Below are 144,179 nucleotides of genomic sequence, written 5' to 3' on the forward strand. Positions count from 1 at the left end.
GTAATAATTTAGGGAATCCATAGTAGCCTACCCTGTAATAACAAAAGTACCATGGATAAAATGAATATGGAAGGGGCTATAATAATTCAGCATTCTCCATTCTTTGGGGGTAATAAACAAAATAACTTTGAAGGCAAGGCACATTTGTTAGCCGAGTCTGTCCGAGTCTGTTGAAAATTTATTTGCAATGTTTGGACATTTGTTTTCCCCCATACCTATGCTGCTGAGACCCTCCCAATTCAATGTTCTCCTCTTGAAGAGTATGCAGTGAAAATTGCATTTCGTAAGAAATAAACAAAATGGGAACAGTTGTCTGTTGCCACGAATATAAATGAGTTTCATGGGACAAATGCTAACCAAAGCGAGTATTCTGTCCTTATACAAATCTTAAGTCTTTGAAAAAGAAAATAGGATTTCGAAGTATTTTGGGATGGTGATCATCATTATACCAAATGTTATATAAGCATCCCAGTAAAAAAAAAACTTCCACAAAAGTGGTTTGGATATCCCAGTTGTGATCTGGATGTTGTTTAAATGTGGATTATCTCCATTTAATTTTACATGGGTTTGTCATAGGACGGAAGTACTCTGTTGATCATTTGTGTTGCTTTAGATATTATGCCTTGCAAGTTCATTAGAATGAAAGAGAAAAATTAAACAACAACCTCATCAATTTTACTTTGTATACCCTCCACCATAGGATGGGGGGTATATTAACTTTGTCATTCTGTTTGTAACACATCAAAATATTGCTCTAAGACCCCATAAAGTATATATATTCTGGGTCGTGGTGAAATTCTGAGTCGATTTGACCATGTCCGTCCATCCGTCTGTTGAAATCAACGAAAACAAGCTATCAACTTGAAACTTGGCATAAGTAGTTGTTAGGGATGTAGATCGGATGGTGTTACAAATGGGCCATATCGGACCACTTTTACGTATAGCCCCCATATAAACCGACCCCCAGATTTGGCTTGCAGAGCCTCTTGGAGGAGCCAAATTCATCCGATACCCTTGAAATTTGGTATGTGGTGTTAGTATATGGTTTATAACAACCACGCAAAAATTGGTCCATATCGGTCTATATTTATATATAGCCCCCATATAAACCGATCTCCAGATTTGACCTCCGGAGCCTCTTAGAGGAGCCAAATTTATCCGATCCGGTTGAAATTTGGTACGTGGTGTTAGTATATGGTCTCTAACAAACATCCAAAAAATTGGTCCATATCGGTCCATAATTATATATAGCCCCCATATAAACCGATCCCCAGATTTGACCTCCGGAACCTCTTGGAGGAGCAAAATTCATTCGATTCGTTTGAAATTTGGTACATTGCGCTAGTATATGGTCGCTAACAGCTATCCAAAAATTGGGCCATATCGGTCTCTAATCACACAAAAATTGGTCCATATCGGTCTGTAGTTATATATAGCCAATCACACAAAAATTGGTCCATATCGCCAAAAATAATCTACCAAAATTTAATTTCTATTGAAAATTTTGTCAAAATTTTTTACTATAGAAAGTTTTGTCAAAATTTTGTTTCTGTAGAAATTTTTGTCAAAATTTTATTTCTATAGATAATTTTGTCAAAATTTTATTTCTATAGAAAATTTTTCAAAATTTTATTTCTATAGAAAATTATGTTTTGTTTAATATATCCCCCGTATGGACTAACTTACAATTTAGAATACGGTTGTAAGGATTTTTTAAGATACCTTTCCATCGCAAGTGTTACCGCAACCCAAATAATTCGATTGTGGATGGCTGTCTTTAGTAGAAGTTTCTACGCAATCCATGGTGGAGGATACATAAGATTCGGCCTGGTCGAACTTACGGCCGTATATACTTGTTTTTTAATTTTTTATTACATTTTTTCGCTCCCACAGGGAGTTAAACCTGGGTATGCTTGCATCAAAACAGTCGAGAAAGAAATGGACCCTGATTTTTCACAACATCAATGACAAAATTCGTGATATGAATGTAACATGATACAAAGGTATAACATTCTACAGGGTGGCTAATGTGATGTGTTTTATTATTCAAATCAAACGGCCGATAAAGACACTACAAGATGATTGATATCGGCTCTGCGGTATTTTCGCTCATACCCGAAACTCTTTCTTGGGATGATCACCATTTTGGTAATTTTAGTGCCTACCTTAATCTCGAAAATGCTCCAGGAGCAAAACTCTAACAGATTGAGACCAGAAGATTTTGTTGGTCATTGTGGGGTATTAAAGGGTGATACGGTCAAAATTTGGTCAATATAAACTTGACTTATTTCTTTCAATTTTGCATGAACCTGAACACCCCTCATTTTGAAGGTGTGTGTGTGTAGAATGTTGCTCCTATTTTGATTTTGGGATTCACTCTTCAGTTGTCAAAATGCCGTCCAAGCAAGAAGAGCAGCGTATCAAAATTTTGCTCGCGCATCGCGAAAATCCGAGCTACTCGCACGCAAAGCTGGCAAAATCGCTAAAAGTTGCCAATTCAACCGTTACAAATGTAATTAAAGTGTTTGGGGAACGTTTGTCGACAGCCAGGAAGTCGAGGGGAAATCGAAAACCGGAAGCCGCTGAGATGACAAAGAGAGTTGCCGGTAGTTTCAAGCGAAACCCTAACCTCTCTCTCTCCGAGATGCCGCAAATAAGCTGGGAGTATCGTCTACAACCGTGCATCGAGCCAAAAAACGAGCCGGACTATCAACGTACAAGAAGGTAGTGACTCCAAATCGCGATGATAAACAAAATACGACGGCCAAAGCGCGATCCCGGTGGCTGTACACGACGATGCTGACGAAGTTTGACTGCGTGGTAATGGACGACGAAACCTACGTCAAAGCCGACTACAAGCAGCTTCCGGGACAGGAGTTTTATACGGCAAAAGGAAGGGGAAAGGTAGCAGATATTTTCAAGCACATAAAACTGTCAAAGTTCGCAAAGAAATATCTGGTTTGGCAAGCCATCAGCATTTTCATAGCTTCCGGGACTGTCAACCAAGAAATTTACGTGAATGAGTGTTGGAATAAACGTCTGCTGCCTTTCCTGAAGAAACACGGTTGTTCCGTACTGTTTTGGCCGGATTTGGCATCATGCCATTACGGTAAAAAGGCCATGGAGTGGTACGCCGCCAACAACGTGCAGGTGGTTCCCAAGGACAAGAACCCTCCCAACACGCCAGAGCTCCGCCCAATTGAGAAATACTGGGCTATTTTCAAGCGGAACCTAAAGAAGACCAAAAAAACTGCTAAGGACGAGCAGCAGTTCAAGGCAAACTGGCTTTCTGTGGCGAAGAAGGTGGCTGTACAAATCTGATGACAGGTGTCAAGCGTGAGGCCCGGCAATTCGGATTTTGAAAAGCGAAAGCCTAACTGAATATTTTTCCTGAATTTTATACTAATTGAACTTGAAAAAGAAATTTAATTTGATTTTTTAAATAAACGATTTAACCGATTTACACGCGTTTTCCCTTGACCAAATTTTGACCGTATCACCCTTTACACTTCCAAAATCCACTTTAACAAGATATCAACTGTCATTTGCCTTATAAATAAGGGATTTAAAATCCACTTTTAATAGATTTTGCGCCTTATGTGAATGAGGTATAAATTTGAAGTTAAATAAATTATCTTAATAATGGTTGGAATTTTCATATTTCATAAAAACATCCTCGTAATAATTATGAATTTATGCAATTGCAAACGTGTGCCACACAGGGTTGGCCTGTCGCAAACTGTGACTTTTGCGACATACGTTTACGACGGTATAATACGTATGTCGCAAAAGTCGTAAACCTATTGTAGATAACCTAATTTTGAATTAAAGATATTGTGAATATTTTTTAATTTAATTTAATTAGGCTCCCCGATAAAAGGTATCCAAAAAATGTTTTATATTGTATTTATTAAAAACTTTACAAGATATACTTCTCTCATTCGCAACTTCAAACTATTCGTAGTTTTCGTGGTCCATAATGTCCATCCAGCTTTAGTTGCACCAACGAATGACTAGCTACAATTTTGAAAAAAATTAGTATGGAAATTGACTCTAATAAGCCAAAAAGTGATTTCATAAAATTCTCTCTAAACAGCAATTCACTTATGCAAGACATAAGTAGTTTCCTTCCTTCCAGATTCTGCAGAAATTTGTGAAAGGTTAACTATGAGCAAGTACCGACCGTCGCGTTCGAGTAGTTCATAATAATTTTGGCTTGGAGTTTCCAATTGAAATAACTCTATTCTCAAGTTTTTTAAACACGTTAATAATTTTATGAACATTCCTGAGAATTGAAACTTTTCGCATATACCATCATCTTGGATATCATTCGCTGACTAGCTGAAGGGACTGAAGAATTTTGAGTTTGCGACGTTTGATACTTTTTCTATATTTACGACGTTTACAACTTTGCGACAGTCGCAAACCTTAAAAAGTTTGATACAGATCATCTCTGGTGCCACATAAGTTAAAATGTCCTTTTGTTTATAAAGGTTTACTCAGTCTATCAGAATGTCGGTTTACAGAAATATGACAATCATAAATTGGGAAGCTCAATCTTCTTTTTACAATCTGGGCTAGAACCCACGACTATGTGTATGTCCCACAAGGCAACTACTACTGTTTGGTAGGGTAGTCATTCACATTACACTTCCAAAATCCATATCCAAAACTCCTCTATTATATAAAAAACTATTGTAAAGAAAATTTCCCGCGAATTCCCGTACTTCAATCCCGGGAAAGCGGGAGCGAAAAAATAGCAAATTCCCAGGATCCCGTTCCCGGAAAAAAAACCCTAGTTGTAATCCATATCAATTACCCTGTATATACTTGTTAATTATTGTCTTTTGCTTTGCTTTTACTATCCATAATAATATGGTGCAACCCTATTTACTTACACGCAAAAAAATAATTCTTTACTCCCAAACGAAATTTTAGACAAGCAAAGTTCGTTTCTCATTTGCTTTTCGCTGTAAGGAAGTGTATTTGGAAGAAAAGTATATACTTTTTGTGATAAACATGTATTCTTTTCCAGGATGTAAAAACAATTTCATAAAGACAAACTCAAAACAAATTGTTTTCTTGCTAATTGCATTTTCCCTCACATCTTTCTCACATCCATGAGGTTTTTTAGTTCTTAACACCTTTTTCTTGTAATACAAACAATGTAGAAGAAATTATACGATTTTATAAATTTTTAAAATTTTTTTACCTTTCGCCTGGACGGAGAATCGAACCGCGAACCATGCACTTTGTAAGCCAACACACCAACCACTGAGCTATGTACCTGTTATGGTCATCAATAGATAAATATCCATATAAGTTATATTTATATAGCATAGCTTGCGGCGCCCATGAACCGAATAAACAAAGTTTATTTAACAGAAACAAACATTTAGTTTGGGACCGTGGAGCAGTGGTTGCTACGTCCGACTTGCATGCCAAGGGTCGTGGGTTCGATCCCTGCTTCGGCCAAAGTTTTTTTTGTTTTTTTTTTTACATATATTCCAGATATGTTCGGAATATTCCGAAAAAATGTTCAACATTACATTGTAGTATATTAAATTTTGATCTGTAAAATGTGTCTTATTAAAAACCTAAAGTCAGAAAAGAACAGTGTTTGATATAAACGAAATGGACTGTGTTGTTGTTTCAAAAATAACTTTTTTTATTGAAAAAATAAAAATTTTGTAACAAACGAATTTTTTTGGTGATAAAAGTTTAAAATTTTCGAAGCAATTCAAAAAACTCTAACAAAAGAAAAACGTTTTCGGTACACGTTTTCCAAACGTTTTTTTTTCTTTGCGTGTATTCATTCAAACTCTTTTTTATTGGAATTTATTGAAATTCTTCATCAATACAATCCCGTACCTCAATATCTTTGAGAATACTTAAGATACTCGAATGTGTGATGCGGCATACCACAATGGCATTACATTTTCACAATTTACAATCTACCACAATCCTTTCCAATTTCTCCTTAAGGTTAGACAAATATATCGATGCAGTTTCTTGGAATAGTTGACAATTGAAATATTGCAAATACTCTAGAGCGGAACAACTGGTCACAAATCTTATTTGAATTTCTTTGTTTTTTTATTTTTGCTCCATAAAAATGGTATCATGGGAGAGTCATAAAATATAAAAAAGTTTCTGAAATAAATTTCAAAAAATATAAGGAACTGCAATATCAAATGTGAGGTGTGAGCAGCAAACGCAAGATTCTTAAGAATATCCCTTGGCATGGGCACCTACTATCGGCCATACTAACTGACCATAATTCAACAACACATTTGGTGCAATAAACAAATAAATGTCAAGTTGTAAAAGCACCTCAGTATTCATGAGTCATTCTGCCTATCCTTAGTGTGTTAAAGTTTGTTAATAATTTATATTACAATATTTATGTATTTTTGTTTGTTGTTAAAACCTACTGTTTCTGGAAGCCTTTCGATTCGCATCCATGACACTAAACAACGAACAAAATTTTAAGGATAAAAAGTGAATAAATAGATAGTAAAAGGGATGGCCCTTTTGATATTACTCCCATAAATACGGTTGGCTTGATAATAATGTTTTGCCATAAAAGAATGTTTTCCGTTACCATAATTCAGTTTTTTATGAGTACTTAGTCACTTAACTAGCCAGAGCATACACTTTTTTCAAAACCAATTTTTCTACCCTATCCCGTAGGGAAGAGTGAGGGGGTATATACTAAATTTATCATTCTATTTGTAACGTATTGAAATATTGATCTCAGACCCTATAAAGTACATATTCTTGATCGTGGTGGAATTCTGAGTCGATCTAGCGATGACCGTTCGTCTCTTGAGGATGACCGTTTGTCTCTATAGACTTGAAACTTGGAACAAGTAATGGTGGTCGGATGCTATTGCAAATGAACCATATCGGACACCTGTTAGGTATAGCGAATTGGTATGTCTTGGTACGTATGTCGTCTAACAACCATACAACAATTGGTCCACATCGGTTTAAACTTATACATATAACAGGTTGGCTGATATGTCCCCGGTCTGACACATAGTATTAAATGCATATTATTTTTATATAGTACCAATCTTCAAATGATTCGTGTCAAAATTTGACGCCTGTAAGTCAATTAGTTTGTTAGATAGAGCGTCTTCTGTGAAGCAACTTTTGTTATTGTGAAAAAAATGGAAAAAAAGGAATTTCGTGTTTTGATAAAATACTGTTTTCTGAAGGGAAAAAAAATACGGTGGAAGCAAAAACTTGGCTTGATAATGAGTTTGCGGGCTCTGCCCCAGGGAAATCAACAATAATTGATTGATGTATGCAAAATTCAAGCGTGGTGAAATGAGTACGGAGGACGGTGAACGCAGTGGACGAAAACCGACGAAAACATCAAGAAAATCCACAAAATGATTTTGAATGACCGTAAAATGAAGTTGATCGTGATAGCAGAGGCCTATCTCGGTCATATCATTCATCAATATTTGGATATGCGGAAGCTCTGTGCAAAATGCGTGCCGCACGAGCTCACCAAGAACAGCAACGTGTTGATGATTCTGAGCGGTGTTTGCAGCTGTTAACTCGTAATACACCCGAGTTTTTCCTTCGATATGTGACAATGGATGAAACATGGCTCCATCACTACACTCCTGAGTCCAATCGATAGTCGGCTGAGTGGACAGCGACCGGTGAACCGTCTCCGAAGCGTGGAAAGACTCAAAAGTCCGCTGGCAAAGTAATGGCCTCTGTTTTTTGGGATGCGCATGGAATAATTTTTATCGATTATCTTGAGATGGGAAAAACCATCAACAGTGACTATTATATGGCGTTATTGGAGCGTTTGAAGGTCTTCCCCATATGAAGAAGAAAAAAGTGTTGTTCCATCAAGACAACGCACCGTGCCACAAGTCATTGAGAACGATGGCAAAAATTCATGAATTGGCCATCGAATCGCTTCCCCACCCACCGTATTCTCCAGATCTGGCCCCAGCGGCTTTTTCTTGTTCTCAGACCTCAAAAGGATGCAGGACGCAGGGAAAAATTTGGCTACAATGAAGAGGTGATCGCCGAAACTGAGGCCTATTTTGAGGCAAAACCGAAGGAGTACTGGAGTACCGAAGGAGTATCAAAAAATTGGAAGTAGGTTATAATCGTTGTATCACTCTTGAAGGGAACTATGTTGAATAATAAAAACGAATTTTGACAAAAAAAAATGTGTTTTTCTTTGTTAAACCGGGGACTTATCAGCCAACCTGTTATAGTCCCCATATAAACTGATAGATTTCACTTTCAGAGCCTCATGAAGAAACAAAGTTCATCTGATACGATTGAAATTTAATATACGATGTCAGTATGTGTCCTCTAACTACCATGCAAAAATTGATCCATTATTTTATATAGTCCCAATATAAACCAACCCTCAGATGTGAAAGTTAAAAGACAATGTTAACAAATTTTAAGACATCTTAAATCAAAAGACCATTTTGAAATAAATGGAATGTGGTTTCCTATAATAAAACTTCCAGATTTGAACTGTGAAGAAACATTTGAGGAACCAATAGGCGATAAAAAATTCCATGCTCCATCGGACTGGAGGTCGGGAAGATTCATCCAAACTGAGAATAGTTTGGATTAGAATAATATCGACATGGCAGAGATATAAAATCATCGAAAGAAAGAAAGGTGCAAAGCGATGTGTTGTGTGATGGTGAACGCAATATTAACGTTGTTTCAAAACCTGATTTGAGTATCGATTCAGAGATGTCCGTGGTACAAATATTAAATAAACCACAGAAAAATAAGGATGTGATAGCTGCCAGGCATGAGAAGTCGAAAACTGCAACTAGTGGGATAACATTACCATCCACTGGAGCGAAATCAGTGGACTTTACAACAAATGGTCCAAAATTTAAGACAGCACTTCCGAAGCAAGAGGCGCTTGAAGAATATGAGACGGCAAACAAATGGAGTGGATTATCTAAGACAAATAAAACCGGTGAGCAAACTGTTGAAATTATACACAAAATGAATAAGGAAAAGAAGACTGGTCCAGCTGAGATAGACGAAGAGCCAATTAAATCAAAAGATGCTTTGATTACTGCTACTGGACAATTTTGCGGGGAAAGGGTTCTTTCCATTCGTCTCTAGAGAGGAGTGGATCTGATATTTAGTTGAAATGAGTACAGGTTTGTGTTGAATGTTGATCTTCTTATTATTTCTCCCACCGGAGAAGTACAATGAGAATAATGTTAAATGAAAAGAAAGTTACAAATAAGACATGCGTAAGTGTTGTGGCAAGTAAATTCAATTTTATTGGGGAGAAGAGAAAGAGTGTTGCTGCTCACCTTATTGAGTACAGAGGAAAAAGTGATTTAAATCTTATGTATAACTATCCATTAAGCCTATGATTTCCAATTTAGATAATTGATAATTCACAATAATTTTGTATCGATAACAATTCAGCTAACAAATCAGATACAAATTCACAATTAGAATTAGCTATTGGGTCTTGAGAACATGATGATTGGTAAAAAGGTATAAATTCATTTATAATAAGTTTCAAAATTTAAGGACAAATTCAAATTTGTCCAGCTACAAATCCGAATTCAATCTACGACAAGGAAATCCCAAAGATAACGGAGCTAGATCAATTGAAGGATTTGGTCTTAAATATCAAAGGTTTTCATTATGATTATATATTGTTATCACGAGATAAGGTAGTTGTGAGCGAAATAATCGTCTTCAAATTATATCATCGATGGAAAATAGAATCCATTACTTGCTGGTTGCTGCAATTACATGTCAAATTAAAAAACGTAAATTATAATTTTGTATGTCCTCCATATTTAGTTAAAATCCATAGAGTCGTAGAAAGTCGGGCGGGGCCGACTATATCATACTCTAAACCACCCCTACTGAATTAGTAAACATTGTTTGTGGGATATGAGTGGTATATGGGATTGGGAGATAACCCGCATTTCCATATGTAAAAACATATTTAGTTATGGGAGTTTCATCACAATCTGAACAGAAATGTCTGATATTAGGAGCTATCGTTGATTCTGAACCTACAGAGTTTGTATACCACTAATATTGCTTCCATTATTAAAACAAGTAAGTAAAGTAGAAAGTCGGGCGGGGCCGACTATATCATACCCTAAACCACTCTTACTGAATTAGTAATCATAAGCATTTCAGGGGTAGCATTGATATAGGTATGGGAGATAAACCGCAGTTGCATCTTTAAGAAAATTAAGGGGTACATGTCTATGGGTGCTTTGTGTCAATCTGACTATAGCTCATAGTCAATGTTGCCAGGGAAAATATTCGGTTTACCCTACAAGGACAAAAAAAGTTCCCTACTCTCCCATACATTCCCAAACAATTTTTCCTACAATATTTTTCGTTAAATTTAAAAAATTTTACAAAACAAAAATGGTTCTAAGTACTTTATTATCTTAAAACATGAATATGCAACGTATATAACTTAGAATATAAATTTGTATTACCACCACGGTTGCCACAGTTGGTAGAATTCTACCCAAATTAGTAATCTTTTTTGTTAAATCTCTATAAAAATAAAATTTTGGAAAAAGTTTCTATAAACAATTTTTTTGAGAAATTTTTCTATAGAAATAAAAGTTTGACAATAAATTCTATAGAAATAAAATTTTGAGACAAAATTCCACAGAAATAAAATTTTGAGAAAATTTTTTATAGAAATAATATTTTGAAAAAAATTTCTATAGAAATACAATTTAGACAAAATGTTCTATAGAAATAAAATGTTGACAAAATTTTCTACAGGAATAAAGTTTACCACACATTGTTAAAAATCAAGCCTTGACGTTTTTTTAATTTCCTCCTCTAGAGCCACCAAAATGTAAAAATTATTACAAATTGTGTTGAGTGAAAATGTCCTACATTGTGGCCCTACGTCCCTACAAGACGCTAAATATTAGAAAAACCCTACATATAGGGAATTTCCCCTACTTCTAGCAACACTGACTGTGTTGATATTGCACCTAGGAGCTATAGTTGAGTTTCTACAGAGTTTCTATGCCACTAATATTGCTTCTATTATTCTAACAAGTAAGTAAAGTAGAAAGTCGGGCGGGGCCGACTATATCATACCCTAAACCACTCTTACTGAATTAGTAATCATAAGCATTTCAGGGGTAGCATTGATATAGGTATGGGAGATAAACCGCAGTTGCATATTTAAGAAATTTAAAGGGTACATGTTTATGGGTGATTTGTCTCAATCTGACTATAGCTCATAGTCAGTGTTGCCAGGGAAAATATTCGGTTTACCCTACAAGGACAAAAAAGTTCCCTACTCTCCCATACATTCCCAAACAATTTTTCCTACTATATTTTTCGTTAAATTTAAAAAATTTTACAAAACAAAAATGGTTCTAAGTACTTTATTATCTTAAAACATGAGAATGCAACGTATGTAACCTACAAAATAAATTTGTATTACCACCACGGTTGCCACAGTTGGTAGAATTCTACCCAAATTAGTAATCTTTTTTGTTAAATCTCTATAAAAATAAAATTTTGGAAAAAGTTTCTATAAACAAATTTTTGTGAGAAATTTTTCTATAGAAATAAAATTTGGACGATAAATTCTATAGAAATAAAATTTTGAGACAAAATTCCACAGAAATAAAATTTTGAGAAATTTTTTTATAGAAATAATATTTTGAAAAAAAAATTCTATAGAAATACAATTTAGACAAAATGTTCTATAGAAATAAAATGTTGACAAAATTTTCTACAGGAATGAAGTTTACCACACATTGTTAAAGATCAAGCCTTGCCGGTTTTTTAATTGCCTCCTCTAGAGCCACCAAAATGTAAAAATTATTACAAATTGTGTTGAGTGAAAATGTCCTACATTGTGGCCCTACGTCCATACAAGACGCTAAATATTAGAAAAACCCTACATATAGGGAATTTCCCCTACTTCTAGCAACACTGACTGTGTTGATATTGCACCTACGGAGTTAGTATGCCACTAATATTGAGCCCACACAGAAAAAAATTTCACGAAAATTTTTCCAATTAAAATCTTAATTGAGTTTTAAAAAATATTCAATTAAAAATTTAATTGATTCAACAAATTTTTTAATTGAACTAAAAATCAATCACACAAATTAATAGTATCAATTAAATATTTAATTGGATCAATAAATTTTTTAATTTACTGTCAATTAATTTTTTAATTGATACTATCAATTCTGTGATTGAAGACATTTCAATTAAAAAATTAATTGGATCAATTAATTTCGTGATTGAATCAGAAAAAAAATTTTTTGTGTGCATTATTAAAAAAGAGAAAATCGTTAAATTAGTGTGGGTAATAAATACAAATTTGTATAAATCGAGCAATATTCTTATGTAAGAGCCACAAGTACGTATAAGAACGATCGGCTAGTACATCAAAATTTGAAATTTGAGTAACATTGGTTAATAAATAAGAGTACTATGGCCAAATTTGGGAAAATCGAGCGATGCATATATATGGAAGCTATATCTAACTCTGAACCAATTTGCATAATATTTTGCGGGTTTGATTAATACCACAAAAGGTTACCTTGTGCAAGATTTGAGTAAGATCAGTTAAGAAAGGAGGCCTGTATGGTCAAACATAAGGTTATTAGGGGGAATTTTTCAAAATCGGGCGATACATACATGGGAGCTATATCTACATCTGAACCGATTTCGATGAAATTTTGCACATATAGTTAGTACTATAGAGGACTGGATCTAGCCAACTTTGAGTACACTCGGATAATAAATAAGGGTTCTATGGCCAAATTTGGGAAAATCGGGTTATACATATATATGGGAGCTATATCTAAATCTGAACCGATTTCGATGATTTTTTGCACATATAGTTAGTGCTATAGAAGATAACATTTAGCTAAATTTGAGTAATATCGGTTAATAAATAAGGGTTCTATGGCCAAATTTGGGAAAATCGGGCTATACATATATATGGGAGCTATATCTAAATCTAAACCGATTTCGATGATTTTTTGCACATATAGTTAGTGCTATAGATGACTACATTTAGCCAAATTTGGATACGATCGGTTGATAAATAAGGGTTTTATGGCCAAATTTAAAAAAATCGGGCGGTACATATATATGGGAGCTATAGCTAAATCTGAACCGATTTCGATGATTTTTTGCACATATAGTTAGTTCTACAGAAGATTACATTTAGCCAACTTTTAGTAAGATCAGTTGATAAATAAAGGTTTTGTGGCCAAATTTGAGAAAATCGGGCGATACATATATATGAGAGCTCTATATCAAAATCTGAACCGATTTGGATGAAATTTTGCAGACTTGAAGGGCGATGAAAAATATTACCTTTTGCCAAATTTGGTGATGATCCGTTTAAAAAAAAGCGCAACGTGACCCCATTTGTCGAAATCGGGCGATACATATATGTGGGACCTATATCCAAATTTGATCCGATCTCTTCCAAATTCAATAGTGTTCGTTCTTGTGCCCAAAAAACTCCCTGTACCAAATGTCATCAAAATCGGTTAATAATTGCGACAGGAATCCTGCGAACAACAAATACATGGACAGACGGACGGACGCACGGACACCAAGCGCTAGATCGACTCAGGAAGTGATTCCGAGTCGATCGGTATATATATTTTATGGGGTCTAAAATCAATATTTCTGGTAGGCACATTTTTTGGCAGATCAAAGTTATTATACCCTGACCACTGTGTGGTTTAGGGTATAATAAGCCCTAATTTTATTTTAGGGTAGATTTTGATTCTTCAGTTACATTTTGTTGGGGTTTATTTTCATAGAGCTCAAATTCATCACACCGAAAAAAGACTCCGTACCCAATACTATCGGGAAAATGCCCTAAAGATGGCAAAAATTTGGGCCGCAGACCATTTACATTTTAACACGAAACTATCCCAATTCTTTGCATGTTGTAAAATCTTTAAAATCCAATAAATTTGTCTGTCTGGAGGAAAGAATAAAGATCAAATATCAGATTCGTAACACAAAATTTACTAAGTAGTTTAACAAAAAATGTTTGTCAGCTGGTGTAAATTATACGAAACGCTTATGCATTTTTGTGGAAACTCTTCTCATTCGCTCTCGAAGATTCCTGGATGCTTGGAATCGTTTACTTTTCAATACAATGGGACGCATTCACTGCACTACATATCAACAAAACACTCACATTCAAACAAATCCCATGAAATAAAATGGAAAATGGGAGCATTTGTCTGTTATAAATGAGTTTCCTGGGACAAATGCAGCTGTACAATGACCAACACAAAGAATTGCTTTGTTGGTTGGTTGGTTGATATGGAACACGAATGTCTTGCAGCAAACCGCAGCAAAAGCCCAACCACCAGTTCCTTTGTATATAACCAAAAATGGAAACAACTCCATCACGGATAACTTTTTTTACGGTAGAGTTGTTAATGCATATTTCAATTTTATACGTTCTATTTATTTATCACTTCCGGTGGTTTTCCTATAGACTCCAAGTCCTCTTTACTCTACATTTTGTTTTATGTTTCCGGTTACACGGAATCCGAATCTTATATAGTGTATTGGAGATGTATACAAATATAATTGTTGGTGTTAAAATAAAAAACAACATCCCACTGTTTCACATAAATTTACCACAGCAAACAGGATGTTGTTAATTTATTTAAAAACAAGTAAGGAAAGTCTAAAGTCGGGCGGGGCCGACTATATTATACCCTGCACCACTTTGTAGATCTAAATTTTCGCTACCGTATATATAGCCCCCAACCGTCAAATGTGTTGGGGGCTATATATAAAGGTTTGTCCCAAATACATACATTTAAATATCACACGATTGGACAGAATTTGATAGACTTCTACAAAATCTATAGACTCAAAATTTAAGTCGGCTTATGCACTAGAGTGGAACACAATGTTAGTAAAATAATATGGGAAAATATTTAAATCTGAAGCAATTTTAAGGAAACTTCGCAAAAGTTTATTTATGATTTATCACTCGATATATATGTATTAGAAGTTTAGGAAAATTAGAGTCAGTTTTACAACATTTCGACTAAGCAGTGGCGATTTTACAAGGAAAATGTTGGTATTTTGGCCATTTTTGTCGAAATCAAAAAAACATATATATGGGAGCTATATCTACATCTGAACCGATTTCAACCAAATTTGGCACGCATAGCTACAATACAAATTCTATTCCCTGTGCAAAATTTCAACTAAATCGGAGTTAAAAATTGGCCTCTGTGGGCATATGAGTGTAAATCGGGCGAAAGCCATATATGGAAGCTATATACAAATCTGAACCGATTTCAATCAAATTTGGCACGCATAGCTACAATGCTAAATTACGTCATATGACCACAGAGGTTAGCCGACTTAAATTTTAAGACTAGAGGTTATAAATTTTTTTAGATGGAGTCATATTTAATTGTATGTATTTTTATATAGCACCCAAAACATTTGACGGATTTGATATAGTATCGAAAATGTGGATTTACGAAGTGGTGCAGGGTGTAATATAGTCGGCCCCGCCCGACTTTAGAATTTACTTACTTTTTATACCCTCCATCATAGGATGGGGGTATATTAACTTTGTCATTCCGTTTGTAACACATCGAAATATTGCTCTAAGACCCCATAAAGTATATATATTCTGGGTCGTGGTGAAATTCTGAGTCGATCTAAGCATGTCCGTCCGTCCGTCCGTCCGTCCGTCTGTTGAAATCACGCTAACTTCCGAACGAAACAAGCTATCGACTTGAAACTTGGCACAAGTAGTTGTTATCGATGTAGGTCGGATGGTATTGAAAATGGGCCATATCGGTCCACTTTTACGTATAGCCCCCAAATAAAGGGACCCCCAGATTTGGCTTGTGGAGCCTCTAACAGAAGCATATTTCATCCGATCCGGCTGAAATTTGGTATGTGGTGTTAGTATATGGTCTCTAACAACCATGCAAAAATTGGTCCACATCGGTCCATAATTACATATAGCCCCCATATAAACCGATCCCCCGATTTGGCTTGCGGAGCCTCTAAGAGAAGCATATTTCATCCGATCCGGCTGAAATTTGGTACATGGTGTTGGTATATGGTCCCTAACAATCATGCAAAAATTGGTCCACATCGGTCCATAATTATATATAGCCCCCAATAAACCGAACCCCTGATTTGGTTTGTGGAGCCTCTAAGAGAAGCATATTTCATCCGATCCGGCTGAAATTTGGTACATGGTGTTGGTATATGTTCTGTAACAATCATGCAAAAATTGGTCCACATCGGTCCTTAATTATATATAGCCCCCATATAAACCGATCCCCAGATTTGGTTTGTGGAGCATCTAAGAGAAGCATATTTCATCGGATCCGGCTGAAATTTGGTACATGGTGTTGGTATATGGTCTCTAACAATCATGCAAAAATTGGTCCACATCGGTCCATAATTATATATAGCCCCCATATAAACCGATCCCCAGATTTGGCTTGCGGAGCCTCAGAGAGAAGCAAATTTCATCCGATCCGGCTGAAATTTGGTACATGATGTTGGTATATGGTCTCTAACAACCATGCAAAAATTGGTCCACATCGGTCCATTGGTCCAATCACACAAAAATTGGTCCATATCGGTTCATAATCATGGTTGCCACTAGAGCCAAAAATAATCTACCAAAAGTTTATTTCTATAGAAAATTTTGTCAAAATTTTATTTCTAGAGAAAATTTTGTTAAAATTTTATTCGGTTCATAATAAAATTTTCATCATTGTCAAAATTTTATTTCTATAGAAAATTTTGTCAAAATTTTATTTCTATAGAAAATTTTGTTCAAATTTTATTCGGTTCATAATCATGGTTGCCACTCGAGCCAAAAATAATCTACCAAGATTTTATTTCTATAGAATATTTTGTCAAAAGTTTATTTCTATCGAATATTTTGTTAAAATTTTATTTCTGTAAAAATGTTTGTCAACATTTTCTTTCTATAGAAAATTTTGTCAAAATTTTTATTTCTATAGAAAATTTTGTGAAAATTGTATTTCTATAGGAAATTTTGTTAAAATTTTATTTCTGTAGAAAATTTTGTCAAAATTTTATGTCTACTTTGTCAAATTGAATTATATAAGTATTGGCTCCATCTTTTTTGATTTAATATATACCACGTATGGACTTACATACAATTTAGAAGATGGTGTTAGTTAAGTAATTCGATTGTGGATGGCAGTGTTTAGAAGAAGTTTCTACGCAATCCATGATGGAGGGTACATAAGCTTCGGCCTGGCCGAACTTACGGCCGTATGTACTTGTTTTATTTAGATTTTCACTTTTATTTAAATTGCTTCTCTACAGGAGATGATGAGTGGAAGAGCTGTGAGAGAAATGTAAAGTTCTCCTGCTCCCCACATCACCACCCATCAATGTACGTTAAATGGATAATTTAGAAATGTGTTAGTGAGTGCAATTTTATTTGCACTCACGATTGTACACTTGTACAAAATATTTGACAATAAACAATGAGAAACCGCTATTTAAATTGTATTCACGACAAATATCTAGCACTCTTTTAAGTGTATTTCATTTGTGAAACCCAAAATACGCAACGGAATACTGTGACGGCTTGGTTAAGTTAGATTGTAGAGGATGACACCAATTCTTGAATCGAATTGATATCCACTTAGACCTCCATAGGTCCATTGTGATTCCTCGAGGTAATTTGACATGTATCCTGTAAAAGATCACCAAAATAATTCCAATTAAAAAGTTGATTGAAGTTGAAAATTTTTTCAATTAACAATTTAATTGATACAATTAACTTTTTAATCAAGATAAATTTTTAATTAAAAATTAATTGATACAATTAACTTTTCGATCAAATTCGGAAGACTAACGGCCATTTTCATGTAGCTTCGTTAGGCTTTAACTGCCAGTTAACAGAAAGTAAATTGCAAATATCTTCTCTCCGGTTAATTTTAACTGAAAAATGTTCAGCAGTTAAGTTACTAACTGACATATGGACTATATAGGCACGATGACAGATATGTCCATAGTGACGTTTAAAAGTTCGTTAGCTAACGTAGCACAAACGGAGCTAAATGAAAATGGGGGTAAGTCAGTTAAAAGAATGTGATGGAAAATTAAAAAAAAAATGTATTTCAACCAATCAATATTTAATCTAACTAAAAACTTAAAGTCAGTTCAGAAAGTAATATAAAATTATTACGATTTTATTTAAAAACCAGTAAGGAAAGTCTAAAGTCGGGCGGGGCCGACTATATTATACCCTGCACCACTTTGTACATCTAAATTTTCGATACCATATCACATCCGTCAAATGTGTTGGGGCTATATATAAAGGTTTGTCCCAAATACATACATTTAAATATCACTCGATCTGGACAGAATTTGATAGACTTCTACAAAATCTATAGACTCAAAATTTAAGTCGGCTAATGCACTAGGGTGGAACACAATGTTAGTAAAAAATATGGGAAACATTTAAATCTGGAGCAATTTTAAGAAAACTTCGCAAAAGTTTATTTATGATTTATCGCTCGATATATATGCATTAGAAGTTAAGGAAAAATAGAGTCATTTTTACAACTTTTCGACTAAACAGTGGCGATTTTACATGGAAAATGTTGGTATTTTGACCATTTTTGTCGAAATCAGAAAAACATATATATGGGAGCTATATCTAAATCTGAACCGATTTTAACCAAATTTGGCACGCATAGCAACAATGCTAATTCAACCCCTTGTGCAAAATTTCAACTAAATCGGAGTTAAAAATTGGCCTCTATGGTCATATGAGTGTAAATCGGGCGAAAGCTATATATGGGAGCTATATCTAAATCTGAACCGATTTCAACCAAATTTGGCACGCATAGCTACAATGCTAATTCTACTCCCTGTGCAAAATTTCAACTACATCGGAGCAAAAAATTGGCCTCTGTGGTCATATGAGTGTAAATCGGGCGAAAGCTATATATGGGAGCTATATCTAAATCTGAACCGATTTCAACCAAATTTGACACACATAGGTTCAATGCTAATTCTACTCCCTGTGCAAAATTTCAACTAAATCGGAGCAAAAAAATGGCCTCTGTGGTCATATGAGTGTAAATCGGGCGAAAGCTATATATGGGAGCTATATCTAAATCTGAACCGATTTCAACCAAATTTGACATGCATAGCTACAATGCTAATTCTACTCCCTGTGCAAAATTTCAACTAAATCGGAGCAAAAAAATTGGCCTCTGTGGGCAAATGAGTGTAAATCGGGCGAAAGCTATATATGGGAGCTATATCTAAATCTGAACCGATTTGGCCAGATCGGTGAAACATATATATGGCAGCTATATCTAAATCTGAACCGATTTTTTCCAAAATCAATAGGGATCGTCTTTGAGCCGAAACATGACCCTATACCAAATTTTAGGACAATCGGACTAAAACTGCGAGCTGTACTTTGCACACAAAAATACATCAACAGACAGACAGACGGACAGACAGACAGACGGACATCGCTAAATCGACTCAGAATTTAATTCTAAGACGATCGGTATACTAAACGATGGGTCTCAGACTTTTCCTTCTTGGCGTTACATACAAATGCACAAACTTATTATACCCTGTACCACAGTAGTGGTGAAGGGTATAAATATGGGAAACATTTAAATCTGGAGCAATTTTAAGAAAACTTCGCAAAAGTTTATTTATGATTTATCGCTCGATATATATGCATTAGAAGTTAAGGAAAAATAGAGTCATTTTTACAACTTTTCGACTAAACAGTGGCGATTTTACATGGAAAATGTTGGTATTTTGACCATTTTTGTCGAAATCAGAAAAACATATATATGGGAGCTATATCTAAATCTGAACCGATTTTAACCAAATTTGGCACGCATAGCAACAATGCTAATTCAACCCCTTGTGCAAAATTTCAACTAAATCGGAGTTAAAAATCGGAGCAAAAAATTGGCCTCTGTGGTCATATGAGTGTAAATCGGGCGAAAGCTATATATGGGAGCTATATCTAAATCTGAACCGATTTCAACCAAATTTGACACGCATAGGTTCAATGCTAATTCTACTCCCTGTGCAAAATTTCAACTAAATCGGAGCAAAAAATTGGCCTCTGTGGTCATATGAGTGTAAATCGGGCGAAAGCTATATATGGGAGCTATATCTAAATCTGAACCGATTTCAACCAAATTTGACACGCATAGCTACAATGCTAATTCTACTCCCTGTGCAAAATTTCAACTAAATCGGAGCAAAAAAATTGGCCTCTGTGGGCAAATGAGTGTAAATCGGGCGAAAGCTATATATGGGAGCTATGTCTAAATCTGAACCGATTTGGCTGATATTTTGCAAGTTTTTCGAGACTCATAAAATATTCGGATGTACGGAATTTGAGGAAGATCGGTTGATATACACGCCAATTATGACCAGATCGGTGAAAAATATATATGGCAGCTATATCTAAATCTGAACCGATTTTTTCCAAAATCAATAGGGATCGTCTTAGAGCCGAAACATGACCCTATACCAAATTTTAGGACAATCGGACTAAAACTGCGAGCTGTACTTTGCACACAAAAATACATCAACAGACAGACAGACAGACGGACAGACAGACAGACAGACAGACGGACATCGCTAAATCGACTCAGAATTTAATTCTAAGACGATCGGTATACTAAACGATGGGTCTCAGACTTTTCCTTCTTGGCATTACATACAAATGCACAAACTTATTATACCCTGTACCACAGTAGTGGTGAAGGGTATAAAAACAAGTAAGAAAAGTCTAAAGTCTCGGTGGCACACCTTCATCCGATGGTCCAAATTTTCGATGACGCTGAGGCATAATGGAGGTTCTATGCCGTTAATGTGCCGAATTATCTCATCCTTTAGCTCTTGAATTGTTGCTGGCTTATCGACGTAAACCTTTTCTTTCAAATAACCTCAAAGAAAAAAGTCCGACGGTGTCAACTCACATGATCTTGGCGGTCAATTGACATCGCCATTACGTGAGATAACACGGACATTGAATTTGTTGCGCAAATGAGCCATTGTTTCGTTAGCTGTGTGGCAAGTGGCACCGTTCTGCTGAAACCACATATCGTCGACATCCATATATTCCAATTCGGGCCATAAAAAGTTCGTTATCATCTCACGATAGCGAACAGCATTCACAATAACTGCCTGGCCGGCCTCATTTTGGAAAAAATACGGCCCGATGATGCCGCCAGCCCATAAACCGCACCAAACAGTCACTCTTTGTGGGTGCATTGGTTTTTCGACAATCACTCTTGGATTCTCATTTGCCCAAATGCTGCAATTCTGTTTATTGACGAATCCACTGAGGCGAAAATTTCTTCGAAAATTGATCATCCACTGTTGCCATTTCTTTGAACCATTTAACACGTTGTTGGATTGTGTATCTCTCCACGGTTCAAATTGAGTAAGTCTGAAATAGAGAAATGTCAAATAAAATTCGGAAAAAAAACTTGGCGTTTAGGTGTGGTTCACATTCAAGATCGGCCCTTACAATTTAACCACCCTTTATTAGAAGTTTAGGGAAATTAGAGTCATTTTACAACTTTTCGACGAGGCAGTGACAATTTTACAAGGAAAATGTTGGTATTTTGACCATTTTTCTCGAAATCAGAAAAACATTTCTATGGGAGCTATATCTAACTCTGAACCGATTTCAACCAAATTTGGCACGCATAGCTACAATGCTAATTCTACTCCCTGTGCAAAATTGCAATTAAATCGGAGTAAGGGTTAGGTTAGGTTAGGTAGCAGCCCGATGTATCAGGCTCACTTTGACTAGTAAGTCCATTGTGATACCATATTGGTGAACTTCTCTCTTATCACTGAGTGCTGCCCGATTACATGTTAAGCACAACGAACGGCGTTCCACATTGCAGTGAAACAACTTAGAGAAGCTTTGAAACCCTCAGAAATGTCACCAGCATTACTGAGGTGGGATAATCCACCGCTGAAAAACTTTTTGGTGTTCGGTCGAAGTAGGAATCGAACCCACTCCCTTGTGTGTGCAAGGCGGGCAAAATTGGAGCAGAAGTGCCAATTTTGGATCAAATTTAGATATAGCTCCCATATATATATATATATATATATATATATATATATATATATATATATATATATATATATATATATATATATATATATATATATATATATATATATATATATATATATATATATATATATATATATATATATATATATATATTCCCAATTTTGGCCATAGTACTCTTATTTATTAACCAATGTTACTCAAATTTCAAATTTTGATGTACTAGCTGATCGTATTTAGTCTAATATGTAGCTCTTATATAATAATATTGCCCGATTTTTACAAATTTTGATTTGTTACCCACAACTAAATAATTGACCTATTTCCTCTTTTTATACCCTAAACCATAGTGGTTAGGGTATAATAACTTTGATCTGCTAAAAAAATGTGCCTACCAGAAATATTGATTTTAGACCCCGCTAGATCAGAATCGATCTAGCGCATGGTGTCCGTCCGTCCGTCTGTCCATGTATTTGTTGTTCACAGGATTCCGGACGCAATTATTAGCCGTACAGGGAGTTTTTTGGGCACAAGGACGAACGCTATTGAATTTGGAAGAAATCGGATCAAGATATAGCTCCCATATATATGTATCGCCCGATTTCGACAAATGGGGTCACGTTGCTCTTTTTTTCAAGCGGATCGTCACCAAATTTGGCAAAAGGTTATCTTTTTCATCGCCCTTCAAGCCTGCAAAATTTCATCCAAATCGGATCAAATTTAGATATAGCTCCCATATATATGTATCGCCCGATTTCGACAAATGGGGTCACGTTGCGCGTTTTTTCAAACGGATCGTCACCAAATTTGGCAAAAGGTAATCTTTTCCATCGCCCTTCAAGTCTGCAAAATTTTATCCAAATCGGTTCAGATTTAGATATAGCTCTCATATATATGTATCGTCCAATTTTCCCAAATTTGCCCACAAAACCTTTATTTATCAACCGATCTTACTCAAAGTTGGCTAAATATAATCTTCTACAGCACTAACTATATGTACAAAAAATCATCGAAATCGGTTCAGATTTAGCTATAGCTCTCATATATATGTACCGCCCGATTTTTATAAATTTGGCTATAAAACCCTTATTTATCAACCGATCTTACCCAAATTTGACTAAATGTAGTATTCTATAGCACTAACTATATGTGCAAAAAATCATCGAAGTCGGTTCAGATTTAGATATAGCTCCCATATATATGTATAGCCCGATTTTCCCAAATTTGGCCATAGCACCCTTATTTATTAACCGATCTTACTAAAATTTGGCTAGATCCAGTCCTCTATAGTACTAACTATATGTGCAAAATTTCATCGAAATCGGTTCACATGTAGATATAGCTCCCATATATGTATCACCCGATTTTGAAAAATTCGCCCCTAATAACCTTATGTTTGACCATACAGGCCTCATTTCTTAACTGATCTTACTCAAATCTTGCACAAGGTAACCTTTTGTGGTATTAATCAAACCCGCAAAATATTATGCAAATTGGTTCAGAGTTAGATATAGCTTCCATATATATGCATCGCTCGATTTTCCCAAATTTGGCCATAGTACTCTTATTTATTAACCAATGTTACTCAAATTTCAAATTTTGATGTACTAGCCGATCGTACTTATAGCTCTTACATAAGAATATTGCTCGATTTTTACAAATTTGTATTTATTACCCACACTAATTTAACGATTTTCTTTTTTTTTTTTTTTAATAATGTGCTCAATATTAGTGGCATACTAACTCCGTAGGCGCAATATCGACACAGCCAGTGTTGCTAGAAATAGGGGAAATTCCCTATATGTAGGGTTTTTCTAATATTTAGCGTCTTGTAGGGACGTAGGGCCACAATGTAGGACATTTTCACTCAACACAATTTGTAATAATTTTTACATTTTGGTGGCTCTAGAGGAGGAAATTAGAAGCCGGCAAGGCTTGATCTTTAACAATGTGTGGTAAACTTTATTCCTGTAGAAAATTATGTCAGCATTTTATTTCTATAGAACATTTTGTCAAAATTGTATTTCTATAGAAATTTTTTTCAAAATATTATTTCTATAAACAATTTTCTCAAAATTTTATTTCTGTGGAATTTTGTCTCAAAATTTTATTTCAATAGAAAAATTTCTCAAAAAAATTGTTTATAGAAACTTTTTCCAAAATTTTATTTTTATAAAGATTTAACAAAAAAAATTACTAATTTGGGTAGAATTCTACCAACTGTGGCAACCGTGGTGGTAAAGCAAATTTATTTTCTAGGTTATATACGTTGTATTTTCATGTTTTAAGACAATAAAGTACTTAGAACCATTTTGTTTTGTAAAATTTGTATAAATTTAACGAAAAATATTGTAGAGAAAATTGTTTGGGAATGTATGGGAAAGTAGGGAATTCTTTTTGTCCTTGTAGGGTAAACCGAACATTTTCCCTGGCAACATTGACTATGAGCTATAGTAAGATTGACACAAAGCACCCATAGACATGTACCCCTTAATTTTCTTAAATATGCAACTGCGGTTTATCTCCCAGACCTATATCAATGTTACCCCACAAATACTTATGAATACTAATTCATTAAGGGTGGTTTACGGTATGATATAGTCGGCCCCGCCCGACTTTCTACTTTACTTACTTGTTTCGATCATTTTATGAACTAAACATTGGTATACACTAATGGAAAAAATTGCGTTTCACAATCGTGAACGGACGTTGTCAAAATGAAACGGAAACGTTCACAAAAAATCAAAACGGAATGTTCACGATTTCGTCCACGGGCGTTCACGATTTCATGAACGGCATTCGTTTTTCTTTGGTCATGAAATGTCTTAAAATAATCGTTAGACGTTGTTATGTCAACTCCGCCGTTGGTGCAATGTGCTAATGCGACTGTTAACGTGTATCGTGCAGGCAACACAGGTTCGAGTCTCGGTAGGGGAAATCTTTTTTTAATTTTGTTTATAAATTCGTAACCATTACGTTTTCAGATCATGAACGCTGGTTGTTGTTTTGAAAACTTATGGTGTCATTTTTACGTTGTCAGATTGTCCCCATCTGTTCTCAGTTTGACAACACATGTGTGTTGATTCACTTTCATGAACGGGTCGTTTCAAAATGACCACGCCGTTCATGACTTTTTCTATGGGTGTAAGATTTCGATTTTCTTCTTTTCTTTTAGATATTTTTTTTCTTCTATGAGAGGGTGTAATTTTGTGACCAGCAGTTAGAAAGTACAAGAGAGCATTAAATTTTCCTGGTTTTAATGGCGCCTTGTGGATATTTCAAAATGTGGAGCACAATTTAGTTTAATTTTCGCACGAGTTAGTTAATTCTTCATATAAAACAATTTACTTTTTTTCGGTGTACCTAATTACCCTCCATATCTAACATAAGCCAACTCTAATACATATCTAAAGTTTTATTTTCACTCATACACAACTTTTCAATGTGATACTATCATGAGTCACGAAAATTTACTGTCACTCGTTCACATCTATCACGAATGCAATCTCTTGATTGCGTTTTGTTCATCAGGAAATTTCATTAGTTTTAATTTTAATAGAATTTCTCTATGTTAATTTGTTTACAAGCACTAACTTTAAATTCAATTAAAACAACATTGACAACTACTCGTGGCAATGGTAACGACGACAACGATCAACTTTTTCACTAAAGCAAAACAAATCGGTGGTAAATTCATTCATTGACATAACTCATCCTGGCTTACCATCAAAGCAAATATTTATTGCAAAATTCGATGCGTATATGAGTGACAGGTTGCCTAGATATACAATTCAGTCGTTAATAGGATTTATTAATTTTCACACTAATGACTATTCATTTGCAATGAACTTTGATGCTGTTTTTATACCCTCCACCATAGGATGGGGGTATATTAACTTTGTCATTCCGTTTGTAACACTTCGAAATAATGCTCTAAGACCCCATAAAGTATATATATTCTGGGTCGTGGTGAAATTCTGAGTCGATCTGAGCATTTCCGTCCGTCCGTCTGTTGAAATCACGCTAACTTCCGAACGAAACAAGCTATCGACTGGAAACTTGGCACAAGTAGTTGTTATTGATGTAGGTCGGATGGTATTGCAAATGGGCCATATCGGTTCACTTTTACGTATAGCCCCCATATAAACGGACCCCCAAATTTGGCTTGCAGACTCTCTAAGAGAAGCAAATTTCATCCGATCCGGCTGAAATTTGCTACATTGTGTTAGTATATGGCCTTTAACAACCATGCAAAAATTGGTCCACATCGGTCCATTATTATATATAGCCCCCACATAAACCGATCCCCTGATTTGGCTTGCGGAGCCTCTAAGAGAAGAAAATTTCGTCCGATCCGGCTGAAATTCGATACATGGTGTTAGTATATGGTCTCTAACAACTGTGAAAAAATTGGTCCACATCGGTCAATATTTATATATAGGCCCCATATAAACCGATCCCCCGATTTGGCTTGCGGAGCCTCTACGAGAAGCAAATTTCATCCGATCCGGCTCAAATTTAGTACATTGTGTTAGTATATGGTCTTTAACAATCATTGAAAAATTGGTCCACATCGGTCAATAATTATATATAGCCCCCATATAAACCGATCACCAGATTTGAACTCCGGAGCCTCTTGGAAGACCAAAATTCATCTGATTCAGTTGATATTTGGTACGTGATGTTAATATATGGCCTCAAACACCCATGCAAAAATTGGTCGAAATCGGTTCATAATTATATATAGCCCCCATATAAACCGATCCTCAGATTTGACCTCCGGAGCCCCTTGGAAGAGCACAATTCATCCGATTCGGTTGAAATTTGGTACGTGATGTTAGTATATGGTATCCAACAACCATGCAGGAATTGGTTCATATCAGTCCATAATTATATATAGCCCCCATATAAACCGATCCCCAGATCCCCTAACATCACGTACCAATCCCCTGGTACCTTTTGGAGAAGCAAAATTCATCCGATCTGGTTAAAATTTGGTACGTGGTGGTAGTATATGGTATTTAACAACCATGTCAAAAGTGGTCCATATCAGTCCATAATCATATATAGCCCCCATATAAACCGATCCCGAGATTTGGTTTTGGAGCCTCTCCGAATCAGTTGAAATTTGGTACATTGTGCTAGTATATGGTCGTTACAATCCATGGTGGAGGGTACATAAGATTCGGCCTGACCAAACTTACGGCCATATATACTTGTTTTTAATACTCATACTAAGCATAGGGCGAAAATTGCGCATATGTGAAATTGAAAATGTGAAATACTACTTTGAGCGAAACATTAATAAGAATGAGTAATAAGTGAGAATAATATCACCGTACACACAAAAAAAATTGTCTGATTCGTGAAAATTTTTTCTGTGTAGTAATGCTTTTCGGGCGATACATATACACCCTCACAAAAAATCGCTTCTGTAACATATACTCCCAAACATATTTTGCTCCAAGCATATACATTTTTGGGTATTGCTCAAACATTTATATGTTTGATCTCTACCAATATATAATATGTTTGAAAGCATATTGGTCTAAACAATATATGTTTGGGTAGTCTAAGTTCCAAACATTTCGTATTTTTGCATCCAAATTCAATAATGTTGTCTTCCAAAAAACAATATGTTATTATGTGACCATATAATATGTTTGGAAGCATTTTGCACCCAAAAATATTATATGCTTAAAAAAAATTCTCCCAAACAATATTGTGCTCAAATTTTTATTTATTTATTTATATATTTACAATCATAATGAATTATGAAAATAAACAGGTAATATAGGTGCTAACAACATAGGTTTTCGACCTGAATGCTCAAAATTTTGTTTCTGACCAATTGTATATTCCCCGACATCTTTCTCACTTCCACGAGATTTTTTAGTTCTTAGCACCTTTTTCTTTAATACAAACATTGTAGAAGAAATTATTCAATTTTATGATTTTTTATTTTATTTTAATTTTACCTTTTGCCGGACGGGGATTCGAACAACGGACCACACAGTTTGTAAAGATCAAAGAAGTAGCTGATCAATTGCCCAAGGAAAAATAAAATGTTAATTTTGTAATAACAAGCAACAACCACCAACTTAATTCAATATCGCTCCCTGTTAAATAGCGCTCCAAGCTACTAAACACATATATGTTTATAGGCTATTTCTAAATTAATATATGTTTGCATTCAAGCATATTATATTTACAAACATTTTATGTCCCAAACATAATATGTTCTAACATAATAACATATATGTCCCAAACATGTTATGCTAGTTTATGAACATTATATGCTTGCACTCAAAAATATTGTGTTTAAAAATTTGTGTTCCAAACATATAATGTTTATAGCCAAACATATGAAAAACAGTCTTTTTCAACCGTGTATGAACACAGGGTGGTTGCTATGTATTGCAATCAATTTCAGGTTATTCCCATCTCTTAGATGAGACTAAATTTAAATCAATTTACTCAAGAAATCTCGGCTTAATATTTTTATCTATAAACAATTTCTAGTACTCTTTATAACGGTGCTCATTTTCTAATACTCTTTAGTTTTCAACTATGGCATGTCTTGATATGCTATGAATACCACACAGTGTTATTGGATTTGAAAGTGACTTGGTATTCACATATTTTTTGTGGTTGCCGGGAATACTAGGACGATTGCTGTAATGGTGATTGCATTCATATGCAACCACGTACTCAAAGTTTTGTAAAATTGCGGAATTCATTAGGAAGAAGTTGGGTTGGCTCTTTCATTTCAAAAGCCGATAACTTTGCTCTCAAAGTAATTTGAAAGTGCTCGCACGCATATCCGTTGTTAATGACAAAAGTGCGGATTTAAGTTTCAAAGTGAATTTTATGATGTTGCAAAAAGACTTCATATAGGATCCACACACCCACACACACACCCAAATTAAAGGGGTTGGCGTCTAACGAATGGAAGGATCCTTTAAAATATGTATTTCAATCGTATCTATGGCCTCATATTAATATGGTGCATACTGAAATAAATGCAAAATTTGAACATTGCGAAATTGTGGTGACGGAGGAGATAGCTTTGGATATAATTCTGACAAAAGATACATAAAGTCATTAAAGGTAACCACGATAGCCCGAATAACGAAGGCTTTTGGAAGATTTTACTCCTAATCAAAATTAGCAAACGCACATATTATGGCCTTTCAAACAGATATAATAGAATTAATATAGAATAGAATTAACGTAATCGTTACGTCTTAGGTTAGTTAGTAGAACTCTACCAAAAATATTCGATTTTTTACAGTTTGGTAGAATGATAGAATTCCTTATGTTTTGGTAGATTTTGCAAGATATATTCCTCTCTAACTAAGGGTATGATCAAACTAGACAAATATTTGTCCAAAATGAGTGTCCTTTTTTCAAATGTTCCGTTTTTGGAAAATGTTCCTATTTTGATGTAATGTATCCAATATGAACTAAAAATGTTTGCTGGCTTGCCTGCGGCGACTAATTCGTTTTTTATTTCCGTCAAGTATTTGCCCAGTGTGACCATACCGTAGGAGGTATATAGAAATAACATTTTTACAAAAATTTCTATAGTAATAACATTTGATAAAATTGTCTATATAAATAAACTGTTGACAAAATTTTCTAAAGCAATGAAATTTTAACAAAATTTATAGAAAAGTATAGAAATTTGTCAAAATAAAATGTTTACAAAATTTTCTATAGAAGTAAAATTTTGTATAGAAATACAATTTTGACAAAATTTTCTATAGAAAAACAATTTTGACAAAATTTTATATAGAAATTAAATTTTGACAAAATTTTATATAGAAATAAAATTTTGACAAAATTTTATATAGAAATAAAATTTTGACAAAATTTTATATAGAAATAAAATTTTGACAAAATTTCCTATAGAAAAACAATTTTGACAAAATTTTATATAGAAATTAAATTTTGTCAAAATTTTATATAGAAATAAAATTTTGACAAAATTTCCTATAGAAATAAAATCTTGACAAAATTTTCTATAGAAATAAAATGTTGACAAAATTTGTAAAGAAATAAAATTTTGACAAAAATTTCTATAGAAATAAAACTTTGCCAAAATTTTTATAGAAATAAAATATTGACAAAATTTTCTATAGGAATAAAATTTTGACAAAATTTTCTATAGGAATAAAATTTTGACAAAATTTTCTATAGAAATAAATTTTTGCCAAAATTTTTATAGAAATAAAATTTTTACAAAATTTTCTATAGAAATAAAATTTTGACAAAATTTTCTATAGAAATAAAATTTTGACAAAATTTTCTATAGAAATAAAATTTTGACAAAATTTCCTATAGAAAAACAATTTTGACAAAATTTTATATAGAAATTAAATTTTGTCAAAATTTTATATAGAAATAAAATTTTGACAAAATTTCCTATAGAAATAAAATCTTGACAAAATTTTCTATAGACATAAAATATTGGCAAAATTTTCTATAGGAATAAAATTTTGACAAAATTTTCTATAGGAATAAAATTTTGACAAAATTTTCTATAGGATTACAATTTTGACAAAATTTTATACAGAAATAAATTTTTGGCAAAATTTTTATAGAAATAAAATTTTTACAAAATTTTCTATAGAAATAAAATTTTGACAAAATTTTCTATAGAAATAAAATTTTGACAAAATTTTCTATAGAAATAAAATTTTGACAAAAATTTCTATAGGAATAATATTTTGACAAAATTTTCTATAGAAATAAAATTTTTACAAAATTTTCTATAGAAATAAAATTTTGACAAAATTTTCTATAGAAATAAAATTTTGACAAAAATTTCTTTAGAAATAAAAATTTTGACAAAATTTTCTTAAGAAATAAAAAATTTTACAAAATTTTCTATAGAAATAAAATTTTGACAAAATTTTCTATAGAAATAAAATTTTGACAAAATTTTCTATAGAAATAAAATTTTTACAAAATTTTCTATAGAAATAAAATTTTTGCAAAATTTTCTATAGAAATAAAATTTTGACTAAATTTCCTATAGAAATAAAATCTTGACAAAATTTCTTTTCCTCTGTCGGTTAAGCTACACTTGTAGTTTAGTCAATGCATGGTTTTAAGCTGAAATCAAAAAAAACAACAACAATGATTAAAGAACAAAACCAACAATAACAAAACAAAACGAATGAAAGAAGAGGAAGCACGCTCAAAATAAACCCAGCCAACTCCACTCAAATCGATGATTTGACGGTGGCAAAGGAAAAGAGATATGTTTGTACGAATTTATTTCGGCATAAGCCGGCTATCATGTAAAACCTTTTTTCGGAATGTTCAAGCGTGGTTCATTGTTGGGTTTAATGAACTGCCTGAATTTATTCTGATAATTGGTTGATAGTTTTGCTGCAAGTAGAGGATACTGATGAGGAATGTGGTAATTCCGAAACGTGCGTCCATCCAACCATTTCGCAGTCTATAGGGCTCTGCCTAAATAAATTTGACAAACATTATTTTCCTGTTGGTTAAGCTACACTTGTAGTTTAGTCAATGCATGGTTTTAAGCTGAAGTCAAAAAACAACAACAATGATTAAAGAACAAAACCAACAATAACAAAACAAAATGTCGAGTCAAAAATAATCTTCCAAAATTTGGAGAAAATTTTACCAAATAAAAAAAATATTTGGAATTTTTTTTTTGTCAAAATTTTATTTCTATAGATTTTTTTTTTAAATTTTATTTCTATAGAAAATTTTGTCAAAAATTTATTTCTATAGAAAATTTTGTCAAAATTTTATTTCTATAGAAAATTTTGTCAAAATGTTATTTCTATACAAAATGTTGTCAACATTTTATTTCTATAGAAAATTGTGTCAAGATTTTATTCCTATAGAAATTTTTGTCAACATTTTATTTCTATAGAAAATTTTGTCAAAATTGTAATTCTATAGAAAATTTTGTCAAAATTTTAGTCCTATAGAAAATTTTGTCAAAGTTTTATTTCTATAGAAAATTTTGTTAAAATTCTATTTCTATAGAAAATTTTGTCAAAATTGTAATTCTATAGAAAATTTTGTCAAAATTTTAGTCCTATAGAAAATTTTGCCAAAGTTTTATTTCTATAGAAAATTTTGTTAAAATTTTATTTCTATAGAAAATTTTGTCAAAATTTTATTTCTATAGAAAATTTTGTCTTTTCCTCTGTTGGTTAAGCTACACTTGTAGTTTAATCAATGTATGGTTTTAGGCTGAAATAAAAAAACAACAACAAAATTTTCTATAGAAATAAAATTTTAACAAAATTTTCTATAGAAATAAAGTTTTGGCAAAATTTTCTATAGAAATCAAATTTTAACAATATTTTTATAGAAATAAAATTTTGACAAAATTTTCTTTAGAAATAAAATTTTGACAAATTTTTCTAAAGAAATAAAATGTTGACAAAATTTTCTTTAGAAATAAAATTTTGACAAAATTTTCTAGAGAAATAAAATTTTGACAAAATTTTCTATAGAAATAAAATTTTGACAAAAGTTTCTAAAGAAATAAAGTTTTGACAAAATTTTCTATAGAAATCAAATTTTGACAAAATTTTCTATAGAAATAAAATTTTAACAAAATTTTCTATAGAAATAAAATTTTGACAAAATTTTCTATAGGAATAAAATTTTGACAAAATTTTCTATAGAATTACAATTTTGACAAAAATTTCTATTGGAATAAAATCTTGACACAATTTTCTATAGAAATAAAATGTTGGTAAAATTTTTATAGAAATAAAACATTGACAAAATTTTCTATAGAAATAAAGTTTTGTCAAAATTTTCTATAGAAATAAATTTTTGACAAACATTTCTGTAGAAATTAATTTTTGACAAAATTTTCTATAGAAATAAAATTTTGAAAAAAATCTATAGAAATAAAATTTTGACAAAAAAATGCAAAATATATTTTTTTTTATTTGGTAAAATTTTCTCCAAATTTTGGAAGATTAGTTTTGACTCAAGTGGCAACCGTGCTTAGGAGATCTCGAGTTTTCGTATCTCGTCCTAGACAGCGACCGCAGGAATTTCATTACTCTCGCCTTGCCTTTTGAACAGCGTTACCTAGATACCCTTAATTTTTTGGGGTCATCTTTCCACAACTAGGTTGTCTGTAGAAAATACACCTATCACCGCTTCTATGAATTACCTCCCATGTCCCTTTCACAAGTTCATATTCTTCGAAGAAATTTTTGGGACTCTGTCAACTCAACTTCATACCAGAAGGGGCAGTACGATGTGTAGTCCCTTGAGTACCAATATTTTGAGAAATTAGGCACCACCGAAAGAATTTTACGGTGCTGCCTAATTTCTCATCTCAATTAATCTCGGGTGCCAAGTCAGATGAGAGCCAATGAGGTACATACCTGGTACTCCCAGACAATCGCGATGATACGAATCGAACTACTCTATCTGATCGGCCTGACTCTTCATTTGAGCATCAACAAGCGTGTCTAAGAACACAAACTGAAGATATGATTAGAATACTTGAAGAAACTGGTTAGAGCACGTAAAGCAATGTATCTTAGGCTCAGGTACAGTAAAATTTGGAAGCATCATGAAGGCCCTCATGATACACACACCCAAAAAAAAAGTGAACCCACCGTGGAAGAAAATGTAGGTTTATTTTAGAAAATTTTAACTAAAATAGTTTTCTAATTGCAACATGTTACAAATAAGTTAATACTTTTTGTCAAATTGAAGAAAAATTATTATAAATAATTAATTTTTTTCTGTTGTTTAAGAAAATTTCATATGTTGGAAGAAAAAATTGGATTTAAAATTGTTAAAATGTCTTTAGCGCTATACGAAGTTCAAGACGGGTAGAATTTTAGTAAAATTTATTCATTTAAGAACTCAATTTTAGCAAACTTATGCCATTTTAGGAAAATATGAACTATTTAATTTTTTAGTAAAATTATGCACTATATTTGTATACAACTTTTTTTCTTATTTTTAGTTCACGTCATTAAAGTTAGCAAAAAATCAACTAATCTTCATGAACTAAAATAAAGTTTAGTTGGCATTAGAGCCCCTTTTTTCTGGGTGCAGTCAATGGAACGACAGGACTTTTGTTTCCTTTAACATAAAGCGAGTGGGTGGAAGAAATTTCTGTTGGCATTCTCATCAGAACATTGGTACTCACAGACGAGGGAGATGATACGCATCGAACTCCCTATTCTGATCGCTAATGCAAGACTCCAAATATTAAGGTCAATAAGGGTTTCTAAGAACACAAAACCGTGTGCATGGTTCGAATACCTGAAGCAATATCTCTGAGGTTATGTAAAATTGGGAAACATTCTCGAAATAGATTGCAAAATGTGAAGGACACTGTCACGCCCTTAGACTATTCAGTCCATTTATCCTACGAAAAATCTTTTTCTAAAAAACTGCTTACCAGCATCAAAGAGTTCCCCAACGCGGGATGGATTCGCAGAAATTGTATAATCTCTGCCGGGTACCTATTTTATAAATTCCTGACTGCATTGAAATTGGATCTTATGAGAACAATTGCAAAATCGTGGCTTCTGCGATACTTACTGTTCTTTTCAGTTATATCAATACGAAAAATTTGAGTATATATTGAGGCAGACTAGTAAGCTGTATGGTGTCCCAAAATTCACATGAGACAGCCGTATCAAATGTGTTTATTGTCATGCATGAATATGACAAATGAATTTCATATTACAAATATGTCCATTTTTTATCGGCCAATTCAATGTGTTAACTATAGATATTTATATTTGATAGTTCATTATTGAATTGTTTGCTAAGTATGAGCACTTGCATGCAGAACAATTAAGCGATTGCATTTCGTTAGACAAAGTTTCAATAGAAGCAACAGTTTTCAACATTTATCTTTTCTTTTACTAGCCACAAATACATTTGATAATTGCTAAAGTTTTCTAAATATCATCATCTTCGTTTCTCAACACGATAGAGTGCAATGAACAAAAACAGTGTACGCAAGCTGAGAAGGAGGAAATTCTTTAATTTAGCCGCTAAGATTCTCAGGACAAACTTTTGCAATGATTTTGAAAAATGGAAATAATTTTCTTCAACTGGTTAGATGAATATACATTTAAACAAATCCATAATATATTATATTTGATATCCAATTACCAAATTTGTTTGGTAAAGTTATGATAAAAGCAATTATCTGTGTGGATGGAATATGTTCTGGTAGAAGTACATAAGTCGAATCTCTCTATATGGCAATTATCTAAGCACACGAATTTAGACTTACATCTTATTATATTCGTATTAATAGTCAGATAGAGAAATTGCATGTTTTTGCTAGAGATTTCATACATGTAGGAGCTATACCTCACTTTACATCTACAGTATTAGTATCACGTGTCAAAAATAATCCACTAAAATTTGAAGAAAATTTTATCAAAAATCTACCAAATTTTACAAATATCTTGAAATTGTCGATCAAATTTTTATGGTTAGTATATATAAAAATTTTGTTTTATTCGAAAGAGATGTTTTATATGGAATTTATAATTTTTTTTTTTTAATTTTATTTCTATAGAAAATTTCGGCAAAATTTTATTTCTATAGAAAATTTTGTCAAAATTTTATTTCTATTGAAATCAATGTCAAAATTTCATTTCTATAGAAAATTTTGTTAAAATTTTATTTCTACAGAAAAACATGTCAAAATTTTATTTTTATAGAAAATTTCGGCAAAATTTTATTTCTATAGAATTTTTTTTCAAAATTTTATTTCTACAGAAAATTTTGTCCATATTTTATTTCTATAGAGAATTTTGTCAAAATTTTATTTCTATAGAAAACTTTCTCAAGTCTTTTTATCTATAGAAAATTTTGTCAAAATTTTATTTTTATAGAAAATTTTGTCAATTTTTTTTTTTTGTATAGAAAATTTTGTTAACATTTTATTTCTACAGAAAAAGTTATCAAAACCTCATTTCTATAGAAAATTTCGACAAAATTTTATTTCTATAGAAAATTTCGGCAAAATTTTATTTCTATAGAAAATTTTGTCAAAATTTTATTTCTATAGAAAATTTTGTCAAAATGTTATTTCTATAAAAAATTTTTTCAAAATTTTATTTCTTAAGAAAATTTTGTCAAAATTTTTATTTCTAAAGAAATTTTTGTCAAAATTTTATTTCTATAGAAAATTTCGACAAAATTTTATTTCTATAGAAAATTTCGGCAAAATTTTATTTCTATAGAAAATTTTGTCAAAATTTTATTTCCAAAGAAAATTTTGTCAAAATGTTATTTCTATAGGAAATTTTGTCAAAATTTTTTTTCTATAGAAAATTTTGTCAAAATTTTATTTCTATAGAAAATTTTATCAAAATTTTATTTCTAAAGAAAATTTAGTCAAGATTTTATTTCTATAGGAAATTTAGTCAAATTTTTATTTCTATAGAAAATTTTGTAAAACTTTTATTTCTATAGAAAATTTTGTAAAAATTTTATTTCTATAGAAAATTTTGTAAAAATTTTATTTCTATAGAAAATTTTGTCAAAATGTTATTTCTATAGAAAATTTTGTCAATATTTTACTTCTATAGAAAATTTTGTAAAAATTTTTATTTCTTAAGAAAATTTTGTCAAAATTTTTATTTCTAAAGAAATTTTTGTCAAAATTTTATTTCTATAGAAAATTTCGACAAAATTTTATTTCTATAGAAAATTTCGGCAAAATGTTATTTCTATAGAAAATTTTGTCAAAATTTTATTTCTATAGAAAATTTTGTCAAAATGTTATTTCTATAGAAAATTTTTTCAAAATTTTATTTCTATAGAAAATTTTGTCAAAATGTTATTTCTATAGGAAATTTTGTCAAAATTTTTTTTCTATAGAAAATTTTGTCAAAATTTTATTTCTATAGTAAATTTTATCAAAATTTTATTTCTACAGAAAATTTTGTCAAAATTGTATTTCCAATGAAAATTTTGTCAAAATTGTATTTCCATAGATTATTTTGTCAAAATTGTATATCAATAACAAATTTTGTCAACATTTTATTTCTATAGAGAATTGTCAACATTTTATTTCTATAGAGAATTTTGTCAAAATTTTATTTCTATAGAAAATTTTGTCAAAATTTTATTTCTATAGAAAATTTTGCCAAAATTGTATTTCTATAGAAAATTTTGTCATTTGTTTGTTTTTAATCAAAGAATTATTTTGGTTTTAATATTATTAACATTGCAGATTTTTTAACGATTTTTAAAATGAAAACGACGATTATGACGATTTTTTCGGATAAAATTGACGATTATTCTTGAAATTTTATTGGCAGCCCTGGTTGTGATATTTTATTCAGAGAGCGACAGAAAGAGAGAGAGAGTATAGAGAAAGAAATAGAGATGGAAACCGGGAGGGTTGACCAAAGATATCAACATAACAGAGCGAGAGAATCAAAAGAGAGCAATTTCTGTGAAACTGCTTGTATGTTGTTTCGGAAAACTGTTTTATGATATGGTCAAAAATTTGATATGCTTAAGTCTAAATATTATTTAATTTGAATACTCATGTAAAGAGAATAGACATTCGGAGCGGGCATTAAGTTCGAGTTTTGCTAAAAAATTGAAAAAGTTTATTTTCTTTAAAATGAATTATTAAAGAAAAATAAAAGGCAAAACAGGGTCATTTTAGAACGATAATGCTAACTTAATACCGGTCTTAAAGGCAAAAATGAAATTAAGTACAAAACACGATAAGTTTTAAATGCATTTAATGTGTATATTATAAAATTATTTATGTATGTTTATACTCGACCCCACGTTCTTCTTTTGTTACAGTTGTTGAATTCCTTCCAAAATTTCAAGCTTTTATGTTATACCAAAAACAGTTTTTTGTTACAAAATTGTTATTTTTGCAATAAAAAAAATAATATTTTATCCAAAAGCTCAGTCCATTTCGTTTATATCAAACATTGTTCTTTTCTGACTGTAAATCTTTAATAACACACATTTCGAAGTTTCATTGTAAAAATTTAATTTAATAATATAAAAATATAAATAAAAAAATTTAAAAAAAACAAAAAAAAATTGGTGTTCGGTCGGAGTAGGGATTGAACCCAGGACCCTTTGCATGCAAGGCGGACATGCTAACCACTGTTCCACGTGGCCAACAAATATATGTTTCTGTTGAATAATGTTTTGTTTGCATCGGCTCGTGGGCGCTGCAAACTATGCTATATAAATGTAACTTATAACGATAATTGTCTATTGGTAACTATAACAGCTACGTAGCCCAGTGGTAGTGTGTTGGCTTACAAATTGCATTGTTCCCGGTTCGATTCTCAGTCCAGACGAAAGGTAAAATTTAAAATTTTATAAAATTGAATAATTTCTTCAACATTATTTGTATTACAGCAAAAGGTGCCAGGAACTAAAAAATTATGTGAATAAATGAGCATATTCTTCTTTGGGGAAAATTCTTCCAAACATATAATATTTTTGTGATCAAAATGCTTCCATACATATAATATGTTCACATAAACAAACATATTAATGTTTCGGCAGTATCCAATAATATATGTGCTTCCTGCAAAATATGTTTGGAACATATGTTAGAGAAGCGATTTTTTCTGAGGGTGTACAAAAATAACATTTTTATTCTGTAAAGGTGGGTATTAAGTTCGAGTTAGCCTCTAAAATCAAAACTGAATATACAACAAGTATATACGGTCGTAAGTTCGGCCAGGCCGAATCTTATGTACCCACCACCATGGATTGCGTAGAAACTTCTATGAAAGACGGTCATCCACAATCGAAATACTTGGGTTGTGGTATCTTAAAACTTCTTAACGCCGTTTTCTAAATTGTGAGTTAGTCCATACGTGGTGTATATCAAAGTTATGTATAGGTAAGTGTACAAATAATTACGAATCGATATGGACTTTTTTCACGATACGTAGAGAGCCAGAAGTGAAATATGGGGGTCGCTTATATGGGGGCTATATACAATTATAAACTTGATATGGACCAATTTTTGTGTGATTGGGGATCGATTTATCTGAGGGCTATATATAACTATAGACCGATATGGACCTAGTTAGGCATGTTTGTTAACGGCCACATACTAGCACAATGTACCAAATTTCAACTGACACGAATGAAATTTGCTCCTCCAAGAGGCTCCAAAACCAAATCTCGGCATCGGTTTATATGGGGGCTATATATGATTATTGACTGATATGGACCACTTTTGGCATGGTTGTTAAAGGCTATATACTAGCACTATGTATCAAATTTCAACTGACTCGAATGAAATTTGCTCCTCCAAGAGGCTCCAAAACCAAATCTCGGCATCGGTTTATATGGGGGCTATATATAATTTAGGACTGATATGAACCAATTCCTGCATGGTTGTTGGATATCATAAACTAACATCATGTACCAAATTTCAAACGAATCGGATGAATTTTGCTCTTCCAAGAGGCTCCGGAGGTCAAATCTGGGGATCGGTTTATATGGGGCCTATATATAATTATGGACCGATTAAGACCAGTTTTTGCATGGGTTTTTGAGGCCATATATTAACACCACGTACCAAACTTTAACTGAATCAGATGAATTTTGGTCTTCCAAGAGGCTCCGCAAGCCATATCGGGGGATCGGTTTTATGGGGGCTATATATAATTATGGACCGATGTGGACCAATTTTTGCATGGTTGTTAGAGACCATATACTAACACCAGGTACCAAATTTTAACAGAATCAGATGAATTTTGGTCTTCCGAAGAGGCTCCGCAAGGCAAATCGGGAGATCGGTTTATATGGGGGCTATATATAATTATGGACTGATATGGACCAATTTCTGTACGGTTGTTAGAGACCATATACTAACACCATGTACCAATTTTCAGCCGGATCGGATGAAATTTGCTGCTCTTAGAGGAGCCGCAAGACAAATTTGGGGGTTCATTTATATGGGGGCTATACGTAAAAGTGGACCGATATGGCCCATTTGTAATACCATCTGACCTACATCAATAACAACTACTTGTGCCAAGTTTCAAGTCGATAGCTTGTTTCATTCGGAAGTTAGCGTTATTTCAACAGACAGACGGACGGACGGACATGCTCAGATCGACTCTGAATTTCACCACGACCCAGAATATATATACTTTATGGGGTCTTAGAGCAATATTTCGACGTGTTACAAACGGAATGACAAAGTTAATATACCCCCCATCTTATGGTGGAGGGTGGTTGTGTCTTAAAAACTACAGTGCGCATTAAACTACGAGGGCAGTTCGGAAACTTCTTAGCCTACAACAAAAAGCGCGGTATAAACAGAAAAAAGTTAAGTGTTTTGGAAATTTCCATCTCTGTTATGAACACATGTTAAATTTTGTTTCGATCTGGCAACTCCTTCATATAGAAACAGGAGTTAAAAAAAAACGCATTCCCCAATTTTTTTTTTTTTTTCAATGGAAAAATTAGAAATGCGTGATGTCATTAAATATTTACATAAAAAAGGTTTATCGGGACAAGAAATTCATAATGATATGGTGAATATGTTAAGTGAAAGTGCTCCTTCTATGCAACAAAAAATGGGTTGCTGAATTTAAACGTGGTCGTACAAGCATTGAAGATGAACCACGTAGTGGACGTCGAAAAACAGCAACAACAACAGAAATTGTAGCCAAAGTGCATGATATGGTATTAAATGATCGACGAATAAAAGTGCGTGAAATTGCTAATATCATGGACATCTCAAATGATCGAGTCCATTTAATTTTGCATGAAGAACTACAGATGAAAAAGCTTTCTGCAAGATGGGTGCCGCATTTGTTAACAGTCGATCAAAAACGCATAAGAATGAACATTTCTCAAGCTTGTTTGGATCGTTTTAAGCGAAATAAAATGGATATTAAGCGTCGTTTCAAAACTGTTGATGAGACATGGATCCACCATTATACTCCAGAGTCAAAAGAACAATCCAAACAATGGACTGAAGCTGGAGGAAGTGCCCCAAAGAAGGCAAAAACAATTCAATCGGCTGGTAAGGTTATGGCAACGGTTTTCTGGGACTTCAAAGGTATTTTATTGATTTACTATCTGCAAAAGGGTAAAAAAATAAATGTATTGAAGTTTCAGGAGATTATATTGAAAAATAAAAATATTTTTGAAAAACTAACTATTCTCTTTCATTAATAGGCTAAGAAGTTTCTGAACTGCCCTCGTAAGTTTTTATTTACAAATAAACAATTTGATTTAAGTAGAGAATACACTCATAGAAAAAAGTCTGCTAAAAACAGCAGTCGATGTCTGTTTTTATATTTTTGTACTTCAGGGCCTAATGAACAACAATTTATAAAATTTTTAGGTTATAAAATTTTCCCCAAAGCGTATTTAAGAACCAAAAGTAGTTTTTGGTATATTTTTGCACTGTAATATACTTACAAGCTCCTAAATACGATCAGCAAACATATTCAGATTTCAGTCAACACTATAGATATTCATAAAATAAAGTATTAATTATGTTAGGATAGCTCCATTTTTATTTGTTTTAGCCAAAATAAAACATGTTTTAGTCTAATCGAGCTTAAAAAATAGCAGGAAATGTTTGCTATTTCAGCAAACAGTGACTGCTGCCCCTTTTTCAGCAAACTTTCTGCTGTTTTAGCAGACTTTTCTGCTGTCCCTACTAACAAATTTCTTTGGGTGTAGAGAATAGAAATATTTTTACACTACACATTTTTTTACCAGCATTAAGGCCGGTGCTCTATTCGGTTTTCGCGTTGAAACTCCATACAAAACCAAAATATGCGAAAAACTAGCGAAATTTTTTCCATTTGTGTTTGTTTTTTTTTTTTTTTTTGAGTTGAAAAACTGACGTTTATAGAATGGCGCCATTTGCAATGTGAATTAAGAAATAATTTATTTATTAAAACTATTTGTGTGGGTTTATACCGCAAACACGGATCATATTTTTCTTCCGAAAATATACAGAGGATCAAAGGAGTAGCAGATCAATTGCCCACACCCTCAAAAAAAATCGCTTCTCTAACATATGTTCCAAATATATTTTGCAGGAAGCACATATATTATTGGATACTGCCGAAACATTAATATGTTTGTTTTATGTGAGCATATTATATGTTTGGAAGCATTCTGAATCCAAAAATAGTATATGCTTGGAAGAATTCCTCAAAGAAGATTGTGCTCATTTCCTCAGAAAATTTTCACTTCCACGAAATTTTTGAGTTTTTCGCATCTTTTTCTGTAATACAAATATACATTTTTTTCAAATGTATATTCTCTTGGTTCCGAATGTCTATTCTCTTTATTCCGAATACTCATTCTAATATTCAAATTAAATAATATTTAGACTTAAGCATATTACATTTTTGGCCTTATCATGAAACAGTTTTCCGAAACTACATACAAGCGGTTTCACAGAAATTGCTCTCATTTCATTCTCGCTGTGTTTTGTTGATATCTTTTTATTCAACCCTCCTGGTTTCCATCTCTATTTCTTTCTCTATACTAACTCTCTCTCTCTCTCTGTCGCTCTCTGAATAAAGTATCACAACATATATATGTTTACTCGAAATTTGTAAATATATATATATGTATACATTCACACATATTATTTTTATGAAACATTCATGCCCCAAACATAATATATTCTAACATATTAACATATGTGTCCCAAACATTTTGTGTTAGTTTAGGAACATTACATGTTTGCACTTAAATATATTGTGTTTAAAAATTGTGCCCGAAACACATTTTGTTTATATCGGAACATATGAAAAACATATTTTTCTAACAGTGCAAGGAAAAATAAAATGTTAATTTTCCAATAGCAAGCAGCAACCACCAACTTAATAAATATCGCTCACTGTTAAATAGCGCTCATTGTCACCTAAATAAACCCGCTTTCTATGTGCGAAATAATGGTTTCTATAAAATTTGTTCGCAAGAATGAACATAGTACCGGCCTTTACTTTTAAATCTAGTAAATATAATTTTACTTCAAATTTGTAGTTTTTTGAATTTTTTGTCAAAATTTGATTTTCAAATTTAACTACAGTTTACTCAGTAGTACTACAAATTTTCCGGAAAACCCTATTTTTAGAAATAGAATTATGATTTTTAAATTCTATGATTTCATAGAATTCGGTCAAAATTTTAGGAAAGAACGAATTTTTTTCTGGTTGTATCTTAAAAGATACAGTGCGCATGTAAGGGTTAAATGTCAATAAGATTAGTTTACGCTTACACCGTAAGTAACCTGCCAACATTTTTTGAATTTGATGGCACTTCTGAGAATCCCTGCAACGTCGAAAATAGTCGAACACACGAAAACAATTTTCCGATTCAATGAAAAAATTAAATAAAATGCCTTCAATCACGCAAATAATAGTATCAATTACAGTTTTAGTTGGACGAAAATAAATATTTAATTAAAAAATTCATTGATGAAAACGCCACAAATCGGTGAGCAATTTTCCTGTAGAATGGAGAACAGTCGATAACGCTGTTGAGCCAGAAATCTTGCGTTTATCACAAGGTTTCTCCCAGAAGTTGGATAGAAACGGTATGAAATGATAGGAATTTCTTCTTAGAATTTCTCACTGATCCGTTTGTTACACATCGAAATATCGATTTCCGACTATATAAAGTATATATATATATATATATATATATATATATATATATATATATATATATATATATATATATATATATATATATATATATATATATATATATATATATATATATATATATATATATATATATATATATATATATATATATATATATATATATATATATATATATATATATATATATATATATATATATTATATATATATATATATACTTTATATACTTTATATACATATATACTTTATATATATATACTTTATATAGTCGGAAATCGATATTTCGATGTGTAACAAACGGAATGACAAACTTATTAATCCCCCTGTCACCATTCTATGATGGTGGATATATTGATTGTATCAATTCTTTTATTAAAAATTAAAAAAAAAATCAATCATTATTATACACTCCACCACAGGAGCGAAATATTAGTCTAAGACCCCACAAAGAATATATATTGTGGTGAAATTCTGAGTCGATCTAGCTTTTTGCGAAGAATTCCAAAAGAGTCATTCACATCTTTTGTCATTTTTTACGTGAAATAAAATCAGGCTTTTGTAGGCCAGCAATATATGCGACTAAGGAAGACTGTGGCATACGTGATTTTGTGGTCCAGGCCTATTATTTCTCCTGGCCATTTTATTACGATCTCCGGGTTGGCCATATATTAAAGATTACAAAATTTATTGCATAAACCTATATGGACACTCTAGATTTGTGAAGAAATTTTGGTGCTAAAAAACGAAAAAATTAATTTGTTTTAGATAGGTTTTGAATTATTTCCTATACTAAAATAAAACACTCCTATTATTACCGTTAAAACAACCTTCGTTGATTTTACTCAGCTGACTTTAACCAAATATAAAATCGCTCTTCTTATGGAGGGAATATATGGCAACACCATCATTGCGAGGCAGCTGATGTTTGTTTTTGGAAATTAGTGACAATTGGTATTGTAAGCATGCAAATGATTTCCTCGGTTGGCTTAATTTAATTATATTAGAATTCTTTTCGTGAGCGTCGTTCGTCAAGCAAGGTTGTGTTTTTTCAAGGCTGAGCTTCACGGAACTTGATCACTGCGGTTTTTCGAAATCAAGAAGATTGTGAAATTCTATCTATTTGGTTTCTCTTTTCTTTTTGATTTGGAAAAGAAAAATTGTTACCTATTATTGGCAAGGTGTATTTGCTGATTTTTGTTTATAGGCGGTAAAAATGCCGAATGGGACTGAGGCAAATGTCCCGCCAATTCCACCACCACCGGACATTGGGCGAAGATGCAGATCTAGAAGCCGGAATAAACTAGGAGGAAGAGAGGAAAGTCTGGACAAGCAAGGCACTAAGGTACCGAGATTAGAGGGTCGCCGTGATGTTAAAACATCTGGAGGTTCTCAGGTGAACCAATCGACCATGCTAACTAATTCTAGCCGTGTTTATGAATATGATGCAACAAGCGAAGGCCCCTTTTTAACGTTTTTAGAAACTTTTACGTCTGGCAACGAAAGAAAGCCGATTAACACCATGGCTGCGGCTAGATTCCTCAAAACGTTAAATATACCCAATATTCTGGAAATTGTTAAAGTTGGGTATGGAAGAGTGAAAGTTGTCTTCAAAGATGGTGCTTCGGCAAATAACTTCGTGAAGGATGCCCGTTTAAGTGAAGGTGGATATCAGGCCAGAATATTGGCTCACTTCGTGTCTATAGTAGGAGTTATTTATAATGTACCGGAAGAAATTTCCACAGAGGAGCTAAAAGAGGATTTAAAAACCAATGAGACAACGATTTTGGATATTATTCGAATGACTAGAAAAGAAAGAGGAGAGACCATAAATACAAGGAGAGTGAAGGTCATCTTCAAGGGGCGCAAATTGCCAGAGGTTATTGACTATAGTGGTGCAAAATTGAGGGTACACCATTTTATCCCCTTTGGTCAATGCTATCGGTGTTTCCGATTTAACCATTTTGCAGATCACTGCAAATCACCTGCTAATTGTCGTATTTGCTTCCAACGCCACGAAGTGGTTGACCCGAATAATTGCAGTAACCCGATCACATGCTCTAACTGTGGACTGGCGCACCCTTCCAATAGCCGCGACTGCCCTGCAAGGGAAAAGGCTTTTAGAATTAAAAAAATCATGGTCGTTGAGAATCTATCCATCCGAGAGGCAAGATCTAAATATTCTGCCATTTTTTCGAATAGGTTTGATATTTTGGATCAAAATCTTGATGTGGCTTTTCCCCCCATTCGGCACAAGCCGAACTTTAAGCCTTTCGCTAATAACAGCAATGTGAGCAACAATCTTGATGCAGCAAAAGATCTTCATAAACAATTTTCGTTTGCGCGAGTCGCCAAACTGAATATAAATAAGGAACGAGAGGAGGCTAACGCAAGAAGGACACAAAAAGAGCACCAGGCTGCTTTACAAGAAGGTGAGACGTATAAAGCTCCAAACGGTGTAGGTATTATTGCAGCGGAGAATTTGAAGACATCTGGTTTTGAGAGAGCTATAAATGAATTAGCTAAGAAATTAAATAATTACATTGTTGTGGGTGCAAATGGCTCCGGAGGAGACCATTTGAACTTCATTCAAGATCTTCATCAAGATATGAATCGCTTTTTTGCTACGCAAGACGTCGAGTTGATAAAAGCTGGGGGGGCCACTAGCCTCTCAGTGTAATTTTGTTTTTTTCATTGTATTATTATTGTTAAAGAAAAGATGAGAATTTTACAACTGAATATTCAGAGCCTGAGAAAGAGAGAGAACAAAGATGTCTTGGAATTATTTCTTGAGACTAACAAGATAGACATAGCACTACTGTCTGAAACATGGTTGACTGATAATTCGACTACAAGCATTTGTAATTTTAATTATGTTTATAAGAACAGGAGTGATGGATATGGAGGTGTAGGCATCTACATTAGAAGAGATATATCATTTTCAATTTTGGACAAATTTCCTGTTGGGGAAGTGGTTGGTATTCGTACTCATAATTTGAGGAAAAATGTCTGTGTTGTTTCGGCTTACATACCACCTAATACCTCAAACGGTGCTTTTAAGGCGATTATTTCCAGTTTCATTGACTCTGTTGAGAACATGTCCCTTCCGATGATTTTTGGCGGTGATTTGAATGCCAAATCGCATCTTTGGGGGTCTCCAGTTTCTGATACGAGAGGTGACATTCTTGCAGATTTGATGTATGGTTCTTCTTTTTGCTGTCTCAACACTGGTGACTACACTTTTTCTGTTCGTGATGGCCAATTCTCTTTTCTTGATGTTACGTTCTGCAGAAACTTTGTTCGAAATCCGAGTTGGTCTGTTCGGAAGGCAAAACTGACTAACAGTAATCATTTTCCCATTGTAATTGAAATCTGTGATATTGATCCGGCACCAAGGGGTTTCTACAAAGTGTGCCATCGCCGTGTATTAGACGGTGTTAGTCGTTTGAGTGTGGGCACCTCATATGAGGAATTCAGTTCCAAAATGGATTCTATAATTCAAAATTGTTCGGAATACATAGATTCTAGGAACAAATATAAACCCAAACCATGGTGGGACCCCGAGGCCTCAAGATTATTTCGAAGGCGCAATGCTCTTAGATTGAAATATCACCGATACAGAACTTATGAGAACTGTCAAGATTGGATTATGGCTGACAATGAATTGAAGAACTATATTGGAACTTTAAAGAAATCGAATTTTCAAGCCTTCCTCTCTGAAGTCTCTTCGGCTTGCTCTCCGAGGGAGGTTTGGGATAAAGTGAAGAACGTGCGGAAATTTGGTAAGGAAAAAAATATAAACAACATCTGGAATGAGGAACAGAAAGAGTGTTTTATCAATATGGTCACAGAATCTGCTCCCATTAACATCCCGCCGCCGCTCTCAACTGATTTTAAAAATAGAGACCCATTACCTCAATTCGGAGTATGTGATTTTGAATCGTTCATTAGATCAAGAAATCCCGGATCTGCAGCTGGTGCTGATAAGATAACTTATGAAATGATTATTAATTTAAAGGACTCAGACAGAATTGCGTTTTTCGAAATCCTGAAGAAGCTTTTCGAGGACGGTATTTTTCCTAATTCCTGGAGGAGAATTCTTTTAACGCCGGTCCCAAAGAGGAACAAAGATGCCACCATGATCGTAAACTTTAGACCGATATCGCTTCTGAGTGTACATGTCAAATTAATAGAAGGTGTGCTGAAAAATCTGATTAATGAACATATCAGATCATTTAACCTGCTCCCTGAACGCTCTTATGCCTTTAGACCTCATCATTCGACAGCCATGTGCATAAACGACCTTGTGAATTTTGTGGCCGACCTGAAGTCGAGGTCAATGCATGTAATGGGTATGTGTGTTGATGTGGAGAAAGCGTATGATTGCACAGATATAGAGGTTCTGAAGGATGTCATGGAAATTTTGGGCTTTAACAGTCACATTACTTGGTGGATCTATGAATTTTTTAGAGAAAGGATATTAATTTGCGGGACAAAGTCGAAAGAGACATTTGGTGGACTAGCTCAAGGGAGTGGGCTGAGTCCAATTCTTTTTAACTTATACACCATTTCACTTCATCATGTCAATTCGAGTCAATGTCGTTTATTTCAATATGCAGATGACTTTGTTTTGATCTGTTATGACAAGGATTTTAACAGTACCAAGACATTGCTTCAGTCTAAAATTATTGACTTTAAGGCAAGATGTAATGAAAAGAGTCTTAATTTCAACATGGCCAAGACAAGTGTGGTTCACTTTAACAGAAGACAACGAGATTTGAACATATGCGTTGAAAACACACTCCTGAATCAAGTACAGGAAATGAAATACCTAGGTGTGGTGATCTCGACAAATGGTTCGTCGAACGAACATGTGGACTTTACGATCAGGGAGATTGAAAAGAAATGCCGCTTCATGAATATTATCAATGGGTGTCGTTTTGGAGTGCATCCGATTAAGGCATTACTTTTTTATAAAGCATTTGTGAGGTCGAAAGCTGAATATGGAGCCTCGGCTCTTTCAAATATGTCTCAAGTTGCTTCTGGCAGAATTAAAAGTTGCCTTAATAATGTCCTGAGAAAGGCCCTGGGTCTCATACGCACAACACCTGTTTCAGTCATATATCATATGGCTGGTGAATTGCCTCCTGACAAGAGATTTGAATTGGCAACGGCAAAGGAACTAATAAAAGTTTTTGCGTTGAACCTTCCGGCAAAGGAGATAATGGCTGTTCGGGATCGTCCATTGAATTCTAGTTACTACAGAATCTATCATCAATTCCAGCATATTTTTGAAGACGTCGCACAGATCTCTGAATCAATCATTAAGCCAAGTAATATAAAGTTTGATGAGGACTTTTTCAAAGGAGCTGTCAAAAATAAGGCTGAAGCTAGCGTTGAACTGGTTAGGAGTCTGAGGTTGGAGAAGGAGGCGGATCTACAAGATAGAAAGTTTGATTTAATCTTCACGGATGGCTCAGTGCATGCTGAATATACGGGGGCTGCTTTCTACCACCAGGCTTCTGGTTTGGTTCAGGCCTTCTGTGTCACCAAAAGACTGTCTTCTATGTCGGCGGAGCTTGTTGCGTTATATAAAGCTCTTGAATTTGCTACAAACAACGGGCTGACAAATATTGCATTTTTAACGGATAGTCTAGCTGGAGTTCAAGCGCTTAAAAACAACGGAGGACTTAATTTTTTGGCACATCAATTTCTGGCTCTTGCAAATGAACACTGTGGAAGCATCGAAATACATTTCATTCCCGGGCACATGGGAATACCTCACAATGAGAAAGTGGATGAAGCAGCGAAAAAGGCATTTGAAGAGGGATGGCGTTTAGATTTGAAATGGCCCTTAGGTGATGCTATTCGTACAATAGAGGAAAAATTGTGGTTGAAATGGTCAACGGAATATATACAAGAGGCGTCAGTACGAAATTCCTGTTACTTCAGAATCTTTCCGACGGTGCGGAAGAAGCCGTGGTTCGGTAATGTGGCAGTGAATACTCTTCAGTGTAAAGCAATTAATAGAATACTGAGTGACAATGCATTCTGCAATTCTACACTTTATAAGGTGCGAGTAGCTGATTCTCCAGAGTGTGAGTCATGTGGTGGGGTGGAGACCCCATCCCATGTGATTTTTGAATGCCCTAGATTTTTCTTGGAAAGAACGCACTTCACCGAATTGGATGGTATATTTGATATTGAACAATTTGTTGACAAATTTGGTATAGAAGGTTTGAGCATTTTAGCGGATTTCTTGGAGAAGACTGGTCCATGCATTTAGTTTCATCACAGCATTGCGATGTCTATTAGTGTTGGCTTTGTGATTCCGGGCCAAATAAGTCTTCCAATAAGGGTGTTTTTTTTCATCGGCATTGGGAGCAACTTAAAAGGAAAAAAAAAAAAAAAAAATTATATTAGAATAAAATGCATAATTTACAAAGGAGAAAAATTGATGTCAACATTAGAAGCTTTTACATTTTCAATTCGACCTACGGACTCAAGGAAGGACAGGTAAGCGGGATTGTGAATATCAATAAATGACGCCCATTTTGGGAAAAGCCTGTAGCGAGGAGAACATTTAAATTTCAAATATTTAGTGTACAAGGAACCTATAAAATCTCTTTTAATCATTAGGAAAAGGATAAAATCCTTTTTTATCATCCAAAGGATATTGAATTGAATACAAAAATATCAGATATTGGATTGAGCCAAGCGTTTACATCATTTACCGAGTAAGAAGAAAGTTGTGAATAAAAATAAAAGTTTTGGGATTTAATTAGTCATAGTATTATAATTCTCTATCCACAGCACGTTTACAAATGAACCAGGTGGCTGTGAAGGTGAGTTGCTACCATTGAATACCTTTGAAAAATATTCACATTTTCAATATATCCCATTACAGTAATACACACCGAAAAAACTGTTCAGCTTTTGTATCAAGCAGAGCCAAATTTTTGGCTTGTCTTAGTTCTAAATGTGCCTAAAGAAATGTTGGCCAAAGATGGTGTTGATTATGCCGAATACCATCCCTATGAATTACATGATGATCTTTACCGTAAAGTGGTTATTATGGCCTATGAGCGCTTTCGCTTGGAATATGGAACATTCCAAATGATTTTAGATGATAACCAGGAAAATGCTCGTGAAACATTGGTAGAAAAACTAGAGGGATTTTTCGATGAGGTTTGTATTTTCATCACTTGCATAATATTATGGGTAGATCGGGATAGACCAAAACTGGATGTTTGATTGTTCTAAAATTGTGGAACACAATGAAACTTCTCACCGGACCAAAAATTAATTACTGAAATCATAGCTTTATCAGTAACATCCTGGCAACAAGATATTCGGACATGGTTCAAACTGTATAAAGCCAAACGGAGAATTGTCTATGTATATACCCTTCTATCCGAACGTCCGTTCACGTAACCTTGTAATTAAGATTTCCAGAATTTGTAAATTTATGTGAGCACCATTTCTATATTTCATTTCATATGGGGGCAGTCGATATGGGGCAATCGTCATTGGCTATATTCGCCTAAATAGGAAGAACATATCTTTGGAAGCCATATCTAAATCTGAATCGATTTGGACAAAATTCAATACAAGTTTTCAATTCTACACCCCGTGCATAATTTTAAAGAAATTGGGATGAGATGTGCCCTATGTGGTCATATTAGTCAAAATCGGACGAATTATATTTGGGAGTTATTCTAAATCTGAACCATACATACCGATCCTGACGCAATTCAAATCAGTGTGAATCCCTGGATTCTGGGGCGATTCTTAACCGATTTCTTCCAAAATCAATAGAGACGATTCCGACCCAAAAAATTTACTTTTGCAAATTTGCGTCGGCGGAGGTCAAACTGAGACTTTTTTTTTACAAAAATGTGTTTACACACGTTCGGACATAGCAATTTCAACTCTGGTGGCGGCAATAAGCATTATTGCCAAAGGCAACATGTGTCTATCTATATACACTCTTTTTTATTGCTTAAAACATACTCCCAAACCCCAAAGTATTACTTGGGATAACTACCGAAAATTAAAACGAAATCAATCTCAAAACTTGACATATGTAAAAATACCAATTTTTACTAAATTTTGTATAGGACAACATTTTCAAGTATTGGTATATATAGTCAACTTCTTAATTCTAATGACAATGGCTCATGATTATGAAGCACATAAAAATGTGCATGTGTCTATCTCCTCTCTTTTTTTATTACTTAAAACATACAAACTGGGATAACTACAGAAAATTAAAAAGAAATAAATCTCAAAACTTGACAGATGTCAAAATACCAATTTTTACTAAATTTTGTATAGGACAACATTTTCAAGTATTGGTATATATAGTCAACTTCTTAATTCTAATGACAATGGCTCATGATTGTAAGCCACATACAAATGCAATGACGCTCAATAACTTTTCTCTCATTTCAGTATATATCTTCCCTTAAGCTGCCAATCGATGATATTTTTGAATTTATGCGTACCCTACAATACCTACCATTGGATAAGATTTTATTTTTACGAGTTCACAACTTCATGGAATCCCTGAAATCAACATATCCAATCATAATCGACTCACTTATGCTTTATAAAGATACCGTAGTAACGTAAGATAAAAGCAAAATAATAATTCACCCACTTAATTTTAACATGTACTACCCTGGTATATTTGCAGTTGTGGACGTTTCCATTCCTCACAGCTATATACGCTTCATCAATACATTGTGCAATGTCTGAGGACTCGCAATGGGGAAGAGTCTACACGAGACCTTGTGCACAATGTCTACAAAGTATATATGAATTGCAAGGACATAGTGGAATCCTATCGAATGGTTTTATATCCATCAACCAGTGTCACTTTGTGTCTTTTCTTTAAACATGAATGCAACGATGTAACCCAACAATATCTAGAAGATATTGGTAGTGCTCTGAGTACGCAACTTTATGTCTTGACACGAGACATCGAAGATTATCTAAGTAAACAAAACAATATTAAGAATCCACTCTTTGGCAATACGGACAGCGAATATGGCACAATTAAATATCTGTTTGTTAACGATCAAAGTCTCAAAATGATTACAAATTTCGATACAGAACCCCAGCGTAATGCTAACATGTCGCAAAATGTTCTCAATGTTATAGCTGATCTGTTTACTTTGCCCGAAGATCAAGACCCTACCGCTTGTATACCCAATCAAGAGGAAATTATGATTAAGTCAACGGATGATTTCTGGGTGGTTAAGAGACGTGGTAATTGGCGTCAACGTTATGTTATTGTTTTCAGTACAAAACCCACTCTGCTCGATATGACTAAGGAAGCTGAACGCATATTTGATCAAGATATTAAAGATGGTGTATTCTCTGACAAATAAACAAAATTATTAAATAAATAAAAGGCGTTTTCCAGTTGAACCTTCGGGAACGGTGGTCCTTAGTAGATTGTTGTGAGGGGAGGCAAGCACTGTCCCTGGGACTGCGCTGGCGAAAGCTATGGGCGCAGAAAACGCAACAGACAGTGCTTGAGCTATCTCAAGTTAATACCGCCGTTGAACTCATATTGCCATCGGCTCCATCAACGTACACATTCGCACCATTGTTGGATGTAGCATGGCTTCGACTAGTAGCAGCGCCACTTACATTGCGCAATTTTACAATGTATATTCGTCTATTGGACAAGCAAATATTATAAGAATGATCTTCATAGACAATAGAAATTCTCTCACAGCTACTTTTGGGCATGAAGCTCTCATCGACACTGTAAAACATGGAAATTCAATATCTAAAATTTTGGTGTCTATGGATAGCATACCTTTCGGTTAAATTGATAAGGTCTAGCAATATGTTGGCACTTCTCTCGTCATTCTCCAACTCGCCACCTGATTCCAAAACAGCTCCATCTTCTTTTAATACCAAAAATCCAATCTGATTATTGAATTTATCCATTTTTCCAATAATAATGAAAGACGTACTGAGCGAACAAAGACGTAAATAAAGTATGAAAATCAGCTGTGTGGATATCGATAACAGGCAGAGTAGATTCGATAACAACAATAGAATTGTTTTTCTTCAAAGAGCACCTTTAACATAAATGAGTACAATTAAATTATACTTCATTCTCAGTACACTTCCGAAATCCAATTTAACTAGACTTCAACTGTCATTTGCCTTATAAAAGAGGGATTTCAAATCCACTTTTAGTAGATTTCGAGCCCAATGTGAGTAAGGTATTAGAGGTGAGTTCGAATTTAAGGTGGGTACTATGTTCGGTTTTCGAATTGAAAATCACTTTATTTTCGCGATTCCATTCCATTTATGATTTATCGGGCAATATATATGTATTAGAAAAATTGATTCATTTTTGTTTGTTTGTCAGTTTTCGACATAGCAGCACGGTTGCGACAATTGGTAGGATTCTACCAAAAATGGTAGATTTTTCACTGTATGGTAGATTGGTAGAATTCTTGATGTTTTGTTAGATTTTGCAAAAAAGACCTCTCCAACTAAAGGTGTGTACTATGTTCGGTTTTCGAGTTGAAAATCACTTTATTTTCGCGATTACTTTTCCTGAAATAATCAAAATTATAAATGAAAACAGACAAATTCCTGTAAAGTCTTGCCGAAATCTAGAGAAACAAGAAATTGCACATCAATTGAGTTAATTTATCTGCTTTATATTGAACTGTTTTAATAAAGTAACCACGAAAATTTCAACGCGAAAAGCGAACATAGTACTTACCTTAAGACGTATTTCACATATTTATATAGAAATAAAATTTTGAGAAAATTTTCTATAGAAATAAAATTTTGACACAATTTTCTATAGAAATAAAATTTTAAGAAATTTTTTTTAGAAATAAAATTATGAGAAAATTTTGTATAGAAATAAAATTATGAGAAAGTTTTCTATAGAAATAAAATTTTTAGAAAATTTTCTATAGAAGTAAAATTTTGAAAAAATAGAAATAAAATTTTGAAAAGATTTTTTATAGAAATACAATTTTGACAAAATTTTCTAAAAATAAAAATTGTATTTGCATTTTTTATAGAAATAAAATTATGAGAAAATTTTCTATACAAATAACATTTTTAGAAAATTTTCTATAGAAATAAAACTTTGAAAAAATTGTATAGAAATAAAATTTTGAGAAAATTTTTTATAGAAATAAAATTTTGAGAAAATGTTGAATAGAAATAAAATTTTGAAAAGATTTTTTATAGAAATGAAATTTTGAGAAAATTTTCTAAAGAAATAAAATTTTGAGAAAATTGTCTAAAGAAACAAAATTCCTGCAAGCATTTCAAAGTTTCATTTCATCCTCATCGCTACCACAGACTCGTAAGTGACACTACAACAATCGCCAGCTGTGATGGGGGAAGCGTATCAGCAACTGCAAAATGTACATGAAGGTATTTTACCATCACTATTGTTACAAAAGCCATTTTATCCCAATAAACACAGGATGGGCGTTTTTCAAATGCAACAACTTTTCAGTTTGAGGGTAAATATAATTTTCAACATAAATTCAACTTGACTTGAAATCATTAGCGTAGCTAGACAATTTTCCTAGGGGGGGCTATAGCCCCCCTAGCTAAAACTTTATAGACTGAACTTATAGGTTCAATTATTGTTTTACTTCAGTTTTTTCATATTTTAATGCGTAATTTTTGTTTTCTTTTTTCAAATAGTTTAAAAAAGAGTAAGAATAAATAAAATGGTAAGAATTATTCAAATTTTGCCACAAAAATGCTAAATCCATTATAGAAAAATCGATAATTTGTGAAAATATTCAAACAAGCTTTAGAATGCATTAAAAATCATAAAAAATATAAAAATATTATAAATTAATGTTTCTTGAAGCTCGAGGTCTTTATAAATATTTATATAATTCTAACAAATGTTCGACCAAAAATCAAATAAAAAAACGAATAAATAAAAATTATTTATTTGGGAAAATATCACACAACGATATGGATCACACCGTAAGAAGTGATGCAAATTTATTGCAACGGCTGCTGAAACGGTGGACATTCGTTCTATGACGAGTTCCTATTACATACATCGCTTCTCCGCCAATTTTGCACCACTTCCGGACCCAAAACGAACATTTTCACTTCTTTTTTGACGACGCTTTTTTGCAGCATTATTAAGATATTAATTTATGAAAGAATAGTTTTAATACCAATTACTATTTTTTAATTAAGATGACTAAACCAGACTAAACAATATAATAAAGGAGCTTTACAACCTGTTGATGTATGTCGAATGAGCTCTGTGGATCGACTAAAATGGAAACAAACAGCTGAATTTATAACCAAAAAAACAGCTGTTTCTATGCATTTCAGTCGATCGATTGAACTCGGATGAAGCGGATTACATGTTGCAGCGTCTATCAGTCAGTGTTTTTATTCTCAATAGAGGCAGCGTGTCTGTAAAATGTCTGAAAAACAATCACTTTATTCCGTTTGGAAAGTCAACAATTGTCCACCAATATACCTTTAAAAATTTTAAGCGAAATAACTATGTTTTCAGCACTTCGTTCAGATTCTTCCCAAAATCAGACATTCCGTCCGGAATAACTGATAGTCTGTAAAGCGCATGACGACTGAGAATTCCCACCACGTCGAAAGCAATCGTATACGACATCGAAATCTCGTCGGAAAAGCGCCATCACTATTGAGAAGTTGTACCACGCCAAGTTACTACAAAAAAAAAAGTATTGCATGAGTGCAATTATTACCCTGCCAGCATTTCAAACTTCCATTTCATCCTCATCGCTACCACAGACTCGTATGTGACACTGCAACAATCGCCAACTGTGATAGTATTTTGCATCACTATACGCATGAAAGTATTTTGCCATCACTATTGTTACAGAGCCACTTTATATTTTGTGAAACACCAAGCACAACCAGCTTCTTATAATTTATTTAAATAAAAACGATAATGAAGTGCTGAAAACATAGTTATTTCGCTTAAATTTGTGAAAGGTATATTGGTGAACAATTTTTGACTTTCCAAATGGAATAAAGTTATAGTTTTTCAAATATTTTTCCAGACACGCTGCCTCCATTGGGAATAAAAGCACTGGCTGATAGACGCTACAACATGTAACTTGCAACTTGTAATTCAACATCAATCTTTTATTAATGCATAAATATATGTTAAATGTGATGTGATAGTCCTATAAATGTTACATTTATGAGAATTTATAAATGTTTAATAAAATTAATAAACATCTAAACAATCTCGTTTTACTTGACCACAATGATTCTTTTACAACTATCTTAAAATGCACTTTCGCTGATTGTTTGAAGGGGATCTTATTGGCGTCCTTCTAAATGTGTCCAGAAGGGCACCTAATAATTGCACTCATGCGATACTTTTTTCTAGTAACTTACGTGGTACAACTTCTCAATAGTGACGGCGCTTTTCCGAGGAGTTTTGGATATCGTATACGTCTGTTTTCGACGTAGTGGGGATTCTCAAAAGCGCCCCCAAATTCAATATATGTTGGCAGGGTAGGTGTCTTTTTTAATAAATTTAGAACGACGCATAATTTTTTCATTAATAACAGAATGATGTTGATTTACAAGTGGCATGTTACATGTTGCAGCGTCTACCAGCCAGTGTTTTTATTCTCAATAGAGGCAGCGTGTCTGTAAAATATCTGAAAAACAATCACTTTATTCCATTTGGAAAGTCGAAAATTGTTCACTAATATACCTTTTAAAATTTTAAGCGAAATAACTATGTTTTCACCACTTCATTATCGATTTTATTTAAATAAATTATAAGAAGCTAGTTGCGCTTGGTGTATCACAAAATAGCTCCGTTCGAGAACCCGATAATTTTTGATAATTATTACAAATTTTTACTGGAAGTCGTTCGTTTACACCAAAACGCCAACAAAAGAGAGCCGGAGAGAGACTACATTTGACAGTTATGAGATAGAGAAATTGCAAGTTTTTGCTAGAGATTTTTCCCCCAGTAAAATCTTGCAAACCATAGCATAGTTTGCCAGCTGGTTTATGATAACAAACAAAGTACCAATACAATGTACATGTTCGGCAACTACGATTGGAAGTTAAATATACAGGATTCGTTTTTTGTTTTCAATGTTTTAGCAGCTGAAATTTTCAATGTGCAAATAGTTACTGGATACCGTTCGTGTACTTTTCAGCAATTTTAAGCAAAGAGTGTAAAATACACTCTTATTCTCTTGCTAGTTTTTACTGGATATTTTTTACTGGAAAAGTACGCGAACAGACCTAATATCGACTCAGAGTCATAGGTACAGTCCTTATATATGCTAGTGTTTATATTTACTGCATTGGTATCATGGTGTGAAGGACCATTATAACAACTAGTGGGCAATATATCGAACGATAAATATCGAATCCACAGGTTTATCGAAACTATCGGCGGATACGAATAAAATCGATGTCGAGAAAATCTCGTATTTTGTAATTTGCTCTTGATTCGATCGAACGTTTTTAGCTGCTTCCCGAAGCTGAAGAAATAGAAAAAGTTATTCAAAGTTAAAATAAATCTATGAAAAACAAATAAAGTGTAAGTGTTTTGTAGTATATTTGAAGAATAGCATCGTTATTCCATAACATAAAACTAATCTATGAAAACATGCTAAAGTAAGAAGTGAAAAATGGTGGAGGAAAAAATTTTTGTACCACGCCCTACAGATCCAATTATCGGTTTCGGCTCGTGATATTTAATGAGAAAATTCTAAAAAACATGATAAGTAGAATTCAACGAGTCTGGAAAAGGCAATATTAGTTGAATTCTTAAAATGTGAAATTCCCAAATTTGTGAAAATTTCTGTATTGATAAAATTTTGAAGAAAGTTTTTTTTCTTCATTCTGTATATGTGTGAGTGAGCAAGACGACGTCATCGTCACTTGAATTGGACGGTGTTCTCATTTTGTGGATAAAGTGGATAATACTTCGCACAACTCTCCCCCATATTTGTTTTGTTTTTGTAGTGTGTGCGTGTGTTTTGTTGATGGAGTTTTGGTTCAATCGTAAATGTATCTAAATTCTTGGGAAAGTATCTAATGGCTTGTGGCATTTACTTTTCTCTGTTTCGTTTTTCGAATTTGTTTACTAAATCAGAAGCTATTTATAGATCCGATTTATTTGGGGAGAGAGATACTATAAGGCAGATGCCATAAAATGGAACATTAACCAATCGGTGCTGTGCGTCTTCATTAACCACATCCATTCCAAACACCGTATTTTAATTACTCCAAAAATTGCATTTCGATTAATATTTCTTATAGCTATTAAAATGTTATCTTCTTCCTTTTCCCTATGGTTCTTTGCTATTTTAGTGCTTATATTTGTTATTGTAGCTCGTTAAGTAGATTCGTTTCTCCATGTTTAGAGAATTACGTCATTTTTCGTGTGTGCTGTTTTGCCACCGCCTCTCTGGCTCGATGGCATATTTTTCGTGATACTACTAAAGAAGGGTTGATTTAAGCTATACTACTTGTGTTTTTTATGTGTTATGTGCCGCATGTATTTTTGCTAATTGGAATTAATTAAGTCGTCTGAATATCCGTTTTTATAATGCATAGTTTATATATTCTACTTGATGATTCAGTTGTCGGTAATTTATGCTCTTTGCCTATATTCCCCAATTAATATTTTGGACATCATCTTTGTCGTTGTGAGAGCGGCAGGCAGAGTTGCCAAGGAGTGGGCTAATTTGGGGAATTTTATTGATCCAGTTAGAATTTCGTTAAAGTTCAAGAGCCGCCATAGTTTCTTGAATGAAAATAACAAGAAAGTCGTCATATATAAGTAAACTACTTTCAAAATAGCCAATATCCCTTCTTATTAATGTGCTCAACAATACTGATAGTGATTGATTTGCATACATAAAGCGTCATGGGTTCGGTTTCTGTTGTAATAAGAAGGTCCTTTGTCATTGAGCTAATCATGGAATCAGTAACAAGAGAGAAGTTTACTACAATGGACCAAATAGTCTAAGGCTATGGTCACACTAGGCAAATATTTGACCAAAATGAGTGTCAAACATTTTTCCAGAACCATTTTCCAAATATCTGAATACCGTTTTTGGAAAATACTCCATACCATGATCTTATATATCCTATATGAACTCAAAATGTTAGCTGGTTTGGCTGTGGCGACGGATTATTTTTTCTTTTGTTTTTTTTTTTTTAAGTCGAAATATTGTCTGTCATACAATGCCGATAATACATATTTGCCATAAATTTCTTCTGGGAGAAGTTTTCGATGGCTTTCATCAACTTTTCATACTCTTCACCATGGTCAGCCATAGGTTATTAAAGTTAGTGCATATATTTGTAACACTCAGAAGGGCAATTTTCTCAGGACCACTTCTTGAGTCTATTTGACATTGCCAGAATGTAGATACATTTTTGTTATTTGAAATCGGTTCATATTAATATATAGCTCCCAAATATATATTTTATATGGCCTCAGAGGTCTAAATTTTAACATGATTGATGTCAAGTCTTGTACAATTAGTAGAATCAAAATTATCGTTAGGTTAGGTTAGGTGGCAGCCCGATGTATCAGGCTCACTTAGACTATTCAGTCCATTGTGATACCACATTGGTGAACTTCTCTCTTATCACTGAGTGCTGCCCGATTCCATGTTAAGCTCTATGACAAGGGATCTCCATTTCTTCGAACGGCGTTCCACACTGCAGTGAAACCACTTAGAGAAGCTTTGAAACCCTCAGAAATGTCACCAGTATTACTGAGGTGGGATAATCCACAGCTGAAAAACTTTTTGGTGTTCGGTTGAAGCAGGAATCGAACCCACGACCTTGTGTATGCAAGGCGGGCATGCTAACCATTGCACCACGGTGGCTCCCTTAAGTATGTTAGTCTAAATCGCTACAGGTTTTGATAGATATCGCTCCCATATTGACCTTTCGTCCGGAAAAGGGGACACATTGTTCACGATTTATTTGAAATTTTGGATAAAAATTATATTCTGTGTCGAATTTTGTCAGATATAACCACAAAAACCCCATTTTATCCGCGACCTCGACGAGATTTTACTCCAATTTAATGGCGCATAATGGAGATCTAATATTCTAGTTACGCCAAATTTCGTCCAAATCGGCTCACCTCACGACCGATTTGACCAAAATCTGGCCACAAAGCCGTCATTTCAATCGAATAGATTTTATTACTATTGACTTTTATTTTTTTTTATTTTGCATAGAATATAAAATTAGTTGTGTCTAGGCCGATAGCCTATAGTTGCTAGTGCCCGTATAAATAAGTATTATACAGTCGAAGCTCTGTTTAACGAATACCCCATTTAACGAAAATCCAATTTAACGAACATCCAATTTCCTAACATTGAGTATTCTAAATAACGAACGGTTGTGCAAACTTTACACGTTCGATTTAACGAAAATGCTTTTATTCTTAAGAAAATTAACAATGAAAATCAGCTATACTTGACGATTGGGAGAATGGTTTAAGTCTTTTGGAAATGTCCACAAACTACGGCATTCCCAAGATATTTAGCTTCCATCAAATGTTTGAAAACACATATTCAATGGCCAGGTACATAGGTAAAGTTAGGTTAGATAGAGTAGCAGCTCCGCTGCGGGAAATAGATCTACCCCAGAACCGGTAAAGGACTACTCCCTGGTGTGAATGTACCAGCCCCAGTTCTTGTCGAAACGTATGGAAGTGATCGGCCACTTTAAAACGGGTTGTCCTTGACGAGGTAAATTTACACTGCAGGACACGGCTTGTACACATTCCAATGGACATGACCTGAACACGGGTGTATGTAGGACGCGTTAGGAAGATTTTACTGTGAACACTACCTAAGCCTTGCCCAGCTTGAAACCGGGGTCTAGAAACAAATTATGGAATTCATCTAATCAGTTAGAGTACACATCAAGGCGAATATTGACATGGCTGGATATAGACTCTCACGAGACAGCGAAACTTGGATCCTCTTTTCAACCTAACCTAATAACCTCTATATCAAATTCATCAGTTTTGAAGGATTATTTAAAGTAATATTTTTAAGTGGCTCTGTAGTACTTTAATTTTCCCAAATGCTTATGAATGGATATGGTAATAAAAACTACGATTTTCAATAAAAGTCAACTTTTAATATTTCCATTCGATTTAACGAATTTTTCTAAATAACGAAAGAGCAAATTTGATACAAATTGGAGTTTGAGAGATTGCAGATATCTTCTCTCTAATTTGCATATGAATATATCCGTTCAACCTTCAATATAAATTAACTATACGAAGAATTCATAACTCGAAATTTTAAGCCGATATCCTAGGAGATAGGAAATCCAATTAGAATAAGAGTTGAAAGAAAAACAATGGTTTATTAAATTTTGGCAATAAAAAATTGTGCGTTTTGCAAATTCGTAAACCAAAACATGTGATAAAAACACGCTAACTGTACTATTTGGTAGATTTGACATTAAATGTTGTCAACTCTGAGGGAGAGAGACAATTCTAACTGATTAATATACAAAGCAGTGCTGCCGCTAGTGAAAAATTGAGTGAAGTAGATTTTGGAAAAAAGTGGAGTAGATTGAATAAAATTGAAGTAGCATACATTTTTGAAAACAAAACAATAGAATTCATTTTATTATACCCTCCACCATAGGATGGGGGTTATATTAACATTCCGTTTGTAACACATCGAAATATTGCTGTAAGACCCCATAAAGTATATTCTGGGTCGTGGTGAAATTCTGAGTCGATCTGAGCATGTCTGACCGTCCGTCCGTCTGTTGAAATCACGCTACCTTCCGAACGAAAGAAGCTATCGACTTGAAACTTGGCACAAGTATTTGTTATTGATGTAGGTAGGATGGTATTGCAAATGGGCCATATCGGTCCACTTTTACGTATAGCCCCCATATAAACGGAACCCCAAATTTGGCTTGCGGAGACTCTAAGAGAAGCAAATTTCATCCGATCAAGCTGAAATTTGGTACATGGTTTCAGCATATGATCTCTAACAACCATGCAAAAATTGGTCCACATCGGTCCATAATTATATATAGCTCCCATATAAACTGATCCCCCGATTTGGCTTGCGGAGCCTCTAAGAGAACCAAATTTCATCCGATCCGGCTGAAATTTGGTACATGGTGTAAGTATATGGTCTCTAAAAACTATGCAATAATTGGTCCACATCGGTTAATAATTCAATGATTAAAACCGTTATGTTGATCGTAATTAAAGGAATAGGAAAAACAATTAGGTAATATGGGGAAAAATTTTAAAATTTGAAGCAGAACAAAAAGTGAAGCAGATTTTTGGAAGAAGGAGTGACGAAGTAAATTTTGTGAAAATGAAGCAAAATACTTCGATTGAAGTAGTAGCGGCAGCACTGATACAAAGTGTACTCTCTTGTTTTTGTTCTCACCCTACTTATATTAATCTATCGCTTTGTTGTTGTTGGAATAATTGACACCAATAACACTGACCCCTCAAAAAGAAATTAATTGATTTTTGTTCATTAGAAATAATATAGTTCCATTGAATACTGTGAATAATAGAAGATTATAAGAGGTTTTTATTATACTACTGGATTGTAGCTGTTGTAATTCCAAAGGTTTGTGTAACAATCATGCAGACACTATTCATGAAAACTCAATTAGTAATGCAAAATTTTATAACGTTGTCCCTATTTAAATATCATACCAAAATGAAGGCTCTAATGATAGCTACGACCAATTCGAGATGGAAAGCAAAAAAAGTATTGATAAAATTTAACGAAATATAAGCAAAACTATTAAACTATTGGGAATACCTTACATATGCCTTGGACAATTTGACTTTTGGGCGTTCATGTTTCTACATTTTGTTTCTTCATCTGGATATAGGGGAATATTGGAAACTCATTATTCATAGAGTGCATAAACATTTCATTCTTCATTTTTTTTTTCTTCATATACCAGTAACATAATTAGAAAATTAAAATCTATTAAATTATATAGCAATGTATGAATTTAACATTAACTTTTTAACTCAAAATACCAAAAACAAAAATCCATTTCATCGTAGTACTTGCCTCTAGATCATAATAATTGGGACAAATTAAATCAAATGATGTCATAGATTGTGACATATTTTGTGTTGTGTTGTGATATTTCAAATGTGCAAATATCCACCATCTGTACACAGAAAGAAAAACAAGACCAATTTTGATTGTGTCCAATTTTTTGTTTTTGCCAAACCAACCATTCTCTTTGTTCATCTTCCGTTTCAGATACCATTCCGAACGGTAGTTGAAAAAGGAGTAATGATATGTTGGTTGGTGGATACATGCAACGGTAAAGGAAAGGAATTCAAGTTCTAAAAAAAAAGAGTTTTCATAAACCATGCACACACAGCAGTAATGCTAAAAGCCTTCATCCAATAAAATGTCGTCGACACCAGAGGAAAAACTTAAGCTTATCATCGAATACCAAAAAGGGTCTGGAGAAAATTCCAATTTTCGTGATTGGTTTTTAAAACAATTCGAATTGCTGGATACTTGTTCGAATGATCCCGCTTGTAGCCTAGAGGACTTTGCAGTCTATTTCCTTAATGCTATTAGGCAACATACCGAAGACCATTTGAAGGTTAATAGCAGTGGTAATGAGACACCCAAAAGTCAAACACCTGTAAAGACACCTCGTCGCAATGTAAATTATGATGTATCGGCCAGCGCAAAGTCTATGTCTCTACATCAGGACACATCAACGCCTAACCTAAATTTGAGACATGATAATTCTCAGGGTTCCTTAGGAGAATGGTCTTCGCATTCAGTGAATCGGCTAAACACTTCAGTCGATCGTTCTACAACCTCTCAAAAGAATTTAACATCAACTCCTGTGGGGCGTAATATTTCAGGAAACACGAAACGTTTGTCCACAACTCCAGGATCTGCCAATAAGAGTGGTACTAATTTATGCTTGGGTGACTTTTTACCACTGAATACATCCACTGGACATGGGCATAATAGATCACATAACAAAAAGAAGAATACTTCAGGAACTACACCAAATACTTCTCACCACCAGGAGAAACCTAAGAAACGAGTTCAACCTATAAGCATAAGTAAAAAAGTTGAAAATACTGGTGGTAAAAATTCTGTATTCGCTGGGGAATCTTCTTTTAGTAATGAGAATAATATTTTGAAAATCTCCCGCACCGAGATTGAGAACGAAGAACAATGTTCCATTTTGGCTGCTCGAAAAATCCTCAAAACCAATGCCAATGAGATAGCTAAGGAGTTGGTGGCTTCACCTTCTGTAGCGCCAATACCAATGGCTTTAGCAGATCCCATGATGGTAGTAACAAGTACACCATCTAAACGTAAGGACTCCGTTACAATTGAAGAAGATCTTCCTGATATGGAAAAATTGCCAGGCAAGAATGTTGTTCAGAGATTGGCGGAAGTTTATGTGATATTAATAGATAACCATCTAACAACGAATTTTCTAAATGAGTTGTCTTTCCTATTGAATCTCTTGAACGTTCGACTGTCTACTACATCACCGGTATCGTTAACAAAAGCTTTCAATTGCTTGGAATTACAGGAGGTGGTGGAAAACAATGACTTTCAAAGTCTAAAATATTTAGAGGATGTTAAGCATGCCATTTATTTTGCTCTGTTGTGCCTTAACAAAGAAAAACTTCGGTTGGCCTCTCTCGATGCCAAAACATTGAAAGTGGTATTGACCAATGAACGTTTTGCCTATATGGATGATGAAGTTCGAAACTATTTGCTAGATATCTACCAAAAGAAACAGCAAATTACTTTAGATAATCCCATGCATGATACCTCCATCTGTTTTGAGGGGAAACCATTCAGCAATGTTTATTTCCAACATGATCAAGACTCCAGGGATAATTTTACCTCCCATCAGGAGTTCGCCAATTTCAGAGCCCAACGAGACTTATTCTGCAACTGTTTAAAGATTTGGGAAACCAATCATCTAAATCCAAATTGGAAGTTCAGTGTAGAGGTGGCCCCTAAAATAGAAGAGATATTCAAACAATCGGAACATTGTGTAAATATGGCTCATTTTGCTAAATTGTTTGTGTCTCAGCTGCTGCTATCGGCTTCAAGTGCAACATCACCCGAAGAAATGGGCCTCGATGTAGATCTCCAGAAATTCTCCAAATTGACCCAACGCCTAATAGCACCCAGCCAATTTAGCGTAGACTATCAATTTCCCAGAGCTCAAGCCTTCTTTCGGGATTTCATATTGAGGGCACGATCCTTGGCTTTTGCCGAACAATTAAAAATGGAGCTGTATAGCCAATTGATTATGTTGAATGATTCCTCCTTTGATCACATTAATATCACTAAGGCTGAAACTGAAACGGAAAATCACGACAGTTCTTTGCTAATCGATGCAACCAGTGAGCAGGTGGCCGTAAGACCTGAGCTATTAAATTCCATGTTAATATTGGCTAAATTCTTGGGATTCACCATAAGTTTACCCTTCGTATGCAATTTAAGCAGCAGTGTTCTAATGCCATCAACTGTGGAAAAGAAACAAGTGCAACTTCGATCTCTCACACAAACTAGTTTTGACCTGCATCTGGTGGTAGAGGAAAGCATAGATCAAGGCAAATTACTTATAACCATACCCTGGATGGTTCAATATATGTGTATGTTGGATAATATCTCCTTGCAATTGGAAAGAAATGCAAAAGTTTTAAATCTACTCTTTGCCTTGTACTGGTATTTGGGATATGAAGATGATACCATATTACCGCCCACATCCAAATTCATAGTAACTGCATGCTTGGGCTGGTTATTTGATTCGCAACAATTTTTGATAGAGCAATACTATCAGTTTCGTTCTATGTCTCAGGGCAATGGGAACGACTTACCGCCATTGTTGGTTTATATAAAAAATAAGTTGCAGAAATCGGCCGACGATGATGTTGGCGAAGCTGGGAAATCGTCTCAAGAACTCAAATTAAATCCTCTTTTGGAATCTTTATTACCGGTAGCATGCCCATTTTTAGCAGAATTTCGAGTTTCCATAATGCCAGCAAAATATGCCCAAACCAAATATGCTTCCAGATCTGGCCGTTATCGCCACATTACTACACGTTTGGCGGAATTATCTCCAACACCAACACCTAAAGATGGAGAAGGTCTTCTTGATTCTCCAGCAAATAATGCAAGAGCTTTGCAAAAAAAGCTCATACAAGCTTTCCAGAATTCACAGAATTCTTCAACTCGACAAGTTATCAATTTTTGTGTAGAAAGAACCTATAAATGTGTGATAAAAGATGGCCAACTTAAAATTTTACTGACCATCAAAAGTCAAGCCGATAGTCAGGTGAATAAAATAACCTCGTCCGATTACCGTACAGTGTATGGAGAAATAAAAGAAATATATTCTACGGCTAGGCGAAATGCTATAGCAAAATGGAATGAGGATATACCCAGAATGTTGGACACACGTATTAGAAATTCCCTAGATAGCCTTCTGCCCGAAGAGACTCCCGAGATATTGAAGGAAACCTATATCATGATTATCAAAAAAGACACTCTACATAAAATCTGCCAATGGTTCCATGGAAGGGTGATGAAAGCAAATTATTTTTTTGTTGATCTTGAGGATATGGCTCACAAATTGTGTACCATGGATAAAACGAAAAATAGCTCAGAGTTGAGAATAACTAAAGATACTCCAAGTGTATCGGAGTTAATACATACTCTAAAATATTGGTTACATTGTACATCAGTTAGAACGGAATTGTTCAAAGATTCACAACCCATTGTGGATTTAATGAATACAATAATGGATGCTTTCGATAATGCATTACCCACAATTTTCTATCGTCTTTTGGCTTCGAATATAATACAACTATTGCAACACATCATAATAGCAAATAGTAATCATATTACCCCTGAGTTAATAGAGGCTGCTTGTCAAGTATTAGATCATCCTAATATGCGAAGAATTTTAGTTAATACTCAAAATGCCATCGCTAACGACAATGGTCCAACTCAATCTTCAACTCATGGCAATTATGATTGTTTAGTCACTGTACCATTTTTACTGTCTTTGGGCTGTCAAACAGAATGTTATAAGAAATTTTCTCTCTTAATTATTGCCATGGTGGAGAAACAAATTGTCTCAATGAATTATATTAATAATTTGTTCATAAAAATATTCAAATATGATTGGCATCCATCGCAATTGAATGAAATTTCAAATATGTTGAGAAATGTAGCCCAAAGTACCTCAGTGTTGTCGAAAAATCGTAGTGGCCTTCAAGGTGATAATGATGATGATGGCGGTGAAGATGATGACGATGATGATAATGAAAAATCAAATTTATTCATGGATATGCTGGCTGATTTATCAAGAGATGTTGATTTCTATTAAAGACTGGTCCATTTCATTGCACATTTTTTTCTTTTTATTTTGAAATATTCTCGTTCACATCATTTCAATTTGAGTGTTTAAGTTAATTGTTTGTAAGAGATCTTCTGTATTTGAAATATTCATTATGAAATAAACATTATTATTGTTAAGAAAAATATATGGTATTAATTTTGATTGCTTGGTTGGGAATGTTTTAAATTTGTTTACAGCGAAAGTTTTTTTTTATACCCTCCATCATAGGATGGGGGTATATTAACTTTGTCATTCTGTTTGTAACACATCGAAATATTGCTCTAAGACCCCATAAAGTATATATATTCTGGGTCGTGGTGAAATTCTGAGTCGATCTAAGCATGTCCGTCCGTCCGTCCGTCCGTCCGTCTGTTGAAATCACGCTAACTTCCGAACGAAACAAGCTATCGACTTGAAACTTGGCACAAGTAGTTGTTATCGATGTAGGTCGGATTGTATTGAAAATGGGCAATATCGGTCCACTTTTACGTATAGCCCCCATATAAAGGGACCCTCAGATTTGGCTTGTGGAGCCTCTAAAAGAAGCACATTTCAGCCGATCCGGCTGAAATTTGGTACATGGTGTTAGTATATGGTCTCTAACAATCATGCAAAAATTGGTCCACATCGGTCCATAATTATATATAGACCCCATATAAACCGATCCCCAGATTTGGCTTGCGGAGCCTAAAAGAGAAGCAAATTGCATCCGATCCGGCTGAAATTTGGTACATGGTATTGGTATATGGTCTCTAACAACCGTGCAAAAATTGGTCCACATCGGTCCATAATTATATATAGCGCCCATATAAACCGATCCCCAGATTTGGCTTGCGAAGTCTCCAAGAGAAGCAAATTTCATCCAATCCGGTTGTGATTTGGAACATGGTCCATATCGGTCCATAATTATATATAGCCCCCATATAAAACGTTCTCCAGATTTGACCTCCGGAGCCTCTTGGAGGAGCAAAATTCATCCGATCCGGTTCAAAGTAGGAACGTGGTGTTAGTCCATATCGGTTCATAATCATGGTTGCCACTAGAGCCAAAAATAATCTACCAAAATTTTATTTCTATAGAAAATGCTGTCAAAATTTTATTTGTAGAGAAAATTTTGTTAAAATTTTATTCGGTTCATAATAAAATTTTCATCATTGTCAAAATTTTATCTCTATAGAAAATTTTGTCAAAATTTTATTTCTATAGAAAATTTTGTTAAAATTTTATTCGGTTCATAGTCACAGTTGCCACCCGAGCCAAAAATAATCTACCAAGATTTTATTTCTATTGAAAGTTTTGTCAAAAGTTTATTTCTATAGAAAATTTTGTTACAATTTTATTTCTGTAGAAATTTTTGTCAAAATTTTCTTTCTATAGAAAATTTTGTCAAAATTTTTATTTCTATAGAAAATTTTGTCAAAATTTTATTTCTATAGAAAATTTTGTTAAAATTTTATTTCTGTAGAAAATTTTGTCAAATTTGTATGTCTACTTTGTCAAACTGAATTATATACGTATTGGATCGATCTCTTTTGATTTAATATATACCACGTATGGACTTACATACAATTTTGAAGATGGTGTTACGAGGTTTTAAGATACCTTGCCACCGGCAAGCGTTACCGCAACTTAAGTAATTCGATTGTGGATGGCAGTGTTTAGAAGAAGTTTCTACGCAATCCATGATGGAGGGTACATAAGCTTCGGCCTGGCCGAACTTACGGCCGTATATACTTGTTTTCTTATTTAATTATTAGCTATCAATGAAAGTTTATCAAATGTTGTACATGCTATTGCTTGCTATTTATTGTGAGATGATCAGTGTATGTTGTGACTATTGACTACCTCGTCCGTTCCTTTCTTAAATATTGATAGTTTCAATGATTTAGCGGCTGTATTTTAGTCGGTTGTAGGCGCAATGCAATCGATGACTGCGTTGGCTTCAAAGACCTATGACCTAACTCAATTACTGGGGACTAATGGTGACTGGAGATTAGGGTCTAATGTTTTTCGAGATTTATGAAAGAGCACGAAATCTATCGGCAGGAGTTTAGAAGTATTTTTATATCCACCACCATATTGATATCCGAGTAAACAAAAGATGTTCGTTCGATGTAAAGATGTTCGTTTGTTACAATTATGTTTTTTTGTTTGCTAGCATGCCAAGTTTGAAGATTGGTCTTGATATAGGTCTCATATTAACTGACCTAAGGCATCTATATGCCGCATTTTTATACCCTCCACCATAGGATGGGGGGTATATTAACTTTGTCATTCCGTTGGTAACACATCGAAATATTGCTCTAAGACCCAATAAAGTATATATATTCTGGGTCGTGGTGAAATTCTGAGTCGATCTGAGCATGTCCGTCCGCCCGTCCGTCTGTTGAAATCACGCTAACTTCCGAATGGAACAAGCTATCGACTTGAAACTTGGCACAAGTAGTTGTTATTGATGTAGGTCGGATGGTATTGTAAATGGGCCATAGGTCCACTTTTACGTATAGCCCTCATATAAACGGACCCCCAAATTTGGCTTCCGAATCCTCTAAGAGAAGCAAATTTCATCCGATCCGAATGAAATTTGGTACATGGTGTTAGTATATTGTGCCTAACAACCATGCAAAAATTGGTCCACATCGGTTCATAATTATATATAGCCCCCATATAAACCGATCCCCAGATTTGGCTTGCGGAGCCTTTAAGAGAAGCAAATTTCATCCGATCCGGCTGAAATTTGGTACATGGTGTAAGTATATGGTCTCTAATGACCATACAAAAATTGGTCCACATCGGCCCATAATTATATATAGCCCCAATATAAACCGATCCCCCGATTTGGCTTGCGGAGCCTCTAAGAGAAGCAAATTTCATCCGATCCGGCTGAAATTTGGTACATGGTGTAAGTATATAGTCTCTAATGACAATGCAAAAATTGGTCAACATCGGTCCATAATTATATATAGCCGCCATATAAACCGATCACCAGATTTGACCTCCGGAGCCTCTTGGCAGACCAAAATTCATCTGATTCAGTTCAAATGTGGTACGTGGTGTTAGTATATGGTCTCAAACACCCATGCGAAAATTGGTCGAAATCGGTCCATAATTATATATAGGCCCCATATAAACCGATACCCAGATTTGACCTCCGGAGCCCCTTGGAAGAGCAAAATTCATCCGATTCGATTGAAATTTGGTACGTGATGTTAGTATTGTATCCAACAACCATGCAGGAATTGGTTCATATCAGTCCATAATTATATATAGTCCCCATATAAACCTATCCCCAGATTTGACCCGGGGTGCCTTTCGGAGAAGCAAAATTCATCCGATCTGGATGTGGTAGTATATGATATTTAACAACCATGCCAAAAGTGGTCCATATCAGTCCATAATCATATATAGCCCGCATATAAACCGATCCCGAGATTTGTTTTTCAAGCCTCTTAGATGAGCAAATTTCATCCGAGTCAGTTGAAATTTGGTACATTGTGCTAGTATATGGCCGTTAACAACCATGCCTAACTAGGTCCATATCGGTCTATAGTTATATATAGCCATCAGATAAATCGATCCCCAATCACACAAAAATTGTTCCATATCAAGTTCATAATTGTATATAGCCCCCATATAAGCGACCCCCATATTTCAATTCTGGCTCTCTACGTACCGTGCAAAAGTCCATATCGATTCGTAATTATTTGTAGACTTATCTATACATACCTTTTTTGTCTAATATATACCACGTATGGACTAACTAACAATTTAGAAAACGGTGTTAAGAAGTTTTAAGATACCACAACCCAATTAATTCGATTGTGGATGACAGTCTTTCGTAGAAGTTTCTACGCAATCCATGGTGGAGGGTACATAAGATTCGGCCTGGCCGAACTTACGGCCGTATATACTTGTTTTTTTTTTTTTTTTAATTTGCCTAATGTATGAAAAGAAGTATCAAAGGTCCGCAAAGACCAATGTCAAATTTGGTTTATATGGTCCATGTCTAGTCTTGTCACAACTCATATATGTAGACCGATCTTCCCATAAAAAGAGCCTCAATTTTTATTCGATTTAGCTGAAATTTGAAATATGGCTTCATAAAGAGGTGATGTCTACTATAGTTTGTACCGGTTCATATTAAGGTAAAGCCCCCTTGTAGCCGGAATTTTTATCCGCTTTGCATTAAATTAAAATTTCAAGGTATTTTAGGACCATAAATAAATGTTTCAGCGCGAGTCTCGGCAATTTTGTGACAGATGCTCACCTCTACACTCGTTTTAAGGAAAGGAAAATTAGACACAATTATAATCCAGCCTGAAACTAGATATACATTTTCCCGATTTCTCTTCTCGTGCTCATTTGAGTAATGGGGTTAAAAATATATAGAATTTAAATTATCTACAAGTAAGGAAAGTCTAAAGTCGGGCGGGGTCCAATATTTTATTCCCTGCACCACCTCAGCAAAAAAAAGCGACGCCAAAAAAGTAGTGAAAATGTTCTTTTTGGATCCGTAAGTAGTGCACAATTGGCGCAGAAGCGATGATTGTAACATGGGCTTGTCATAGGACGGATGCTGGCTTTAATGAACTGCCTGAATTTATTCTGGTAATTGGTTGATAGTTTTGCTGCAAGTAGAGGATGCTGATGAGGAATGTGGTAATTCCGAAACGTGCGTCCATCCAACCATCTTGCAGTCTATAGGGCTTTGCCCAAATAAATTTGACAAACATTCTTTTCCTTTGTTGGTTAAGCTACACTTGTAGTTTAGTCAATGCATGGGTTTAAGCTGAAATAAAAAAAAAAAAACAACAACAATGATTAAAGAACAAAACCAACAATAACAAAACAAAACGAATTTTTAAAAAATCGCGATTTTTCTAGAAAGGATTTTGGATTTTTTTTCAACAAAATTCGAATAATTGGTACCACTTTATTAATTCTTATTCTGTTTATAACGTATTTGACAAGAAAAAAAGCTAAAATTTACCATTAAAAATATTTAAAAAAAGATTTATAAAAAATGATCAAAAGAACTTCCTGTGTAGTTATAATAAAGAACATATTTGGGAGGAAATTTTTGGAAGTGCTTTTAAAGTTGTGCCTTTAGAAGAACTTCGAACATTTTTTGCTGGGACTTTGTAGATCCACATTCTCGTTTGGACTAAAACTGCGACCTGGACTTTGATTACAAAAATGTGTTAACTATGAATTAAGGTGGAATTACATACCATGCGGTCATGCGTGCGTACGTTGTATTCGAATGCGTTGACGAATACGATTCTTCGAGTTACTCAGTATGCGTCAGAAAACCATTGAATTTGCTGATTACATTCCTTGCCTCTGCGCTTTTTATTGTGTTTTTATATTCCACAAACTTTTTAAAGTATAGGACTTTATGTTTTTTAACTTCAATCAATAGTAGTTGCCACATTTTTACTTTTTTTTTTGACAATAGCACGCACGCACGTCCGACCGCATGGTATATAATTCCACCCACCTTAAAGGTGGGTATTAAGTTCGTGTTTAGCCGCTAAAATCGTCATTTTTTCACGATTACTTTCCTTTAATAATCCATTTTATGGAATACAAACTTTGTGAAAATTTGCTTTGGGCTATTCCCCATCAAGTTAAAATGAAATCTGCAACAAATATGTATAATTGTATGCCTTTTTATACCCACCACCATAGAATGGTGACCGGGGTATAATAAGTTTGCCATTCCGTTTGTAACACATCGAAATATCGATTTTCGACTATATAAAGTATATATATTCTTGATCAGGGAGAAATTCTAAGACGATATAACGATGTCCGTCTGTCCGTCTGTCTGTCTGTTGTAATCACGCTACAGACTTCAATAATGAAGCAATCGTGCTGAAATTTTGCACAAACTCGTCTTTTTGTCTGCAGGCAGGTCAAGTTCGAAGATGGGCTATATCGGTCCAAATTTTGATATAGTCCCCATATAAACCGACCTCCCGATTTGGGGTCTTGGGCTTATAGAAATCGTAGTTTTTATCCAATTTGCCTGAAATTTGAAATCTACACACAAAAAAATTTTTTTCTGATTCAATCACGAAATTAGTTGATCCAATTAATTTTTAATTGAAATGTCTTCAATCACAGAAATGATAGTATCAATTAAACAATTAATTGAAGGTCAATTAAATAGTTAATTTATCCAATTAAAAAATTAATCGATACTATTATTTTAGTGATTGATTTTTGTTTCAATTAAAAAATTTGTTGAATCAATTAAATTTTTAATTGAATATTTTTTAAAACTCAATTAAAATTTTAATTGGAAAAATTTTCGTGAAATTTTTGTGTGTGTAAGGTATTTTATGACCATAAAGAGGTGTGCCCAAAATGGTGAGTATCGGTCCATGTTTTGGTATAGCCCCCATATAGACCGATATCCCGATTTTACTTCTTGGGCTTATAGAAACCGCAGTTTTTATTCAATTTACCTGAAATTGGAAATCTAGAGGTATTGTAGGACCACAAATACGTGTGCCAAAAATTGTGAGTATCGGTCCATATTTTGGTATAGCCCCCATATAGACCGATCTCCCGATTTTACTTCTTGGGCTTATAGAAACCGCTGTTTTTATTCAATTTACCTGTAAGTGGAAATCTAGAGGTATTGTAGGACCGCAAATACGTGTGCCAAAAATTGTGTGTATCGGTCCATGTTTTGGTATGGTCCCCATATAAAACGACCTCCCGATTTGGGGTCTTGGGCTTATAGAAACCGTAGTTTTTATCCAATTTGTCTGAAATTGGAAATCTAGAGGTATTTTAGGACCATAAAGAGGTGTGCCGAAAATGGTGAGTATCGGTCCATATTTTGGTATAGCCCCCATATAGACCGATTTCCCGATTTTACTTCTTGGGCTTCTAGAATCCGAAGTTTTTATCCTATTTGCCTGAAATTGGAAATCTAGATGTATTTTCGGGTCATAAAGAGGTGTGGCGAAAACGGTGAGCATCGGTCCATATTTTAGTATAGCCCCCATAAGAACGATCTCCCGATTTAACTCCTTGGGTTTCTAGAAACCGTAGTTTTTATCTGATTTGCCTGAAATTGTAAATATTCTGGTATTTTAGGCCCACAAAAACGTGTGTCGTATTAAGTTTTTATCGGTCCATTTGGTAATGCCTCCATATAGACCGACTTCACTTCTTGAGGGTGTAGAAGGCGCACTGATCATGAAAATTGCTTGAAACTCAATGTAAAATTTCCAGATTTTACTTCTACAGATATAAGATTTCAAATCAAGACGTTATTTTATAATTTTCTTGCACACTTACAAGAGATGTTAATGATTCCTATAAAACTCAAACAAAAATGGTTCTTATAAATCCAGAATCTGATATAGTCCTCATAGGTGAAATCTTTAAATTTATCTTCGGGAAGTGTCCTCAAGTCCTCAAGCCCTCAAGCCCTCATGAAATTTCAAAGGAAACCCTAATATTTCGTTCATGGTGGTGGGTATTTAAGACTGGAGAGCAAGGTCATGTAGAATTTGTTTTGATTAAAGGTCTTGCCATAACACTGGATGAAATTATGAATTGTTTCTATTTCTTCGTACATTTTCTAAGTTTCTACTTTTGAGGTCGATAATTCCTAGCATTGAAATATTTGAATTTCGTTATTATGTGAATTGATAAGGTTACGAAAAGTGTTACTGATATTGTGGTCGAAATGCGTCATATATCTGTAGTTTTCGATGAACATTTCAAATTTATCGCCGCCCTTAGCCATGACAACATACACTCGCAAGCAAAGTAATCAAAAGAATTAAATTTATAATTTTCACGCCAAGTTTTGATTCAGTTTCATTTTGTTGTTGTTGTTGTTGTTTACTCTTCCATATAGGGTGCGGTAATGGTAAGAATTTTTCCTAGTTTAAGTGAAATTATAACATCCAATTTAATTTCGTATAAACAATAATAAAGCTAATGCTGCTGTTTGTTGGTGTTATTCGTTTGTTTGTTTCGGTGGTGCTGATGGGTTGTCGTCATCTCTTCCACACACTCTTTCGCATTGAGTGTGTTGGGGCTGTTGTCGTCGCCGTCGTCATATTCTTTTTTGCTTTTTGTTTTCTTGTTTTTTTGGATCTCCTCCCATTTTGTTGGTCTTTATCATAGCCACACTGGAATTTTATATTGCAGTGCTCAGTTAGTTAGTTAGCCAGCAATCTATTCAGTAAGTCAACCAGTGAGCAAGCATATGACCACATTATATGTGAATTCTCTGGATTTTATTTTGTACTTTAATTCGTCAAAACTTTGGAGGAAATTATGTAATCACTGGCTTAAGAGTACTTAAATTTTTATGTCATCTCTCCAATTTGTTTGTGATTTTGTTTGCTTTAATAGTGGGTGGTGCAAATGGAGAGGAAATCTAATTGGATTTCATTGTCGTTGTATATTTTAATGAAATTTTATATTATTTTATTTCCATTTCAGGTGTTGCTAAAACCGAATTCGATTCGTATAATATCGAAATATTATTACCGGAGTGAAAAAAAAACAAGAGTTACAGAAGAGAAACAGTATTAAAAGAAACGAGAGCAAATTTTGGTGAGTATCGAATTGAAGGGGTTTCATTCATATCAAGTACAAAGTTTGATTAGGTACGGAGTTAAACGATAACGATAAAGCAGATAGTTGTACATTCCAAATGAATGATGTGATCCATGAATAAATGAATGTGTTTAAAAATGGCAAAAATAGAGCAAATAATGTCGATATTTACGAGGACGATTCGGAAACTTCTTAGCCTATCAATGAAAGAGAATAACAGGTTGGCTGATAAGTCCCCGGTCTAACAAAGAAAACCACATTTTTTTGTCAAAATTCGTTTTTATTATTCAACATAGTTCCCTTCAAGAGCGATACAACGATTATAATGACCTTCCAATTTTTTGATACCATTTTGGTAGTACTTCTTCGGTTTTGCCTCAAAATAGGCCTCAGTTTCGGCGATCACCTCTTCATTGCAGCCAACATTTTTCCCTGCGAACATCCTTTTGAGGTCTGAGAACAATAAAAAGTCGCTGGGGGCCAGATCTGGAGAATACGGTGGGTGGGGAAGTAATTCGAACCCCAATTCATGAATTTTTGCCATCGTTCTCAATGACTTGTGACACGGTGCGTGGTCTTGGTGGAACAACACTTTTTTCTTCTTCATGTGGGGCCGTTTTGCCGCGATTTCGACCTTCAAGCGCTTCAATAACGCCATATAATAGTCACTGTTGATGGTTCTTCCCTTCTCAAGATAATCGATAAAAATTATTCCATGCGAATCCCAAAAAACAGAGGCCATTACTTTGCCAGCGGACTTTTGAGTCTTTCCACGCTTCGGAGACGGTTCACCGGTCGCTGTCCACTCAGCCGACTGTCGATTGGACTCAGGTGTGTAGTGATGGAGCCATGTTTCATCCATTGTCACATATCGACGGAAAAACTCGGGTGTATTACGAGTTAACAGCTGCAAACACAGCTCAGAATCATCAACACGTTGTTGTTTTTGGTCAAATGTGAGCTCGCGTGGCACCCATTTTCCACAGAGCTTTCGCATATCCAAATATTGATGAATGATATGACCAACACGTTCCTTTGATATCTTTAAGGCCTCTGCTATCTCGATCAACTTCATTTTACGGTCATTCAAAATCATTTTGTGGATTTTTTTGATGTTTTCGTCGGTAACCACCTCTTTCGGGCGTCCACTGCGTTCACCGTCCTCCGTACCAATCAATTATTGTTGATTTCCCTGGGGCAGAGTCCGGAAACTCATTATCAAGCCAAGTTTTTGCTTCCTCCGTATTTTTCCCCTTCAGAAAACAGTATTTTATCAAAACAAGAAATTCCTTTTTTTCCATTTTTTTTTCACAACAACAAAAGTTGCTTCACAAAAGACGCTCTATCTCACAAACTAATTGACTTACAGACGTCAAATTTTGACACGCATCATTTGAAGGTTGGTACTATATAAAAATAATATGCATTTAATACTAGCGACGCCATCTCTGTGTCAGACCGGGGACTTATCAGCCAACCTGTTAGAACTGCGACAATACTTGTTCACTTTGATAAGTACCGTAGTACCACCGCGAATTATTTAGTACCTTTAGTCTATACAGTTTTGATCCGTTTTCAAGGTAGAATAAATTTTAAAAAATATTTCAATATTTGGGAAGTCTTTAACAAACTTAGTTGCGAAAGCCTGTTTGCAGTATACTGAAAATGTATGTACATGTCCACTGTCTAGAAGAGAAGTTAAGTGTTAAACCAACAATAACATGTGCCGATAAAAATTTTTGCAGAATGCCAGCATCATTAAAAATGAATTAGATGAACTCATGTTTGTAGTATATTTTTGTTTTGTTTAGTGAAAAGTACTTTTTCGCTCAAAAAATTCCTATTTTGTACTTTCTACAAAATTGCATTTTCCATCCCTGCCGTGGATCGCCTTTATGCGGAGACCAAGATCATCCCTGTGTGTAGACACAATTACATGTTGTCATCAGTATCTCCTGGGTTGCTATCACAGTAGACATAAGTAGATTTATAAGTAGTCAATACCAGTATTACGATTTCATTGGTCTCCAGTTCCTTGGAGGCTTTTTGCTCAGGGTAATTTTAAATTAAATTGTGGCGTGTGGGCCCTTGCTACTCTATCACTTTAATAAACAACTGCTTGAATAACTTTGTGCATCTCTGCAGATCAGCCAAAGGGGACTTTAATCTCAAAAGCCCTCCTTATTAATTCCTATTCTATACTAAATATATACGATTTCTAACTATTACTATTATCTCATTATTTGTTTTCAGAACGAAAAATTATTATCTAATTTACACATTGAATTAAATTAATTGCGAACGATCATGGAGAATTTTACTCCTAAAGAGGTTAAAATCCTCGAAACCGTCGAAGATATTCAAGAGCGGCGTGAACAGGTTCTCTCACGTTATAATGAATTCAAAATTGAAACACGCCAGAAGCGTGAAAAACTCGAGGACTCACGTCGCTTCCAATATTTCAAGCGTGATGCTGACGAATTGGAATCGTGGATCAACGAAAAACTTCAGGCAGCTAGCGAGGAGAGCTATCGTGATCCCACTAATCTCCAAGCGAAAATACAAAAGCATCAAGCCTTTGAGGCTGAAGTATCGGCTCATAGCAATGCCATTGTGTCTCTGGACAATACCGGTCAGGAAATGATTAACCAAAACCATTTCGCTTCTGAAACTATTCGCCGACGACTCGATGAATTACATCGGTTGTGGGAGTTGCTTTTAAGTCGTTTGGCCGAAAAGGGTCTGAAGTTGCAACAGGCTTTGGTTCTTGTTCAATTCTTGCGTCAATGTGAAGAGGTGATGTTCTGGATTAAGGACAAGGAGGCATTTGTTACAGCCGATGAATTCGGTCAAGATTTGGAACACGTCGAGGTATTGCAACGCAAATTCGACGAGTTCCAAAAGGATATGGCTTCGCAAGAATATCGCGTAACTGAGGTTAATCAATTGGCCGATAAATTGATTCAGGATGCCCATCCTGATCGTGACACGATCACCAAGCGTAAGGATGAACTCAACGAGGCTTGGCAGCGTCTGAAGCAGCTTGCCATTGTACGCCAGGAGAAGCTATTCGGAGCCCATGAAATTCAACGTTTCAATCGGGATGCCGATGAAACCGTTGCCTGGATTGCTGAAAAGGATGTCGTTTTGTCATCGGATGACTATGGCCGCGATTTGGCCAGTGTTCAGGCATTGCAACGTAAACACGAAGGTGTTGAACGTGATTTGGCAGCTTTAGAAGATAAGGTATCCACTTTGGGAGCTGAGGCTCAACGTCTGTGCTCCATCCATGCTGATCACAGCGATCAGATTCGCGATAAGCATGCGGAAATTGCCAACTACTGGCAGAGTTTGAAGGCCAAGGCTGGGGAACGCAAACAAAAATTGGACGAGTCCTATTTCCTACATCGCTTCTTGGCTGATTTCCGTGATTTGGTATCGTGGATTAATGGCATGAAGGCCATAATTTCGGCCGATGAATTGGCCAAGGATGTTGCTGGAGCTGAAGCCCTTTTGGAGCGCCATCAAGAGCATAAGGGTGAAATTGATGCCCGTGAAGATAGTTTCCGTCTAACAACCGAGTCTGGCCAAAAGCTTTTGGAGCGTGAACATTATGCCGCTGCCGAGATTCAAGAGAAATTGGCTGCTTTGGAGAATGACAAGAGCTCCTTACTCTCGTTGTGGGAAGAAAGACGCATCCTCTATGAGCAATGCATGGATTTGCAATTGTTCTATCGTGACACCGAACAGGCTGACACTTGGATGGCTAAGCAAGAGGCTTTCTTGGCCAACGAAGATTTGGGAGACTCTTTGGATTCTGTTGAAGCTTTAATTAAGAAACACGAAGATTTCGAAAAGAGTTTGGCTGCCCAAGAGGAGAAGATTAAGGCTCTTGATATCTTTGCCACCAAACTCATTGACGGCCAACATTATGCCGCCGATGATGTGGCTCAAAGGCGCCAAATGCTTTTGGCCAGACGTGCTGCTCTTTTGGAAAAATCGAACAGGCGGCGTCAATTATTGGAAGATTCCAACCGCTATCAACAATTTGAACGTGATTGTGACGAAACCAAGGGCTGGATCAGTGAGAAGTTGAAGTTTGCCACCGATGACAGCTATTTGGACCCAACCAATTTGAATGGCAAAATGCAAAAGCACCAGAACTTTGAACACGAACTCAATGCCAATAAGTCGCGCATTGAAGATATCACTACTGTCGGCACAGAATTGATTGAGAAGCAGCATTACGCCGCTGACCAAATTAATACTCGTATGCAGGAAATTGTTGTATTGTGGGAGACTTTGGTTCAGGCTTCCGATAAGAAGGGCTGTAAGTTACACGAGGCCTGCCAGCAACAACAATTCAACCGCACTATCGAAGACATTGAATTGTGGTTGAGTGAAATCGAGGGTCAGCTGTTGTCGGAAGACCATGGCAAAGACTTGACTTCCGTACAAAATCTTCAAAAGAAACATGCCCTTTTGGAAGCCGATGTTATGGCCCATCAGGATCGCATTGAAAGCATTAAGGTTGCTGCCAACAAATTCATTGAATCAGGTCACTTTGATGCTGATAATATTCGCCAAAAGGAGGGAAACTTGTCCACCCGCTATGCTGCATTGGCAGCTCCCATGGGTGAGCGTAAACAACATTTAACCGACTCATTGCAAGTGCAACAGTTGTTCCGTGATTTGGAAGATGAGGCTGCTTGGATTAGAGAAAAGGAGCCCATTGCTGCTTCGACCAATCGGGGTCGTGATTTGATTGGTGTACAAAACTTGATCAAGAAGCATCAAGCTGTTATGGCTGAAATCAATAACCACGATGCCCGTCTCTTGAATGTCATTAGCTCTGGTGAAAATATGTTGAAGGATCAACCCTTCGCCAGTGAGGATATTCGTCAACGTGTTGATGCTTTGCAAGAGCAATGGACTAATCTGAAGGATAAGGCCAATCAACGTAAACAAGATTTGGATGACTCCCTGCAGGCCCATCAATACTTTGCCGATGCCAATGAAGCTGAATCATGGATGCGTGAAAAGGAACCCATTGCCACTGGCAACGACTATGGTAAAGATGAAGACTCATCCGAGGCTTTGTTGAAGAAACACGAAGCCTTGGTCTCTGATTTGGAAGCCTTTGGCAATACCATCCAAGGTTTACAAGAACAGGCTAAGAATTGTCGCCAACAAGAAACCCCAGTTGTCGATATCACTGGTAAGGAGTGTGTAGTGGCCTTATATGACTACACCGAGAAGAGTCCACGTGAAGTTTCCATGAAGAAGGGTGATGTCTTGACTCTTTTGAACTCTAACAATAAGGATTGGTGGAAGGTTGAGGTTAACGATCGCCAAGGCTTTGTACCAGCTGCCTATATTAAGAAAATCGAAGCTGGCCTCAGTGCCAGTCAACAGAATCTCGTTGACAACCATTCCATTGCCAAGAGACAAGCCCAAATTAATTCCCAATACGATAACCTATTGACATTGGCCCGTGAACGTCAAAATAAATTGAACGAAACCGTTAAGGCTTACGTCTTGGTACGTGAAGCTGCCGATTTGGCCAACTGGATTAAGGACAAGGAAAATCATGCCCAAATTGCCGATGTCGTTGGTGAAGATTTGGAAGAGGTTGAGGTATTGCAAAAGAAATTCGATGACTTCAATGACGATTTGAAGGCCAATGAAGTGCGATTGGCCAATATGAATGAAATTGCCATTCAATTGACCTCCTTGGGTCAAACCGAAGCGGCCATGAAAATCCAAACTCAAATGCAAGATTTGAATGAGAAATGGAACAATTTACAAACATTGACCGCCGAAAAGGCTAGTCAATTGGGTTCGGCCCATGAAGTACAACGTTTCCATCGTGACATTGACGAAACCAAGGATTGGATTGCCGAAAAGGAGAATGCTCTCAACAACGACGATTTGGGCAAAGACTTACGCAGTGTCCAAACATTGCAACGTAAACATGAAGGTGTTGAACGTGATTTGGCGGCTTTGCGTGATAAGATCCGCCAATTGGATGAGACTGCCAATCGTTTAATGCAATCCCATCCTGATACAGCCGAACAGACTTATGCTAAACAAAAGGAAATCAATGAAATGTGGGACCAAATCATAACCAAGGCAACCGCCCGCAAGGAGAAACTTTTGGACTCATACGATTTGCAACGATTCCTAAGCGATTATCGTGATCTATTGGCTTGGATTAATTCCATGATGAGTTTGGTGACATCCGATGAATTGGCCAATGATGTAACTGGAGCCGAAGCTCTCATCGAAAGACATCAGGTAAGTTAAGATCCATTTTTTTGTGATCTATAAATCGAAATATTTTCTTATTGCAAACAAACGCTTTTGCTACATACGACGGACACCTTGTGAGCAAAAAATATGAAAGGAGATTACTTTGGAAAAGGGCGACTTGAAATTATGACTAGCATAGCAGAGCTTCTTACTTTACACAATTTGTTCTCAATGAATTTCACTGATCTATATACGTTTTATTTTTGTACGTTTTGTGGCTTTTTTTGGCAATGTGATGGGGTCATACTACTTCTGTGTGTGTGTGTGTACGCCCTACGCAAATTTTCATGGGAAAATCTGGATATATTATTGTCATCGATTTCATCAAAATCTCTATTGTATCTGCTACACAACAACAACTGCCACTACTACTACCACCAACAACACCAACACACCACACCTCAATCGAAAAAACAAAACAAACAACAATCTCATATCCCAAATGGGACCATTGATTGAGTGCCTGCCTCATTGACATTGAACTTTTGTACTGTACTGTAAATTTCTTTCAATTGTGATTTTCTCATTTTGGATATTATTTTTCATTTTTTTTGTTTCGATTATTACATTATGCATTTTATATTGTTATTATTATATTATTATTATCATTATGCATACTTGTGTGTGTGCGTGTATGTTCTTTTCGTAGGCTCATCGTTCCGAAATCGAATACATGTTTGGAAATAGTAGTGCCAAAAGCTTTTTCCATCCAACATCAAAAGAACAAGAGGTAGTTTTTCTTTCCATGCCATACAACATCATCATTTTAACAATTTAAACTTTGTTTGTTTCTTTTTTTCTTTTGTATTCTACAATTTGTTTCTTAACTTTCTGTTTCTATGTTATCGTTGGATTTTTGTATAAATTTTTGGTTTGTTGTAATTGGCTACATATTTTCGAACTTCCATCTTGTAAATGCTTTTCAATTGTACACAAACTACCTACCCCCCCTGCAACATTCAAGCTGACCTTTTTTGTGTCCTAATTGTTTTATGGTTCATATGTGCGTTGTTTTAATCAACTGCTAATTCCATTTAGCGCTATGGCAAGTTTTGCTTGCATTCCATATTTTCCTTCATTTTTGTGTATATTTCATTTTGTGCTATTTTTACTGTGAATGCATATGAATTTAGTATCATTTTACTCACACATTAAGTCACACCACTAAACAAAACGTTTGTTAATAGCTTTTAGGAGCTTTGAATGATATTAGAGAGCTGTAATATACAAAAAAATATTTTTGGGTAACATTTTAAAACCTAAAAATTATACACTTGCTAACCATTGCACACCGAAGAGAAATTTATTTCTAAAGAAAATTTTGTCAAAATTTTATTTCTAAAGAAAATTTTGTCAAAATTTTATTTCTAAAGAAAATTTTGTCAACATTTTATTTTTATGAAAATTTTGTCAACATTTTATTTCTAAAGAAAATTTTGTCAACATTTTATTTCGTACGAAAATTTTGTCAAAATTTTATTTCTATAGAAAATTTTGTCAAAATTTTATTTCTATAGAAAATTTTGTCAAAAATTTTATTTCTATAGAAAATTTTGTCAAAATTTTATTTCTATAGAAAATTTTGTCAAAATTTTATTTATATAGAAAATTTTGTCAAAATTTTATTTCCATAAAAAATTTTGTCAAAATTTTATTTCTAAAGCAAATTTGTCAAAATTTTATTTCTGAAGCAAATTTTGTCAAAATTTTATTTCTAAAGCAATAAAGAAATTTTGTCAAAATTTTATTTCTATAGAAAATTTTGTCAAAATTTTATTTCTTAAGAAAATTTTGTCAAAATTTTATTTCTATAGAAAATTTTTGTCAAAATTTTATTTCTACAGAAATTTTTGTCAAAATTTTATTTCTATAGAAAATTTTGTAAAAATTTTATTTCTATAGAAAATTTTGTCAAAATTTTAGTTCTATAGAAAATTTTTGTCAAAATTTTATTTCTATAGAAAAGTTTGTCAAAATTTTATTTCTATAGAAAATTTTGTCAAAATTTTAGTTCTAAAGAAAATTTTGTCAAAATTTTAGTTCTAAAGAAAATTTTGTAAAAATTTTATTTCTATAGAAAATTTTGTCAAAATTTTATTACTATAGAAAATTTTGTCAAAATTTTATTTCTATAGAAAATTTTGTCAAAATTTTATTTTTATAAAAATTTTGTCAAAAGTTTATTTCTATAGAAAATTTTGTCAAAATTTTATTTCTTTAGAAAATTTTGTCAAAATTTTATTTCTATAGAAATTTTGTCAAAATTTTATTTCTATAGAAAATTTTGTCAAAATTTTATTTCTATAGAAAAGTTTGTCAAAATTTTATTTCTATAAAAATTTTGTCAAAATTTTATTTCTATAGAAAATTTTGTCAAAATTTTATTTCTATAGAAAATTTTGTCAAAATTTTATTTCTATCTAAAATTTTGTTTAAATTTTATTTCTATAGAAAATTTTGTCAAAATTTTATTTCTATTGAAAATTTTGTTTAAATTTTATTTCTATAGAAAATGTTGTCAAAATTATATTTCTATAGAAAATTTTGTCAAAATTTTATTTCTTTAGAAAATTTTGTCAAAATTTTATTTCTATAGAAAATTTTTGTCAAAATTTTATTTCTATAGAAAATTTTGTCAAAATTTTATTTCTTTAGAAAATTTTGTCAAAATTTTATTTCTATAGAAATTTTGTCAAAATTTTATTTCTATAGAAAATTTCGTCAAAATTTTATTTCTTTAGAAAATTTTGTCAAAATTTTATTTATATAGAAAATTTTGTCAAATTTTATTTCTATAGAAAATGTTGTCAAATTTTATTTCTATAGAAAATGTTGTCAACATTTTATTTCTTAAAATAATTTTGTCATAATTTTATTTCTAAAGAAATTTTTGTCAAAATTTTATTTCTATAGAAAATTTTGTCAAAACTTGATTTCTATAGCAAATTTTGTCAAAATTTGATTTCTATAGAAAATTTTGTAAAAATTTTATTTCTATCGAAAATTTTGTTTAAATTTTATTTCTGTAGAAAATTTTGTCAAAATTTTATTTCTATAGAAAATTTTGTCAAAATTGTATTTCCTTAGAATATTTTGTCAAAATTTTATTTCTATAGAAAATTTTTGTCAAAATTTTATTTCTATAGAAAATTTTTTCAAAATTTTATTTCTTTAGAAAATTTTGTCAAAATTTTAGTTCTATAGAAATTTTGTCAAAATTTTAGTTCTAAAGAAAATTTTGTCAACATTTTAGTTCTAAAGAAAATTTTGTCAAAATTTTATTTCTATAAAAAATGTTATCAAAATTTTGTTTTTATAGAAAATTTGTAGAGTAACCTTTAGTTGGAGAGGGATACTTTGCACAATCTATGAAAAAATCAAGAATTCTACCAATCCACCGAATAGTACAAAATCTACCAGGGGCCAAATCACCGTAGTCGAAATCGAGTAATTCGTCATCGTAGTGTAGTTTACGCGGATCACCGCAGTCGTTATCGAATTGTTTCTACTCGAAGTTGAACACGATAGGTAGCATGCTATCGAAAACGAAGTATGTAGTGATTTTTGAGCAGAAAAAAGGTAAACAAAAAGAAAAATGTTGGTGAAAATGTAATTATTATTCTATTTTGGCAAAATACATTTAAGAAAATATAATATTACTTGCATTTAGGGAAACGGATCAAAGAAAGGAATGCTCAGTAGCCGCTTCAAAAAAAGAAAAAAACTTATTTTTTCAGAACATATTTAAAAGTTTCTTTTGACAGATGAAAACGTCTTTTAAATCTATGGATGTTAAAAACACAATTAGTTAAAAGCACTCACTTCAAAATGGAATCACTTACTCTACTTCAGGCAATGCTAAAGGACTGCTTTTATCACGAATATTTTTCCTTATTAATGCCACTTTGTACTCATCCTCTGAATCCGAAGACGAGGAAAACAAAAAAAAAACACACAAAAACAATATAAATATCTCAGAAATTACATAAGATAACAAAAAATTATTTTGAAATTCTTCTATCTTCCAATTTCTTATTACCATATGTTTACAGCAATGTAAAAAAAGTAGTAGACAAAATAAATTACGATCGTATGCGGTGGTCCAAAAATTTAATGCGATCGAAATGTTTCTCTATACGAAACAGAACTCGATGACGAATGCGGTGATTTGGCCCCAGTTTTGGTAGAATTCTACCAACTGTTGCAACCGTGCTAGCATGCCCGCCTCGCATACAGAAGTTTATGGGTTCAATCCCAGTTTCGACCAAACTCCAGCGATGGATTATCGCCTCTCAGTAATGCTGGTGACTTTTCTGACTGTTTCAAAGCTTCTCTAGGTAGTTTCAGCATTGTGGAACGCCGCTCGAATTTGGATATAAAAAGGAGTTCCCTTGTCATTGAGCTAAACATAGAATCGGACAGCACTCAGTGATGAAATAGAAGTTCACCATTGTACTATCACAATGGACTGAATAGTCTGAGTCTGAAATACCGGGCTGCCACTAACTCAACCTAACCTAGACCCTGAAGTACAGAGTATATCAGCAGACACCGATTGCTTTCAAATGTCGTATTCTTACTGGTGAATAAGTAAAATTGGACGATTAAATCTGCATAAGGGCTATTTCGAAAATGAACCGAATACCACATTTCACTCAATTGCGATGAAAGTTGCGTTGTAAAATATGGACAATATATAAAACAACCACAGAAGAAAGCTCAGCATTTTTCACAATCGCATAACTATCCAACAAAACGAGATCATTCAAAAATGTAGTCTGGATCTCCAACTTGTGATGTGGAAGTTGCGTAAATTTGGATTAACTCCGTTTTCGAATCCTGACGTATTCCTCAACCTAACCTAACCTAACCTAGACCCTGAAGTACAGAGTATATCAGCAGACACCGATTGCTTTCAAATGTCGTATTCTTACTGGTGAATAAGTAAAATTGGACGATTAAATCTGCATAAGGGCTATTTCGAAAATGAACCGAATACCACATTTCACTCAATTGCGATGAAAGTTGCGTTGTAAAATATGGACAATATATAAAACAACCACAGAAGAAAGCTCAGCATTTTTCGCAATCGCATAACTATCCAACAAAACGAGATCATTCAAAAATGTAGTCTGGATCTCCAACTTGTGATGTGGAAGTTGCGTAAATTTGGATTAACTCCGTTTTCGAATCCTGACGTATTCCATTTTTTAATGAACAAAAAAAAAAAAAAAACTATCATGAAAACAACTTTTCATAAATTTTTCTTTTTCGTATTATCTAATTTTTCAAGACTTTCGCTTCGACCGGGTATTAAACCTGGAAATGTTGTGGAAGTGAAAAATCAAACAGCACATGTTCAAATTCCCTCCGAAATGAAATTTTTATTTTTCATTGCTTTTCTATTCTTTTTGTGTATTAAATGACACAAAATTACATCAGTCATCTGGTCTCCATTAGATAATGTATGGCACATTGAAATCATAGATTCATCTTCATTTCCCTCACACAATATGTTGTAAACTAAATCTATTCTCTGCATACAATCATTTATGTACCACAGCACACCAACAAAAAAAGTAAATTATTCGCGATGCAATTTTAACCTGTAATCTAAACGCAATGCCATATATGTATGTATGTTGTTTCTATTATTTGGGATAAATTGAATGGGGGTTCGTTCAAATAAAAAAAATGTTATTTGTATACTAAATAAGAAAGCAGAGCCATCTCTTGCCCTCTGAACAAAAAGGGGATGCAGTTCCTCTTCATTGAATAACCCTGGTTTCACATAAGTGTTGTTGTTTTCTAATAACCAGAAATTTTTTGTATAATCATGTATTCCTCTATGTTGTCTAACCATGATGGGGTTTCTAAATGAACCATGTTTATCTGTTGAGCTCTTTTTGTTAACATGATGTGGTATTTTTTAATTCCCTCCTTCTATTAGGAACACCGTACCGAAATTGATGCTAGAGCTGGTACCTTTGGTGCCTTTGAACAATTCGGCAATGAATTGTTACAGGCTAACCATTATGCTTCTCCCGAAATTAAGGAGAAAATTGAAGATTTGGCCAAGACCCGTGAAGAATTGGAGAAGGCATGGACTGAGCGTCGCTTGCAATTGGAGCAAAATCTTGATTTGCAATTGTACATGCGTGATTGTGAATTGGCCGAAGCTTGGATGTCTGCCCGCGAGGCTTTCCTCAATGCCGATAATGTTGATGATACCGGAGATAATGTAGAGGCTCTCATTAAGAAACATGAAGATTTTGATAAGGCCATTAATGGTCATGAGGAGAAGATTGCCGCTTTGCAAGTGTTGGCCGATACCTTGATCAATCAGAACCATTATGCTTCCGATCTCATCGATGATAAGCGTAAGCAAGTCTTGGAACGCTGGCGCCACTTGAAGGATGGTTTAATCACCAAACGTTCTCGTTTGGGAGATGAACAAACATTGCAGCAATTCTCACGTGATGCTGATGAAATTGAAAACTGGATTGCCGAGAAATTGCAATTGGCCACCGAGGAGAGTTATAAGGATCCAGCCAATATCCAATCGAAGCATCAAAAACATCAAGCTTTCGAGGCTGAATTGGCCGCCAATGCCGATCGTATCCAAAGCGTTTTGGCCATGGGTGAGAATTTGATTGACAAGAAACAATGTTCGGGATCTGAGGATGCTGTACAGAAGAGACTTACCCAGATTGCCGATCAATGGGAATACCTTACCCACAAGACCACTGAAAAATCCTTGAAATTGAAGGAGGCCAACAAGCAACGTACCTACATTGCAGCCGTTAAGGATTTGGACTTCTGGCTGGGTGAAGTTGAGTCTCTGTTGACTACTGAGGATTCCGGTAAAGATTTGGCCTCTGTGCAAAATCTCATGAAGAAACACCAATTGGTTGAGGCCGATATTCTGGCCCACGAGGATCGTATCAAGGATATGAACAAGCAAGCCGATTCTTTGGTTGAGAGTGGACAATTCGATAGTGCCGGTATCCAGGAGAAACGTCAAAGTATTAATGAACGCTACGAACGCATTTGCAATTTGGCTGCCCATCGCCAAGCCCGACTCAATGAAGCCTTGACCTTGCACCAATTCTTCCGTGATATTGCCGATGAAGAGAGCTGGATCAAGGAGAAGAAGTTGTTGGTTGGTTCCGATGATTATGGTCGTGATTTAACTGGTGTCCAAAACTTGAAGAAGAAACATAAGCGTCTTGAGGCTGAATTGGCTTCCCATGAGCCTGCCATACAGGCTGTGCAAGAGGCTGGTGAAAAATTAATGGACGTCTCCAATTTGGGAGTACCCGAAATTGAACAACGTCTGAAGGCTCTCAATCAAGCTTGGGCGGAATTGAAGAACTTGGCAGCCACCCGTGGCCAGAAATTGGATGAATCTTTGACTTATCAACAATTCTTGGCCCAAGTGGAGGAGGAAGAAGCCTGGATTACTGAGAAACAACAATTGTTGTCTGTCGATGACTATGGTGATTCCATGGCTGCCGTTCAGGGTCTCTTGAAGAAACATGATGCTTTCGAAACTGATTTCGCTGCCCACAAAGATCGTTGTGCTTTGATTTGCGAACAAGGTACTGACTTAGTGGAAGCTAAGAACCACCATGGCGATTCCATCAGTCAACGTTGCCAACAATTACGCAACAAATTGGATAATCTGAATGCTTTGGCTGCCAGACGCAAGGGTTCCTTGTTGGACAATTCTGCCTACTTGCAATTCATGTGGAAGGCTGATGTGGTTGAATCATGGATCGCTGATAAGGAGAACTATGTGCGCTCCGATGAATATGGACGTGATCTTTCGACAGTTCAAACTTTGTTGACCAAACAAGAGACATTTGATGCTGGTGAGTATGAAGCTATTCCATTGAGTTAAGGCACGCAAGCTAACATTTTTTTTTTTGTTTTTGCAGGTCTTAATGCTTTCGAACAAGAAGGTATCCATAACATCACCGCCTTGAAGGACCAACTTATCAATGCCAATCATGCCCAATCGCCAGCCATACTAAAACGTCATGAGGATGTCATCTCACGTTGGCAGAAATTGCGCGATGCCTCCGAAACCCGAAAACAACGACTTTTGGCCATGCAAGAACAATTCCGTCAAATCGAAGAACTCTACTTGACATTCGCCAAGAAGGCCTCGGCCTTTAATTCTTGGTTCGAAAATGCCGAAGAAGATCTCACCGATCCTGTTCGTTGCAATTCGATCGAAGAAATTCGCGCCCTACGCGATGCTCATGCCCAATTCCAAGCATCGTTGTCATCAGCTGAAGCTGATTTTAAGGCCCTGGCAGCTCTTGACCAAAAGATCAAGAGCTTTAATGTTGGACCCAATCCCTATACCTGGTTCACCATGGAAGCTCTTGAAGAGACCTGGCGTAATTTGCAAAAGATCATAGAGGAACGAGATGGCGAATTGGCCAAGGAAGCCAAACGTCAAGAAGAAAACGACAAACTACGTAAAGAATTTGCTAAACATGCCAATCTATTCCACCAGTGGCTAACCGAAACTAGGTAAGTTGGAATTGTATTGTGAATGATTTGCAATCTATTTCAGGTTTTTTTTGGAGATATTTTTGAGTCTACCACAGAGCACCCATAAATCCGCACATTGCACTGAACTTTTTATCTCTTGTTGTACATTCAATTCTAGGTATTATATGCTCGGTTATAATCGACAAGGGTAAACACAAAATTTCTCTTTCCAGCATTAGTGTTATTGACGCTACTAATGTTGTACATATGTCCGTCGTCTATTTGCAATCTAAATGTTGTGTTTTCGAAAATAACACAATGCCAGCTATATGAATTTTAACTAACACATTTTCTAATTAAATCTTGTGCGTTTGAACTATTCAAGGTTCAAGCAAAGGCTTCGCCATTGAAATAAGCTAACCAAAGTGTATATATATTTACTCGAATATATATGTGGATATGATTGTATATAACGAAATCATATATATATATATATACCAAAGCTCTATTTAAGCATATATAAACTCCAATTATTACAAGCTTTTAAGTTTTATAAATAATTAATTTTATTATTAATTTTGGTTGCATGTTTACGCTTTCAAAAAAGATATACTAAAGCAGCGCTATTAGGAATAAATAGCAAACACTAGACCTTTACTTTAGTTGGGATTTATAATCTATATCCCTTTGTTATTTTTATTGAATTGTAGACTAGTAATTTTTATACAAGAATATATGGTCATATTAGGAGCTCAAATTAAAAATGGGGATTTTTTTGTAATTGTTTGAAAATTTTTTCTCAAAGAATTGTAACAGATTGATCATTTGAATTATTGCCCAACGCTGGCCACTAATGTTTACCATCTTCCTCATTTAACGGCATAAGAACGAAAATGGTCATGCGACATCGATCGGAACAAATTGTTCCGATTGTTTGTGGTGCAAAATCAATGATCGATGAAGATTTCGATAATTAGAGTCTAAACTTTTATAATTTTTATTTCTGTAGCATTGAATACCATTCTCGCAGGCAAAAAGTGGTCGTAATAAAATTTGTTGCGTTATGAATTATATAGAGGTTCATATTTCTTTGTTATGCCTTGTTCCTCTATATCGAACGAGCGCTTTCTTTCGCAGTTTAAACGAAAGAAAATAGATTTGGTTCGAAAGTCAAGTCATTTCATATTTTGTTATCTTCTGAAAGCACCAACCACTTCTTCAGATGTCGAAAAACTTTGACTTCTCATTTTATTTTTTAGAAGTAATTTGGCTCGTACACCTCGTGATCTGTCACAGATGTGTTCTAAAGCACCGCGATTGTATTTTTAGAGTATTTCTTTCGACAAATCGATACGAGCCTTTTTTGACCGATTGGAGAGTGAGAGAGATCTTTAGCGTCAAAAATTTAATTAAGTTGCTGCGTTAATCCACTGTTGTTGAGTTAATCTACATCAAAATTTGTAAAATATATTTTCAAGATGCTGTAAACAACACAAATGGCTTTCGCCCAAAATGTTTTGAGTACGTATAACCTCAAAAATGTCAAGCTTTACAATAGAGCTATAACTTGGCAGATTGCCACACATCAATATGGCATATCAGCTAACCGAGAAAGCCTTCCAAAACCAAATCGGCATTAACCAAAACCGAAAGGTTAAGCCAGGCATTGCCAAAAAGAAGGTCATACGTCGCCACCGCGATATCGGTTTGGTTTTCAAAATTCCTCGTGAGGACATCGAATGTAACTACCAAAAATGCCCCTCCACCGGTAATATAAGAATCCGTGGCCGCATCTTAACTAGTGCCGTACGTAAAACCAAAATGCAAAGGTTGGCTGATAAGTCCCCGGTCTAACAAAGAAAAACAATTTTTTTTTTATCAAAATTGTTTTTTTTATTCAACATAGTTCCCTTCAAGAGCGATACAACGATTATAACGACCTTCCAATGTTTTGATACCATTTTGGTAGTACTCCTTCGGTTTTGCCTCAAAATAGGCCTCAGTTTCGGCGATCACCTCTTCATTGCAGCCAAATTTTTCCCTGCGAACATCCTTTTGAGGTCTGAGAACAAGAAAAAGTCGCTGGGGGCCAGATCGGGAGAATACGGTGGGTGGGGAAGCAATTCGAAGCCCAATTCATGAATTTTTGCCATCGTTCTCAATGACTTGTGGCACGGTGCGTTGTCTTGGTGGAACAACACTTTTTTCTTCTTCATATGGGGCCGTTTTGCCGCGATTTCGATCTTCAAACGCGACAATAACGCCATCTGTTGATGGTTTTTCCCTTCCCAATCAATTATTGTTGATTTCCCTGGGGCAGAGTCCGGAAACTCATTATCAAGCCAAGTTTTTGCTTCCGCCGTATTATTCCCTTCTGAAAACGGTATTTTATCTAAACACGAAATTCCTTTTTTTCCATTTTTTTCACAATAACAAAAGTTGCTTCACAAAAGACGCTCTATCTCACAAACTAATTGACTTACAGACATCAAATTTTGACACGAATCATTTGAAGGTCGGTACTATATAAAAATAATATGCATTTGGCACCCCGATGTATCAGGCTCACTTAGGCTCACTTAGATTCAGTCCATTGTGATACCACAGTGGTGAACTTCTATTTCATCACTGAATGCTGTCCGATTCCATGTTAAGCTCAATGACAAGGACCTCCTTTTTATAGTGAAACCAATTAGAGAAGCTTTGAAACCCTCAGAAATGTCTCCAGCATTACTGAGGTGGGATAATCCACCGCTGAAAAACTTTTTGGTGTTCGGTCGTAGCAGGAATCGAACCCATGACCTTGTGTATGCAAGGCGGGCATGCTAACCATTGCACCACGGTGGCTCCCAAAAATTTAATACTAGCGACGCCATCTATGTGTCAGACCGGGACTTATCAGCCAACTTGTTATTGTTATCCGTCGTGATTACTTCCACTTTGTACGAAACTACAGCCTTTTTGAAAAACGTAACAGAAACTTGAGCGTACATCTTAAGATATGTTGAAGTCGGCGATATTGTTACCATTGATGAATGCCGTCTCTTGTCCAAGACTGTTCGTTCCAACGTTAGCAAGGTCAGCAAGGGTTAAGATTCAAAGAAAAACTTCAAGAAGTTCTAATTTTTTTTCTAATGGAGATAATTTTTTTTTTACCGAAGTAGTTCGATATTCAAACTAAACTTTGATTAAATAGAAAGAAGAAAATTGTAAGTAAAAAAAAAAGAAGTAGAAACAAGTATATACGGCCGTAAGTTCGGCCAGGCCGAAGCTTATGTACCCACCACATGAATCAAATATTAGGGTTTCCTTTGAAATTTCAGGGGGGTTTGAGGACAAATCAAGCAGAGCAGTTCAACCAATACACTTTCCGGAGATATATTTAAAGATTTTAGCTATGAAGGCTATATCAGTTTCTGGATTTGTAAGAACCATTTTTGTTTTAGAGGAATCACTAACATCTCGTGTAAGTGTGCAAGAAAATTATAAAATAACGTCTTGATTTGAAATCTTAAATCTGTAGATTTTCATCCGAGAAGCAAAATATGGAAATTTTACATTGAGTTTCAAACAATTTTCATGATCGGTGCGCCTTCTATACCCTCATGAAGTGAAATTTCAGGCAAATCGGATAAAAACTACGGTTTCTAGAAACCCAAGGAGTTAAATCGGGAAATCGTTCTTATGGGGGCTATAGTAAAACACTGACCGATACTCATCATTTTCGGCGTATCTCTTTATGATCCAAAAATAATTCCAGATTTCGAATTTCATACAAATTGGATAAAAACTACGGTTTTTATAATCCCAAGAAATAAAATCCGGAGATCGGTCATTATTGGGGATATACCAAAACATGAACCAATACACGCCCTTTTCGGCACACCTCTTTATTGTCATAAAATACTTCTAGATTTCCAATTTCAGGCAAATTGGATAAAAACTACAGTTTCTATAAGTCCAAGAAGTAAAATCGGCAGATTGGCCTATATGGGGATATACCAAAACAACCGATACTCACCATTTTCGGCACACCTCTTTATGGTCCAAAAATACCTCCAGATTTTCAATTTCAGGCAAATTGGATAAAAACTTCGGATTCTAGATGCCCAAGAAGTTATATCGGGAAATCGGTCTATATGGGGGCTATACCAAAACATGGACCGATACTCACCATTTTCGGTACGCCTATTTATGGCCCTAAAATACCTCTAGATTTCCAATTTCAGGCAAATTGGATAAAAACTACGGTTTCTATAAGCCCAAGACCACAAATCGGGAGGTCGGTTTATATGGGGACCATACCAAAACATTGACCGATGCTCACCATTTTCGGCACACCTCTTTATGGTTTTAAAATACCTCTAGATTTCCAATTTCTGGTAAATTGAATAAAAACTGCGGATTCTAGAAGTCCAAGAAGTAAATTCGGGAGATCGGTCTATATGGGGGCTATACCAAAACATGGACCGATACTCACCATTTTTGGCACACCTCTTTATGGTCATAAAATACTTCTAGATTTCAAATTTCAGGAAAATTGGATAAAAACTACGATTTATATAAGCCCAAGACCTCAAATCGGGAGGCCGGTTTATATGGGGACTATATCAAAACCTGGACCGATATAGGCCTATATGGGGATATACCAAAACAACCGATACTCACCATTTTCGGCACACCTCTTTATGGTCCAAAAATACCTCCAGATTTCCAATTTCAGGCAAATTGGATAAAAACTTCGGATTCTAGATGCCCAAGAAGTTATATCGGGAAATCGGTCTATATGGGGGCTATACCAAAACATGGACCGATACTCACCATTTTCGGTACGCCTATTTATGGTCCTAAAATACCTCTAGATTTCCAATTTCAGGCAAATTGGATAAAAACTACGGTTTCTATAAGCCCAAGACCACAAATCGGGAGGTCGGTTTATATGGGGACCATACCAAAACATTGACCGATGCTCACCATTTTTGGCACACCTCTTTATGGTTTTAAAATACCTCTAGATTTCCAATTTCTGGTAAATTGAATAAAAACTGCGGATTCTAGAAGTCCAAGAAGTAAATTCGGGAGATCGGTCTATATGGGGGCTATACCAAAACATGGACCGATACTCACCATTTTTGGCACACCTCTTTATGGTCATAAAATACTTCTAGATTTCAAATTTCAGGAAAATTGGATAAAAACTACGATTTATATAAGCCCAAGACCTCAAATCGGGAGGCCGGTTTATATGGGGACTATATCAAAACCTGGACCGATATAGCCCATCCTCAAACTTGACCTGCCTGCATACAAAAGACGAGCTTGTGCAAAATTTCAGCATGATTGCTTCATTATTGAAGACTGTAGCGTGATTACAACAGACACACAGCCAGCCAGACAGACAGAGAGACGGACATGGTTATATCGTCTTAGAATTTCTCCCTGATCAAGAATATATATACTTTATATAGTCGGAAATCGATATTTCGATGTGTTACAAACGGAATGACAAAGTTATTATACCCCCGTCACCACACACAAAAAATTTTTTTTCTGATTCAATCACGAAATTAATTGATCCAATTAATTTTTTAATTGAAATGTCTTCAATCACGAAAATGATAGTATCAATCACAGTTTTAATTGGGCATAGAAAAAATTCTTGATTAAAAAATTAATTGATTTCATTGCCAAATTTCAATTAATTTTTTAATTGATTCAATTAAAAATTTAATTGATGTTGATTGCAAAACTCAATTAATTTATTAATTAAAAAAGGTAACTATTTTCAATTACATTCTGAATTGGCTTAGAATTTTTATTTGGATTAACAATTGATTGTTTGAAAAAAAATTTTAACTAAAAGTTTAAAAAAAATGTTCATCATCATCATAAACTGACTTAGTCTTCCGAATTTGATTAAAAGTTAATTGTATCAATTAACTTTTTAATTAAAAATTTTAAAATGTTCAATCATTGACTTAATTAATTTAATGTTTCTATCTTGATTAAAAAGTTAATTGTACCAATTAATTTATTAATTGAAAAAAATGTCAACTTCGATTAACTTTTTAATTGGAAATATTTTGGTGATATTTTTTTCTGTGCATTCTATGGTGGTGGGTATAAAAAGAGGAAGACGTTAGAATTCCCGCCTTAAATACAAATGGTCATGTGTTCAATCTCAGCTCCGATCAAATACCAAAAAGTTTTTCAGCGGTGGGTTATCGGTTGCTGACATTTCTGAGGGTTTCTAAGTAGTCTCATCCCTATGTGGATCGCTGTTCGGACTCGGCTATAAAAAGGAGGTCCCTTGTCATTGAGCTTAACATGGAATCGGGCAGCACTCAGTGATAAAAGAAAAGTTCACTACCTGTGGTACCATAATGTACTGAATAGTATAAGATAGCCTGAAATATCGGGCTGCCACTATACCTAACCTAACACTAGGGTTGGCTAAGACCAAAATTTATTGATCCAATTAAGTGAAATGTCTACAATCACGAAAATGATAGTATTAAACACAGTTTTAATTGGTCATATAAAATACTTCATAAAAAAATTTATTGATTTCATTAGAAATTTTCAATTAATTTTTTAATTGATTCAATTTAAACTTTAATTGTTGTTGATTGCAATACATAGTTAATTTTTAAACGTAACTATTTTCAATCATTTGCTTAACTGAATTTGTAGTTTTAGTAAATCGTGTTAATAAGGAGGAAAATCATATACCATAATTGTGCATTAGTTGCAGAATTATATGATTTTTCTTACATAAAATGTGCTTCGACTTTGGCCTCTATCCATATTCCATTATATAGCTGAGATAATTAATATTGTTTTAAATTTGGTTTCTTGAACTTTTGTTTTATTCCAACACTTGTTCCATAGAAATTTATATCCTATCGGGATATAATCCCGAAATCCCACTGTTAGAAATTTCACAAGTCGTTCCCTGAAACAATATAGCCCAGATTCCTATATAGGTATAGTGTTTATCTATTATAAAAAGAAATATTATTAAACTTCATTCATTTGTTACAACCACGCAAATATTAACCAGCAAAAATATTTGTAATCCATTTTGGCAAAATCGTTCTTACCAAGCTATTATAATAATTGTATTCTTTTTTGTTCATTTTACTTCTTAATCTTTAGAACATCTATGATGGAAGGTTCCGGTTCTTTGGAACAACAACTGGAAGCACTTCGCGTCAAAGCCACAGAGGTACGTGCCCGTCGTGTTGATCTAAAGAAAATCGAAGAACTTGGCGCCCTACTCGAAGAACATTTGATTTTGGACAATCGCTATACGGAACATTCAACTGTCGGTTTGGCCCAGCAATGGGATCAACTTGATCAGCTGTCGATGAGAATGCAACACAATTTGGAACAACAAATACAGGCACGCAACCATTCGGGTGTATCGGAAGATTCCCTCAAGGAATTCTCGATGATGTTCAAACATTTCGACAAGGACAAAAGCGGCAAACTCAATCAACAAGAATTCAAATCCTGCCTGCGAGCCCTCGGCTACGATCTGCCCATGGTTGAAGAAGGACAGCCCGACCCAGAATTTGAAGCCATTCTGGATGTTGTCGACCCCAACCGTGATGGTTATGTGTCACTGCAAGAATACATTGCATTTATGATTTCGAAAGAAACTGAAAATGTGCAATCCTACGAAGAAATTGAAAATGCTTTCCGCGCCATCACTGCCTCCGATCGTCCCTTCGTTACCAAGGAAGAATTATATTGCGTAAGTATTTTTGGCTTGATTGCGAAGGAAGTTGATGGGATAATGTTTCATTTTTGTTTTACAGAATCTTACCAAGGATATGGCGGACTATTGTGTATTAAGGATGAAGCCCTATGTCGAACCCCGCTCTGGACAACCCATTAAAGATGCTTTAGACTACATTGAGTTCACACGAACTCTTTTCCAAAATTAAATTATGCTTTTATATATTTTCTATATATTTATCTTATAATTTCATTTTAAACAATATAAACAAATATATATGGCTTATATTTAATTTATGCTCTTCAAAAAACAAAAAAAAACCATCTCTACTTTATTTTATTCTATTAATTAGAATTGTCGCTATTATTAAAACAGAGACACCAGCAACTTAATTCCAATTATTTAATTCACAATACTTAGTTTTTTATATATATATAAAAAAAACAAACAAATATTTATAATAAGCACTTTGATAAAAACAAATATGGGAATATGAAAAAGGAAAACAAATATTAACTCATTGGTATTAAAATTAAAATTTATAACAAAATCGTTCAAATTAGTAAAAAAAAAAAAACAAAATCATATCTCTAGCATGTCATTTTTTGATGATCTATCCAAGAAGAGGGCTACTTGATGTTATATTAAAATCACTTAATACAAAATCATTAAATGAACAAAACAAATAATTGTCTTTCCAAATTAAAGTAAAAGAAAAAAAATAAACAACAATAATATACTCTTCTATTACAATACACATTCACAATTTGCCTATTGAAATAGCTATGCGACAATATGTCTTTGAAAAGGATGTATGTGTTATTGATTCATAATAAAAGAAAATTCAATTAAATTTTTTGATTTGTCCTTTCAAAGCTAGGAAGTTTGTTCGCTCGAATGGTATTAAAAATTAAAACGGAAATTATTAAATTTATAATTATATCAGTGGGTTGTTATAATTAGTGAGTAGTGTTGTTAGATATGTTAATTTGCATCCACTTCGAGGAACTCGGCAACTAGGATAGGTTTTTTTTAATAATAATAGCTTGGAATAGCGATATCGATAATCGTGATACGTTGTGTTGAGCCGCTAAAATCAAAATAAATATGTAATAGCAGAATCAAATATTAACTTTTTTTTGGAAAATTTATAAATAAGTTATAAATTATAACTTAATGGGGGAATAATCCAAAGCAACAATTGAAAAAGTTTATTTCCTTTAAAATGAGTTATTAATGGAAAGTAACCGTGAAAAAGCTATGTTGCACGATAATACGGACTTAATACAGGCCTTTACAGTTAACGACGAATTTGAATTTCGCCACTATTCTCCGCTAGAGGCTCTGCTGCGCATTTTTAAAGGTGTTGGGCAGAGCACAGATGCAACCGAGCGGTGTGTTTAATAAACACCAACATAGATTTGTAGAGGATGATATAGGCTATCCAATACGTCGTGCGATTCTATTAAAGGTTGAAATAAATATAGAATATATTACAGGAACATACTGATATAAATTATTTTCTTTTCTTTATAGCCATCACCATAGGATGGGAGTATACAAACGTTGTATATATCACGGCCTTTCGATATCGAATTCATAATCGTATCGAAAAAATTGTCGATACGATTGAAAGATTCCTTTAAAAATGCATGAATCACAAAAATAATACAGTTTCTCAAAGGAATTATTTTTTTTTCTCTCATTTCAAACTACCCTGCCAAAATTTTTGGAATTGGATGGCGCTTCTGAGAATCCCTACCACGTCGAAGACAATCTATACGACATCCAAAACTCGTCGGAAAAGCGCCGTCACTATTGAGAAGTTGTACCACGCCAATTTACTACAAAAAAGTATCGCATGAGTGCAATTATTAGGTGCCTTTTAGAACGACGCCAATAAGAGCCCCTTTAAACAATTTTTAAGATAGTTGTAAAAGAATCATTGTGGTCGAGTAAAACACGATTGTTTAGATGTTTATTAATTTGATTAAACATTTATAAATTCTTATAAATATAACATTTATACCACTATCACAACACATTTAACATATTTTTTTTTCATTAATAATAGAATGATGTTTTTATTTTGGGGTTTTGATTAATTAATGGCAATGTCTCTTCGACATTAAAAGGCCAGGTTATATACACCGATCGATGTAGACCCAAACTACACCGGAAATAGACAAATGAACACTTTCCGATATGAGTAGACTCCAATTATCAGGTGTGAGTGGTATAAATAGTGCATCTGTTTCGTCATGACGAAAGATTAGGATCAGTTATTCAAAATATAAATGCTAGTCAATAATTATTGTAAATGTGACGACGGCATAAATGTATCAGGCTTATAAATATCACTGGTTAGGTTTGTTGTTAGTTTAAATCGATTAGGCGTAAGCCATACAATATCACAGATGAATTCCATATCAGTCTTGTTGATTCAATCAAGTAATTAAATTGAAACGTTAGTTTCAATAATAAAATTAACGAGAGATTTATATAAATCCATGTCCTTTGTAGCCAGGATGTCATAAACATCAGTAAAACGATTAGTTAAATTGTATTTCAGTCTTAGAGCATCGAATTTTGTACAATCAAAAATTGTATGATGTGTTGATTCCGCATCCAAACATTCGTTGCAGACATCTGAGCTGATAGCTCCAATTTTTAAAAGAAAAGGTTTGTCATACGTACGGGCTGTGTGCAATCGATTGATGATTTTGGTTTCTTGGGGGTTGAACATATACTTCGAAAACCACGGCTTTATTCTAACATCTTCAAATAATTTGCTGGCTTTGATGCTTTTGCAGAGAGAAATTTTCTTGAATTCTGAATTCCAATTATTCCATAGAGCTGTTCGGATTTTGTTTAGGCCTTCTTCAGGAGTGAGTTTAGGGTTAAAGGGTGCCCCACATCATGAAAGCCAGCATCTCACTGGTGACTTTCTCGAGTTCACTGACTCTCAGCTCACTTGTCATATAAACAGGCGATGAGGGCTGCGTTTCCGGAAACATCCTCGGATGAGTTTGCACACCGGTGCGATGAACATATTCTTTTCTCTGCCTCTTAGCCACAGAGCTATAAGTGTATGGGGTTAAAATTTGATTAACATCTCTGTCTCTCATATCCTCCCTCACTGGGGCAGTCTTCTTTCTATTCCTTCCATTAGATAATTCCGGAAAACTGTCATCATCAGCTAAAAGATCAAAACGATTTTGGTTGTTGTATTTCTGAAGTACCTCACGTTTTGACATCTTTTTACGCGTCATAATCTTGTTGGTTTCTATTTCTTTTATCCAGCTCGAACAAATTTCCTTGTCACTAGCAAGATGGCCTTCAGCCTTACACAGAATGCACTTTTTACCACCACATTGGCCATTGCAGACTTCACTATCAGCACCACATTTTATACATCGTTTCTTGGACCGACAACCCAGTTTAGTATGGCCCAAGCGGCCACAGTTGTAACACTGTCTGATAGCAGGATAGTATGTGCTGACTACCAGAACAGACTTTTCAAACACTATCCAACTAGGGTGATCATCACCCGCAAAGCCGATTTTGACTGTCTCAGTTGGATGAAAAACACCCACCTCTTTTTCATCGCGCCTGGTAAAACGTTTAACAGAAGTAATATTGATACTTGAAGTTGCATTTTCTAAAATCTCTTGTTCACTATAGCATAAAGGCACATTTCTAATGACACCGAAAGTTTCAACAAAGTTTCTGGGGACAAAGGCCCTCAACTTTCTTTTCCTCAACTCTTCATTGTCTAAAAATTTATTGGCTGATTCAACATCCTCAAACGTTAATTTATATAACGTAACACCAATTGCATCGATCTTCTTGATCTTATCAAACTCGTCAGACTTAATGTCTCTTATTTTCTGTACAAAATAGAGACCATTTTTAACTTTTTTGTTAGTACCATTATCTACCTCAGAGGTGTCTACCAATACGTGTGGCTCACCTTTATGATTATTCGAATATCTCACCAACGAATCATTCACTCTTCTTTTTTTGCTTTCATGTACCACCATTTCTTCTCGCATTTTTCGCCGCAATACCACCATCACCATCATTAGCAATCACATCAACATTCATAGTCTCGTCAACCCCCGTTTCAGCTACTTCACAATTATTAATAATCGCAGGTCTAACATTTCTGCCTTTTATAGGTTTCGTCAGTTTCTTTTTATTGTCACATTTTTTGTCAGTATCAATATGACAAACAATCATGGACTTAGAAGGCCCAGCCTTCTCCTCCACACCACTTTCCATGGCCACCACTAAGGCCAGCGGTTAATTTTGCACAACCACTCACACCAGATACACAAGAAAACAACCACCAACTAGACAATGAAATTGTCCAACAGTATTCAAATCAATGCACACAGTTAGAACTGAATACAAAATCAAAAAGGTTTCTCTTCACAAGCAAAAAACGATGTCTACACAGCAAAGGCTCAACGAAGAATGTAGAATGATGTTTATTTACAAGTGGCAAGTTACATGTTCCCTGCCAACATTTTTTGGAATTTGACGGCGCTTCTGAGAATCACCACTACGTCGAAAACAGTCGTATACGATATCCACAACTCCTCGGAAAAGCACCGTCACTATTGAGAAGTTGTACCACGCCAAGTTACTACAAAAAAGTATCGCATGACTGCAATTATTAGGTGCCCTTCTGGATACATTTAGAAGGACGCCAATAAGAGCCCCTTCAAACAATCAGACAAAGTGCATTTCAAGATAGTTGTAAAAGATTCATTGTGGTCAAGTAAAACACGATTGTTTAGATGTTTATTAATTTTATGAAACATTTATAAATTCTCATAAATATAACATTTATACGACTATCACATCACATTTAACACATTTTTATGCATTAATAAGAGATTGATGTTGAGTTACAAGTTGTAAGTTAAATGTTGTAGCGTCTATCAGCCAGTACTTTTATTTCCAATGGAGGCAGCGTGTCTGGAAAAATATTTGAAAAACTATTTATTCCATTTGGAAAGTCAAAAATTGTTCACCAATTTACTTTTCACAATTTTAAGCGTAATAACTATGTTTTCAGCACTTTATTTTCGTTTTCATTGAAATAAATTATAATAAGCCAGTTGCGCTTGGTGTTTCACAAAATATAAAATGGCTCTTGTAACAATAGTGATGGCAAAATACTTTCATGCGAATAGTGATGGCAAAATACTATCATAGTTGGCGATTGTTGCAGTGTCACTTACGAGTCTGTGGTAGCGATGAGGATAAAATGGAACATTGAAATGCTGGCAGGGTTATTAATGAAAAAATTATGCTAAATGTGTTGTGATAGTAGTATAAATGTTATATTTATAAGAATTTATAAACGTTTAATCAAATTAATAAACATCTAAACAATCGTGTTTTACTTGACCACAATGTTTCTTTTACAACTATAGGGCTGTTTTCTTTTAGCACTAGATACCCTAAAGGTGAGTATTAAGTTCGAGTTTAAGCCTAGTACTAAGATCACGTTTTCGCACGAAAAACTGTTATACTCCATATAAAAAACGTTAGCGCGGAATAAATGCGAAATCTTTGTTTTGAGTATATTCAGACACATATTTATACAACCCTGGATTTTTCGCACGAACAAATAGGCAGGCATATTATTTCGCATGAACATGTTAACATCCCTGAGTTTGAGACCCTATTTACAGAGATAAATGAAGATATTCGTTTTTCGCAGGAAGGACTAATGCGCTTTACAGACTATCAGTTATTCCGGACGACAGTGCTCGTGTCGAACATATCCCTTATATTGTGCACATTATAAGTTAAATCCGAAGGCATAATCGATACTGCTGCATTTTTATGGGATCGATAACACATTTACCGATTATTTAGTCATCGCCGACAAGTCGTATCGATCCGACACACTGTAAGATTCATTACAAACACCGACATTCCGTCCGGAATGATAGTCTGTAAACCGCATAAAAGAAAACAGAGTACCCGTTTATCCAGGACATCTCCAAAAATATGCAACACTGTCATCAGCTGTTTAAAACCAGTCACAGAAAAGAAGTGAAATTTTGCATTTTTATACCCACCAACATAGAATGGTGACGGGGGTATAATAAGTTTGTCATTCCGTTTGTAACACATCGAAATATCGATTTCCGACTATATAAAGTATATATATTCTTGATCAGGGAGAAATTCTAAGACTATATAGCCATGTCCGTCTGTCTGTTGTAATCACGCTACAGTTTTCAATAATAAAGCAATCGTGCTGAAATTTCGCACAAAGTCGTCTTCTGCAGGCAGGTCAAGTTCGAAGATGGGCTATATTGGTCCAAGTTTTGATATAGTCCCCATATAAACCGACCTCCCGATTTGGGGTCTTGGGCTTATAAAAATAGGCTGTCCATTATATCTCTTTTAAAGAGAACATGTTCTCTTTTTGTGTTCGTATCTTTTTGTTCACTCTCTTTCTTGGTGCCGTATTTTTAAGTCCAACAGTGCTCTTTATGTACTCTATTTCAAAAAAATCCTAGATTGATGGAATTTTATTTATTTAGTAGGAATTCGCCACAATTGATCGCCACTAATTGTTTACTGGGTTAAATCTGTTGACAAATTAAAGGCCGGAACACGTTTCGACGTACGGCGTAAAAATTAGAAATAGATGTAATTGAACGTACGACGTAAATACGCCAATACGTTGTCGCCGTCAATTTATTTTGTTTATTTTTTTAAGAAAATGTGATTCTTTTTGTTTTTTTATTGTTTTATTATACCCTCCACCATAGGATGGGGGTATATTAACTTTGTCATTCCGTTTGTAACACATCGAAATATTGCTCTAAGACCCCATAAAGTATATATATTCTGGGTCGTGGTGAAATTCTGAGTCGATCTGAGCATGTCCGTCCGTCCGTCTGTTGAAATCACGCTAACTTCCGAACGAAACAAGCTATCGACTTGAAACTTGGCACAAGTAGTTGTTATTGATGTAGGTCGGATGGTATTGCAAATGGGCCTATCGGTCCACTTTTACGTATAGCCCCCATATAAACGGACCCCCAAATTTGGCTTGCGAGGCCTCTAAGAGAAGCAAATTTCATCCGATCCGGCTGAAATTTGGTACATGGTGTTAGTATGTGGTCTCTAACAACCATGCAAAAATTGGTCCACATCGGTCAATAATTATATATAGCCCCCATATAAACCGATCCCCCTGATTTGGTTTGCGAGGCCTCTAAGTGAAGCAAATTTCATCCAATCCGGCTGAAATTTGGTACATGGTGTTAGTATATGGTCTCTAACAACCATGCAAAAATTGGTCCACATCGGTCCATAATTATATATAGCCCCCATATAAACCGATCCCCCGATTTGGCTTGCGAGGCCTCTAAGAGAAACAAATTTCATCCGATCCGGCTGAAATTTGGTACATGGTGTTAGTATATGGTCTCTAACAACCATGCAAAAATTGGTCCACATCGGTCCATAATTATATATAGCCCCCATATAAACCGATCACCAGATTTGACCTCTGGAGCCTCTTGGAAGACCAAAATTCATCTGATTCAGTTGAAATTTGGTAAGTGTTGTTAATATATGGCCTCAAACTCCCATGCGAAAATTGGTCGAAATCGGTCCATAATTATATATAGCCCCCATATAAACCGATCCCCAGATTTGACCTCCGGAGCCACTTGGAAGAGCAAAATTCATCCGATTCGGTTGAAATTTGGTACATGATGTTAATATATGGTATCCAACAATCATGCAGGAATTGGTTCATATCAGTTCATAATTATATATAGCACCCATAGAAACCGATCCCGAGATTTGGAGGAGCAAATTTCATCCGAGTCTGTTGAAATTTGGTACATTGTGCTAGTATATAGCCGTTAACAACCATGCCTAACTAGGTCCATATCGGTCTATAATTATATATAGACCTCAGATCCATATCAATAATTGTATATAGCCCCCATATAAGCGACCCCCATATTTCAATTCTGGCTCCCTACGTACCGTGCAAAAGTCTAACTAACAATTCAGAAAACGATTTAAGATACCACAACCCATGTAATTCGATTGTGGATGACAGTCTTTCGTAGAAGTTTCTACGCAATCCATGGTGGAGGGTACATAAGATTCGGCCTGGTCGAACTTACGGCCGTTTATACTTGTTATATTCTTATTTCAATGTTTCTATCATTAGAAACTATTATTATTTTAACTTTAACATCAATAAAATGATTAATTATTTAATAAAGAATTTTTTCATTGTAAACTCTTTTTTAGTTAAAATGTTCTCTTTTTTAAACGCAAAAGTTCTCTTTTGAAAATTATCCATATGGAAACCCTATATAAAAACCTTAGTTTCTATCCAATTTGCTTGAAATTGGGAAATCTAGAGGTATTTTAGAACAATAAAGAAGTGTGCCGAAAATGGTGAGTATCGGACCATGTTTTTATATAGCCCCCATATAGACCGATCTCCAGATTTTATTCTTGGGCTTATAGAAACCGTAGTTTTTATCCAACTTGCCTCAAATTGGAAATCTAGAGGTATTTTAGGACCATAAAAAGGTATGCCGAAAATGGTGAGTATAGGTCCATGTTTTGATATAGCCATCAGATAGACCGATCTCCCGATATTACGTTTTGGGCTTCTAGAAACCGTAATTGTTGTCCACTTTGCCTGAAATCGAAAATCTGGAGGTTTTTAGGAATACAAATAGGTGTGCAAGAAATGATTTTATTTTTTAGGCCTCTAGAATCCGTAGTTTTTATCCAATTTGCCTGAAATGAGAAATCTACAGGTATTTTAGGACCTTAAATATGAGAGCCGAAAATGGCGTGTATTGGTCCATGTTTGGTTTATCTCCCAAATAGACCGATCTCCCAATTTTACTTCTTGGGCTTTTAGAAACCATAGTTTTTATCAAATTTGCATGAAATTTTAAATCTAGAAGTATTTTAGGGACATAAAGAGGTGTGCCGAAAATGGTGAATATCGGTTCATGTGCACTGATAATTTTCAGATTTTACTTCTGGTAATCATTTATAGACCTCCAAAGGGTCTATAAAAACTTGCTATATCTCCTTCATTTATTACTCATGGTGTCATTTTAAAGCTTGTTCAATCTATTTTTGACACACAGAAAACATAAATATCGCCCAACGATTAGCAGATTTAGCAATAAAACTCCATATCGACCCTCGTGATTCGAAACATTTAGATTTCGATCAAATATTCTCGATGTCGAATGCCTTGATTAGGTCCCTGACTGTAACTCATAAAAATATTGGTCTATATACCTCTCAACAGGGGGCAATTGTCGTAAGACGTAAATTAACCTCTTATAACAATTATCGCTATAACCATCAACGCATAAACAACCCATACAGTCCAGCAGTTCTACTTATAGACAACATGGTTGGGCGCCCACAAGCCGCTATAAATTAACTTTATTTAAAGGAAACAAACATCTTTTGTCGGTCTTTTGTTTATAAACAATGCACAAAATACAACTTTTGGTTTCCAAAAAATTTCCAACTTTTGGTTTCCAAAAAATTTCCAAAAACTTTCGTAAGATTTCGAAAAGATATTCGGCATTTCGTACTACTATATTGAATTTTTAATACGAAACCTCAAAAATTGTCTTATTTAAGGCAATAAGCCAGAAATGAAAAGTGATTGATATAAACGAAATGAAGAAGAACAACGTTTGATCCAAACGTTTTTTCTTCACGTGTATAGACTCAAATTGGATTCTATTTGCATATGCGGTATTCATTCACATTTTTGGCCGTAGTCATTTCAGCCGTCTTTACTAATTTCCATTGCATGGATATCTCCTTGTCTTTAATTTCAGTTCTTATGAAAATTATTAACATACATTTTTGTGTATATCCTTTAAATGACCCCATTTTCAGATAATTGTATCATTATACATTTTTTGGCCGACCAACCATAGGTGTTAAAATGTTTTCTTGGCCATAAGAGGCGCACGTCTCAAATTCAAAATTCCAAAAAATCGCATGCTCGATTATTGACAGAAATGAGAACAAATTGAAGATGATTACATCCAACACCAGGTTTATGATCAATCAATATAGAAAACAAAAGAGTTTGAGGAGAAACCAAATAATGGAGTTGGCCAACTTATGATTTGACAGAGTTTGTGAATGATACTTGGGGATACATGTCTGCTGCTTGCAACGATTCAAGTTTATCGACAAGCATCCAAGGGAGTTCCAACAACAATGGCAGGCATTCGATTAGGCCTTTATTAGCAAGGCTACATTAGACTAGAACTACTGCTGCAGAGAAACATATTTAAAAAATCTTTTCATATTTCAAATATTAAATTTCGAAAAGTTTAACTCAATTTTGTCAATATAGGTTAGGCAGCCCGCTTTATTATACCCTCCACCATAGGATGGGGGTATATTAACTTTGTCATTCCGTTTGTAACACATCGAAATATTGCTCTAAGTATATATATTCTGAGTCGTGGTGAAATTCTGAGTCGATCTGAGCATGTCCGTCCGTCTGTTGAAATCACGCTAACTTCCGAACGCAACAAGCTATCGACTTGAAACTTGGCACAAGTTGTTGTTATTGATGTAGGTCGGATGGAATTGCAAATGGGCCATATCGGTCCACTTTTACGTATAGCCCCCATATAAACTGATCCCCCAATTTGGCTTGCGGAGCCTCTAAGAGAAGCAAATTTCATCCGATCCAGCTGAAATTTGGTACATGGTGTTGCTATATGGTCTCCAACAACCATGCAGGAATTGGTTCATATCAGTCCATAATTATATATAGCCCCCATATAAACCGATCCCCCGATTTGGCTTGTGGATCCTCTAAGAGAAGCAAATTTCATCCGATCCGGCTGAAATTTTGTATATGGTGTTGGTATATGGTCTCCAACAACTATGCAGGAATTGGTTCATATCAGTCCATAATTATATATAGCCCCCATATAAACCGATCCCCAGATTTGACCCCGGGTGCCTTTCGGAGAAGCAAAATTCATCCGATCTGGTTGAAATTTGATACGTGGTGGTAGTATATGATATTTAACAACCATGCCAAAAGTGGTCCATATCAGTCCATAATAATATATAGCCCCATATAAACCGATCCCGAGATTTGGTTTTGGAGCCTCTTGGAGGAGCAAATTTCATCCGAGTCAGTTGAAATTTGGTACATTGTGCTAGTGTATGGCCGTTAACAACCATGCCTAACTAGGTCCATATCGGTCTTTAGTTATATATAGCCCTCAGATAAATCGATCCCCAATCACACAAAAATTGGTCCATATCAAGTTCATAATTGTATATATGTTATATGGCGTTATTGGAGAGTTTGAAAACGACGTTAAGAAGTTTTAAGATACCACAAACCAAGTAATTCGATTGTGGATGACAGTCTTTCGTAGAAGTTTCTACGCAATCCATGGTGGAGGGTACATAAGATTCGGTCTGGCCGAACTTACGGCCGTATATACTTGTTTTTGGGCTCACTTAGTCTATTGAGTCTATTGTCATACCACATTAAATAAAAATAATTTCTTCCGTTGAAACAACCTGATTTTCCACAAACATTAGCAGACTGCTTAAATTAACTTTCCAAGTCCGCCAGTAATATAAAGCTAAATGTCCCTAGAATGCACTTACTCCTCTCACAAAATGCAGGACACTCCCTACGCATCATGAGGGTTCATGCAGTACAGTAGTGTTATGTTATCATCCATTTCTTGTTGCGCTGTTAGTACATCAGATATAGGAACTCTGCGACTAAGATGAGATGCGTCCAGAGTGATATTGTAGTGAATAGGTTTGGCTGGGCAAGCGAAATTGTGAAGCGTGTCATGCGGCCCTTGATAACAGATGGGACACACGTCAGCTACACTGCTACCAATCTATGATAGGTAGGAATTGAGGCGGATGCACTTGTCTGATTTTAGTCTGCTGTCTCTTTTCTCCGGTGCTATGGGCGGTGTTCGGACTCCTAGAACATTCAGCTACAATACCCTCATGACCTGCCTGGTATGCTGCCTGATCTAGATAATGTAGATCGATCCTTACATTCTTGGGTGATTATCTATCCATAAGATGGTGGTTTGGTAGGATTTTGGTCCTTGGAGATCCAGAGGTGTGCTGCGGAGACATCCTGTCGCAGTTCTAAGGGCAGCATTCTGGCAGGTCTGTATGTTACTCCACTGTGTATGATTTGTCTGAGGTGTCCACACTGACGCTGAATAGTTTCCCGCTGATCGGCCAATTGCTTTATAGGTAGTTAAGCGGAAAGCGACTTGGGGACCTTTTTTTCTACCGCGGAGCTTATCACAGATTGCAGTAGCATGGATAGACGTCTTCAAAAGGCTGTCGAATGTGATCCCGAGAATCTTGGGGTAATATAAGGCCGGAATTGTTTCGCCATTGACTCTGACATTCAACTGCTTGCGTAATTCTGCCGTCCATGTAGTGAATACTGTGGCTGAGAATTTGGTGGATTTTCCTATTAGAACCGATGGTGTCGTTGCAGGTCTTCCATCGCACATTCGCCATAAACATCCTTCAGTAGTATGTGTTAAGACAAAGGCATACCCATAAATTATAGTTTTCCTGCAATGTGAAAGGTAGTTCCGAGCTTTGCCATCTTATCCGCTTTGCAGTTCCCTGGTATGTTCCTTTGACCAGACACCCATATTAGGTGAATATTGTACTGTCCACACGCTCACAAAAAATCGCTTCTGTAACATATACTCCCAAACATATTTTGCTTCAAGCATATACATTTTTGGGTATTGCCCAAACATTTATATGTTTGATCTCTTCCAATATATAATATGTTTGAAAGCATATTGGTCTAAACAATATATGTTTGGGTAGTCGAAGTTCCAAACATTTTGTATTTTTGCATCCAAATTCAATAATGTTGTCTTCCAAAAAACAATATGTTATTATGTGAACATATAATATGTTTGGGAGCATTTTGCACCCAAAAATATTATATGCTTAAAAAAAATTCTCCCAAACAATATTGTGCTCAAAATTTTATTTATTTATTTATTTATTTACAATCATAATGAATTATGAAAATAAAAAGGTAATATAGGTGCTAACAACATAGGTTTTCGACCTGAATGCTCAAAATTTTGTTTCTGCCCAATTGTATATTCCCCCACATCTTTCTCACTTCCACGAGATTTTTTAGTTCTTAGCACCTTTTTCTGTAATACAAACATTGTAGAAGAAATTATTCAATTTTATGATTTTTTATTTTATTTTAATTTTACCTTTTGCCGGACGGGGATTCGAACAGCGGACCACACAGTTTGTAAGGATCAAAGAAGTAGCTGATCAATTGCCCAAGGAAAAATAAAATGTTAATTTTGTAATAACAAGCAACAACCACCAACTTAATTCAATATCGCTCCCTGTTAAATAGCGCTCCAAGTTACTAAACACATATATGTTTATAGGCTATTTCTAAATTAATATATGTTTGCATCCAAGCATATTATATTTACAAACATTTTATGTCCCAAACATAATATGTTCTAACATATTAACATATATGTCCCAAACATGTTATGCTAGTTTATAAACATTATATGCTTGCACTCAAAAATATTGTGTTTAAAAATTTGTGTTCCAAACATATAATGTTTATAGCCAAACATATGAAAAACAGTCTTTTTCATCCGTGCAGCCATCTCGTTGAGATGTAAGAATATATAAGTTACTTTTTTAACTTGGAGAAAAGTACAGCTGAATCGTATCGATTACTCTCCGAAGACTGCTCTTTCAGTTTCACCGTACGAGAGGTGGTTTGTGCACTTCAGAAGTGGTGATTTTAAAGTGTTCAGAACAGCCGAAGAAGCTTGGATAAGCTACATTGGATGCATTACTTGATTGTTCGAATTTACACGCCAAGACATTTACCACCGATTGAAATTATTGGGAATGATTCAATGGAAAGGTAATTAAGTACCGTCGAGTAGAGGCCGAGAGCCGTGGAAAGACGATTTTTCAATAGCCAGCAGGTGCTTCAAAGGCAACAAGGAAACGTTTTTGGCAGCGCATCGTTTCTGGTGGATCCACCACGACAATTCCAAGGGAAACAAGTATATACGGCCGTAAGTTCGGCCAGGCCGAAGCTTATGGATTGCGTAGGAACTTCTTCTAAACACTGCCATCCACAATCGAATTACTTAAGTTGCGGTAACGCTTGCCGACGGCAAGGTATCTTAAAACCTCCTAACACCGTCTTCTAAATTGTATGTAAGTCCATATATATTAAATCAAAAAAGATCGATCAAATACGTATATAATTCAGTTTGACAAAATTTTCTATAGACATAAATCTTCGACAAATTTTTCTATAGAAATAAAATTTTAACAAAATTTTCTATAGAAATAAAATTTTCAAAAAATTTTTTATAGAAATAAAATTTTGACAAAATTTTCTTTAGAAATATAATTTTGACAAAATTTTCTACAGAAAAAAAATTTAAACAAAAGTTTATATATAAATAAAATTTTAACAAAATTTTCTATAGAAATACAATTTTGACAAAATTTTCTATAGAAATAACATTTTGAAGAAATAAAATTTTGGTAGATTATTTTTGGCTCGAGTGGCAACCATGATTATGAACCGATATGGACCAATTTTTGTGTGATTGTAGAGCGGCTATATATAACTATAGACCGATATGGACCAATTTTGGTATGGTTGTTAGCGGCCATATACTAACACCACGTTCCAAATTTGCACCGGATCGAATGAATTTTGCTCCTCCAAGAGGCTCCGGAGGTCAAATCTGGAGAACGGTTTATATGGGGGCTGTATATAATTGTGAACCGATGTGGACCAATTTTTGCAAGGGTGTTAGAGACCATATACTAACACCACGTTCCACATTTGAACCGGATCGGATGAATTTTGCTCCTCCAAGAGGTTCCGGAGGTCAAATATATAATTATGAACCGATGTGGACCAATTTTGGCATGGTTGTTAGAAACCATATACCAACACCATGTACCAAATTTCAGCAAGATCGGATGAAATTTGCTTCTCTTTGAGGCTTCGCAAGCCAAATCTGGGGATCGGTTTATATGGGGGCTATATATAATTATGGACCGATGTGAACCAATTTTTGCATGGTTATTAGAGACCATGTACCAACATCATGTACCAAATTTCAGCCGGATCGGATGAAATTTGCTTCTCTTTGAGGCTTCGCAAGCCAAATCTGGAGATCGGTTTATATGGGGGCTATATATAATTATGGACCGATGTGAACCAATGTTTGCATGGTTATTAGAGACCATGTACCAACATCATGTACCAAATTTCAGCCGGATCGGATGAAATTTGCTTCTCTATGAGGCTTCGCAAGCCAAATCTGGGGATCGGTTTATATGGGGGCTATATATAATTATGAACCGATGTGGACCAATTTCTGCATGGTTGTTCGAGACCATATACCAACACTATGTACCAATTTTCAGCAAGATCGGATGAAATTTGCTTCTCTTTGAGGCTTCGCAAGCCAAATCTGGGGATCGGTTTATATGGGGGCTATATATAATTATCTACCGATGTGAACCAATTTTTGCATGGTTGTTAGACACCATATACCAACACCATGTACCAAATTTCAGCCGGATTGGATGAAATATGCTTCTCTTAGAGGCTCCACAAGCCAAATCTGAGGGTCCCTTTATATGGGGGCTATACGTAAAAGTGGACCGATATGACCCATTTGCAATACCATCCGACCTACATCAATAACAACTACTTGTGCCAAGTTTCAAGTCGATAGCTTGTATCGTTCGGAAGTTAGCGTGATTTCAACAGACGGACGGACGGACATGCTCAGATCGACTCAGAATTTCACCACGACCCAGAATATATATACTTTATGGGGTTTTAGAGCAATATTTCGATGTGTTACAAACGGAATCCTATGGTAGAGGGTATAAAAATCATATGGTTACCCCGTCTACCTCAACATCGATGGAAAGAAATCTATGCTGTGCTGTAACGAGTGAAACGATAGCAGGAGCTTTGTATCGAACTCAATTCACGCGTTTCAGCCGAACATTGCATGATAAACGGTCAAAATTTTGGAAATGCACTTAACGCTCATTCACATGTTGCAAATCCCATAAAAACTTATTTCCAAATATTATTCCTTTTTGTTCTGCAAGAATGTTACGTTCTGTAAGAATAATTACGTTAGGTTAGCTATAGTGGCAGCTGTTACATCAATCTCAATTGGCCTATTCAGTCCATTGTGATATCACAGTGGTGAACTTTTCTCTTGCCACCAAGTGATGCACGATTCCATGTTTAGCTGAATGAGAAGGGTCCTTCTTTTTATAGCCGAGTGCGAACCTTAAAGCACTCAAAAATGTCACAAGTATTTCCACCACTGAACAACTTTATGGTGGGATTGAACCCTGGACACTTTGTATGCAAGGCGGATATGCTAACCATTGCACCACGGTGGCTACCATGATTTCCAAACTAAAACTACCCCAACATATTCCACTTGTTTCCTAAGGCCTTACTGACTATCAAGGCCTTTTAAATTTCCAACTGTATGACAAATTTTTGTGAGGATGCCGCATGTAATGATAGCTCTTGTTTAGGACGATCCCAGAAAGTGGGCTTTTTAACACTTCAATTTTCTTAACTTTTTATCGCCTTGGTATGTAATTCATGTTCGACTAAACAAAAAGGTGACTGTCCAAAACATTCTATGGCATCACTACCATCAGGTTAATGGTCGAACTATGGAATCTGTGGGGAAAGCGAAAATCACGTCTGATTTCTTGAACAAAGTGATTTTAATAAGAGCGCCTCTTGTCCAGCTGCTGAAATGGGGCGTCAATATACCACACTGTTTTGACGATGATTGTTTGGTGATTGTGATTAACAATTCTAGTGAAACTGCTTCCATCAGGACCCAAACCAAAAAAAAAGTTATCGACGATAGTGATGATGAAGATGGTGATGCAAGATTTTTAAGGTAAAGTTGGCGATGGCTTAACAAGGTGCCGCAGCGACAAGGTGCTAAATGGCGGCCAATTACAGTTGATAACCTAGGGCAATGCTGCAAAGCTTTCGTCGCCTTGTTCATGACGTGATAATTATGGTGTAACCGCGTCAAGATTTATGTCCAGTCACCAGCTCACACTTCGACATAACGATGTGTTGAAATATATTGTAATTTATTTAGTCTAACCGATGGTTTCGACTGAAGGAAGGCTGATATTTTTGGAGAAAAATCCACAAAACGTAAAATATCACCTCCTTTCGGTAGGAGATAACAACATACTATATTCCATTATGGACATACTTCCCTTTCATCAAGACTGGATGCTAAAATTGACCCTATGTTTACTCAAAAAATGAGGCTAATATAAATTATGATTATAGGTTCCTCATCAGATGATGGGCAAAAACATGATAAAGAAACCACATTTCATAACGAATCTAGGACGATCAATTACTTGGACTATGTAGATTTTGGTAATAAGGGCCATTTGTCAACAAGTAAACACAATCTCAATTTCATACATTAACAACTCAAATATTGGAAGGTTGCATGAGGGAAAGTTAATGGATCCTTGAACGAGTGGAGACTACAATTTCGAAAAATTTAGCAGGTGTTAATCGTCACATCAGACTACATATGTATATTTTAGGCTAGTAGACCACAAAATCTGTTACATCCCTGCTAGCATTTACATCTATAGACGCTTCAACGTAAAACTATAGTACGAGGACGGTTCGGAAACTTCTTAGGCTATTAATGAAAGAGAATAGTTAGTTTTTCAAAAATATTTTTATTTTTCAATATAATCTCCTGAAACTTCAATAAACTTAACAGGTTGGCTGATAAGTCCCCGGTCTGACACATAGATGGCGTCGCTAGTATTAACTGCATATTATTATACCCTCCACCATAGGATGGGGGTATTTTAACATTGTCATTCCGTTTGTAACACATCGAAATATTGCTCTAAGGTCCCATAAAGTATATATATATTCTGGGTCGTGGTGAAATTCTGAGTCGATCTGAGCATGTCCGTCCGTCCGTCCGTCTGTTGAAATCACGCTAACTTCCGAACGAAACAAGCTATCGACTGGAAACTTGGCACAAGTAGTTGTTATTGATGTAGGTCGGATGGTATTGCAAATGGGCCATATCGGTCCACTTTTACGTATAGCCCCCATATAAACGGACCCCCAAATTTGGCTTGCGAGGCCTCTAAGAGAAGCAAATTTCATCCGATCCGGCTGAAATTTGGTACATGGTGTAAGTATATGGTCTCTAACAACCATGCAAAAATTTGTTCACATCGGTCCATTTTTACATATAGCCCCCATATAAACCGATCCCCCGATTTGGCTTGCGGAGCCTCTAAGAGAAGCAAATTTCATCGGATCCGGCTGAAATTTGGTACATTATGTTAGTGTATGGTCTCTAACAACCATGCAAAAATTGGTCCACATCGGACCATAATTATATATAGCCCCCATATAAACCGATCCCCCGATTTGGCTTACAGAGCCTCTAAGAGAAGCAAACTTCATCCGATCCGGCTGAAATTTGGTACATGGTGTTAGTATATGGTCTCTAACAACCATGCAAAAACTGGTTCACATCGGTCCATAATTATATATAGCCCCCATATAAACCGATCCCCCGATCCGGCTGAAATTTGGTACATGGTGTTAGTATATGGTCTCTAACAACCATGCAAAAATCGGTCCATATCGGTCCATAATTATATATAGCCCCCATATAAAACGATCCCCCGATTTGGCTTGCGGAGCCTCTAAGAGAAGCAAACTTCATCCGATCCGGCTGAAATTTGGTACATGGTGTTAGTATATGGTCTCTAACAACCATGCAAAAACTGGTTCACATCGGTCCATAATTATATATAGCCCCCATATAAACCGATCCCCCGATCCGGCTGAAATTTGGTACATGGTGTTAGTATATGGTCTCTAACAACCATGCAAAAATCGGTCCATATCGGTCCATAATTATATATAGCCTCCATATAAACCGATCACTAGATTTGACCTTCGGAGCCTCTTGGAAGACCAAAATTTATCTGATGCAGTTGAAATTTGGTACGTGATGTTAATATATGGCCTCAAACACCCATGCAAAAATAGGTCGATATCGGTCCATAATTATATATAGGCCCCATATAAACCGATCCCCAGATTTGACCACCGGAGCACCTTGGAAGAGCAAAATTCTTCCCATTCGGTTGACATTTGGTACGTGATGTTAGTATAGGGTATCCAACAACCATGCAGGAATTGGTTCCTATCAGTCCATAATAATCTATAGGTCCCATATAAACCGATCCCCAGATTTGACCTCCGGTGCCTTTTGGAGAAGCAAAGTTCATCCGACCTGGTTGAAATTTGGTACGTGGTGGTAGTATATGATATTTAACAACCATGTGAGTTGAAATTTGTGGATGACAGTCTTTCGTAGAAGTTTCTAGGCAATCCATGGTGGAGGGTACATAAGATTCGGCCTGGCCGATCTTACGGCCGTATATACTTGTTTTTATATAGTACCAACCTTCAACTGATTCGTGTCAAAATTTGACGTCTGTAAGTCAATTAGTTTGTGAGATAGAGCGTCTTTTGTGAAGCAACTTTTGTTATTGTGAAAAAAATGGAACAAAAAGAATTTCGTGTTTTGATAAAATACTGTTTTCACAAGGAAAAAAAATACGGTGGAAGCAAAAACTTGGCTTGTTAATGAGCTTCCGGACTCTGCCCCAGGGAAATCAACAATAATTGATTGGTATGCAAAATTCAAGCGTGGTGAGATGAGTACGGAGGACGGTGAACGCAGTGGACGCCCGAAAGAGGTGGTTACCGACGAAAACATCAAAAAACTCCATGATTTTGAATGACCGTAAAATGAAGTTGATTGAGATAGTAGATGTCGTAAAGATATCAAAGGAACGTGTTGGTCATATCATTCATCAATATTTGGATATGCGGAAGCTCTGTGCAAAATGGGTGCCGCGCGAGCTCACATTTGACCAAAAACAACAACGTGTTGATGATTCTGAGCGGTGTTAACTCGTAATACACCCGAGTTTTTCCGTCGATATGTGACAATGGATGAAACATGGCTCCATCACTACACTCTTGAGTCCAATCGACAGTCGGCTGAGTGAACAGCGACCGGTGAACCCGCTCCGAAGCGTGGAAAGACTCAAAAGTCCGCTGGCAAAGTAATGGCTTCTGTTTTTTGGGATGCGCATGGAATAATTTTTATCGATTATCTTGAGAAGGAAAAACCATCAACAGTGACTATTATATGGCGTTATTGGAGCGTTTGAAGATCGAAATCGCGGCAAAACGGCCCCATATGAAGAAGAAAAAAGTATTGTTCCACCAAGACAACGCACCGTTCCACAAGTCATTGATAACGATGGCAAAACTTCATGAATTGGGTTTCGAATTGCTTCCCCACCCACCGTATTATCCAGATCTGGCCCCCAGCGACTTTTTATTGTTCTCAGACCTCAAAAGGATGCTCGCAGGGAAAAATTTGGCTGCAATGAAGAGGTGATCGCCGAAACTGAAGCCTATTTTGAGGCAAAACCGAAGGAAGACTACCAAAATGGTATCAAAAAATTAGAAGGTCGTTATAATCGTTGTATCGCTCTTGAAGGGAACTATGTTGAATAATAAAAACGCATTTTGACAAAAAATGTGGTTTTCTTTGTTAGACCGGGGACTTATCAGCCAACCTCACGGATGAAAAAGACTGTTTTTCATATGTTTGGCTATAAACATTATATGTTTGGAACACAAATTTTTAAACACAATATTTTTGAGTGCAAGCATGTAATGTTCATAAACTAGCATAACATGTTTGGGACATATATGTTAATATGTTAGAACATATTATGTTTGGGACATAAAATGTTTTTAAATATAATATGCTTGGATGCAAACATATATTAATTTAGAAATAGCCTATAAACATATATGTGTTTAGTAGCTTGGAGCGCTATTTAACAGGGAGCGATATTGAATTAAGTTGGTGGTTGTTGCTTGTTATTACAAAATTAACATTTTATTTTTCCTTGGGCAATTGATCAGCTACTTTGATCCTTACAAACTGTGTGGTCCGCTGTTCGAATCCCCGTCCGGCAAAAGGTAAAATTAAAATAAAAAAAAATCATACAATTGAATAATTTCTTCTACAATGTTTGTATTACAGAAAAAGGTGCTAAGAACTAAAAAATCTCGTGGAAGTGAGAAAGATGTGGGGGAATATACAATTGGGCAGAAACAAAATTTTGAGCATTCAGGTCGAAAACCTATGTTGTTAGCACCTATATTACCTGTTTATTTTCATAATTCATTATGATTGTAAATATATAAATAAATAAAATTTTGAGCACAATATTGTTTGGGAGAATTTTTTTAAGCATATAATATTTTTGGGTGCAAAATGCTTCCAAACATATTATATGTTCACATAATAACATATTGTTTTTTGGAAGACAACATTATTGAATTTGGATGGAAAAATACAAAATGTTTGGAACTTAGACTACCCAAACATATATTGTTTAGACCAATATGCTTTCAAACATATTATATATTGGAAGAGATCAAACATATAAATGTTTGGGCAATAGCCAAAAATGTATATGCTTGAAGCAAAATATGTTTGGGAGTATATGTTACAGAAGCGATTTTTTGTGAGCGTGCTGTTATGCTTCAACAAATCCTAATATTAAAAAATAACGAATTTTACAATAAGCTAAAAATTCATAGTAATTGGAAATTAAGAAGACAATAGGACCATGACCGGAGGTCAAATTGCAACAGCACGTGCTGTGCTTGAGCCTATCCAAAAAAATGGAACAATCTCTTCTTGCTGAAATATCATATGTGCAAACCATATGTTGGTTCATCGATCCTTTTGTCGACAGTTCAAAAACTGCTGGCGTTTGTGTCAACCATATTAACCGTTGTATGAGAGCATCAATCGTTTTTTTGTTTATTGGAGAAGATGCAGGACAGTAGCACTTTGAATTGTAATACGCCTGAATGATTTTCTTTTCGCAACGATTAATTTCAGAAATAAAATCCGGACAATCTCAAAAAAAAAAACAAAAAATATTCGAAAGCACACTTTACTTAAATGAAAGGAAGTAGGAGGTTTATTGCTACGATAAGGACACACAGAGTGGTAGGTCATATCGAATTTCTTTTATGACAAAAAATTTCGTTCTCCTTCATTTAAATTCAATCAAAGGATAAAATCGCAGTCACCAAAGCTGCGATATAGACAACGACTTGTTTGGGAGCTACACTTTGCTTTCTCTCCATCCTTTTAAAATGTTTGAACTGCGGTTAAACAGGATAATATTACAAATTCATACATGTATCTGTCTATACTCTCAGTATTATACAAAAAAATCAACATTATTTTCCAATTAAAATCTTAATTGAATTTTTCAAAAAAAAAATATTTTATTGATGTCAGTAATTTTTAAACCAAAATCAATGATCAATTAAATTTTCATTTGGAACAATTAATTTTTTAATTGGCATTGGTAATTGATATTATCGTTTCCGCGATTAAAGAATTTCAAGAAAATATTAGTTGGATCAATTATTTTCGTAATTGAAACTAGAAACCAACGATTTCGACCTTCTTTTAAAGATTTTGAAATTAATTCTGAGCCAAAGACATTGCTTCTTTGAATTAAATACAGGCTCTATAAACTTAAAATTGGGACACAGATCTCATTTATCGAATCTTCATTGTGCGATATATTACCAAAGCTATTTATGTACAAATAAATACCAGAGAAAAAGTCCAAATTAAAAGCTCTACTTCAAATAAAATAGTATTTCCTAATTTCGAAAGACTTTAAACCGAAGCAAAAATGTTATTCACGATTTCATGAACGCCTTTCGTTTTCCTTTGGCCAAGAAAAGTCGTAAATATCGTAATATTCTTTAGACGTTCTCATAGCAACCCCGTCGGTGGTGCAATGTTCTGAAGCGACTGTTAACGCGTATGAAGCAGATAATCCAGGTTCGAGTTACGGTAGCGGATTTATTATTTTCGGCCGATGGGTGTAAATATGGCTAGAATACCCCTGATCTCAACGATATTGCACTAATAGAAAAAATTACGTTCCAAAATCGTGAGCGGACGATAACAAAATGAAATGGAAACGTTCACGAACATTCAAAACGGAATGGTCACGATTTCGTCTACGGGCGTTTACGATTTCATGACCACATGTGAGTTGATTCTCTTTCGGGATCGAAAGAAAATCGGAGCGTTTTGAAACGTGCATGCTGTTCATGATTTTCTCTATGGTTGTGTAATCCAACTTGATATTTTACACAGTGAGTGGAATGAACGTTACATTTAAGTGTCGTGGATTTGATCGAAATGTGTTCAGATTTAGATAAAGCCACAAAGAGTATGTTCTTCAGATTTAGCCAAATAACAGGTTGGCTGATAAGTCCCCGGTCTAATAAAGGAAGACACATTTTTTTTGTCAAAATTTGTTTTTATTATTCAACATAGTTCCCTTCAAGAGCGATACAACGATTATAACGACCTTCCAATTTTTGGATACCATTTTGGTAGTACTCCTTCGGTTTTGCCTCAAAATAGGCCTCAGTTTCGGCGATCACCTCTTCATTGCAGCCAAATTTTTCCCTGCGAGCATCCTTTTGAGGTCTGAGAACAAGAAAAAGTCGCTGGGGGCCAGATCTGGAGAATACGGTGGGTGGAGAAGCAATTCGAAGCCCAATTCATGAATTTTTGCCATCGTTCTCAATGACTTGCGGCACGGTGCGTTGTCTTGGTGGAACAATACTTTTTTCTTCTTCATATGAGCTGTTTTGCCGCGATTTCGACCTTCAAACGCTCCAATAACGCCATATAATAGTCACTGTTGACTTGCTGTTAACTTGCTAAATTGAAATTGTAATAGTTTTATGAATGAATTAAAAAAAAAATAATAAAATACTACTACTACTAGTCACTGTTGATGGTTTTTCCTTCTCAAGATAATCGATAAAAATTATTCCATGCGCATCCCAAAAAAACATAGGCCATTACTTTGCCAGCAGACTTTTGAGTCTTTCCACGCTTCGGAGACGGTTCACCGGTCGCTGTCCACTCAGCCGACTGTCGATTAGACTCGGGAGTGTAGTGATGGAGCCATGTTTCATCCATTGTCACATATCGACGGAAAAACTCTGGTGTATTACGAGTTAACAGCTGCAAACACCGCTCAGAATCATCAACACGTTGTTGTTTTTGGTCAAATGTGAGCTCGCGCGGCACCCATTATGCACAGAGCTTCCGCATATCCAAATATTGATGAATGATATGACCAACACGTTCTCTTTGATATCTTTAAGGCCTCTGCTATCTCGATCAACTTCATTTTACGGTCATTCAAAATCATTTTGTGGATTTTTTTGATGTTTTCGTCGGTAACCACCACTTTCGGGCGTCCACTGCGTTCACCGTCCTCCGTGCTCATTTCACCACGCTTGAATTTTGCATACCAATCAATTATTGTTGATTTCCCTGGGGCAGAGTCCGGAAACTCATTATCACGCCAAGTTTTTGCTTCCACCATATTTGTTCCCTTCAGAAAACAAAACACGAAATTCCTTTTTTTTCCATTTCTTTTCACAATAACAAAAGTTGCTTCACAAAAGACGCTCTATCTCACAAACTAATTGACTTACAGACGTCAAATTTTGACACGAATCATTTGAAGGTTGGCACTATATAAAAATATTATGCATTTAATACTAGCGACGCCATCTATGTGTCAGACCGGGGACTTATCAGCCAACATGTTACACCCACATTGTACACTCAATCTTAACGATGATTTCTCCATATTTTAGCCAATGAGACTCCTGCACAATTTTTATATGTATATATATGTTTAAGTTTAAACACTTTGTGAACATCATTCAAAAAAAAAGAGAATGGTGAAATTTTGTCTACCTGTCTCATTTTATCAAGCTTGCAAGACCTCCAATAGGGTATCACGTCTTTGTATCAAAGGATACAAAGGCAGACCAGCGTTACGGCAAAACATAAGGCAATCTAAATAAAAAGAGAAAATACAAATAACGCCTTCGAAAAAATAACAGTTGCTTTTAAGGAATTTGCCATGAGGCGAACAAAAAAGAGACGGACGGACCGTAAAACGGCTGAAATTGAAAGTATCAAATTATCTTGAAACCAGACACAAAAGGTCAAAAACTGAACCTTTTTTAGTCGGAGCACATTTAAAGTGATGATTTACCGTTAATTTATGATAATTTAACATTCTCTACTACACAAAAAAAGGAAAGATGAAGCAAAGATTTAAATTGAAAAAAAACTATCAGATAGCTATTCATGAAATGAAAGGAGTTATCAAAATAGTTATAGGCAAATATTGTCATATATAATTATAATTGATGTCTATATTTTAGTGATGTAATGCGAGCAGCTATAAGGCTACCTAGGACGAATTACCATTTTTTTTGTCTTGCGTAAAATCGTTCACAGTACACCCTCACAAAAAATCGCTTCTGTAACATATACTCCCAAACATATTTTGCTTCAAGCATATACATTTTTGGGTATTGCCCAAACATTTATATGTTTGATCTCTTCCAATATATAATATGTTTGAAAGCATATTGGTCTAAACAATATATGTTTGGGTCTAAGTCTAAGTTCCAAACATTTTGTATTTTTGCATCCAAATCCAATAATGTTGTCTTCCAAAAAACAATATGTTATTATGTGAACATATAATATGTTTGGAAGCATTTTGCACCCAAAAATATTATATGCTTAAAAAAAATTCTCCCAAACAATATTGTGCTCAAAATTTTATTTATTTATTTATATATTTACAATCATAATGAATTACGAAAATAAACAGGTAATATAGGTGCTAACAACATAGGTTTTCGACCTGAATGCTCAAAATTTTGTTTCTGCCTAATTGTATATTCCCCCACATCTTTCTCACTTCCACAAGATTTTTTAGTTCTTAGCACCTTTTTCTGTAATACAAACATTGTAGAAGAAAGTATTCAATTTTATGATTTTTTTTATTTTAATTTTACCTTTTGCCGGACTGGGATTCGAACAGCGGACCACACAGTTTGTAAGGATCAAAGAAGTAGCTGATCAATTGCCCAAGGAAAAATAAAATGTTAATTTTGTAATAACAAGCAACAACCACCAACTTAATTTAATATCGCTCCCTGTTAAATAGCGCTCCAAGCTACTAAACACATATATGTTTATAGGCTATTTCTAAATTAATATATGTTTGCATCCAAGCATATTATATTTACAAACATTTTATGTCCCAAACATAATATGTTCTAACATATTAACATATATGTCCCAAACATGTTATGCTAGTTTATGAACATTATATGCTTGCACTCAAAAATATTGTGTTTAAAAATTTGTGTTCCAAACATATAATGTTTATAGCCAAACATATGAAAAACAGTCTTTTTCATCCGTGTAGTGACGCATATTTTTGTGACTATATGGTGGACCATATAGCCAGAAAGTACTCGTCACGGCCTTTTTCCTAATACCATTTTTAGTCGTAACGTTGATCTTTAAAATAGCCCAAATATAAAATTCCATCGGAATGACATTCAGCGTCTGCCGCGTGAATGCTCAACGACCAAAATTTATGGTTGTCCATGGCTTGGAAGCAGTTTCCAAAAATGTTCCCCGATAAAAAGTAGCATTTGTTTCTCCGCAAGGGGGACCATTGTTGCCAGGACGCTTTTGTCCCCCACGTTAAATTAAAAAAGCTCACAAATAACATAAATAAATCCCCAATAAATTTTGAAGAATTTTTTATGAAAAAATAACGCAATACACTCTGTAGAAAATCAGTAATAACATAACAATTAAAAAACAAGTGAGTAAAGTAGAAAGTCGGGCGGGGCCGACTATATCATACCCTAAACCACCCCTACTGAATTAGTAAACATAAGCATTTAACATAAAGGGGGGTACATGTTTATGGGTGTCTTGTCACAATCTGAGCAGAAATGTCTAATATTAGGAGCTATATTTTATTTTGCACCAAAAGAGTTAGTATGCCACTAATATTGAGTCCATTATTAAAAAAGAGGAAATCGGTCAATTAGTTGTGGGTAATAAATCCAAATTTCTGCAAATAGGGCAACTTATGTAAGAGCTACATGTAAGTCTAAATACGATCAGCTAGTAGATCAAAATTTGAAATTTGAATACCATAGGTTAATAAATAAGAGTATTATGGCCGAATATGACAAAATCGACCGATGCATATATATGGGACCTATATCTAAAGGAACCGTATCACCCTTTTGGTCAATATAAACTTGACGTATTTCTTTCAATTTTGCATTTGAACACCCCTATTTTGATTTTGGAATTCACTCTTCAGTTGTCAAAATGCCGACCAAGCAAGAAGAGCAGCGTATCAAAATTTTGCTCGCGCATCGGGAAAATCCGAGCTACTCGCACGCAAAGCTGGCAAAATCGCTAAAAGTTGCCAAATCAACCGTTACAAATGTAATTAAAGTGTTTGGGGAACGTTTGTCGACAGCCAGGAAGTCTGGATCGGGGGGAAATCGAAAACCGGAAGCCGCTAAGACGACAAAGAGAGTTGCCGGTAGTTTCAAGCGAAACTCTACAACCGTGCATCGAGCCAAAAAACGAGCCGGACTATCGACTTACAAGAAGGTAGTGACTCCAAATCGCGATGATAAACAAAATACGACGGCCAAAGCGCGATCCCGGAGGCTGTACACGACGATGCTGACGAAGTTTGACTGCGTGATAATGGACGACGAAACCTACGTCAAAGCCGACAACAAGCAGCTTCCGGGACAGGAGTTTTATACGGCAAAAGGAAGGGGAAAGGTAGCAGATATTTTCAAGCACATAAAACTGTCAAAGTTCGCAAAGAAATATCTGGTTTGGCAAGCCATCTGTACCTGTGGCTTGAAAAGCAGCATTTTCATAGCTTCCGGGACTGTCAACCAAGAAATTTACGTGAAAGAGTGTTTGAATAAACATCTGCTGCCTTTCCTGAAGAAACACGGTTGTTCCGTACTGTTTTGGCCGGATTTGGCATCTTGCCATTACGGTAAAGAGGCCATGGAGTGGTACGCCGCCAACAACGTGCAGGTGATTCCCAAGGACAAGAACCCTCCCAACACGCCAGAGCTCCGCCCAATTGAGAAATACTGGGCTATTGTCAAACGGAACCTAAAGAAGACCAAAAAAACTGCTAAGGACGAACAGCAGTTCAAGGCAGTTCAAGGCTTTCTGCGGCGAAGAAGTGGGACAAGGTGGCTGTACAAAATCTGATGGCAGGTGTCAAGCGTGAGGCCCGGCAATTCGGATTTGGAAAAGCGAAAGCCTAACTGAATATTTTTACTGAATTTTATACTAATTGAACTTGAAAAAGAAATTTAATTTGATTTTTTTAAATAAACGATTTCACCGATTTACACGCGTTTTCCCTTGACCAAATTTTGACCGTATCACCCTTTAAATCCGAACCAATTTGTATAATATTTTGCAGGTATGATTGATACCACAGAAGGTCACTTTGTGTAAAATTTGAGTACGATCAGTTAATAAATGAGGTCCCTATGGTCAAAAATAAGGTTATTAGGGGCAAATTTTTCAAAATCGCGCGATACATATGGGAGCTATATCTAAATTTGAACCGATTTCAATGAAATTGCAGACATACAGTTAGAGGTATAGAAGATTATATTTAGCCAACTTTGAGTACTATCGGTTGATATATAAGGGTCTTACGGCTAAATTTGGCAAAACCGGGCGATACATATATATGGGAGCTATATCTAAATCTGAACCGATTTCGATGAAATTGCACACATACAGTTAGAGGTATAGAAGATTATATTTAGCCAACTTTGAGTACTATCGGTCGATAAATAAGGGTCTTACGGCATATATATGGGAGCTATATCTAAATCTGAACCGATTTCGATTATTTTTGGCACATATTGTCAGCACCATAAAAAATTAGAGTAAGCCAAGTTTGAGTAAGATCGCTTAATAAATAAGGTTTTTATGACCAATTTTGGGAAAATCATATTATGGGAGCTATATCTAAATCTGAACCGATTTCGATGAAATTTTGCAGACTTAAAGGGTGATGAAAAATTTTACTATGTGCAAAATTTGATGACGATCGGTTTGTAAAAACGTGACTCCATTTGTCGAAATCGGTCGATACATATATATGGAAGCTATATCTAAATTTGATCCGATTTCTTCCAAATTCAATAGCTTTCGTCCTTGTGCCCAAAAAACACCCTGTACCAAATTTCATCCAAATCGGTTAATAATTGCGACCGGAATCCTGTGAACAACAAATACATGGACGGACAACAAGCGCTAGATCGACTCAGGAGGTGATTCTGAGTCGATCGGTATATATTTTATGGGGTCTAAAATCAATATTTCTGGTAGGCACATTTTTTGGCCGATCAAACTTATTATTACCCTGACCACTATGTGCGAAATGACGAAATGACTGCACAATTGTAGAAAAATATCTAAACCAAGCTGAGTAAAATATAAATTAGCGCTTGGGCCTTTATAATAAAAATCCTGTGTCCGTTTCTACTCAAAATTCTCCATTTTTTAAGCATAGGAAAAGTGATATGTTTGTTTTGAATTTATTTCGGAAAAAGCCGACTATCATACAAAACCATTTTTCGGAAGGTTCAAGTGTGGTTCATTGTTGGGTTTAATGAACTGTCTGAATTTATTCTGATAATTGGTTGATAGTTTTGCTGCAAGTAGACGATGCTGATGAGGAATGTGGTAATTCCGAAACGTGCGTCCATCCAACCATCTTGCAGTCTATAGGGCTTTGCCCAAATAAATTTGACAAACATTCTTTTCCTCTGTTGGTTAAGCTACACTTGTAGTTTAGTCAATGTATGGTTTTAAGCTGCAATAAAAAAACAACAACAATGCTAAAACATTATTGTAAACTTGATTTATTATAGTGAAGCGATTTCGAAAAAGTCTCCACAAAAAACCCCAAATTTATGAAAATTCCACACCAAATCACCAAGTCTTCAACTCAAAAATTTCGTCCCCATCCACGAAAATTGGGGCAAATACCCAATACTGGCAACACTGACTTACAGACGTACATCGCTAAATCGACGCAGGGGCATCCCGGAGCCAATGGCACCATATGTATAGATCGTCTCTTTCTGCACTGAAAAAAAAAGCATTCTCGGTTCCAAAGATTTTGTCTTTACTTTAAAAAATTTGGCATTGATTCCGAGCCAAAGAAGCGGAGAATACAAGTAAGGATACTTTTAAGACACAATTCTCTTTTAAAACCGGGTTTTGTGTACTTGCTTCTAGGAAGCAAATTTTTTCGCTTTCTCAGCTTTTTTTCTTCATATGCTATTAAAGTCCTTTAAAAACGAGTTAACGGCAACTTTATTTTCCAAATTAGGACTCGACTTCCAGTAGAAATTATGCTATGTTTGAAGTAAAAAACTTCTTTAAAACAAAGCTTTGAAAAACATGTCCTATATTTGAACGTGTTTTTGCTTTGTAGTCAAGATGCAAAAAGACAACAAATTTAAAGACAATTTCATTAAATTTAAAGAATTTTTCTGAATTATTAAAGTCAAGTTGACCTTAGCCTATAAATTTTTTCTTTCATGTTAAGATACCCATTTTTAAGTCAAATCACTTAATTATAAGGACAATACGACTTCATTGAAAAGTTTATCGACTTTTGGACAAGGAAAATAACTTTATTTTAGAGAAATGCGTCTTCTATGCTAAGCAAAATTTGTATTCGTATTTTAAAGACATGAAATCTTTGACCTCACGACAATATTTTTTTCAGTGTGGGTGTTGCAAACATATGTACTAACTCCAGGACCCGTACAAGGCTAGTCCCTGGGGTGTACGAACCAGTTCTAGGTCTGGTCAAAACGTGTGGAAGTTACCGGTCATGGCGTACATGGCTTTGTCATTGACAGGTAAATTTCCACTTCAGGGCAAGTTTTGGAACAGAGTAGTAAGACCACCCGTTAGACAGTTTCCTATGAACCAGTCTTGGACTACCATAAGAATTTATTTCATTTTGAGCGTGCGAACCATTACGAAAGAAAAAGTTTACAATATGTTAGGCTAGGTTAGGTGGCAGCCCGATGTATCGGCTCACTTAGACTATTCAGTCCATTGTGATACCACATTGGTGAACTTCTCTCTTATCAAGGGACTCCTTTTTATAGCCGAGTCCGAACGGTTTTCCACATTGCACTGAAACCACTTAGAGAAGCTTTGAAACCCTCAGAAATGTCACCAGCATTACTGAGGTGGGATAATCCACCGCTGAAAAACTTTTTGGTGTTCGGAATCGAACCCACGATGCTCCCAATATGTTGAACTATAGATTATTTTAATAGATTATTCTAATACAATGAAACCTCTTAGAAGTAGAAACCCATAACTCCACTTATGAGAGTTTAATTTCAATGTGATAATATGCCAAACGTTTAACAACAATTGTCCGCTTTTGAGAGCTGTTCAGGTTTGAGAGGACCAATTTGACAAAATATGGTCCCAAAATCCAAATACATACATATTTCCCACTATACACTAAAAGAAAAACTTACGTTCCAAAACCATGAACGGACGGTAACAAAATGAAACGGAAACGTTCACGAAAAATCAAAACAGAATATTGAGGGTTTCGTCCTCGGGCGTTCACGATTTCACGATTTTCTTCAGCCATGAAAAGTCTTAAAATATTCGTTAGACGTTGTTATGGCAACCCCGTCGGTGCTGCAATGTTCTAAAGCGACTGTTAACGCGTATGAAGTAGACAATACAGGTTCGACTCACGGTAGCGGATTTAATTTTTTTATAAATTCGTAACCATTACGTTTTCAGGTCATAAGCGATGGTTGTTGTTTTGCCAACTAATGGAGACATTTTTCGGTTGTCAGATTGACACCGTCTGGGGCCAAATCACCGCATTCGGCATCGAGTTCTGTTTCGTATCGAGAAACATTTCGATCGCTGTAAAATTTTGGATCACCGCATTCGATCGTAATTTATTTTGTCTACTACTTTTTTTTACATTGCTGTAAACATATGGTAATAAGAAATTGGAAGCAAAAGATGATTTCAAAATAACTTTTTGTGATCAAAATATGTATATGTGTAAAAATTATTATGAATCCATGTGTTTTTGTTTTCCTCGTCTTCGGATTCAGAGGATGAGTACAAAGTGACATAAGGAAATAAGGAAAAATATTCGAGAAAAAATCAGTCGTTTAGCATTGCCTGAAGTGCATTGCCTATAAGCAAGGCCGTATTCAGGGGGTGGGATGAGGGGGATCAAACCCCCCCCGAAATGAATGAATATTTTTATATACATAAATATATATTTTTAGCTGCATAGAAAAATCTTATCGAAGATGTTGAAGAAAAGCTGGAGGTTTTATTTTGAAAAACGCTTACCTATAAAACTTGCACAAATCATAGAATACAAACGACGGCCGAAAAAAACAAATTGTTTTTGTTCTCGCACCACAAATTTCATTTTTGGAAAATGTCTTTCTGCTTTTTATTTGTGTTTGTTGTTCTTTTTGTGAACATGACTCGCTTTGTTTAGCTATAGCAACAACAACATGTGTAAATGAAATGGCGCAAAACCTGCGAAAAGAACCTGCTAATTCAGCGATGGAAGCACTTGGAGAGTGCAATAAAGATATATTTCCAAACGTGCATATTCTTTTAAAAATTTTGGTCAATTTGCCAGTTACTCAGGGATGGAAAATACAATTTTTAAGAAAGTACAAAAAAGGTATTTTTTGAGCGGAAAGGTACTTTTTACAAAAATTTCGCTGGAAAATTATTGTCACGAGACTAAATTTTAAAGAAAATAAAATTTTGACAATATTTTCTATATAAATAAAATGTTGACAAAATTTTCTATATAAATAAAATTTTGCAAAAATTTTCTATAGAAATAAAATTTTGCAAAAAAAATCTGTAGAAAAAAAATGTTGCAAAATTTTTTCTATAGAAATAAAATTTTGCAAAAATTTCCTATAGAAATAAAATTTTTACAAAATTTTCAATTGAAATAAAATTTTGACAACATTTTCTACCGAAATAAAAAATCGATAATATAGAATCGCATTCTTTTTTGACTAAAACATTCTTGAAGATCAATAAAATCCTGTTTCTGACTATGTCTTTTACAAAATCGAGATTTTCTTCCCACATGAACATGTCTGTTTTGTCATATTTGTAAAAGACTATTAGCAAATAAGGTTGATAAAGACTTTCTCAAAATATTGAAATATTTTGTCAAAGATATTGTACCATAAATCTGATATCGACTCAAAAATGTCTACACAAAAGGTACTAAATCATTCGCGGGGGTACTACGGTACTGACCGGGGTGAAAAAGTATTGAAAAAAGTACTATAGTACTGCATTTTCCATCCCTGCAGTTACTACGTACTCATCCGAACTTTCATTTTCAACAATGAAGAGATTAAAGACATATCTTAGAAATTCGACTAGCGAGAGTAGACTCAATGGATTGGCATTAATGTCGGTTCATCGCCGAATAAATGTGCCGACTGAAGAATTCATTGATTTATATGCTGCCCAAAAAGCCCGTCGGCTCAATTTAATATTATAAAAATATTGTATACATACCTATGCATAAATAAAATTTTCTACACATGAGATTATATGAATATATTTTTTTAAGTTGAACCCCCCTTCCCCCCCAATTAAAATCCTGGCTACGGCCTTGCCTATAAGTGATTCTATTTTGAAGTGAGTGCTTTTAACTAATTGTGTTTTTAACATCCATAGATTTAAAAGATGCTTTCGTCTGTCAAAAGAAGCTTTTAAATATTTTCTTGAAAAACTGAGTTTTTTTGAAGCGGCTACTGTATTTTGTCAAAATATATAAATAATACTTCCATTTTCACCAACTTCTTGTTTCTTTTTGTTTACCTATTTTCTGCTCAAAAATCACTACATACTTCGTTTTCGATAGCATGCTACCTATCGTGTTCAACTCCGAGTAGAAAAAATTCGATAACGACTGCGGTGATCCGCGTAAACTACATTACGACGACGAAATACTCGATTTCGACTGCGGTGATTTGGCCCCTGATCTCCGTTTGACACCACATGTGTCTTGATTCACTTTCATGAACAGTCCGTTTTTAAATGAGCACGCCGTTCATGATTTTTTCTATGGGTGTATGTACTTATTTGACCCGGGCGACAAATATGTATAAGCTTCTAAGTTGAAGGGCTTCATATGGAATCGAAAATTGTGGTCTACAGTTAGAGAGGTTTCATTGTAATTGTATATTAAATCGCGATTAACTTGATAATTGCACCAATTTCTCGTAGAGTAGTGCAGGGCTTAAAAAAGGAAACGTGACTATACGAAAATCCTACCTGATAATACTGGCGAGATTTGCACAGATGAGATGTCCTGGGCACCAGTGCAACAACGTTCTGGATAGCTCATACAAATGTTGCATACATTACTAAAAGAAAAACGACCTAAGATACAGAAAGTCCAAGAGTTCCTATGCCAACAGGAAACCATATGGATTCAAGAAACGAATTCATTATCGCCTATTCATAAGGGTTTTTTTTATACAATCACATTGCCACTTAATAATAGGAAAAGGCCTCAAAGCAATTAGATACCAAGTGGCTAGATCCTCTTGTATATCTCACCGCATGAAGTCTATTCCTCCCTTTTGTGCATTAAAATCTTAATTAATTTGTCTTGCAGCTACAGTGAGCTTGACTTTGTTGTGTCACCGAAAGAAAGAAAACAAAAACAAATGAGAAGTAGACATAGCCCTTTCCGGGCACAAATGATGTGCATGCTTCATCTAAATGCCTATTAAGATTCCTCCTATTTGTGGCCATCAATGTTGTGTCCAACTGAATGCCAGTAAAGACGGATATGGCTTCTCAGTGATTGATAGCTTTTAGAGAGTGTATATCAACGTGTGAGGTAGATACTCTCTCGATACCCTTCCTAAACAAACAAAAGAAAAGAAGAAACCAAGTCAATGAAATGATTCAGCCATACCTGGAATACTGTTTTTCTTTCGACTCCATTATAACGCCTTTGTAGTGTTGACGGTCATTGCGTGTACATTTGAATGTCCGATCATTTAACGACGTCAACACGTAGCATCTTCTAACCGTGCCCAAAACGGTGTTAGTCATTCTTTCATTGCGATCTTTATAACAGCAGCCAATGTCTGTCGCACTATCTACTAACCTACCATGGTGGTTTGAGGAGTGTGGGGCGTGAGTAAGAAATAAACTCACTGACCACCCAGGTTTGGAATGGTGGCTGGCGAAAACTACTTGACGGCTGCCTTTTGTTGGCCGTTATGGGATAATCAAGTCCGTATATAAAGCTGTTTTTGTGGGACACGTCATGTTTGAGATAAGAATGTTACACGCAAAGAAATTCTGATTAATGGACATGAGATGATGGCGGCGCGTACTTGCATCACCTTGGAGGGAACACTTATTGGATATGTTTGCATCACCCAGAAGGAGACGAGATAGATAAATTCTATCTTTGACAGAATTACTTCTTGAGTCAATTTAGCGATGTCCTAGACATAACAAGTTGGCTGATAAGTCCCCGGTCTGACACATAGATGGCGTCGCTAGTATTAAATGCATATTATTTTTATATAGTACCAACCTTCAAATAATTCGTGTCAAAATTTGACGTCTGTAAGTCAAATTAGTTTGTGAGATAAATAGAGCGTCTTTTGTGAAGCAACTTTTCTTATTGTGAAAAAAAAATGGAAAAAAAGAATTTCGTGTTTTGATAAAATACTGTTTTCTGAAGGGAAAAAATACGGTGGAAGCAAAAACTTGGCTTGATAATGAGTTTCCGGACTCTGCCCCAGGGAAATCAACAATAATTGATTGGTATGCAAAATTCAAGCGTGGTGAAATGAGCACGAAGGTGGTTACCGACGAAAACATCAAAAAATCCACAAATGATTTTGAATGACCGTAAAATGAAGTTGATTGTGATAGCAGAGGCCTTAAAGATATCAAAGGAACGTGTTGGTCATATCATTCATCAATATTTGGATATGCGGAAGCTCTGTACAAAATGGGTGCCGCGCGAGCTGACATTTGACCAAAAACAACAACGTGTTGATGATTCTGAGCGGTGTTTGCAGCTGTTAACTCGTAATACACCCGAGTGTTTCCGTCGATATGTGACAATGGACGAAACATGGCTCCATCACTACACTCCTGAGTCCAATCGACAGTCGGCTGAGTGGACAGCGACCGGTGAACCGTCTCCGAAGCGTGGAAAGACTCAAAAGTCCGCTGGCAAAATAATGACCTCTGTTTTTTGGGATGCGCATGGAATAATTTTTATCGATTATCTTGAGAAGGGAAAACCCATCAACAGTGACTATTATATGGCGTTATTGGAACGTTTGAAGGTCGAAATCGCGGCAAAACGGCTCCATATGAAGAAGAAAAAAGTGTTGTTCCACCAAGACAACGCACCGTGCCACAAGTCATTGAGAACGATGGCAAAAATTCATGGATTTGGCTTTGAATTGCTTCCCCACCCACCGTATTCTCCAGATCTGGCCCCCAGCGACTTTTTCTTGTTCTCAGACCTCAAAAGGATGCTCGCCTATTTTGAGGCAAAACCGAAGGAGTACTACCAAAATGGTATCAAAAAATTCGAAGGTCGTTAAAATCGTTGTATCGCTCTTGAAGGGAACTATGTTGAATAATAAAAACGAATTTTGACAAAAAAATGTGTTTTTCTTTGTTAGACCGGGGACTTATCAGCCAATCTGTTACAGACAGATGTCCCATCTGTATGTCCGTAAAAACATTTTTGTTAACAATGTCCAGGTCTCAGTTTATTTTTTTATTGGGCCCAGAAGCCAGAATTTTATCTTTATATATGTGGTTCAAATGTTGTACAATAAGTACAATTTTAAGTACCGTTATGGGTTTCAATTTGTTTGAAATCGGTTCAGATTTAGATATAGCTCCCATATGGTATATTTTTCGTCTGCAATTATATGGCCCAGAAGAATTTCACTACGATTTGCTTCAAATTTTCAGATTTAAGTATTAATTTCGAATTTAGGGTAGGTACTATGTTCGGTTTTTGAGTTGAAAACCACTTTATTTTCGCGATTATAAATGAAAACAAACTTATTCCTGTGAAGTCTTGCCGAAATCTAGAGGAACAGGAAACCACGCATCAATTGTGTTGATTTGTCTGCTTTATATTGAACTGTTTTAATAAAGTAACCACGAAAATTTCAACGCGAAAAGCGAACATAGTACTTACCTTTCTTTAATAATCCATTTTATGGAATACAAAATTTGTGAAAATTTGCTTTGGGTTATTCCCCATCAAGTTATAATGAAATCTGCAACAAATATGTATAATTTTATGCCTTTTTTACTGATTTAATTTTCACTTTAGTGAAGAAATGATCATTTTAGCGGCTAAACTCGAACTTAGTACTCACCTTTAGTTCAGATTTCCTAATTGGTTCAGATTTATATATCATCGACCGTGGGGTCAATATAAATACCGAATATTATCGGGAAACTGTTCTAAATACAGTATTGAAGCCCTGGGCAGACAATCATCACACTCACTATGCTTTAAAGGAGGTTCCTCGCTTCATTTCTACCACACAATGTGGCTAGCGATGGACAATTCTTCGATTGATCAGTTTGTTAAAATGTTTCCGCTTAGGATTGTCGTAGTGGATCTACATCCAATCGGCAGTAACAATGCCTTTGGAGGTCTCTCGGCTCAAGCTCATACGGTACCCAATATCCTTACTTTTGAATCATTCCCAATAGTTTCAAACGGTGGAAAATGGCTTGGCGTGTACCTGCGAAGGATTTAGCAAGTTCTTCTTCATCGACTATTGCCTCCAACTGAGCATCTTTAAACATATTCGGACGTCCTGGATGTTATTTGCCTTTCCAATCAAAATCACCACTTCTGAAACGCACGAACCACCTCTTGATCGTTGAAACCGAAGGGGCATAAGATTCAGACATTAATCGATGCGATTTATCTGCACTTTTCTCCAAATTAAAGCCATAAATCATAACTTTCCGAAACATGAGAGATATTGAGATCCAAGACAAAAAACTATCTTGTTTACACTCCGGACAAATGAATATAGTTTCAGTATTGTCTGATGCGGATATCTGCAACTACGACATCTGTTAGCAATTCCGAATATTATAAATTAACGCATCCAACCAATTTCCTTCCATACACAATTAAATCTACTCATATTTTCTTCCGGTGTAATAACGAAAATGTAACATGCGACATCCCATCAATATTTTCGCACTTCTGTGTAAATAATCCATCTGAGATCTGACAATAACCAAAATCACATTATGATGCCAACATGCCGAGTAGGTAGGAAGGTACGAAGGTATTGAAGGATTTCGCAACAGTTGAATGATTGAAGAACTGCGTCTGTGGTAATTACAACCTGTGCTGAGTGATATAAAATACACAGGTATCTTACATGGCGCAATGTAAGATCGCAAATTCCAGTCCATTGTTTTTTGTATTCCATGATTCGGCATCGATTGAAGTCGCCTTCTCTGCAATATTCACATATTGTAGATAATTTTGCAAACAAACAATCATCATACCACCAACATTGAGGAAAGAAATAACCATGGAGAAGGGAATACGATGATGATGAGGACGATGATGGATGGATACGTTGTTTGTATTGATGACCGTCGTCATACGATTTGGTCATTTATTGTGGTAGCTCACGAAGTGTGGGGGAACCCTTAGTTCTTCAATATTCATAGATTCATCACGATGTTATTGCACTCGTATGCATGCATATTGGCTGGATGCAAAATCTTTGGACCTTAATTCCTTGGTATGGTCATTTGAATACTCGTAAGCGTAACAATTTAGCAACAGCCGGCCGAAAATTGCATTATGTTTTATCTCTCCATAACACCAGTATCATCGTTATGCTAAATGAATTTAATAGGCGATGTACGACGAGAATAGCGTAGCCGGCCACTGCGGTAACACTGTCCGACACATGATGTTAAGGGGTCTGCTTGGTTGCCAAGAATACATGAATGAATGAGTGAATCGCATTCATCCATTCCACATCATTTACTCAAGCGTCTTTACATATTTAGGTTATGCTTTTTGGGATTTTACATGCCATAGATAAACACGTGATGGCATAATTTTCGTTCAGAGACGTGGGTTCTATAAGTCAGACATTTTCTAATGGATGAGCCTTTTTGGGATAAGACAAGGAAAACAAGTATATACGGCCGTAAGTTCGGCCAGGCCGAAGCTTATGTATCCTCCATCATGGATTGCGTAGAAACTTCTTCTAAACACTGCCATCCACAAACCTCCTAACACCATCTTCTAAATTGTATGTAAGTCCATACGTGGACTTCGATCCAATACGTATATAATTCAGCTTGACAAAGTAGACATAAAATTTTGACAAAATTTTCCACAGAAATAAAATTTTAACAAAATTTTCTATAGAAATAAAATTTTGACAAAATTTTCTATAGAAATAAACTTTTGACAAAATTTTTTATAGAAATAAAATCTTGGTAGATTATTTTTGGCTCGAGTGGCAACCATGATTATGAACCGAATAAAATTTGAACAACATTTTCTATAGAAATAAAATTTTGACAACATTTTCTATAGAAATAAAATTTTGACAAAATTTTCTATAGAAATAAAATTTTGGTAGACTATTTTTGGCTCTAGTGGCAACCATGATTATGAACCGATATGGACCAATTTTTGTGTGATTGGACCAATTTTGGTATGGTTGTTAGCTACCATATACTAACACCACGTTCCTAATTTGAACCGGATCGGATGAATTTTGCTCCTCCAAGAGGCTCCGGAGGTCAAATCTGGAGAACGTTTTATATGGGGGCTATATATAATTATGGACCGATATGGACCAATTCTGGCACGCTTGTTAAAGATCATATACTAACACCATGTTCCAAATTACAACCGGATTGGATGAAATTTGCTTCTCTTGGAGACTTCGTAAGCCAAATCTGGGGATCGGTTTATATAAGGGCTATATATAATTATGAACCGATGTGGACCAATTTTTGCATGGTTGTTAAACACCATATACCAATATCATGTACCAAATTTCAGGCGGATCGGATGAAATTTGCTTCTCTTTGAGGCTCCGGAGCCCAAATCTGGGGATCGGTATATATGGGCGCTATATATAATTATGGACCGATGTGGACCAATTTTTGCACGGTTGTTAGAGACCATATACCAACACCATGTACCAAATTTCAGCCGGATCGGATGAAATTTGCTTCTCTTTGAGGCTCTGCAAGCCAAATCTGGGGATCGGTTTATATGGGGGCTATATATAATTATGGACCGATGTGGACCAATTTTTGCATGATTATTAGAGACCATATACCAACACCATGTACCAAATTTCAGCCGGATCGGATGAAATATGCTTCTCTTAGCGGCTCCACAAGCCAAATCTGGGGATCGGTTTATATGGGGGCTATATATAATTAAGGACCGATGTGGACCAATTTTTGCACGATTGTTAGAGACCATATACCAACACCATGTACCAATTTTTCAGCCGGATCGGATGAAATATGCTTCTCTTAGAGGCTCCGCAAGCCAAATCTGGGGATCGGTTTATATGGGGGCTATATGTAATTATACACCGATGTGGACCAATTTTTGCGTGGTTGTTAGAGACCATATACTAACACCATATACCAAATTTCAGCCGGATCGGATGAAATTTGCTTCTCTTAGAGGGTCTGCAAGCCAAGTTTGGGGGTCCGTTTATATGGGGGCTATACGTAAAAGTGGACCGATATGGCCCATTTGCAATACCATCCGACCTACATCAATAACAACTACTTGTGTCAAGTTTCAAGTCGATAGCTTGTTTCGTTCGGAAGTTAGCGTGATTTCAACAGACGGACGGACGGACATGCTCAGATCGACTCAGAATTTCACCACGACTCAGATTATATATACCTTATGGGGTCTTAGAGCAATATTTCGATGTGTTACAAACGGAATGACAAAGTTAATATACTGCCATCCTATGGTGGAGGGTATAAAAATTGTTAATTCCTTTAGAAGCTTATATGCGTACAACTACTTCCAACACACAAGCGGATCTGATGAATTTTACTCCTCCAAGAGGCTCCAGAATTCAAATATTGGAGTCAGTTTTTATGAGGGCTATACTGACGTACATCAATAACAACTACTTGGTCCAAGTTTCATGCCGATATATTGTTTCGTTCTGAAATTAGCGTGATTTTAACAGACGGACGTACGGACATCGCTAGATCGACTCACAATTTCATCTTCACCACCAGGAGTATGTAGTCTGAGACTAATATTTCGATGCCTTACAAACGGAATGACGGAAAAACGGAATATGTATTACAACCAACTTCTGGTAGCTACACTAATAAAAAAAGTTTCGTTATATCAATGAAATGTGTCATTGAAATTGAGCCAACGAAACAAATTCGTAAATATAACGAAATTTTACATTATTATGCTGAATTTTCTGTTAAACAATGAAACGTTAACGAAAATTTCATTGTCTTAATGAAAATGTTTTGTTGTATCAATGAAAAAAATTCTTTAGCTCAACTTCATTTTGCAATGACAATTCATTTTATTTGCAATGACAATTCATTTTATTGTATACAAGCTTACAAATACATTTGATCTATTGCACTCAAGGATATTCGTGATAGAATTCAAGCTTGACAGTGTGATTGCTTTATATTTGCCTGGAAAACCAGAAGTGGTTGTCGTTAGAGCCCTCCTTGATTAAAATATAAATAAATCTTTTGTATGTTGTACCGTTGCTCATTACCATGATACTGTCAGAGTTGCATCGCGCCCAGAAGTGGACAAAAAAAAAAAACGGTAACAGCACCAGAAATTTTCCGAAATGGGAAGGCCAGATTTGATCGAAATCAAAGCCGCAGTGGTAGAAAAATGGTTCGTTAGTTTAACATATCGTGAGAACGGATGGAACACCTATTGAACAATTAGTCGAATTAGTTTCGTCCTTAGAAATTCTAAAAAGTGCAAGAGCTCAACGATGCACAAATATGGTCAGTTAACGAATTCGGTTCTCTCTGACGAGAAGCCATTCCAAATTGGCCATTTGTGAACAAACAAAATGATCGGAAGTCAACTGAAAATGTACACATTCGTTTGGCCACCAGAACACAAGCGCCGCTGATGTAACGAATTAACGGGAGCTGCCCCTCGTATTTATAGACCGTGGCGTCAAAATAAATGCAAAATAAACGGAAAATGTCCTAATGGCAACAGACCATGGACATTCCAGCAGAACTCAGCACCATCGCACTCAGCACGCGTCAACCAAGAGTGGCTAAAAAGGATATTCTTCGCTTTATTTCTATCGCAAATCTCAATCCGTTGGACTTTTGCTTTTGGGGGCATTTTGGAGAGTAGGGAGGGCACAAAAAAAAATACCCAAGATCGATCATCTCTTGACGGCGCTACGCCAGGATGGGCAAAAGTACTAAGATATCCTTAAACAAAACTCCATTGAGGAGGTCCCTTGTCATTGTGCTAAACATAGAATCGGGCAGTACTCATTTATAAGAGAGAAGTTCACCACCAATGATGCTACGATGGACTGAATGGTCTAAGTGAATATAAAATAACGGGCTGATATTATTCAAAACCTAACCTAAGCCAAGTCTATCAAAATAATTTTACAAATTTCTTTCTTTTTCTTTAGGGGTAACCTATAAAGAAATTACTAATCCGACAACCCCGATTTTTATACCCTCCGCCATAGGATGGGGGGCATATTAACTTTGTCGTTCCGTTTGTAACACATCGAAATTTGGTACATGGTGTAAGTATATGGTCTCTAACAACTGTGGAAAAATTGGTCCACATCGGTCCATAATTATATAGAGCCCCCATATAAACCGATCCCCAGATTTGTCCTCCAGAGCCTTTTGGAGGAGCAAAATTCATCCAATCCGGTTGAAATTTGGTACGTGGTGTTATTATATGGTCTCTAACAACCATGCCAAAATTGGTCCATATAGATCCATAATTATATATAGACCCACTTAACCGTTCTCCAGATTTGATCTCCGGAGGCTCTTGGAGAAGCAAAATACTTCCGATCTGGTTGAAATTTGGAACGTGGTGTTAGTATAGCCGATCCCCAATTACACAAAAATTGGTCCATATCGGTTCATAATCATGGTTGCCACTCGAGCCAAAAATAATCGACCAAAATTTTATTTCTATAGAAAATTTTGTCAAAATTTTATTTCTATAGAAAATTTTGTCAAAATTTTATTTCTATAGAAAATTTTGTCAAAATTTTTGTTCTATAGACAATTTTGTCAAAATTTTATTTCTATAGAAAATTTCGTCAAAATTTTATTTCTATTGAAAATTTTGTCAAAATTTTATTTCTATAAAAAATTTTGTCAAAATTTTATTTCTATAAAAAAATTTTGTCACAATTTTATTTCTATAGAAAATTTTGTCAAAATTTTATTTTGTCAACATTTTATTTCTATAGAAACTTTTGTCAAAATTTTATTTCTATAAAAAATTTTGTAAAATTTAATTATATACGTATTCAATCGGCCTTTTTATACCCTCCACCATAGGATGGGGGTATATTAACTTTGTCATTCCGTTTGTAACACATCGAAATCTTGCTCTAAGACCCCATAAATTTTGTAAAAATTTTATTTCTATAAAAAATTTTGTCAAAATTTTATTTCTATAGAAAATTTTGTCAAAATTTTATTTCTATAGAAAATTTTGTCCAAATTTTATTTCTATAGAAAATTTTGTCAAAATTTTACTTCTATAGAAAATGTTGCCAAAATTTTATTTCTATAGAAACTTTTTTCAAAATTTTATTTCTATAAAAATTTTGTAAAACTTAATTGTATACGCATTTAATCGGCAATTTTCAGTTTAATATATACCACGTATGGACTACCTTGCAATTTAGTGACGGTGTTAGGAAGTTTTAAGATATCTTGCCATCGGCAAGTGTTACCGCAACCCAAGTTATTCTATTGTGGATGACAGTCTTCAGTAGAAGTTTCTACGCAATTCATGGTGGAGGGTACATAAACGCTTCGGCCTGGCCGAACTTACGGCCGTATATACTTGTTTCCTATTTATGAGCTCTTAATATTGGATAAGAATTATGTTTACCTTTAAATCAATTTTCTATGGGATATATGGCAAGCGAATAGACAAATTTGTATCGATTCAGCCATTAAGCCTTCGCCGCCGATGACATAAATGTGGTCAGGAGGTAATTTTTAGTATCAGTAGGTGACACTTGCATGCAGTAGACACATTTTATCCGGATTATAGCTATTATACTCCGAGCGCTGCATTTCGCCATTTCCATCTCGTTGATCTA

General features: G+C 35.0%; 5 protein-coding genes, 1 long non-coding RNA gene and 1 pseudogene across 10 annotated transcripts; 4 read left to right on the forward strand and 3 right to left on the reverse strand.

The window, feature by feature from the left end:
- Window positions 1–27,869: 27,869 nt before the first annotated feature.
- On the reverse strand, window positions 27,870–28,202 carry LOC142235170 (uncharacterized). The gene is made up of 2 exons (XR_012721817.1): window positions 28,129–28,202; window positions 27,870–28,062 (listed from the first exon to the last, which is right to left on the reverse strand). It is a non-coding gene; the product is annotated as an uncharacterized LOC142235170 (long non-coding RNA).
- A 16,512-nt stretch (window positions 28,203–44,714) lies between these two features.
- On the forward strand, window positions 44,715–53,227 carry Ccz1 (vacuolar fusion protein CCZ1). The gene is made up of 7 exons (XM_075308194.1): window positions 44,715–44,805; window positions 50,222–50,325; window positions 50,449–50,546; window positions 50,623–50,654; window positions 50,717–50,997; window positions 52,264–52,439; window positions 52,508–53,227. Exons 2-7 carry the CDS (start codon window positions 50,239–50,241, stop codon window positions 53,202–53,204), a joined length of 1,371 nt encoding a protein of 456 aa, XP_075164309.1. The 5' UTR covers window positions 44,715–44,805; window positions 50,222–50,238; the 3' UTR covers window positions 53,205–53,227.
- On the reverse strand, window positions 53,163–53,834 carry Lamtor4 (Late endosomal/lysosomal adaptor, MAPK and MTOR activator 4). Its single transcript, XM_075308195.1, is given in 2 exon segments — window positions 53,163–53,587; window positions 53,642–53,834. Coding segments are annotated over 2 exon segments (546 nt in total). The 5' UTR covers window positions 53,776–53,834; the 3' UTR covers window positions 53,163–53,175.
- Window positions 53,835–58,277: 4,443 nt separating this feature from the next.
- Window positions 58,278–99,710, forward strand: alpha-Spec (alpha spectrin). 5 transcript variants are annotated; one of them, XM_075303309.1, is made up of 9 exons: window positions 58,278–58,402; window positions 76,741–76,854; window positions 79,111–83,154; window positions 83,819–83,899; window positions 89,120–91,043; window positions 91,110–91,713; window positions 91,853–91,882; window positions 98,833–99,433; window positions 99,498–99,710. In XM_075303309.1, the coding sequence occupies exons 3-9, from the start codon at window positions 79,165–79,167 to the stop codon at window positions 99,624–99,626; spliced, it is 7,359 nt and encodes a 2,452-aa protein (XP_075159424.1). In that variant the 5' UTR covers window positions 58,278–58,402; window positions 76,741–76,854; window positions 79,111–79,164; the 3' UTR covers window positions 99,627–99,710. The 5 variants fall into 5 exon arrangements, with proteins under 5 accessions (XP_075159424.1, XP_075159426.1, XP_075159427.1 ...); XM_075303310.1 differs by lacking the exon at window positions 58,278–58,402 and adding an exon at window positions 76,484–76,574; XM_075303311.1 differs by lacking the exon at window positions 91,853–91,882.
- On the forward strand, window positions 58,293–68,405 carry dlt (codanin-1 like protein dlt). Its single transcript, XM_075303314.1, has 2 exons — window positions 58,293–58,402; window positions 64,116–68,405. The coding sequence occupies exon 2, from the start codon at window positions 64,270–64,272 to the stop codon at window positions 68,248–68,250; it is 3,981 nt and encodes a 1,326-aa protein (XP_075159429.1). The 5' UTR covers window positions 58,293–58,402; window positions 64,116–64,269; the 3' UTR covers window positions 68,251–68,405.
- Window positions 92,494–94,797, forward strand: LOC142232668 (small ribosomal subunit protein uS17-like; annotated as a pseudogene).
- Window positions 99,711–101,964: 2,254 nt separating the features above from the next.
- Window positions 101,965–103,894, reverse strand: LOC142236382 (uncharacterized). Its single transcript, XM_075307622.1, has one exon. It carries the CDS (start codon window positions 103,501–103,503, stop codon window positions 102,319–102,321), a length of 1,185 nt encoding a protein of 394 aa, XP_075163737.1. The 5' UTR covers window positions 103,504–103,894; the 3' UTR covers window positions 101,965–102,318.
- Between the last annotated feature and the right edge of the window lie 40,285 nt (window positions 103,895–144,179).

Source organism: Haematobia irritans, chromosome 4 (assembly GCF_050003625.1).
Source record: "Haematobia irritans isolate KBUSLIRL chromosome 4, ASM5000362v1, whole genome shotgun sequence".
Lineage (NCBI taxonomy): Eukaryota > Metazoa > Arthropoda > Insecta > Diptera > Muscidae > Haematobia > Haematobia irritans.

Excerpts from the sequence above, each read along its gene's own strand:
- Ccz1 (XM_075308194.1), top strand. The coding sequence starts at position 50,239 with ATGCATAATTTACAAAGGAGAAAAATTGATGTCAACATTAGAAGCTTT. Across the intron at positions 50,326-50,448 it reads ACGGACTCAAGGAAGGACAG|GAAAAGGATAAAATCCTTTT; the intron begins GTAAGCGGGATT and ends TTTAATCATTAG. Across the intron at positions 50,655-50,716 it reads TGAACCAGGTGGCTGTGAAG|TAATACACACCGAAAAAACT; the intron begins GTGAGTTGCTAC and ends ATCCCATTACAG.
- dlt (XM_075303314.1), top strand. The coding sequence starts at position 64,270 with ATGTCGTCGACACCAGAGGAAAAACTTAAGCTTATCATCGAATACCAA.
- alpha-Spec (XM_075303309.1), top strand. The coding sequence starts at position 79,165 with ATGGAGAATTTTACTCCTAAAGAGGTTAAAATCCTCGAAACCGTCGAA. Across the intron at positions 83,155-83,818 it reads CTCTCATCGAAAGACATCAG|GCTCATCGTTCCGAAATCGA; the intron begins GTAAGTTAAGAT and ends TTCTTTTCGTAG. Across the intron at positions 91,044-91,109 it reads ACAAGAGACATTTGATGCTG|GTCTTAATGCTTTCGAACAA; the intron begins GTGAGTATGAAG and ends TTGTTTTTGCAG.
- LOC142236382 (XM_075307622.1), bottom strand. The coding sequence starts at position 103,503 with ATGATGGTGATGGTGGTATTGCGGCGAAAAATGCGAGAAGAAATGGTG.